Source organism: Falco biarmicus, chromosome 5 (genome assembly GCF_023638135.1).
Source record: "Falco biarmicus isolate bFalBia1 chromosome 5, bFalBia1.pri, whole genome shotgun sequence".
Taxonomy (NCBI): Eukaryota; Metazoa; Chordata; class Aves; order Falconiformes; family Falconidae; genus Falco; species Falco biarmicus.
The window spans coordinates 91,900,353-92,032,858 of NC_079292.1; the positions used below are offsets into that span (position 1 = coordinate 91,900,353).

The 132,506-nt window shown below is 55.1% G+C and overlaps 11 protein-coding genes and 1 non-coding gene across 13 annotated transcripts; 11 read left to right on the forward strand and 1 right to left on the reverse strand.

Moving 5' to 3' along the window:
• The first annotated feature begins 1,542 nt into the window (after positions 1–1,542).
• GPR162 (G protein-coupled receptor 162) lies at positions 1,543–7,794 on the forward strand. The gene is given in 6 exon segments (XM_056339098.1): positions 1,543–1,789; positions 3,441–5,222; positions 6,049–6,238; positions 6,816–6,967; positions 7,134–7,241; positions 7,243–7,794. Coding segments are annotated over 5 exon segments (1,707 nt in total). The 5' UTR covers positions 1,543–1,789; positions 3,441–4,382; the 3' UTR covers positions 7,660–7,794.
• Positions 7,795–8,332: 538 nt separating this feature from the next.
• P3H3 (prolyl 3-hydroxylase 3) lies at positions 8,333–20,178 on the forward strand. The gene is made up of 15 exons (XM_056339054.1): positions 8,333–9,469; positions 9,903–10,055; positions 10,778–10,967; positions 11,095–11,226; positions 12,120–12,253; positions 12,532–12,621; positions 12,968–13,020; positions 13,205–13,263; positions 14,427–14,551; positions 14,676–14,771; positions 15,742–15,892; positions 16,064–16,181; positions 18,580–18,655; positions 19,087–19,227; positions 19,504–20,178. The coding sequence occupies exons 1-15, from the start codon at positions 8,471–8,473 to the stop codon at positions 19,711–19,713; spliced, it is 2,727 nt and encodes a 908-aa protein (XP_056195029.1). The 5' UTR covers positions 8,333–8,470; the 3' UTR covers positions 19,714–20,178.
• Positions 20,179–21,423: 1,245 nt separating this feature from the next.
• On the forward strand, positions 21,424–32,315 carry GNB3 (G protein subunit beta 3). The gene is made up of 10 exons (XM_056339103.1): positions 21,424–21,930; positions 26,577–26,678; positions 27,233–27,271; positions 27,442–27,548; positions 27,656–27,719; positions 27,824–27,986; positions 28,086–28,152; positions 29,076–29,277; positions 30,396–30,612; positions 31,414–32,315. The coding sequence occupies exons 2-10, from the start codon at positions 26,622–26,624 to the stop codon at positions 31,518–31,520; spliced, it is 1,023 nt and encodes a 340-aa protein (XP_056195078.1). The 5' UTR covers positions 21,424–21,930; positions 26,577–26,621; the 3' UTR covers positions 31,521–32,315.
• Positions 32,316–33,078: 763 nt separating this feature from the next.
• On the reverse strand, positions 33,079–35,532 carry CDCA3 (cell division cycle associated 3). The gene is made up of 5 exons (XM_056339113.1): positions 35,345–35,532; positions 35,134–35,263; positions 34,806–35,042; positions 33,883–34,004; positions 33,079–33,470 (listed from the first exon to the last, which is right to left on the reverse strand). The coding sequence occupies exons 1-5, from the start codon at positions 35,456–35,458 to the stop codon at positions 33,330–33,332; spliced, it is 744 nt and encodes a 247-aa protein (XP_056195088.1). The 5' UTR covers positions 35,459–35,532; the 3' UTR covers positions 33,079–33,329.
• A 318-nt stretch (positions 35,533–35,850) lies between these two features.
• Positions 35,851–52,016, forward strand: USP5 (ubiquitin specific peptidase 5). Of its 2 annotated transcripts, none has more exons than XM_056339055.1 (20): positions 35,851–36,006; positions 37,442–37,567; positions 37,867–37,933; positions 41,202–41,335; positions 41,641–41,786; positions 42,092–42,276; positions 43,506–43,600; positions 44,123–44,316; positions 44,480–44,551; positions 45,867–45,948; positions 46,162–46,287; positions 46,727–46,880; positions 47,256–47,430; positions 48,822–48,910; positions 49,118–49,309; positions 49,847–49,990; positions 50,145–50,290; positions 50,376–50,529; positions 51,171–51,255; positions 51,425–52,016. In XM_056339055.1, exons 1-20 carry the CDS (start codon positions 35,899–35,901, stop codon positions 51,516–51,518), a joined length of 2,568 nt encoding a protein of 855 aa, XP_056195030.1. In that variant the 5' UTR covers positions 35,851–35,898; the 3' UTR covers positions 51,519–52,016. The 2 variants fall into 2 exon arrangements, with proteins under 2 accessions (XP_056195030.1, XP_056195031.1); XM_056339056.1 differs by having other exon boundaries at positions 49,118–49,240.
• Positions 52,017–52,381: 365 nt separating this feature from the next.
• TPI1 (triosephosphate isomerase 1) lies at positions 52,382–55,140 on the forward strand. Its single transcript, XM_056339112.1, has 7 exons — positions 52,382–52,566; positions 53,204–53,327; positions 53,411–53,495; positions 53,600–53,732; positions 53,948–54,033; positions 54,213–54,300; positions 54,565–55,140. The coding sequence occupies exons 1-7, from the start codon at positions 52,455–52,457 to the stop codon at positions 54,681–54,683; spliced, it is 747 nt and encodes a 248-aa protein (XP_056195087.1). The 5' UTR covers positions 52,382–52,454; the 3' UTR covers positions 54,684–55,140.
• A 4,930-nt stretch (positions 55,141–60,070) lies between these two features.
• On the forward strand, positions 60,071–66,370 carry LRRC23 (leucine rich repeat containing 23). The gene is made up of 7 exons (XM_056339108.1): positions 60,071–60,175; positions 60,252–60,364; positions 61,181–61,434; positions 61,527–61,657; positions 64,767–64,903; positions 65,480–65,702; positions 65,995–66,370. Exons 1-6 carry the CDS (start codon positions 60,116–60,118, stop codon positions 65,700–65,702), a joined length of 918 nt encoding a protein of 305 aa, XP_056195083.1. The 5' UTR covers positions 60,071–60,115; the 3' UTR covers positions 65,995–66,370.
• Positions 66,371–66,529: 159 nt separating this feature from the next.
• ENO2 (enolase 2) lies at positions 66,530–75,939 on the forward strand. Its single transcript, XM_056339100.1, has 12 exons — positions 66,530–66,701; positions 69,758–69,849; positions 70,493–70,588; positions 70,865–70,923; positions 71,934–72,003; positions 72,155–72,288; positions 72,954–73,176; positions 73,623–73,820; positions 73,947–74,148; positions 74,357–74,465; positions 74,603–74,661; positions 74,980–75,939. Exons 2-12 carry the CDS (start codon positions 69,765–69,767, stop codon positions 75,047–75,049), a joined length of 1,305 nt encoding a protein of 434 aa, XP_056195075.1. The 5' UTR covers positions 66,530–66,701; positions 69,758–69,764; the 3' UTR covers positions 75,050–75,939.
• Positions 75,940–102,931: 26,992 nt separating this feature from the next.
• Positions 102,932–111,159, forward strand: ATN1 (atrophin 1). The gene is given in 24 exon segments (XM_056339048.1): positions 102,932–102,973; positions 103,134–103,271; positions 103,630–103,722; positions 103,724–103,744; positions 105,068–105,373; positions 105,375–105,653; positions 105,655–105,807; positions 105,810–105,980; positions 105,982–106,074; positions 106,076–106,249; positions 106,251–106,331; positions 106,333–106,419; positions 106,421–106,558; positions 106,560–106,601; positions 106,603–106,698; positions 106,700–106,804; positions 106,806–106,934; positions 106,936–107,090; positions 107,355–107,577; positions 107,686–107,781; positions 107,783–108,404; positions 109,683–109,826; positions 109,996–110,176; positions 110,735–111,159. Coding segments are annotated over 24 exon segments (3,588 nt in total). The 5' UTR covers positions 102,932–102,946; the 3' UTR covers positions 110,769–111,159.
• Positions 111,160–112,429: 1,270 nt separating this feature from the next.
• Positions 112,430–112,489, forward strand: LOC130150897 (U7 small nuclear RNA). Its single transcript, XR_008822422.1, has one exon. It is a non-coding gene; the product is annotated as a U7 small nuclear RNA (small nuclear RNA).
• C5H12orf57 (chromosome 5 C12orf57 homolog) lies at positions 112,451–113,255 on the forward strand. The gene is made up of 3 exons (XM_056339119.1): positions 112,451–112,612; positions 112,686–112,862; positions 112,931–113,255. Exons 1-3 carry the CDS (start codon positions 112,561–112,563, stop codon positions 113,077–113,079), a joined length of 378 nt encoding a protein of 125 aa, XP_056195094.1. The 5' UTR covers positions 112,451–112,560; the 3' UTR covers positions 113,080–113,255.
• A 6,027-nt stretch (positions 113,256–119,282) lies between these two features.
• On the forward strand, positions 119,283–128,630 carry PTPN6 (protein tyrosine phosphatase non-receptor type 6). The gene is made up of 15 exons (XM_056339096.1): positions 119,283–119,620; positions 119,877–119,999; positions 120,307–120,501; positions 122,906–123,128; positions 123,836–123,952; positions 124,103–124,216; positions 124,617–124,713; positions 125,135–125,214; positions 125,305–125,454; positions 125,574–125,705; positions 125,969–126,123; positions 126,415–126,482; positions 126,865–127,016; positions 127,725–127,822; positions 127,931–128,630. Exons 1-15 carry the CDS (start codon positions 119,613–119,615, stop codon positions 128,037–128,039), a joined length of 1,821 nt encoding a protein of 606 aa, XP_056195071.1. The 5' UTR covers positions 119,283–119,612; the 3' UTR covers positions 128,040–128,630.
• The last annotated feature ends 3,876 nt before the right edge of the window (positions 128,631–132,506 follow it).

Consider the following 132,506-nt stretch of genomic DNA (forward strand, 5'->3'; position numbering starts at 1 on the left):
GCCAGGCCCCAGCCACAGCAGCCAGTGCTACACACACGGGGCTGGGCTCAGAGGGATGGCTTTTGTACCTCTGGAACTGCCCTGGGAACCAGCAGCACCTCCAGCTGCCTGGCTCAGGAGCCTCTCCTGCCAACCCGTACAGCGCCCAGATTAAATTCCTTGGTGTCCAAGGCACTTGAGATCGCCTTGGCTGATATTCAGGATGATGTATGAAATCTGCCCTGTCAGAGGGGGTGATAAAGCTGAGCAGGCCCTGAACTCATACGGTCAGGTCTGCTTCAGCAAACAGGGTGATGCAGCAGGAGCAGATCCATGGGGAAAACACTGATGCTGAGGACTTAGTGGCCATGCTGTAGGTGTCTGAGGGCTTCCTTCAGGCTAACCCTAGCCCAAAGCAAAGCTGAGTACTCATAGTCCTCAGGGCACATTCGTTGCACATCTCGAAGGTCCTTTCAGATAAATTGTTCATGTTCTCCTGATCCAGACAGTGGTGCTAACGCAGCTGCACCCTGACTGCCCAGAAACAGGGACTCCCATCCCACCCCCCTATTCTGATGGAGGAAAGGAATGTAGAGATTTGGTGGATATCAGGTCCCAAAAGGAAAAAGACAAGGAAGGTGTTGGTGCCTTCACTTCAGCAGCAATGCACTAACAGGGAAATGAGATGTCTTGTGAAGATTTTCTAGCCAGGATTGTCCTCGCCGAGGGGAGACAGCTAGAGGGGGAGCTTTACCCCTCTGACATGACCGACCCACTCCCCTGCACACTGCTCCCGCTTGTCTCCTTCCCTCTGGTCCCCTTCCCCTGACTGTGGGACGGCGCTGCCGGCTGCTGATGGCAGAGGCCACCACAGCAGCTGAGCCACGGGTGGGCTCTACTCGCCCAGGGCAGCTCGGGGCACGCCGCCCTCCGAGCACCCCTCTGCGAGCCCCGGCCCTTCGCCTCTGCCCCGCACCAGCACCCAGCCCCCGGCATCCCCTCCGCGGTGGGTGCCTCCTCATCGCCCCCACTCTGGGAGTGGGAGCCCAGCGCCGCCTTGTCCTGCAGCTCCCACTCCAGGGCCGGGGTGCGTGCGAGGGGCGCCAGCTGCAGCAGCCCCTGGCCCGGGCCCTGGCTGAGCGCAGCCCCGGGAGCCGCAAGGACCCGGCACGGCCGGGCGCAGCCTGCCCCGGGATCCCGCGCCGGGAGGGACCGGGACCGGGGCCAGGGCCAGGACCGGGACTGGGACCGGGACCGGGACCGGGACCGGGACCGAGGCTGGGGCTGGGGCCGGGGCTGGTACTGGGGTCGGGGCTGGAGCAGGGGCCGGGGCTGGGCCCAGCGTCAGGGATGGGGATGGAGCTGGGACCGGGGATGGGTCGGCGCCGGCACCTCCGCCGGGGCTGGGACCGGGGCAGGGGCCGAGGCCGGGGCTGGGGCAGGAGCTGGGACAGGGGTCGGAGCCGGGGCTGGATCTGGGGCTGGGACCGCCGCCGGGGCTGTGGCTGGGGCGGCGGGGCGGGGGCCGAGGGCCGGTGCCGGGACTGGGGCGGCGGCTCCCGTGGCCGGCCGGCCGTCCCGCCCCCTGGCTGCTCGGGCCGGCGGTGCTCCCGCCGCCGTCTCCCGCCGCCGCTCCCCGCCCCTCGCCCCTCGCCGTCGCCCCGCCTGGCGGGTGGCCGGAGCGCGGGGCCGGGGCGGCTGCCTGCGGCGTCCGCTGCGGCGGCCGGGGCCGGGGCCGCCGGGGCCGGGCAGAGGCGCGCACAGCCGCGCGGGGCGCCCGTCGCCATGGCAGCGCTTGCTCCGGCGAGAGGTAAGATGGGTCCCTCCGGCCCCCGCCGCCGCGATCGGCCCCCGCTCCGCTCCGCTCCGCTCCGCTCCGCCGCCACCGGCCCCCGCTGCGCTCCGCTGCGCGCCGGCGGGCAGGGCCGCGCCCGGGGGGTCCCGCCGACCCCGCGGCCCCCGCTGCGCTCCGCCGCCGGGCAAGGCTCGGGGCGACCCCGGGGGGCAGAGGGAGGGGGCGGCGGAGGCAGCCCCGCATCCCCCTCGCGCCGCGGGTTGCTCCCTTGCTGTTATTCTGGGTCATCTCCCCCGCAGACCCCCGCCCTCGCCTTCCCCTGAGTCACCGGCCGCGGGGGACTCCGCTCTCCCCGCTGGTGGGATGGGCGGGGGGCTCCGGCCGGGGAGCAGAGCTAGGCGGGGGGTCGTGGTGATGGGGGGTGTCTCCGCGCTGGCCAGCCGGCATCAGCTCCGGGACTCTCCCCTCGTCGGGGGCGGGAGGCCCGCAGCTCGGATCGGAATCGGGCCCCCAGGCCAGCAGGGGCGGCAGGGTTCCTTCCGCGGCTGGGGAACAGCGTGGGCCACCAGAACAGCCGGGTGGGAAGGGCGGCAGAAGGAGATGCTGCAAGGAAATCCGTTCCCCTGGGATTGCCAGGGCCGGCTGGCTCCGTAGCTGTCTCCAGAGGCCACAGGCCTAACTGCGGGAGCGCTGGCACTGGGGACACAGATGAGCCGGGGCAGGGTGGCCAGTCCCGCCATGGCAAACCACTGCAGGCCGGGCGGGAGGGGGAAGAGCCGCAGGTGACAACGGGGAGCGTGAGAAGATCCGTAGAGGCAGAAGGAAGGGCAGGGGCTGGGTGGGAACTGAGCTTCTAGCTCAGGCTAGGGGGGCACTGAGCCATCCGCAGAAAGGTGAAGCGTACATCTGCTCTGGTGAAGGCACAGAGCAGGGCGGTACCTTCCCGGGACATACTGCTTGGGCATCCCCTTTAGATGAGGACAGGAGAGGGGGTCTGAGCTGGCAGGAGCAGGGCTCACTGGCAAAGGCGAGTTGCCTCAGGGCTGGCTTAGCAGCCTCCTTCACTGGGTTTGTAACCATGGGGTGTCTGGAGACCAGAGCTGCTCTAGCAGGGACATGCTGGGAGGGTGAGGTGCGTGGCCCAGGGGCTCGTGGTTCAAGGCTGCGGGATGGCAGTGCATTGCTGGAGTGGCGGCACGCGCCCGCACGCAGATGGGACGGGAGCAGCAGGTTAAAATCCAGAGCGATGGCAGAGAAAACTGGGGGGCCAAGGCTGGCGGAGTGGTGGGAGCCATGCGGCAGGAGCAAGGAGTGTCGCGGTGGGCGCGTGGGGAGGCAGGATGGGAATGGTGAGGAGCAATGCAGATCAGGCCTTTCATTACAGAAAGGGCATTAGCAGTGCTTTGGGCAGGGAGCTTCGGGCTGGAAGGGCAGGGAGCACAGCGTTGTCCCAGCAGCACTGGAAGGAGCAGCATGCTGGGAGCCAGAGTCCAGCCTGAGGTACACAGGGGCTGGTGCAGATCTGGCTCTTCTGTTTCCTGAAAGACACAGGGAATGCTCTGCGCAGCCTAAATCCTGATAAGGTGTTTGTGTGGGCAAGGAGAGAGAGAGATCTGGGGAGACAGAACGATCTTAAATTGCTTTCTCTCTTTTCTCTCTTCTCCAGTGAACCTCATGCCCTGAATCTCCAAGGGAACCTTCGAAAAGGACCATCCCCTCCCCGCCGTCTCCTTACTGTTTGCCAGCTCTGCCCCGCACAGTGCAGGAAAGCTTGAAAGGCTGAACCCTGGCAGACAGCAAAAAGGACAACGTAGTGAGGGTGCCGTGAGGTCTTGGATAGGGAACCCTCTGAATCTTGTTCCTCACCCTTCACTCTCTGTGGATAGCTGACAGCCTTGGCAGGAACCTCTACCTGGCCACAAGTGTGGCATTTGGTGAGGGGGATCACACATGGTGTACGTGCCACCCTTGCCATTTCTGTGGGACCTTTGTCCTGCCTCCCACCACTTCTGAAACTCTTGGCTAGCTCCTCACTTGCTAGGACTCTGGGCAGCAGGCACTTGCTACTACCAAACTGTTTGGAGTCCCCAGCAGTCCCTGGTTGCGTGTGGCCTTCACCAGTCCCAGCAGAAGGTGGTCCCTGAGGCAGAAGGTGGCTGGTGGGCATGTGAAGTAAGGAGAGCTTTTTCTTTGGGGGAAGAGCGGAGGAGGGGGATGAAATAGATGGGGAGGGGGGGAAAAAGTGAGCCCAAGCGAGTGAGGGAAGAAGCACTGGCAAGTGTTCATGAGAAGGAGAGAGAAAGAAGGTGGAAGAAAGAAAAAGAAAGAGAACAAGGGGAAAAACAGGTGGAAAAGTTAGAACAAGGGAAAGAAATATAATCAAACAGAACGGGAAGGGAGGACTGAAAGTGAGACAGAGCTGATGGCTGTTCTGCCTCGCGCCTGGTGGCAATGCCTTGAGGAACCCCTTCAGCGTGCATACGCCTTGCATCACAGCAGCGGCAGCAGCAGATGAGGAGGGACGTGGCTCCCCCAGTGCGGAGTCCCCCTTGCCCTCTTACAAAACCCCAGCGGCAGGGACAGGGTGCAGCCTAGCAGGAGTGGCAGCATGGGGGACTCTGAATCAGAGTCCACCTTGCACAACAACTCGCTGTGGTGGCTGGCATGTGGGATGTTAGCCCTGTTGGCAAACTCTTGGATTATCCTCAGCATCACGGCCAAACAACAGAAACACAAGCCCCTGGAGCTCCTGCTATGCTTCCTTGCTGGGACCCACATCCTTATGGCAGCAGTACCCCTCACCACGTATGCTGTGGTGCAGCTGCGGCGTGAGTCCTCTGACTACGACTGGAACGAAAGCATCTGCAAGGTCTTTGTTTCCACATACTACACCCTGGCACTGGCCACCTGCTTCACAGTGGCCTCCCTTTCCTACCACCGAATGTGGATGGTGAGATGGCCAGTCAACTACCGGCTGAGCAATGCCAAGAAGCAGGCTCTGCATGCAGTCATGGGTATCTGGATGGTATCATTCATCCTCTCCACCCTGCCCTCCATCGGCTGGCACAACAACGGCGAGCGCTACTATGCCCGTGGCTGCCAGTTCATTGTCAGCAAGATCGGGCTGGGCTTCGGTGTCTGCTTTAGCCTCCTGCTGCTTGGAGGAATCGTCATGGGCTTGGTGTGCGTGGGTATCACGTTCTACCAGACCCTGTGGGCACACAGAAGACGCCAGCGGTGCCGCCATCAGAGACCGGAGGAAGCATCATCCTGCTCTTCATCAGCACACACCACATTCAATGTGCCGGCCATTGTAGTGGAGGACGTACGAGGCAAAAGGAGGTCTTCACTGGATGGCTCTGAGTCAGCCAAGACCTCCTTGCAGATGACCAACCTCATCAGCGCTATTGTCTTCCTGTATGACACACTCACTGGGGTGCCTATCTTGGTAAGCAGCGAGTTCCCCCTTTCCCTTCAGAGTCTGCAGTTAAACTAGATTTCCCTTCCTCTCAACTTTTAGAGAAGAAACTTTGTCCTCTGTCCACCAGCCGCAGAGCTGCTGCATCTGAATCGGTGTTATTCTGAGAACCAGTTTTAAAAAGATTGCAGTAATTCTCTCATCCTTCCGCAGTGGCATTTTCTTAAGACAAATCTAAGCCTGGGGAATACACACCACACAGCTAAAACCACTGTGGAAGTTTTTAAGTGTCTGAGAGGAGAGGGAATTACTGTGCAAACTTACAGGGGGCTCTACCTCTGTAAAAACGATGAGATTTCCATTTCTCCAATTTGCTGCTGGAGAACAGATACACCAGCTTTAAAAGCTGTTGCAGAGAGGTTTTTTCCCTTCTGCTTGTACGGTCATAGTCAGCATTCAGGCTTCGGCTGGCTGGTTGATTCCCTGCGAAACTGGAGAGCTGAGGAAGTTCTTAAAGGGAATCATTAAGAGAACAGAGGCTTAGTCACAGCTTTTCTTTCCAGTGGCTGTGTCCTTTGTCAGCACCTATTTAGCTCCAGCTCATAATGAACACAGGGAGGGAAGAAGGGATGCTAGCACCAGGTCTTACGCTACAGATATGACAGCTTGGAATATGGTCCAGCAAACCTGGGACAACACCACAGGAACAGCATTTCAAAGGGGCATGGGGTGATGACTTGGAAAATCCTTTACAGACAGATTACATTCTACTACAGAATTGACTCCCATTATCTTTCTCCCTCCATCCCCACTTCTGTCTTCCTTCTCATCATTGTTTCTCTCTCTTACCTTGAAGGTCGTGAGCTTTTTTAGCCTGCGCTATGATACGGCCCCCACCTGGATGGTCCTGGCTGTGCTCTGGTGCTCCATGGTGCAGACCCTGCTGCTCCCCTCCTTCATCTGGTCCTGTGAGCGCTACCGAGCAGATCTCCGCACTGTCTGGGAGCAGTGTGTGGCTATCATGTCTGAGGAAGACGGAGATGATGGTAAGCCCCTTGCCACCCTTTCTTCACTAACTCCCTCCTCAAAAGACCACAGCAGAGGAAAGAGGGGTCTGCCTTGGGGAAAGGACTTGATGGCACTCGGAGCGGTGGTGTGGGTGGCTAGGTGGGATTTGTGTTACAGCTTGGAGTTGGCAACCATAAGAAAATTTATTCTGGAGAAGGCTCTGCCACTTGCTTGCTGCCTTAGGACTCACTAGCATCCAGGAAAAATTAGCGCAACATCCTTCACAGTAGATGCCAAGAGTAGAGACGATGTGTACAGCTGCCAAACCACAGCGAAAGTGACATGCTGGGCTTCAGCCCAACTCACTGATCCAAAGGTCCAAGTTCTGGCAGCAAGCGATTCAAAAGCGAAGCGGAAGAAACAGGGCAGTCCCTGGGTGCTTTAGTGCTGCTGCAAGCAGAAAGACGAGGTCCTTGTTCAGAGGTGAGTCCTGAGGGGCTGTAGGGAGGGCAGCAGAAGTCAGACAAGCATTAGGATGGCGTCCATATAATAGATGCCCCGATAACCCTCTGCTGGCTGAAAAGTGTTGACTGCTGTTCTCCTCTTTGCCATCAGATGGGGTGTGCGATGATTATGGCGACGGCAGGATCTGCAAAGTAAGATTTGATGCGAATGGTGCGGCAGCTGTGAAGCGGGACTCCCGGGATATCAAGCTGCTACCCATGCACCACATGTTGTTGCCCCAGGACAAGGTGCACTATCTGCAGGTGAGCCGAGAGCTGGCAGGGGCAGCCCCACAACACATGTCCTTCCCTGTCAGTCTCCCGTGCCTTGTGTCCTCTTGAGCCTCTCCTCTTGAGAAAGCCCCAGCTACTCCCCTCCGGTTCTGTCTCTTTGAGTCTTCCATCACCTGCCTCCTTCTCTGTTTTCCAGGTCCCTATCTCCCGGAGAATGTCACATGATGAGACTAACATCTTCTCCCACCGGTCCGCTCCATCCTTCCTACACAAGTGGTCTTCTTCTGACGATATCCGCATTTCCCCCCCCCCGCAAGCCTGGAAGCCCCGGCTTCTTGCCTCCTCAGCTGCATGACTACCAGCACCGCCGGCGGCCCCCAGAAGATGAGCTGACAACCCTACGGCAGTTTTTGGAGGGGGGGCTGATGCCCCGGGGCTCCAGCTCCAGCGCCTGCTTCTTCCGAGATGAGATCACAACGTTCATTGACGAGACGCCGCAACCCACCCCAGCCTGCAGCCCACGGCACTCCCGTCTCTTGCTTGCATCACGCCGCGATCGCCGCCTCTCCCTCGGCAGCAGAGAGGAGGAGAACACCGACCGGCCACGGCGCTGCTCCTTGGCTGGCAACGAAGCCTGGCATCTGCCAGATGGAGAGCAGGCACCGCGCGAAAGGACCCTTGAGGCCTGCGAGCCACAGACCTTCCAGGATCCTAAACTATAAGAGATCGCATCAAAAACATTCAGTGCCATCACAATTTTTAAATAAAACTTCAAGTGTTCCCTTTGTCCTGGGACCCGATCACTAATTTGCATTCTCATCTTTCTCGCCAGCAGGCAGGAAACATGGCACCCCATGCTGGTGGGGGAAAAAGAAGTGGGACAGACCCACAGAAGGTGGCTCGACTGACGGAAAGACAGCCTGTGCCTGCTCTCAGGTTACAAATACATCAACCACCACCACCACCACCTGGCACCCTCACCAGTCCCATCCCTTCATGAACTCCACACCCTCGCATCTGCTCTGCCCGAAGAGACAAGGCAGACACAGAATGGTATTAAAATTCTATATTTGGAGTGTCAATCGTGTGTCTGTTTTTAAAATAATATATTAGTAATAATTTTGTTTCCATAGAAACAAAATGACTGTCCCAGTGTTTAATGAAGCTTCTTCACAGGCTTCTGGAAGGGAAAGGCGGAATGTGCGAGGCTCCTTTCCTCCCTCTCCTTCCCTTTCTTGTCAGTGCATTGGAAGGCAGCAGATGCTCAGCAGCCCAAGGAAGGGAACGAAGCGCGTGGAGGAGCTGTCACGGGAGTCTGGGTGAAAGGTTTTCCCTGGCTGTTTCAGGGGACACTCGGGCTGCCTACAGCTACGCAGGAGCGGCCTCTGTGTTTTCTGATACTGCTCAGCAAAAGGTATTGCTTTGAGGCAAAGGCTTGAAAATAATTAAATTCTCTCCAAAAAGACCCGGAGCCATAACACCTCCTTTCACCAGTGCCAGCTGTTGGTTCCAGTGGGAACACTGCATGGGAACATGGCGGCCCACACTTCTCACACAGACGGGAAGGTGGCAGAGCCTTCTGGGGGAAGCCCCCAGCCGCCCACGCCGCCGAAGCCGGGAGGGGTGAGGTCTGGAGCGGGCTCCTGGCCGCCAAACCCTCCTGGCAGGGCGGTGCAGGGTAGCGAGCGGCGGCCGGGCCCTGTCCCGCCCGGTGCTGGCTGCCGTTCCAGCCAGGGGCCAGGGCTCGGCTGTCGGCGGGCAGCCCTTCGCCTCCAAAGCGCTTCCCCATGCGACGGGACGGTCAGGCCGTGCCCGCACCGGCGGAGGGGCCAGCCACAGCCGCCGGGGGGCACCGCGCTGGGCCCGGGGACCCGGGGGGCAGCGCGGGGGCCGCCTGGCACACACCAGCCTGCAGGACCGTGCCGGGCAGTGCTGGGCCCGCCCCGACCCCCGGCAAAGGCGTCAGGGCCTGCCGGCCCGGAGGGGGCCTCGGCCCCGGCCCCCGCCCCCGCCCAGGGGCGGCCGGCCTCCCGCCCACCGCGGCCCCGGCCCGGCCCCCGGGGTGGGCTCAGCCCGCGGCTCGCCAGGCTGCCGCCCCCCGCCTCCGCGGCCATGGCGTCCCTGCTCGGCCTGGGCCTGCTCCTCGCCGCCGCCGCCACGTCGCCGGGCCGCCTAGTCCCCTACGACCTGCTGTACGCGGACGGGGTGCGGGCGTACTTCGCCCGGGACTGGGGGCGGGCGGCCGAGCTGCTGCAGCGCGCCCTGCACAGCTACGCGGGGCTGCGGGCGGCCCGCCGCGCCTGCCGCGCTGCCTGCCGCCGGGAGGCGGCCTTCCTCGGCGGGCCGCCGGCGGGCAGCGGGCCCTGGGAGGCCGCGCTCTTCGGGCGGGTGCTGCAGCGCGCCGACTGCCTGCAGCACTGCCTGGGCCGGCGGCTGGGCGCCGCGCCCTCCGCCCACCGCGCCAGCCTCGCCATCCGCCGCGACTTCCAGCAGCGGGAGCCCTACAACTACCTCCAGGTCGCCTTCTTCCAGGTAGGGGCCGGGGGCATCCCGCGGTGGGCGCCGCCCCGGGCGCTGGGCAGGCCCCGAGGGGCTGTGGAGGCCCGAGCCGGGGGCTGCCGGCTGGGAGGGTGGGCAGGGGGCTCTGCTGGAGGGCTGGGGGATGGGAGGGGCAGGGGGCTCTGCTGGAGGCTGAAGAGGGGGTGGGAAGGGGGCTCTCTTGGAGGGCCGAGGGGGGGTTGGGCAGGGGGCTCTCTTGGAGGCTGAGAGAAGGGGGTAGGCAGGGGGCTGTGCTGGAGGCTGGGTGAGGTGGTGGGCAGGGGGCTCACCAGCCCACACAGGGGCTCTCAGGGCAGCGTGGGGAACAGGTGCCCTGTGGGTGCATCCAGGGAGCATCTGGGTTGGGGGGTGTGAAGGGAAGAGGGCACACAGCAGTGTGACAGGCGCCGCTGCCTTTTCTCCACAGCTGAAGAAGCTGGATCAGGCGGTGTCCGCCGCTCACACCTTCTTCGTCGCCAACCCCCAGCACCTGCAAATGCGGGAGGACATCGAGAAGTACCGTCGTATGTCAGGGGTGAAGTCAGACAATTTCCGGGACCTGGAGGCCACACCACACTGGGTGAGGGTTCGATGCAGAGCTGGGCATCAGCAGCGCTTATCCCATCCTAGCGACCAGTCTGGGACCCTGATGTCTTCCCGTATAAGGTCCATGGCTCAAGACAGGGCTCCCATACATAGAATCATTGAGTGATTTCGACTGGAAGGGACCTTAAAGATCACCTAGTTCCGATGCCCTGCCATGGACAGGGACACCTCCCACCAGCCCAGGTTGCTCCCAGCCCTGTCCAGCCTGGCCTTGAGCACTTACAAGGATGGGGCATCCACTGCTTCTCTGGGCATCCTGCTCCAGTGTCTCACCACCCTCGACACAACAAATGTCTTCCTTAACACTGATATAAATCTACCCTCTTCCAGTTTAAAACCATTGCCCCTTGTCTGGTCATTACGGGCCTTGGTCAGAAGTCTCACTCAGTCTTTCATATAAGCCCCCTTTATATTTTAAAAGCTGCAAGAAGGTCTCCCTGAAGCCTTCTCTTCAGGGCGAGGACAGACCATTGCAAGTGTGATAGAGAGACTTTCTGGTGACGGTTACGGCAGGCTGCAGGGCCTTGGAGAAGAATATTTGGCTTAAGTCCAGAAGATTTGCTGTCACTGCGTGGTGGGCTGTGGATGATCAGGCAGGCCCCTAGATGTCAGCACTACCCTGTGAGCAGCTCAGAGTCTCAGGGCATCGTTTGGTGTCACCCACACCGATGGGGGACCTGGGTCTGTCCTTTGCAGGAAGCATATGAGGCTGGGGTGCAGCACTACAACGCAGATGAGTACGTGCAGGCTGTGGCCAGGCTGGAGGAGTCACTCACAGAAGCACTGTCAGCACTGGAAGAGTGTCGTGCCCTGTGTGAAGGGCCTTGGGAGGATGAGGTCGAGGAGGAGGAGGAGATGCAGCCTGGCCTGTACGAGGCCATTGCAGGTAGCATGAGAGGCACAGAGGGTTGGGTAGGAAGGCCATGTGCCCCACACTGGATATGCCCAATTTCCCTGTGCTCCTGTCTGGAAGAAGTGTGAGCTCCTGCCTTTCTTGCTCCTCTCTCTTGCAGCCCATTATATTCAGGTTTTGAAGTGCAGGCAGCAATGCGTCCTTGAAATTGCCACAAAGCCAGGGCGGATTTCTGCCACAGAAGATTTCATACCCTCTCATCTTGATTTACTGCAGTTTGCCTATGATCAAGGTGAGCAGAGCCACGACCCAGCAGGTTATGCTGTGGTATCCCTAAACTTGCCCTTTGCCTCTGGACCTGGAGGGCAGCATGTCATGGGGACAAGTGACACACTGACCTGTGCCTTACCTCTCTCTACCCCTGTCTGCTCCCCAACTCTTCCCAGAATCTCTCTTCTCTTGCTCAAGCCTGTGGCCACCCTGGGAGAGGTCCCTTGTGATCCACTTCAGTCTCCCTGTGCAGCTTCTGTGATGGGTGGCTGCTGCTACTTCTTTCCTTCAGCACGCCCCATTTCAAGTCCTTGCTCCATCCATCTGCTGTGTATTTTATACCCTCCTTTTCAGTACGTGGCTCCAGACCAGATCCCCACTTCCTAGCTAGAGCATGTGCGTGCATCTCAACAGTGGTATTCCTTCTGAGTCAGCTCTGCCTGCCCTCACTGAACTGATGGCCTGTTGTGACACTGGTCGTCCTGTCACCCTGTCACTTTCACATGTCCCTCAGTTCTCTTGAATGCTTCTGCTCCATCCCATACTGACCCAGCTGTCTCATCTCCTCTGTCAGACCATTGGTAAAACTTGTATCCGAAAGACCCCTCATCATGTCTTATCGGGTGGGGGAAGTGGGACCATCTTTCTTTCAAACACATACATACTTTGTCTCCTTTGAACAAGTTCCCAATAAGTGTTTAAAGTGAGCCCATTCTTCACCAGGGTCATTCCCTGTATTCTCTGCCCATCGTTAGGTAGACTCCCAACTAGGCAGGGATTGATGTGTGCTTGGTGTAAGGCCTCCTGCTACTGGATCCCAGCTGGGGCATTGGGTGCTGCTGGGCTAAACACATTTGCTGCTAACATCAAGCTTTGAGAGACTTACTTGTTTGTTCTGTTCTGTCCCTGCCCAAGTTGGGAACCAGACACTGGCTGCTGAATGTGCTGCTTCCTACTTGCTCTTCTATCCCACGGATGAGCTGATGTTGGAGAAAATGAGAGAGTATCGCACAGAACTGGGAGAAGACACAGCTATCACAGCCAGACAGGTAGTTACAACCCCAGGTCTGTACTTTTTGGCCCTCTTCTGTCCCGTACAACAGGATCACAGTCCAGGAGACAAAAAAGGAAACATGTTTCACTGTAGATGCATGTCAAGCCCAGGACTGAAGGAACGAGCCCGAGTTTACTTACAGTCTGTACCAGGCTCTTCAGGACAGAACTGGGCTTTCATCGTGCACAGCAGTGTGTTGGGGCAGGTTTCTGCCGTGGAGAGGGATGGGGTTGTCTTTTGTGGCATAGTTTGACAGGCTCTTTCCTTCCTTAGAATATTGAACATTATGTGCAGAGATCTCTGATGGAGAAGAAGTTGATTTATTATGCAGTGGAGCATCTAGGAGGAGTGTTTAACGACCCTGTAAGTAACAGTATCATCTTAATCTTCCTGCCCTGATTTCACCAAGACAGTTGCCAGAATTCACTTCAGTAGCACCTGATCCAGAAGGGATCAGATGCTGATGAGAAGGTCCCCCAAGTCCTTATGAGGTGGATCTTTAAGGCCTTTTTGCTGCTCAAAGACTGAAGTTAGTTTGAAACTGCTGCTGTAACCATATCCATTAGCCCAATCTGGCTCTTGTCAGAAGCAGGCCAGAACCGGTGGTCTGGTAGTCAGTGGAGAAGTGGGACAAGGAACTGGCCGTTTGACATGAACCAGTGTGGGACAAGTTTGTTGTGTATTGAACCATCTGCATTTGTTCCTACAGGATCTTTGGACTCCAGATGACCTGATTCCTGAAAACCTCAAGGGAAAACACAGGTAAGGTTGGCCAAGTCGTCTGGAACTGAAATATAAGTGTTGGAAGTAGGGGGTGGTACAATATACCTGCTGAGGAATGGTCAAAACAGGAACAGGAAGGATGTGAAATGCTACCGCAGAGGAGGGTTAGGCATAGCTCTGTGCGCTGACAGGCCTGGTCTCTGTTTTTTCCTTTGCTTCCGAGAGAGGATCAGGAGAAGCAAAAGCAGCAAACTCTGGATGTGGAAGAGTGGGAGAAGAGGGGTAAGTAAAAGAGCTTGGAGAAGGACTGGGATTCAGTCAGCCAGGCTTAGTCAGACTAAGTTCTGTCTTTTCTTCCATCCTCAGACATTTGAATGCTAGATGCAGACTGACTCGAATGGCTCAGCAGGTCTTCTCACTGTTTCTTTTCTCCTTCTTCGGTGCATGTGTAGTCTTGCAAAATCTCACTGCATACATGTCTGGGATGAGATTTCAAAGAGCACTGTGGCTGGAGAAGCTGAGAGCAGTGATGCCTGAATACGTGACGTGCCTGTGGACATGCAGATCCCTGTTCAGTGTGGCAGGCATGTCTACACCAAACCTGGTTCAACTCCACTAGCTCGACTTCAAACAACAGTTTTTGTGAAGGAGACAAGGAGACGGGGCTGGGGAACAGAAACTGGAAATAGGCTATTCGGCTTGGGCATGTCTTTCCCGGAAAAAGACAAGTCCAAATAGTTTGTGGCTGAATGCTATAGACTGCAGTGCAGTGTCCCATGTTATTGCTGGTCCTCTGTTCTTAGGTGCGGACAAGCAGCCTCTTGCAGGGCTCTTTCCTGGAGTCTTTGCTTGAAGTGACCCCAGGTGGTCCTCTGCTGTGACACATGGGAGAGCAGGTCGTTCTGAGGGCCTGAGTGCCTTGGCATTCCTGACCATCCAGGGGTCAGAGGCAGGGGGGTAAAAAGGCCAAAGACCAAATCACCAACTAATATCCTTTGCTTCTCTTTGGGGCTGAAGAAAATCGATTCACTGGAGATAATCCTGCGATAAGATGTGTGATTGAAAGGAGAGTTGATGGAGGTGTTTACCTGCTTCTTTTCTCCAGAGCCTCACCCCAGTAGGCTGGACCTGTTCTGCTGCTGCGATCCACAGTGCACTCAACTTTCCCCAGCTCCCTGCCGCTCTCCCAGCAAGCCCAAAGTTTCCGCTGGCTCCTGAAGCACTCGCTGTAGGCCAGCTTCCTCAGCTGATGCTCTGGTTCCCCTGAAGCATGTGAGGGGTGCAAGTGGCCCAGGTCTGCGAGGAGTGGGCACTTCTGGGGGACTGTCCTATCTTCTCAGAGAATGTATAGTGTCTCTCCACTTCTTTATTCAGGCTGGGGGTGGATGTCTGAGGGCTTCTCATCCAAAGTTTCCTTATATTCATCTGTACTTGCTTCTTGACAGGTCCTTTGCCTTTTGAGAGTATTGCTGTCACGATGGATTCCCGCCAGATGAATGGAACCCAGAGGGTCGTATTTGACAGAGTGCTGACGGAGTCTGAGTGCAGGGACCTTCTGCGGCTGACAAAGGTGAGACCTGGGTCTTGTAGGAGCTCCTGTGTGCATGCTTTCCTCCTCAGCAGGCAGGGTTGCAGTGTTTCCATGGAGGATGGATGGCAGCCTCATGTGTGCCATTTGTATCCTTCTGTTCCAGGCAGCAGGAGAAGCAGGAGATGGCTTCCGGGCAAGACGGTCGCCTCACACCCCACATGAGAGATTTGAAGGCTTAACTGTTTTGAAGGCCGCACAGGTAAGCGGTTCTGTGAGACTGCTGCCTTCTTGATGGTCCAGAAAGAGTGTTTGCTACCCGCACGTTTTTCTCTGTGAAGTGTATGCTGGATGAGGTCATGGGGGTGTTATCTTCCTTGCAAGCACATGTATGGTCTCCCCACCCCTCATCCTCCATGATCACATTTAGGCACGTTGTACACGGTGGGCCTGACAAGTGCTTTCTCTTCTGTGAGACAGAGTTTTGGGATTGCTACTTGTCCCTTAGCAGTGGTCTTACAGACAAGCTTAGCTTAGAACTGGAGAATAAAGGTGGAAGGAGCCTCTGGAGCTGTCTAGTCTGACCTCCTGCTCACAGCATGGCTAATTCCAAAGCCAGATGAGATTCCTCAAGGCATTGCGCAGGCAAGTCTGGAATATCCCCAAGGGTGGAAATTCCCCAGCCTCTCTGGGCACCTGTTTCAGCGATGTACCTACCTCTCTTGGGACAATGAAATTTTTCTTTATATGTAGCTAAAATTTCCCCTGCTGCAGCTTTTGCCTGTCACCTCTCGTCTTTTCAGCATGTCCCTCTGAGGAGAGACTGTCTCCATCCTCTGTATAACCCTCTTTTAGGTGACAGGAGACTGTTGTTACATCCTCCTTTGGCCTTCTCTAGGCTGGAGAAACCCAGCTCTTCCAGCCTCTTTTTCTAGGTCATGTGCTCCAACACCCCTGCCATCTTAAGGCTCTTCACTGAAGACTCAACTCCAGTTTGTTAGTGTCCCTTGCATACCCAAAATGATGCTGCATTCCAGATGTGGCTTCATGTGCTGAGTAGAAGGAATGAATTGCTGTACTCCTGCCTTGTATTTACATGAGAAAACATGTTCTGTTCTTGCATGTGTGACCAGAGGAATTTACACAGCTCTCTCCTGTACTGCATACATGTATCATTTCTTAAGAGTATCTTTGTATGTAAGTATTCTTACAGGCTTGGTTTTCACTTGCAGCTGGCCCAGAATGGGGATGTGGACTGGAGAGATGCCAAATTGCTTCTGCAGGCCAGTGAGAAGTCGCGGAGAATCATAGAGTCCTATTTTACTCCTGGAAAGAAACTCCATTTCTCATTCACACACCTTGTGTGCCGGACGGCTGTAGATGGTAACAGTTTCACCCTGTTAGTCCCTGTCTCCTGGAGAGTATCCTCAGTCCCAGCCACGTGCTCTCAGGAGAGTCTCTTCCCTTTTACTCTCACTGTGCCCCTTTCTCTCTGCTTTATTCTTTCTTGAAACTGAAAATGCCGGTATTCTTTTTTGTAACTTCCCTTTTCAGAGGAGCAGGAAGGCCGCATGGATCTTAGTCACCCTGTCCATGCTGATAATTGTCTCTTGGATCCTGAGGGGCAAGAGTGCTGGAGAGAGCCACCTGCCTATGTGTACAGGGACTACAGGTAAGAGAAGGGCACCTGCATTAGATCATGTGGAGATCAGAACGCCTCCCTGGCCCCATCAGAGAATGAGCTCAGCTTATAGAAATGAGGTGATGGGTTGTTGGCTCAAAGCCAGCCAGGACTGTAGCATCAGGCAGAGGCTGCACCAGTGGCTTGAGAATGAGGTGTGAAACACCTTCCCTAGGTTGGGGAGATGATCTGCCCTTTCTCCCTTCTCACAGTCAACGTTAACAGAGAGCAGAATGAAGCTGGGAGGCTGCACAGACTAGAACCATGATAACAGATCATTGCCTTGTGGGTCAACCACAATACTACAGGCCACTGCCAGCCCTTATGACAGTCTTGTTTCTTCTATTCGAGTTCTGTCTTCCATGGTTTTCCATGCACTGCAGGAGAGAGACAACCAGGCTCCTTGGATTTCCTTTGTTTGAGCAGTCAGTGTACTTTGACTATTCTCTCCGTTCATCTGTCTCAAGATTCACTGCCAGTGCTTTGTGTTGGGTTTTTCCATTCCATGTGAGAGTTTTTTTCCAGCCTGTGGCAGGTTTTGTTACTCTTCTGTGAAAGAACCTGAAATATATTTTAAAGATGTTGACAATTGTTGCATGCTGTAGCTAAGTGAGGTCAGTTCACCGCAGTTGATTCCTCCTATTTACCATCCCATCTCTGGGCATCCAGGAATCTTCTTTGCCTTTTCTTTGAGTGGTAGCTGTACCTTGAGCAGAAATCCTTTCTGAACAGCCTATGGTAAGGGTGTGGGACTTGGAGGGAATTCCAGTATCCTTGAGTCCGTTTCCCTTCTGATACTGAGTTGGTATAGTCAGATTACAAAGTTACCAGGCTCTGTCATGTAACTGGTTAGATCTCTGCCCCTTCTGTGGGAAAGCTGTCCTGTCACCTCGCTCCTCCCTGGGTAGTGGGCTTCTCTAACTTCTGCTCAAATGTATGTTAAAATATCTTCCTGGCATCTGTGCCACTGACCTATTTCCAGGAGTATTCATGTCCTCTTGCAGAATGATTTGTGAGTGACCAGCCAGCTCACAAGGGCCGAGCAATTCCAGTGTCCTTTTGAAAGAGGTCCTTGTGCTCTGGGCTTCCTGGATTTCTTCTTTGTATTTGTGCTATGGTCATTAATGAAAATATTGAACAGGATTGGGCCCAGGCGTCCAAGAGTCCCAGTGCTGCTCCTCCAAGCGAACAGTACTCCTTTCGGTGCCCGTGGTGCACTAGGCACTGTGTGCTGTTCACGTGCTTTTTTTCACCTTCTCTGTATTCCTTAGTAATTTGTTTAGTGGAACTGTTTTGAGTACTTTTACCAGAGTCCAAACTGCTGAAGATCAAGCATGTTGTCCTTCCTTGGGAAATAACTGTTTTGTCAAAGATTGTGTGGCTAGCCCAATCTGCTTTTAGTAACCCCACATTACATTTTAAGACTGTTCTCTATTTACCTCTTGTCCTTCAGTTACCCTTCTCCTCAGAAATGGAGTCTAAAGCCCAGCAGACTCCTGAGGTCAGGCTAACAGGCCTGTTTATGCTTCAGCCCTGCTGCCTCTTCGGGCGTGTGAGAGCTGCCCTTGCTTTTCTCCAGTCGTGTTACCACACTTCAGAGTCTTACTAAAACCCTGTGGCAGGAGAGCTATAACTTCCTGGGTTTCAGGGTTGGTAATCCTCTTGCTGTCCTTAACGTTTTGTTTCAGCAGCCACAGTATTGATTTCTGTTTCTTTCTCCCAGTCCCATTAATGAGCCTCTCTTGCTCCTCTGATATTTTCTATCAACTTAATTGAATACCAAGAGGAACTCAAGTAGTTTGTGGTCCATTCTTTCACCTGGTTGACTGTGGTCTCGCATGCACTACACAGTTGCTTCAGTACTTCTTTTTTAGTCTAACATATTAGTAAAGAAATGTCTTGGTTTAATTTTCTTTTTTGCATGCACTGAGCCTCTTTTTGACCATTCTTGTGTTACCCTGAAATTCCCTGACTCTTAAGACATGGCCTTCTTTGCTGATCAGCCTCCTTTTCCAGGCTTTGGATTATTTCCAATCTAAAAACATAAACGGCGTCATACCAGGTCAGAACCAAAGTCTGCCTAGCCCAGGGCATTGTCACAACAATGCCACAGATGCATGCTGCAGAGGATTAAAACCAAACCAAACCAAACCAAACCAGGACAGGAGTGTAGAGCTGACTCCCTGGTACGCTCTCCTCGCCTTCTGTGGCTTGCAGCTCACAGTCTCCTCTGAGCTAGGTGCTGCTGTACTTCAAATTGATTCTGTTAACTGGTCTGCTCGATTTTTGAACCACTGGTATCCACAGCCTCCTGTGACAAGAAGTGTGGGGAGACACCTGGGAGGAATGACCTTCACTGTCTTTACGTCCTCTTCCTTTTCATCCACAGTGGCATTCTCTACCTCAATGATGACTTCCAAGGTGGGGGCCTTTTCTTCACTGAAATGGACACTGTGACTGTCACAGTAAGTCTGGGACTGGCCAAAAGAAGGAGAGAGGACTGAGGGTGAGACAGTCTGGGTGGAAGGAAACCAGTTGGTTATTGGATCCCACCACTCCAAAAAAAACAGTCCAGTGCTGGTGCTGTGGCAGATTCAAATAGTGGCAGCTAAAGGCAAATTGAGGCAAACCACAGACAGAGGAGAGGTTAACTCCTTCCCAGCTGAGATGTTCCAGCCTCTTGCGGTCTGTGGGTGTCTGTGACCTGCGTTGTCCCTTTGATTCTCTCTCTATCCCCAAGGTCTGCCTTGCTTATAAACTGGCAGTGGGTGCCTAGCAGCTGTCTGCCTAGCAGCTGTCTGCTCTTCCATGTTCCCAGAGGCAGTGTGACCTCTGTAGGACTGTGTACCCCAGAGCAGGGGGGCTACTGACTTCATTGTCTCTTCTCTCCTGGCAGGCTAAGGTGCAACCTAAGTGTGGGAGGTTGGTAGCCTTCAGCTCTGGCAAGGAGAACCCCCATGGCGTGTGGGCAGTGAGCCGTGGAAGGCGCTGCGCCATTGCTCTGTGGTACACGCACTCCCAGGAGCATGCTGAGCAGGTAAAGGACCATGCTGAAGAAATGGATATGAGTACCTCCAAGCAAGAACAGATCACCCTGAGGAATGGCTTGTGGGCTTTCCCGTGGGGCAGGGGCTAGTGCAGCAGCGGGGGGCCGTCCTCTGACCAGGTGCTGGGTGGAGGGGCCAGCCTGTGATGGGTCCTGCAAGGGAGAACAGGCTCTGAGGGGCTTGGATAGATGTGGCAAAGATGAGATGTGTCTTGTCAGCCCCTGCAGGCAGAGCCAAGATTCTAGTAGTCATATCTGTCTATGCAGGAACGGGTAAAGGCGGAGAAGCTGATGGAGCAGAGAGCTGTGGAGCAGGACCGGCCTGATGGAGAGCGTCGGGGGGCTGATCGCAGCGGCAGATCCTCCGCAGAGCCTCCCGTTCCCAGCGGCGGAGCCAGGCCCACGAGCCAGAGACAGAAGCCTGGCTCAGATGGGACACAGCAACCCAAGGAGCTGCGGGCCAGAGATGAGTTCTGAGCACATGGGGCCCCGGGGGCAGGACTGGCACACACCATGGCCTGGTGGGTTGTGGTAGCACCGGGACCACGGAGGCCTGTAGCGCAGTGTATTAGCATGCTAGAGCTGTAGCGATGGGGAGGGATGCAGCTTTCTTCTCTGTGACATCCCAGCAGCTGAAAAATGGGTGCAGGGACAGAGTATGAAAGTTGGTGACACCAGGAACTTCCTTCCCTGCCTCACCAATGTGTCTGTCTCACTCAGAAGTGAGAAGATCGGGTCTCCTCACCCGACTCCTCTGAGTGCCAGCTTCTCTGTCAGCCAGGGCCAAACCTGAGGGGGAGGAGGAGCCTGGGGTTAAAGAACTCAGAACGGAAGCCTCTGCATTTCCTAAGCGCCTGTAAACTCCAGAACCTCACAACTGGTCTGAGGGAGGGAAGGTGAGGGACTGTGAATATATGGAATAAAAGCAAAATTTTGGACACAGACGTTGGTGGGAGCTTGAGTCTGTACACCAGGAGGGAGACATGCACATTTGTTGCTGATGGAAATTTAATTAACCAATTATGGAAAGAGATTGAGCCCTCAGTGAAAGAAAATGAAGTGTTTGCCCAAACGCCAGCTACTTCCAGTGGGGGAGAGCACTGCCATGACTTTGCCCTGGATAGGGTGGGGAGTGCCTTTAAGAAAAACCACTGTACGCTCATGTTTCCCCGCAGCAGGGCCTCTTTTTTTTCCCCCCTCCCTTCCCATGCACCAAACTGCCCCTGAAAACAGAAGAGATATTTTGTTTATCATTTTCCACCCTGCTGTCACTGCACGGGGGATTAGTGTCCGAGATGGGATTATATTGTAGCCAAACAGGAATTGAATGGGGTGGATATGGAGTATCAAAAAGAGCATTGACCCTTTTCCTGGGAAGCATTAGAGCCAGAGATCAATCAGTGGTCATGACATACATCAGGCCTTGATGAGAGTTGTGCGTGGAGACCCCAGCAGCAGTTCAGGTGGAAGAAATCTGTAGGGTCAGGGCCAGTGGTATAAGAGGTGGGTGAATGATTCCCCTCGTCACTGTTGGCACAGGGCCCCTGCTCCATGGAAAGGGAAGTCTTTCCTCAGCGCTTCCTTAACGCGCAAGCTTGGGAAGTCTGCATTGGCAACCCTTTTTGGCCCCTGTCCTCCCCAGGGTCACGGCAGAAAAAGGCAATTTGATGGGTGCATTTCAAATTCCCTGTCCCTGGCGAGAGGTCCATCACATCCCAGTGCTCATGGGTCCATCCTGATGATTTACGTGGGGGTGCTGGACAGTTCCTGCTTGACGAGGATGTGTTGGGTGAGGGGTCACTGTCCACATCTCTGGCTTGCTTTGCCCAAAGGTGGCTGGGGTGATTAGACTGATGGCCTCCTGACGTCAGATGAGATCCGTTAAAAGGTATTTATCTCGGGCTTGGGCCAAAGCCGTGGGAGAGATTAAAAGAGATTGAGGCCAAGATAATCCCCTCAGAGCATCCCACTAAAGTGGCTGCCAAAAGGCATGCCACCAAATCTTTTGCCACCCCTGGCCCCTGTGCCCAGTTCTGTTTCCCCCATGCAGAGCCCAGTTTGTTGCTGCGGGGGGTGTGACCCCGGCTCTGCCACTGGTTTTCCCTCGGCAGAGCCACCGTGGGTAGCACCATCCCTCTTCCCGCTCTGCCCAGGACACGAGTGGCATGCTGTCCCCAGGAAAACAGGAATTCCTGTGGACTGTGAGGTGCAGCAAGCCCTGCCCCAGTGGCTGATAATCCTAGCCTGTTCTGGCTAATCTTCGCTTTATTAGTTTGTTGCTGATATAAACAGAGTGAGTCAAATCCAACTGTGATGGTTTCTTTCCCTTCAGGAGCAGCGTGCTACTCTTTTTTTTTCACCCCTCCCCATCCACCTGCTTTGCATTACGTCCCAATCCGATTTCCCCAAGTCTCTGGTGTCTGATTTAATTTGCCTGACGCTGCTCCTGGAATCAGCCCTCCCCCAACCCCTCCCGTCCACAGCCTTCCAGCTCCCCATGGGGAGATCAGTCCTGGGAGAGGCTGAGGAGCAGAGAGGGAGCAAGGGACTCGCCGGGTGGACGGACAGGACTGATTGGAGGCCACGCAGGGACGAGGGGCTTCTGGCTGGCAGGGAGCTGTTCTTGGCTGGGGAGGAAGGCTGTGAGGGTCCCATCCAGGGGGGACTGCAGCACACCTCGCTCTACGGATCCTGGTAAGGATGCTGCCTTGTTGTGGTACCTCAGGTCACCTTGGTGAGCCTGGTGCTTGGGACCCTGAGTTTCTTGGTGTGAGCCTACGGGAAGCCTTTGTACGAGGGCTGATCCCATCAGGGGATGGGGGAGGCAAGATAGCGGTGAGGAAGGAATTGGGGTTAGCGCTGAGATGTCTTTACAATGATGAGGGGCTTTGGACTGGGATGGGGTTGCTGGTTCAATCCTTGGCAGGTAAATCTCCCCAGACTGGAAGAGGAGGGTAACGCCTCCCCTGTGGGACCAGGCACAGTCCCGCACTCCTGGTGTGCCCCTGTGCACACCCCTCCACAGCTGGCTCCTTTTCTGGATGGAGAAGGTGCCCTCAGAAAGCAAGGAGCAGAGCAGGGTAATTTTACCTTGGCCTTTGATCTCCATCGCAGGAGAGGGGGATCATCTCTGTATCCGGCTCTGCAAGGAGCCCAGGGTGACCAGGGCAAACATATGAAGCCAGCTAGGGATTACAGAGACCCAAGGATGCTGCCTATTAATACTCTGTCCTCCCTCCTGCACCTTTCTTTCCCTTTTCTATTTCCAGCCCTCTCCTTGTATCCCACAGGGGGGTCACTCCCTCCCCCGTGCGTGGGAAGCTACCTGGAGGATAGGAAATAAAGGGCTTCACCCTGGCTTTGTTCCCACCCACCACTTGCCTCCCAGTCCCTACCAGGTGGCTTGGTAAGATAGTCCCTGGGGTGGGCTGGGCCCCTGCCATGGCATGGGGCAAGGGGGACAGCCACTGCCCTGGAAAGTCACTGTGTGGCAGCAAAAGGCAGAAGGCAGATGATCCCAGGTCCCCCTCGGGCTCACACTGCAGTAAAGGCGCTGGGTCTGCCATGGGCAGACACCCGGGGGGTCGGGAGGGCTCTGGTTGCCCATAGGCAGGAATGCTACAGCAGGTGCCTCCAGAAAGTTTGTCAGAAAAGGCAGGAGGGGGAAGAACTGTCATGTTGGAGAGCAGAAGAAATGAAACATGGTCTCAAAAGCCAAGAACTGTGAACTTGGGTGAGCTCAGACCAGGCAGAGCTCAGAAGAGGGCTGGCGTGAGCCGACTAAGCCCAGGCTCTGGCTGCGCCATGCTCCTCAGTGATGCTCGTAGGACGCACAACTCTAGACTGGTGCTGGTGCCAGGGTCCTCCTGTCAGTAGCTCTTTGCAGTGCTGGGCTTGTGGTGGTGAATTGCTTTTGCAAAGGTACCTAAGGACTGGTTTCCTCTACTGCGTAGCATCCACCTGGAAGAGCCCTTGCTTCCAGAAAGCACTGAGCATGCACCAGTTATAAGCCTTTCCCATTAAAACCAGGCTGGGCCACTACCACGAGCAACTGTGAGCTGATCCGTGGATCCACAAGAAATGTGTATCCCTAAGGCTCCGCTGGTCACAGCAGGAATATGCCTTGGCCAGACTCCCAAAGTCCATTCCCCTTTCCTCTGTTCCTCCACATTTGGTTCCCCCATTTCCTGTCCTAAATTTACATGGCCATGATGAGCTGCTCTTTTGCATGCCCGCCGTGGTCCTCCTGGGAGGCACTGCTCTCCACTGGGGACCAGGTAACTCACTCTCCACAAATTGCACTGGGACATGCCTGGTGGAGGCGACAGGCGAAGCTGGAGCTATTATTATCACTTATCTGTGGCTCCTTGTCCTTCTGAGGATGAGAACAATTCCCAACTTCATTTAGAGTGTTGCCTCTAAGGGATTTAAAGGTTCGGACAGAGTCCTGAACCTGAGCTGCACCTTCTCTATATTTAGCCCTTTTTATCCGTCCCCGACATTGTGCCCCTGCCATTTGATCTGCCTGCCGGCTCCGAAAGCCCCTCATCTGGTTGTGCAACTTCACCGAGCAGGCACCTGGGAACCATTGCTGCCGTGCTAGGGCCAGAGTTGAGAAAGAAACACTCAGGGAAGGGAAGAGAATAGTGAAAAACCAGGAGGAGAGCTGCCAGGAAGACTGGGGGTCTGATTGGTAACAAGGAGGACATGTGCAGCTGGCTTCACCTGGGGCAGCAGCTGGAAGAGAGAGTGAGGCTTCCATCTCCACGCAGGTCTGGGTGGGCGGAAACAGAAGTCCACAGAGACAGAGTAGGGTGGCTGGAAGGACAGTGGTCTCAGATGGCCAAACGTGAAAGAACAGCCTGGGGACTGAGCTGAGGAGACTGGAAGGAGAGAGCTGGAGGGAAGAGGTGGCCCTGCAGGAAAAGGCGATCTGACGCCCATGGCTGATGGAGGGGAGGTAGGATCAGTCCTAGGGAAAACTGAGAAAGGGGAAGGTGTGACCACAGCGGTAGGGCTGGTCTCCGCAGGGTGGCTGGAAGTTCAGAGCTGCTGCTTGGCATGCTGGTAGGCAGTGACCGGAGCGGGACGTGGTCTCCACAGCTTGACTGTGCACCGAAACCAGGGGTACGTGCCACAGGGTGAGGAGGGCATGCAGCCTCCTGCTGAAAGCTGCCAGGCCTCCCCAGCATCTCCCCACTCTGTTGGTCAGCTGAGAGATGGAGAAGCTCAGGCAGGCAGCTTTCATGGCCAGCATCGCCCAGCCAGGCACAGCCTTGCTAGGAACGATGGTCATCACTGTTCTGCCAAAACAAGAGAAGGGAAAAAAAGTGGAAAGGGCCCAGCTCAGGTGCTGGTCTGTCCTCATCCTTCTGCATAGCCGAGGCTGGCAGCCCCAGGCCACTACTGTGGCACATGCCTGTGGGCTCTGGTAGTCCCCGGGCTCCCCTGCAGGTCCCTCACCACGTGCAGGGGCCAGCAGACCAGGCCAGCACCGGGTCTAGCCCATGGGCAGGGGGCAAGGAGGAGGCAGCAGCGCTGCGGCTCCGTCCAGGCTGGCAGGCAGCAGGTACTGCTCTTCCCCTGCAAAGTACAGCCTGAACTAGCCTCCCCCTGCAGCAAGCTCTGCCTCCCAGGGCCCAGGGGGAACCTGTGTCTCCAGTCCTTTGCTACACACAAAGCCACGCCACAGGAGTCACTGACCAAGCAGGAGCTCGCTCTGCCTGGAGGCCACGGGGATGCTCAGGGGAAGGGGTCCTGGAGGGAAACCCAAATTGCTCTACAAAGCAGCAAGCAAAGGTGGGGCCTGGGAGCGATCTGCCTGTGATTGCCCCTAGCATGGAAGGACCCAGAGCCCTCTTGGCTGGAGGAAACGAAGCCTTTGAGCAAAAAGGCCAGAGGGGATGGAGGCGACATGACCCACAGGGACTAGGAGAAATTCTGCAGAAGCTGCTGGAGCATTTCTTGGCCTTGGGGCAAAGCGCTGGTTTTAATGAAGAACAACACCTGGAGCACATCTGGACACTCACACCTACCTGGGAGAAGGATTGAAGCAATGAAAGACCAGATCTGTCTACAGGAGTGGGAGAAGCCAGAATCACTAGTGACGCTTTAAGTGTATGTAATGAGAAAAAAGAGAACAAAAACAGAGATGCTGTATAATCGTATGGTGCACCTGTATCTTGAATATGGATTACAGTTCTGGTTCACTGCTCTCTCCACAAAAACATATCATCTATACTCTATAAACAAGTCAAAAGGGCTTAGAGAACAACAGAGGTAGTAGAATATAATGGCTTACATGGGAGGAATAACTAAGTGTGGTCTGCGGTCTGGAAAAGAGATGGATGAGGATGGATATGACAAAGATTGGTAAAATACTGCACAATGCTAGGGTGAGTACAGACCAGTCATTTGCCCTTTCTTCCCCCTCAGAAGCTAGGGACCACCAAGTGGAACTAGTGCCATTTGGGAGTAACAGAAACAGGAACTTCTCTGCAGAGCTGCCACTAAGCTGTGGAAGTCACCACCATGGGGCATCGAGGATGCTAAACTTTGACATGGGCACAAAAGCTGTGTGGATGAATGCACAGAGGAAAAGTCCATCAAGGACTTGCATATAGTAACACTGCCTCTGGCTTTGGACGTCAGTGAAAAGCTGGGGCCAGGAAAGTTGAAGCACCATTACCTGGTTATGTTCTTAGATCCTTCCCTAGACATCCACTTCTTTTTTCCTTTTTTTTTTTTTTTTTTTTTTTTTTTTTTTTTTTTTTTAAATGAGAAACATGAAGGGAACCCTGACAGAGCACCTCAGCAGCCCTCAGATTTCCTTGATGGTCGAAGCGGCAGTAGGCACTGCCTGGTGATGCTTTGCCTAGGACAAATCATAGGAAATAGTCACTGGGCTCCCCCTGCCATGTTTCCTCCTCCCAGAGCAGAGATGGACAGCTTGGCCATGGACAGGGAGAAGCCAATGAAGATGACCCAGGGATTTGCTAGGAATTGGAATAGGGAGATTGAAAAATAAAGAGATGAAGTAACAAGTGTGGCCAGAATCTCAGCAAGAGTCTCTGGAGGTCTTCAGCTTCCCAGGGTACGTGTAAGCAGGATCCAAACCTAAATGGACCTTTGATCAGGCCCGGTACGATCTTCCCCAGTGCTGAGGGTTTTGACCAGCTACAGCATGACATTACCAAGCCTTAATCAGCTATTTAATAGCTGGTTATTGAATAGCTTAAAGCGCTTCAAGCCTTTATCAGAGATGCCTATGTCTGCATAACTGAGCAGCTGTATTAGTGCCCTTCCCACCTCACGCCTCTTCCTTTGGTTTGTCTCCCCAGAACCAAGGCTGCCCCACGTGGAGGAGCCACCCCTAGGTCAGAAAGATGGGGGAAATGGAACAGATGAAGCAGGAGGCTGAGCAGCTGAAGAAGCAGATTGCGGTAATGCTGGCAACAGTCATGAAACTGCTGAGAGAGCGTCTACCCCCGCCCGTGCCCAGGCTTTCCTCCTCGGCCACGACCTGGGAGCTGATCTTTCTCCACCTACATCCTTGGAGCCCTCTGCAGTTCTGCACAGCCCTTTAAGTGCCAATGGAGATCTTCGCTGGGGGTGGGGGAGCAGTGGGAGGGGAAGGAAGAGAAGAGTGGGCACTGGTAAGAAGCGGCCACTGGTGTTGTGTCTGCAGGGGGACAAAGAGTGCAGTGTGTCCCCAGGACCCCCCCGTCTGGTGTTCTGCCAGACAGGAGGATCCATAGAAAGGGTGAGGCATGGGGAACTGGCTGCTGGGCAGCTTTTGGCTCACCTTCCCCATGTCTGAGTGGTGCCCAGGTGCCCTAGTCACAGACCAGGAGCCCCCATGTTGGCCACAGTCCAAACACGGTGGAGCCACAGTTCCTACTTCTAGCAGCCCCCAGGCTACGCCCCTGAAGTTCGCTTGCCATTGACTGCAACACGCAGCTTTTTTGTGTCTCATCTGCTCTTGTCTCTTCTCCAGGATGCCCGGAAAGCGTGTGCAGACACAACGCTCGCTCAGGTGAGGGGCAGGGCGGGCTGGGCAGTGACCGTGGGGGGGGGTCAGCTAGCACCACTGCCAGGGGAACTCTCTCCAGTTGGGAAGTGGAGTTAGGGGGCAGAGATGTGGGGCACAGTAAAGCTCCTGCCAGTCCAAGGTTAATTCTTTCTCTCCCCCGGCTCTTTCCTCAGATTGTGTCTGGAATGGAGGTTGTTGGCCGCATCCAGATGCGGACCCGAAGGACCCTGCGTGGGCACCTGGCCAAGATCTACGCCATGCACTGGTCCACAGACTCCAAGTGAGAAAGGTGTTGCTGACCGGTGGGGCAGCAGCACAGGGGTGCGAGGGGCCAGGAGGCTCTGATGAGAAGAGAGCTGCTAACAGCATCTTGTTCCTCTCTTGCAGACTTCTGGTCAGTGCCTCACAAGATGGGAAGCTGATTGTGTGGGACACGTACACAACTAACAAGGTGGGCGTCAGCAGCGGGGTGCTGGAGGGGGTCCCCTGGGAGCTGGCACCCCTGCCCCACCCTCTCTGCTGCCAGAGTCCCAACGTGCTTTCTTGTCCTCCCAGGTTCATGCCATCCCTTTGCGTTCGTCCTGGGTCATGACCTGTGCCTATGCCCCCTCAGGCAATTTTGTGGCCTGCGGGGGCCTCGACAACATGTGCTCCATCTACAACCTCAAGACTCGTGAAGGCAACGTCAAAGTGAGCAGGGAGCTCTCGGCCCATACAGGTGTGCGTTGCCTGCCAACAGCCCGCGCACCCTCTGCTTCCGAGCCTCCTTCTTCCAGCCCTGCCCCGTTCCTCACATCTGCTTGTTCCCGCTTCCCAGGTTACCTCTCCTGCTGCCGATTTCTTGATGATAACAATATTGTGACTAGCTCCGGAGATACCACATGGTGAGTGTTATCTTCTGCATCCTGGTGACATGACCCCCGGCTCGCGGAGGCGCAGCAGCAGGCACAGTCCTCTCGCTCTGCAGCACGCCGCTGCTAAGGACGAGTTGCTTCTGCACGGGGAGGCCGCAGCGAGCGCCTCAGGCAGCTGGATCTGTTCTTCCTCCCATGGCAGAACAGGGGCTTCTTCTCCCAGCTGAGGCCAGGTCAAGACACGGGTCTGTGGGTGGAGCAGTAGGGACCACGTTGTCAGCTCTCACAAAGCACAGAGTCACTTACCCTGGGACAGAAAACATCACAGATTTATGTGGAGCCCACGTACGAGTTCCACATCTCAGGTCTTGACCACTGTGCAAGGGACACCCGCAGAGCCAGTGCCTGGAACCTTTGGCTCCTGGCTTTCACGGTGCTGGGACTCCGAGCGCTGCCCTTACCCACACCCCAACCCCAGCACCTCCTTTGGAAGAACCTCTTGGCTAACGACGGGTCAGGATGGATGTGGCGCTTCCATCAAAGATCAGGCTTAACGGGGCTCATTTGCCTGGCTGCCATGTGGGATCCCAGCAAGCACAGCCCGTGCATCCTACGGGCACGGGTCATGGCAGAACCTTTTTCAGCCATTCGCCTGCAGGTCCCTCTTACCTTCTCTCAACATTCCCTTCAGTTGTAGGGGTTACGGGAACGCAGCCAAACCGACACACCCGCAGCCTCAGCCTGCCTCTGCTATAGCAGAGGAAACAGCAGCAGCAGCCGAGCAGGTGCCGCCTGCTGCTCCCAGCTGACACAGCGATGCTCTGCCCTGCTCCCCCTTCTCCCCGTGCTGTACCCAGGCCCCGGCTCCTCTCCTCTTGCCGGGGGGGACAGGTCTCAGCCCAGTGGCAGGTTTGCTCTGCCTGGCCTGGCTCTGATCCTCTCCTTCCCCACAGCGCGCTCTGGGACATTGAGACGGGGCAGCAGAAGACTGTGTTCATGGGTCACACTGGAGACTGCATGAGCCTGGCCGTCTCCCCGGACTTCAAACTCTTCATCTCTGGGGCTTGCGACGCTACTGCCAAACTGTGGGACGTGCGGGAGGGCACCTGCCGCCAGACCTTCTCAGGGCACGAGTCCGATATCAACGCCATCTGCGTACGTATGCTGTCCGCATGCTGGGCGGGCAAGGGAAACGGAGGGTAGACCAGCTCCGAAACGGTCTGAGGGCAAGGTTGGAAGAAGTCACAGTCACGTGGGGAGCGAGGGTCTTGGGAGACCCTGGCCCTATGATCCAGCCTGAAGCGGGGAGGGCCTGAGCTCCCCGAAGTTGGGAGGCTGGCTCTTCCCAGGCACCAGAGCACCCAGGTCTGACTCAAAGCACTGCTTGGCCATGGCCCGCGCACCGTGGTCTGCGGGGCTCAGCGCCCTGACACGGGAGCTGGTGCAGCTTTGTTCCCAGCGGGAGCCACGCTCCAGGCACGCTCCAGGAGCCCTGCCGCAAGCTGCAAGCCAGGCAGCAGGAATCCCTAACTCAGTCTTAGTCAGCTCCGGGCAGCAGAGTTGGGAACTTGGGATCATAGGGTGAAATCTCCACAGAGGGCAGCACAGGCATCTGGGGGCACTGTCCTCCTCGGCGGCAGGGATCCAGACTGGGAGCCCTAGAGGTGGCAGGACAAGAAACGTGCTGGTTTGATGCAGCACAGGGAGCCAAATGAGCCTGCCAGCTTCCTGCAATGTCTGCTGCTTCAGCCCCCCTCCACCACCTTCAGTCAACACAGCTTTTCCCACCTGTCCCCTGGCCACCCTGCCAGCCCTATGGTTTTCTGCCGTACCTGCTCCTGAGCAGACTCTTTTTGCTCCTCAGAGCACAGGACACGGAAAAGGTGTGAGAAGGCTGGGTTGTAAGGATCGAACAGAGGCAAGCTCTCAGCTCTGAATCATGCCAGACCCCATCGGGGGACAACGGGTGGACACTTGTCAAGCCCCAAACTAACAGCTGGAGCTAAAGAGACAATAAACCTTCCCTGAGCACTAGGCCATCTTGCAGTAGGTCTAACCCCTAGGTCACTGGCTTTCTTGAGGTAGACAGGGTTTACTAGGTTTGAGGAGAAGCATCAGTCTCCCCTTTCAGCAGACTGAAATGTTATGATCCAGTGGCTTGTCCCACTGGGTTTTCCTACCTCCATGGCTTCCTGGTGGTTAGCAGGGAGGTGAAGACTTGAGGAAGGCTGTAAGGCACAACCTAATTAAAATCCGGCGTGTGCCCTCCTCAGTTCTTCCCGAACGGTGAAGCCATCTGCACCGGCTCAGATGATGCCACCTGCCGTCTCTTCGACCTCCGAGCAGACCAGGAGCTCATCGTGTACTCTCATGAGAGCATTATCTGCGGAATCACATCAGTCGCCTTCTCCCGCAGCGGGCGCCTCTTGCTTGCTGGATACGATGATTTCAACTGCAACATCTGGGACTCCCTGAAAGCAGAGCGTGTGGGTGAGTGGCTCCTGAGGTCCCTCTTTTGTTCCCTGCAAAGTCTTCCGTCCCTACCAAGGCAAGAAAAAGGATTTTATTTTTTTTCTGAGGGACACACCCTGTACTGACTGAAACCCAGCAGAGCTTCCTCACACTCAAGGAGCACACCAGAGCTAGTATAACTCTCTTTTGTGTAGAATTATTGGTTTTAATGTTAAGGAAGCCAAGCCTTTAAACAACATCATTGTTTCATGGGGGGAAAGAGCATTAAGGTTCCTATTAGTTAAAACTCATAAGCACCAGTAGTATTTCCTAACTTTCTCCTAGCCTGGACGGTGGCTTCCAGCTACTCACAGTGCCACTCGGCAGCCGGGCACTGAGCTGAGCGTGGACCTGGGCTTCCATCCATCATCTTTGGGTAGTCCGGGATGCTCACACACAGACTACACCTGAGCACCGTTTTTCTTTCAGACGTAGCCCCTAGCGCCTCTGAAAATCTATAGCACAGCCCAATGGCATTGCTATTCCTCAGTGTTAGCAAGGACACGTCCCTGCTGAGTCCTGCCGTGCCCCAGGGTGCAAGGCTGCAGCCAGCCCTTCCCACCAGCGTGCTTTGGCTGGCCCCACAGGCAGTTGTTCATGCCCCACACAAAACCCCTTCTGCACCTTTGCTTTCATTAGCCAACAGGTATGGGCACACAGCGTGATGCACAGGGGTGTTGGTACACAGCAGGTACACAATGTGTGTCCTCAGCACAGTTAACCCTTTTGTCTCCCCAGACCCCACTTCTTTTCCTGACTTCTGTTCTTCCCACCTTGTAGGAATCCTTTCTGGCCACGACAACAGAGTGAGCTGCCTGGGGGTGACAGCAGATGGCATGGCTGTTGCCACCGGCTCCTGGGACAGCTTCCTCAAGGTTTGGAACTGAGGCCAGCGACAGAGAGGGAACAAGCAGCGGAAGCACAGCCCGCAGCCTGAGCCCGTGCAAGCAGCATCGTCAGCTGAGCACAACAGAAACGCCTACCTACCACTCCCGCTTGTCTCTAGACACAGGTCACTTGTAGGGGTCTCCCAGAGTGAAAGGGAAAGGAGAGGCTGGGGAGCAGGAGCAGAGGGAGCTGGGGAGCAGGAGCGCACATGCGCTGGCCCTTCTCTCCACCTCTAACCGGCAGTTTCCAGCCTGGTGCAGGCTTGAAGACCTGCAAGACATTGTTCATTATGTCTCAGGATTTTACAGTGCAGTTCAGACACCCTGCATTTTCCTTCAAACATCTCTACCCACCTTGATGGCCATCCTTCAGAGGACCCTTCATCCAACACCTCTGTCCCAGGCTAAGCTCTGTCCCTGATTTAACTCCAGCCAGCTTCTCTGTGCAGCTGTCCCATAGCCCTGCAGACAACCTCAGAGAGGTACTGGGCTTGAGATTTCTATTATGCAGCCTCAGACAAAAAGTTAATGTAAATTGGGCTCATTTTCCATTGGGGAAGACTTAGCTCAAAGTCTTGTCTATGCATAAATGGGGGAGAGGTAGCCCTCAGACTTGCCAGCGTACCAGGGAATATATTATTCTTACTTACTGTCTGCTTCTTGCTGTTCCTTCTCTTTTTGCCTCACTCCTGCATTGTGCGGTGACCCTGTCTAAACCAGTAGCCATCAGCCCCTCTTTCTGAGCCTGTTATAGAGCTTCATAGCCCAGGCAAATAAAGAAAGCTCACATAAGCACCGCAGGCTGTGTTCTTTCCAGCATTGCTATGAGCTACTGCAAACGTAACTCCGCTCCCATGAACGCTGCCTGCTAGCCCTGTCCAGAGAACATCTCACCCACAGGCCCTGCTCTGCCTCAAAACCCCCCGGGGAATGCACTCCCCACCTGTATTTTAGTTGAGGAGAGGCTGTTAGCCCTAAGCCTTGCTGCCCAGGAGTGGGAACAGAGAGCTGAAAAACGCATCCTTGCAAACCTGAGAGGTTTGAGCTCAATTACAGGTCACAGCCATTATATTCAGCCTCTCTGCCACTTGCTGCCTCATAGCAACATCCTGGGGTGCCAAGGCTCTGCTAGGAAGAGTTGAAGGTCCACAAGGTGTAGCAACTTAACAGAAGGTCAAGATATTAATGGACAATACTATCTTATCTTGGTTTAGAACTCACCCTCCGTACCAGACCCTTGCAACAGGCTACAGTCCTCTGCATATGTTAGCTTCAGTCCAGCACAGGTGCAGAACTCCAGAAGTTACGCTAGATACATCAGGCTCCCACAGAGCTGCAGCTTCCCAGCCCACTCTGTAGCACATAGGTTCAAGGTCAGACCCTTCCCAGCACAGCTCCACCACAGCGTGTTACAGGCAGGGAACAGAGCTGAGTTTTAGGGCTAATGGAAGGCTGAATTATTTGTTCCTGTACCCTTGTCCCCAACAAAAACGTTGTACTGGGCAAATGTGTGTGTGAGGAGGTCACCTACTGTCCTATCAGGACAGATACAGCCAGCAAAGGTTCAACACAGATTTATTTGCTACAGATAAGAACTCCACAGTAAGTCAATACAGCCAATATACAACAGAAGAGCCAAAGCCTGTACTATACATAAGACATGCAAAGCCAGGAGAGCGTTCTTTTCCCAACAGGGACAGTCAAGAATAACCTCAAGTCTGGAGTTTCAGTCTGTTGCAGGATTTCTCACCCCAGAAGGCTCCCAAAACATAGAAGCAAGTTACAGCAAGATCCTGGAAAAGGAAATCTCTAGTTCTCCACAAAAGGACACTGCTGGTTCTCTTTGTTCAAGTCATTCCAAGCACAGTTCCCAGATTTGAGGCTCCTGCTCAGATCCACTGTCACTTCCTTCTTCTCCCCAAGGTTCTCTCCCAACACATGCCTCTTACCCTAGAGAAGCAGAAAAAACCCTCAAACATTCGATGTAAAACAGAAGTTAATTGAGGGTTAGCCAATTCCCAGTCAAACACCTAGCCCATTTTCAGGCCATTCAGTTTTGGATCTCTTGTAATAATGTTTAGGAGTGATGGACTTTGTTCTAGAGCCTAAAGGGGAAGCATGCACCAAAGCAGGCAACATCACGGTAAGGCCAGAGGTACAGACAGTGAACGAGACTTGGAGGCATCCAGGCGCAAGACTGACCAACAGAAAAATACCATGAAGTCACCACGCTCTACAGGCCTAGGAAGCTACAGTTCCAAACTGGGGCCCTACAAAATACAGAAATCTGAGAATTTGGGGGTGGGGGGGGGTAGCGTGTCAGCCCATTCTCCCTCCCACAGTACGAGTCATTAAGCTTTACCTGGCGAGGGGCAGTAGCACTGGGGGAATTATCATCTTGCAGGATGCTGAGGGGAGAACGGCCATTTCCACCAGATGTTGCCATGATTTTGTTGTTGGTTTTGCGTCTTACAGGCTTGCCCCCTAGTAACAGGAGGAAACACATCAGTGTGTCATGACAAGGCTAGAGTGTCCCTGATTTTAAATGCCTCTTGGCCTCTATGACCTAGCTTGCTTGCCTGCACAGCAGAGACTGTTACCCCAGGGCTCCCAGGTACAGGGATCACAGAAAGGCTGAGGTCAAAGTAAGTTCTGGAGGACATCTAGCCCAACCTGCCTCACTCTAGCAGGGCCACCTGGAGCCAGCTGCCCTCCAGGACCACATCCTGATGGCTTTTGATCATCTCCAAGAACAGAGACTCCATAACCTCTCAGTCATCCTCACAGTGGAAAAAACGTGTTTGCTGGTGTTCGTATGGAGCCTCCTGTGTTCTACTTGGGCCCATTGCCTCTGGTCCCACCACTGGAAAGATCCTGGCTCTCCCTCCAGGTATTTACATGTGTTGGTGAAGTCTCCCCTGAGCCTACTCCCCTCCAGGCTGAAGCGTCCCAGCTCCCTGAGGCACCAGCTCTGTCAGCACCTGGATGTGCTCCCCAGCCTGGCTCCCCGGAGGGAAGGTACCCCGGCCCAGCCCCCCCAGTCACAAACCCGTCCCAGGGAGGAAGAGCTGCCATTTACCTCTCAGAGCCGTACATTTACCCCTTCGCGTTGGCTGCGAGTCGCAAGGGCTGCTTTTCAACACCAACTGGTAGAACGGCAGTCCCGGGGGGCCTGCCGCAGAGCCCCGGGGGCGGGCAGGGGCACTGGGGGATGGGGGCCGGGGAGTGTCTGTAAGCGGGCAGGCCGGGGGAGGCACGGGCACCACCCCCGCACCGAGCACTTACCCGAGGAGAAGCCAGGCCCGGCCAGGCGGGGCTGCCAGACCGCGACGGCGCTGGGAGAAGGCGGCCTGCCCGCCTCGGACCCCAGGCAGGCGGGCAGCCACGGGCCGCCGGCGGGCAGGGAGCTCCGCCTGGCCGACTCCGCGGCGGGGCAGGCCTCTCCCGGCGGCGCCGGCCCCGGGGCCGCGGCCCCAACGCCGAAGGCCTCGCTGAGCTGCTTCACCAGGCTGTCCAGGCTGCCTGCCAGGGAGGTAGGGCCGGGCCGGGGGTGAGGCAGCGGGTCCCACGGGGCCGCCCCCCCCCCTCGCCCTCCCGCGGCGGCCTCACTCACCGCTCGACAGGGTCCTCACGGGCGTGCGGAAGATGCCAGGCGTGGGCGAGCGCGGGTCCCGGCCCTGGCCGGTGCCCGGCAGCGGCTCGGCGGGCCCGGCCTGCGGGCTGCCCAGCGGGGAGCTCAGCACCTGAGGAGAGGGCACACGTCGGGGCGGTGGGCCCAGGCCGCTGAGGGCCGACGGGTGGGCGGCCGGCGGGGGGGCGCCTACCTCGATGGGGGTGCGCAAGATGCCGGCGCTGGGGGAGCGGGGGTCGCTGACGTGGGCCGAGGGGCGGCAGAGCGGGGCGGCGGGGCTGGCCGGGGCGCTGCCGGAGACCCCCATGGCGGTGGGCGCCGAGCCGCGCAGCTCCCAGGCCCACCCGTCGCCGCGATTCAAATCTCCCGCGCCCCGGGCAGCGCGGCCCCATTGGCCCGCGAGAGGAGGCCGTGCCCACCTCGCCCCACCCCCGGGGCAGCCTCGCCCCGCCCATCTCCCGCCGGGGCCACCTCGCAGCCCCCGCCCGGCACGTCCCGCCTCCGACACGCTGTCAATCTTGGGTAAGCTCCTCCGCCCCGCTCGACGTGGCGATTGGTGGAGTAGTCCGGCTCCGCCTCCCGTGACGGAGGGAAGCTGTCTGCGATTGAACGAGCCGCTCAGGCAGTGCTGCGTGCCCCGCCCCCCACCTCGCTACCGGGCGCGGGATTGGCCAGAGAGCGGCTGCCCACACCGCGCTCCGATTGGTCAGGGTGGGGTTGTGGGCGGTGCCGCAGTGAGCCGCTGTCATGGCGGAGCTGAGCGAGGCGCTGCTCTCGGTGTTACCGTCCATCCGGGTGCCCAAGGCCGGCGACCGGGTCCACAAGGATGAGTGCGCCTTCTCCTTCGACACGCCGGTAAGCGCGGCCTGCCACCGGCTCGCCTGCCCGCCCGCGCCGCCCCGCTCCGGCCCGCCCGCTCGCCACCGAGCCGCCCTCCCGCGGCGCGATGGGACTTGTGGTCCCCAGGCGGCCGGAGCGGGCCGCGGCCGAGCGGAGCGCGGGGCCTCGGGGACTACAGGGCCCGGCGTGCCCTGGGCCGCGCCCCCCCGCCCGCGCCGCGCTGGGGGCTGTAGTCCTGGGGCCGCAGCGGGCGTGGGCAACTCGCTCGCCCCGCTCGGTGGCGGCCCGGCCCGGCTCCGGGCGCCGGGGGAGCGTGTGCCCCCCCCCCCCTCCCCCCCCCCGCGTTCTGCGGGTGCTTGCCGGGCCCTGCAGAGCCGGGGGGCGGGCCGGGGTCCCGCCCTAACCGGGGGCGAGCAGCCCCCCTGGCCTCACCGCGTGGCGCGGCCCGGCAGGCGGGGGGCAGTCGGTGCTGTGTCATTAAGATGGCAGTGGTCTCTTCCCCACCCCGCGGCATCGCTGCGCCTCCTTCCCTGCCCGCGCCTGGCCGGGGCGGGTCCGGGGGGGGACCCGGGCGGCGGGGGAGCGAGGCCCCCTCCTCGGGCGCCCATCGAGGCTGCGCCCCGTCCCGCCAGAAGGACCGGGCAGCCCAGAAGGACCGGGCAGCGGCAGGGAGATGGGCGGCCTGCGAGGGAGCAGCAGCCGGCAGCCTGGCCCCCCTGGCTGCCCGCGGCGGACCTGGCCCCGCAGCCCCTGCTCTGCCCCTCTCCCGCTGCTCCACAGTGGGGATCAGGGTGGGGGCCCAGGCAGTGCCCCCTGCCCCAGCCTGCCTGCCTGTGGGGCCGGGCCCCATCGGCTTCAGAGGGCTCGCTCTGCTGAATGAAAAGGGCTCTCCACGGACCCGCGTGGGGTTTCCCAGGTGCCAGTGGGATGGCGAGGGCTGGCTCTGGAGCCCTGTCGAAGCCACTCACAAGCTTTTGAACGCAGCAGCAGAAAATCCAAGAGTGGTCTGTTAACCTTCCCCACGCTGTCGTCTGGCAACGCTCCCTACGGCACTGGGGATTACTGTGCTTTCAGACAGGGTGCATGGGTTTGTTGGCAGTGATTGTACCACACTCGGAACTTGTCAACTGTGCATGCTGAGGCCTTTTGCGAGATGAGCTTCTAAGGAAGCTTGGGCTTTCCTGAGTTGGTAGCATCCTGCCATAAATAAACAGGCAAATAGGTTTTCAAATACATCATCTCAACAGGAGTACCTGTTCTCCTGGGACAGCCAGGCTGGGGCTTGCCGTCTTATTTCTGACTAGCCTACCAAGTGGCTGGTGCGTAGGAATGTAGCCATGATTTAATCAGTAATGAGTAGTGTTCCTAGAGGTAAGTCTGTGCCTATCCTGGCAGCTAGAATGGCGTTCTTTACCACCTCCCTTCAGCTTTTATCTTTCCGTCTTTCCAGGAGTCAGATGGCGGCTTGTATATCTGCATGAACACGTTCCTGGGCTTTGGGAAGCAATATGTGGAAAAGCACTACCAGAAAACAGGCCAGCGGGTCTACCTGCACCTCAAAAGAACACGTAAACTGGTAAAAAATAAAAAGACGTCCAGTCAAACCTGTTCTGAAGTTGAGAGCTGGGCTGTGTCTCTGTGTTCAGTCAGATACAGAGTTTTCTCTCTATATAGTGTAACTGATACTGTTCTTGGTGCACTGGGGTGGGCACCAGTTCTCCAGCTCTGCTTATGCTGATTGTTGCATGGATTGCCCACGCTGTTTCTGCCTGGCCTCTTTCTGTGTTCAAAGTAGCTTAATTTCAATCTTTAAGGCTTGACACAGCTTGCCTGTCCCCCTGAACTCTAATTCCCTATTTCTTCTCGACCCAATAGAAGGAAGAAGACACCAACTCCAGTGCGGGGGACCCCCCAAGGAAGAAGCCAACTCGCTTGGCCATTGGTAAGAAAGTACTTGTGTACCATATCATCCTTGTTTTGAGCCAGTCCTGGAGCTGCCTGGCGTTGTGGCCAGTCTCTTTTGCCTTTCCTCTTCTGGGCTAGTTGAAGCTAGCATCCCCAACCGAATTCAAACTTTGTGTTTTCTAGTGAGTCTTAGATGGGCAGTTTCTGCAGAACAGTTGTTGAGGTGGTAGTTTTGTTCTGTGTTTAAAGCTGCATTGTGTTTTCTGTAGATAAATATGTTTTGCATCCTCTCATAACTCCTTATGTCTGACTCACCTTGGTGTGGCTGTAACCAGTATAGGGCTGTTGCTTAATGCAAATGTGTCCAGTGCAGGGCTGAAGGAAGTTTGAGAAACTCTTAAGTTTGAAGTTTCTGACAGAAAAACTGCTTTTTAAACTTCTTAGGTATTGAACTAGTGTTACATATATAGGTGGGGAAGAAATTACTGGTAAATGCCGTCTTAATGTTTTTGGCTCTATAGGTCTTTGAAATACCAGACTGATACTGAAGGAAGTACATGTGCACATTTAAAATATTAAAAACAAGCCCTTTTTTTGAAAAACATGGCTGGTGTTCCATTACTCTCTTGCACTTACTGAGAAGGCTGTCATGGCAATCAATGAAGTTTTCTCATTTGGAGCAGTCTCAGCTAGTAATTAGTGAACCGTTATGGAGATCTATAAAGCAGAAGGTAGGGACATTATTTTAGTAGAGATAGGTTCTTGGCTTGCTGGAAGCTGACCACTAGAGGGAAATGCAGAACCTGAGCCGTACACGTCTTGCCTTTTGCTCACTTTTTCCCTGGCTGTGCCATTGTGTAACAGATGCCCAGTGACTCCACTGCTGCCACAGCACAAACACCAGTATTAAGACGTTCAGTTGCTCCCTGTTTTTGTGGTGAGGTGAATGGAGTCCCAAAGGTCACTTCTAGCAAAACTGAGACTAAAAATCTATGTTTCTTCAGATAGCCAGTGCTTTTATGTATATGATTATGCTACGTTTGGAGAGACGAGTCTCTCCACAGTCTGCATTATGACTTCTTTCTGCATCCTCAATTCTACAAAGGTCTTGAGGCAAGTGTTGTCACTGGGGCAGCAAATACCTGCTTGTGATAACAGCCTAGCGGCATGGGTGGAGCAGGAGAGAATAAAAGAAAGTATTAGCCCCGTGAGGCAGTGATGTTAAATCCAGGAGAGATTCCCCCCCCACCCCCTGATTTTTTTAAGCTAAACTGTGGTGGTTTATTGAATCCTAACATGGGAGACTTTTTTAAAGTACTAGAAGGACTTAGGAGCAAAATGTCATTGGCTGCAAAATGTGGCCCTTGATCCCTGTGTACCTCACCTTCCCTCTCCACGGGGGAAAAAACCTTGTAGTGCTTGCTTCCCATGCCCATGTGTCAGTTGGATGGCTTTTGGAGTCTGTGGTGTTTAGATACAGCTGTGGGGAGGGAGATAGTGTACTTTGGGCAAGCTTTTGGCTGTATGGAGGGAAAGAAGGGCTAGAAGGCAGTCTGCTGGCTGAAGACCTTCTTCCTCATCTGCAGCCTCAGAAAGTTCACATAAGCACCTGAGGGGACCTCACCAGTCTGTTTTAGTCTGTTTAGAGTTCAGGAATTGCGTAATAAATACCCTGAGGGACTGTGTATTGCTTTACTCTGAAGTGGTGACAGGAGATCTCTGGGATGTGCTGAAGAGCCACCAAGAGGATTATCTGGGTATGTTGTTGCATGATGCTGGTGACTGTTTTCAGGTATTTCTAAAATCACTCAGGCTTGCAGTGCCTGTATTCATATGTAGCAGTTTGTGCATAGCCTAAAAATTGTAGGTATCTAATGAGAGGGTTGCAGGAGATCACAGGAACCGGGTATTTTTGTCAATAATGTTTTAACCAAATGTAGTAATGGTTACTGGGACTGTGTCACGCACAGGATTCTTGAGGCAGAGACACTAAACAGAAAAACCTCGTATTCCTTTCACAGGTTTGTTGCAGCTACAGATCTCCCAAGATCTGTTGCAGTCGCAGCATGCCATTTTTAAAGAAATAAAGGAAATTAAGTTAAAAAAACATAGGGGATTAAGGCTGCTAGTAAGCAATATGTCTTCTGCCTGTTTCCTCTGGGATGTAAGATGTGAATGCCTGGAGAACGGGAAGGGCCAAGGTTTTTCCCTGAGTGCCTTCATAAATCAGAAACTGCTCCCTGCACTGCAGATGTTTTGGGTGAGTGTCCATTACCCTTGTCATCAGGCAAATAACCTTTTATATGTGGAACTCCCATTTCTGTTGCAACCTCTGGAAAGCACGGCTAGGTGGGCATGAGAAACTACTAGCACTGTACCTCTCCTAAGACTTTTTCTGTAATTCAGGATATTCTGGTTCCAGAGGAACTCCTGGTTCTCCTTTCCCAAGTTCAGGACTCTGAACTGTCCTTCCTGGAAGAGGCAAGAAGCAGAGCCAGGCTCCTTAAAGATGCTGGTAGACTAGACCTTTGCACTGGGTTAGAATGTGACCACTTTGTGCATATCACCATCCGTCGTCTTGGATATACTCTGAAGGATGAACAGCAGTGCTTTGTCATAGCTCTGTTCTGGCCAGTGTCTCTTTAGAGCAGGTCTTTTTTTTTGGTTGTACTCGGGGTCTGGAGATTCCTCCTAAGCATCTATTAAAAAAAAAAAAAAGAGCTGGGAAAAGCAAACCTGTTGTTGCTAGGCTTATATTTGCTCCTGTGAAGTCCACACCACCAGCAGAAACTTTGGTATCCAGAAGTGGAAGAAGGATTGTGGATCATTGATCAAGAACTTTGTCTTAGTCCTGGTGCCTTATTTCATGTAGGCTACGGGCAAAGCAGCTTTGCAAGCTATTTGGTTTTTGTTGCGACGGAGGGAAGACACAGTCACTCAATATGAGTGATCAGCAGACTTTGTTTATTGTCTCTTACAGTCACCTTTTATGCCTTGTTATAATTAGCTCATACATATTACAAAAGTTAAGCTCATTATTGGTTAGTTGCCTAAATACCAAGCCCGCCCCTAGTTTCTCTTCTGTAGTTATCTGTTCCCACCTGCAACATTCTTTTCCCACCGAAATCTTCCTGTTATTGTGTAACAAGGGCAGCCAAAGACAGTGTATTTTTGCTTTCCTTCAGATAAGCTGAGAGCGATGTGCATTTTTGTCCAGCCAGCTGGACTATGTCTATGAGACCTTTTTCAGCTAGCCAGTTATCCACAGGTTTTACCCGTTACTACAATGTTTTTCGTTCCTATAGGTGTAGAAGGTGGATTTGACATCACAGAGGAAAAGTTTGAATATGACGAAGATGTAAAAATAGTAATTTTCCCAGAGCATTTGGATATTCCTCGTGATGGGCTGGAGGGACTACCAGACCTGGTCAGAGACAGGGTATGTTTGGGCAGAGGGCTGTTTTCTATTGGCAAGAAGGAAATGCACCGTTACAGACAAGGAACTGCTGTCCTGTAAAAGGGATCCTGCAGAGCTGCTGCGAAGTCTCAGCCTGCAATAAGCAGGATTGCCCTGCACTTACACAGTGCTTTATATTACAGAATCCTGGCTTACGACTGAGCCTCCTGAATGCTGCCCTAGCACAACTGACTTGCCAATCTGAAGCTAAATGTGGAGTGTTGTGGCACTGGAAGCTTCTTCCCTTGTGCCCTTCATATTTTTTTTTCCTGCTGTCCTAATTCCAGATTGCCAGTGCGGTTGAGGCTATCCTGACAGCAGATTCAGCCTCACGGAAGCAGGAGGTGCAGGCTTGGGATGGGGAGGTTCGACGTGTTTCCAAACATGCTTTTTCCCTGCACCAACTTCAGAATGATGTCCGCATCCCACCATGGTGAGCACAGTACTGAAACTAGCTCTATTGCTCTGTACCCCAGACCCATCCCCGTCACCACCTTCTCCTGTCCTGGACTGCAGCAGCAGACGAGACTTCTTTTGTGAGTCTCTGAGTGTGCCTTGTCATAGTAAATTCAGGGGAAGTGGCAAACTAAGGTGTTATTTCAGGATGCTCAGTGTTCTGAAGTAAAAGAGGAATGAGAGTGCTTACACTATGGTCAGTGGGTAGTAATGGAAAGGGCTTGGGAGGCAGAACCTGAAGGTTTTCACCCTAATCTCTTTTTCCCTGTTCTTTGTCCGTAGTGGCTGGAAGTGCAGCAAGTGTGACATGAGGGAGAACCTGTGGCTGAACATGACCGACGGAGCCATCCTCTGCGGTCGGCGCTATTTTGATGGCAGCGGTGGCAACAATCACGCCGTCGAGCATTACCGGGAAACTGGCTACCCACTGGCTGTGAAACTGGGAACAATTACTCCTGATGGGGCTGGTGAGAAGGGGGGACCCCCTAAGGATTATAGCTGTGCCAGGCACCACTCGGGCTGGCTGGGGTCTCTGACAGGGCAAATCAGGGAAGGTTTCCAGGTATCAGGCTGGTGTTGCCCATCTTATTACCTGGAATGGTAATAGGTGTCATCCTGTTGTGAACCTTCCCACTGGTATGGTTTAACCCCAGCCGGTAACTAAGTGCCATGCAGCCACTCACTCACCCACCCACCCCCTTGCAGAGGGATGAGGAGGAGAATCGGGAAGGAATGTAAAACTTGAGGGTTGAGATAAGAACAATTAAATGATAAAAATAAAATAAGCCAAAACCAATAATAATAACGCTAAAAATTATAATGAAAATGAGGGAGAAAGGGAGAGGAATAAAATCCAAGGGGAAGGGAGTAAAGAAAACAAGTGATGCACAACACAGTTGCTCACTACCCGCTGAGCGATGCCGAGCCAGTCCCCGAGCAGCAACTAGCAGGCCCCGGCCACCCCACACACCCCCAGTTCATATACCGAGCAGGACATTCTGTGGTGTGAAATGTCCCTTTGGCTAGTTTGGGTCAGCTGTCCTGGCTGTGCCTCCTCCCAATTTCCTGTGCCTCTCCAGCCCTCTCCCTGGCAGGGCCTAATCAACTGAAGAATCCTTGACTTAGTATAAACATTGCCCAGCAACAACTAAAAACATCCGTGTGTTATCAACATTATTTTCACACCAAACCCCAAACACAGCACTGCACCAGCTACTGAGAAGAAAATTAACTCTATCCCAGCTGAAACCAGGATACCCACTATGACCTGCTTCTTGTAGCAGGCAAAGAACCAGCTGATAAAACCTTGCCTTCCTTCTCCCTTCCCTTTTAATTTGAGGGGTTTAGAATCGTTATCCGGGTTGCCATCTTATTTTCTGTGGTGGGATGTTTATCAAAGAATTTTGTGTTTAAAGCCTGAGCAGAGAGTATATGGTACAGAACCCACTTTCCTCACTCCAGGTATACATGTATCCCTCTACCTTGATCAATGACAAAGTTTGTTTTCTTGTCACATGTTTTGGAGGAATCTCAATGTTCCAGCTGTTGTGCTACTCTCCTGAGAAAGGAGAGAAACCCCAGCTGCTCAGTTTGCCAAAACTCCCACTCCTGAGTGCTCTGTTCTTTTCATCCGGTGGCAAATTTTAGATCACAAGGCATTACAAGTCTCTTCTTTTCCCTCTGTGTTCCTGCACAGATGTCTACTCCTACGATGAGGATGATATGGTGTTGGATCCCAACCTGGCAGAACACCTTGCTCACTTTGGGATTGACATGCTCAAGATGCAGAAGGTGAGGGGGGGGGGGGGGGGGGCGGCAGGTCCTCCATAGGCCCAGAGGGGGAGAGAAGCAACTCTAAGGTGTCTCAGCAGGGACCCAGCTTTCTGTGGCTATGTAGAACCATTCCTGGTCAAGAAACCTTGTTTCTTGTCAGGCAGAGTTGTCTGCCTCTTTCATTGCCTTCTCTGCCTTTCTTCCTTGCCCCTCAAGTTGTATTTCCTTGGGTTTCTGTGTTGGTACTGTGAGCAGGGAGGTTCCCAGGCACTGAGCTTTGTTCCCTAGGTTCAGTGTTAGTGTGTGATTTCCATGCCTTTTTACAGGGAATGGTCCAGGTTTCTCCCATGTTTCTTCTCATTCCTCTCTCTGTCCCACGTATTCAGATATCTGAAAACAATTCTTGTATCTTCCTCCTCTTCTAATTTAATAAAATAGAATGGTTTTGATTCTGTGTTTCTCTACAGCATTGTACTTTTCACACTTCTGATGTTCCCTTGAGCCTTCTTTGATGGTTTTTCCTGTTCTTTCCCTCCACAGACAGACAAGACAATGACAGAACTGGAAATAGACATGAACCAGCGCATTGGGGAGTGGGAGCTCATCCAGGAGTCCGGCGTGCAGCTCAAGCCCCTCTATGGGCCTGGGTACACTGGTATCCGTAACCTGGGCAACAGTTGCTACCTCAATTCTGTGATGCAGGTGCTGTTCAGTATCCCAGACTTCCAGAGAAAGTAAGTGAGCTTAATGACTCCTTTCCATTAGCCTGGGATGCCCTGGGATCAGTACAAAGGTCTCCTAGAGCTGGGAGCTTCTGATGACAGTAATCAGACTCAGAACTATGTCTTTACTAGATGAACCCATTTGCCCCTTAGATTGCTCCGGTTTGCTTTGCAGGTATGTGGACAAGTTGGAGAAGATATTCCAAAGTGCACCTTCGGACCCCACACAGGACTTCAGCACACAAGTGTACGTAGAGTTTTGGTGAGAGAAGGAAAGCTGAGGCTGCCTGGGTGCGTCCCCTCTGTGCTGCTACTGTGTGCCTTGCTGCAGGTTTCTCCCTCGAGCCTTGCCTCTCTGTTTCTGTGTCCATTACCAGAGACACTGATCCTCAGTCATCACTAAAGATCTAAGCCAGAAAAGTTTATCCGAATGCTGTGGATGGAGAGGCCAGAGTGCACCTCTGTTCACGAGAGGCGCTTATGGTGTTACGTGGGGCACACAGTGCCGTCTGCTGCCATGGGGGGCTTTCTGGGGGGTGTATTCTGTCTGTGTAACACCGAAAAGCTGCTTGCTGTCTGCAATGGAGATGGCTAAAAGCAAAGAAATACGTAGATTTAGGCAACTTCATTCTCAGGGGTTAATTTATATATGCTTAAAGAGGCTTCCTGCAAGAGGTTTTGTGTGAGCAGTTGCAGGTGAATATCTACAGAAGAAGGCACGCAAGATTTGGGGGAGTGTTGCGTTTTTAAGTACATCAGTTCTGTAGTATGTCTGCTCTAAAAGAGGAAAGCAGTGTATGGAGGGGTGGGGTGGAAGATTGGAAGGTGGTGTTTGTGGAAGGGAGTTCAATGGTTAGGGAAGATTCTAGATTTGGACAGCTTGGAGTGAGGTGTTCACTGAGGAGGGGATTAAGTTGAGACAGCCAGAAAGATTGTTGCCTGGGCAAAGGGAGGATTGGTAGGGTTTGGTTCCAGACAAATGGCAAGCAGGCATGGGGAAGGACTGGAGTGAACTGGAACAGCAGGAGAGTCTGAGCATAAGAGGAAGTTGCTGAACATCACTGTTGTCCATCAAGTGCCTCATGCAGTCATTCTTAATCGTTCCCCTAGGAAAACGCAATCAGTCTGCTCGCAGCAGTGCTATTTCTGGCTCAGACCATTTCACTCTGCCCTGTGCCTCCTGCACAGGGAGGCAGGCACGCTGCTATTTACCCGAGGCAGGCTGCAGCCGGGTTTGGCTCTTACGCAGCAGTTGTGTGGCTCAGCACCAGCTGCCCTTCTGCGGGGAAAAAGCAGCTGTTGCTTGATGTCCTGCCCAACGTGTGAGCACCGGTTGAGATTGGTGCCCAGAAGTCCTGGTAACTTGCAAGTCCACGATGTCTCATGGGACCAGAGAGCAGAGCAAGATACGATGGTCTTGGCTCGTGCAGCAGGGAAAGGCGATCTCTGCAAGATGGACAGTCCGTGGCAGGGTTAAAGCTGGATGGGTTGATGTGGCTCCTGGAGTATGTGGGACTGAAGAAACCATTGCAATGCTAACAGTGACTTCTTCACCATTCCAGAGCCAAGCTGGGCCACGGACTGCTTTCTGGGGAGTATTCAAAGCCAGCTTCTGCAGATGGGGAGCAGCAGCCCGATCAGAAGGTGAGACTTGGATATGGGATCCTCACAGCATGTCTGTTGCATGAGGTGTTGTGTGTGTTACATGGGAGAGGAGGGAGAGCCCTGTCCGAAGACTTGTCCTGGGGCTTATTCCAGGGCCCTGTCACCTGAAGAAAAGCATAGCTGAGTGCTACATGCTAGGAATCATGCTTGGCAAATTCTGACCACCTCCCTCTTCCACCTTGTTATCTGCAGGGTATGCAAAACGGCATTGCTCCACGCATGTTTAAATCCCTCATTGGAAAGGGGCACCCAGAATTTTCCACTAACCGACAGCAGGACGCCCAGGAATTCTTTCTGCACTTCATCAACATGGTGGAGGTAATGGTTGAGTCTATCTATCAAATCATGGAGAAAAGCCCAGCTTTGTTTTCTCCCCACAGCAGGGCAGGGAGGAGGGGCGGGGAGAAGCTGGCAATCAGAGCAGAGAGAGGGAGAGAAGGCAGGGAAATGGGCTGGCTAGCACCTGCGGGAGCAGAGGGGAAGGGATGCTTGGCCGTGTTTTCAGGGCCGATTCCTTGGGGGAATCTCTTTTGGGAATGGCACAGCTGGAGATGGAAATGGCCTTCTTTAGGAGCAGGAATGGCGTGGGTTCCTGGGGTGGAGAAGTTGGCTCTAGTTTACTCTTTGCCATCTTTTCCGGTGGGTTGGGTACAGAAGTGAATACTCTTTAGCCATGTCCCACGTGGAACCACTGCTACTGCAGATACTAATTTATACCATTCTGATGTTACATGCATCCTTCTAACCCCTCCTGCAGAGGAACTGCCGCAGCTCGGAGAATCCTAATGAGGTCTTCCGTTTTCTGGTGGAGGAGAAGCTGAAGTGCCTGGCCACAGAAAAGGTGAAATATACCCAGCGTGTGGACTATATTATGCAGCTGCCTGTGCCCATGGATGCTGCGCTCAACAAAGGTCAGTGATGTGCCAAGGCCAGAACAGTAGCAAAGACTATGTTTGGATATTGTAATATTCTTGCAGAACTCCTTAAAGGAGAAAGGAACTTTGCCACTTCTGAAGCCAGATCCTTTACCTGCTTTTGTGGGATCAGGCTGATTTCTTCAGAGGTGGTGTGACACGGTGATGTCCCTCTAGAGCCCTTCCCTGTGACACCACAAGCTGAGCTGGGATTCAGCAGCAGAGCAGTGCTCTGGAAGGCATTGTCTACTTTTGTGCTCCATTCTTGATGGCGTGTATCTCTAAGTCCTGTGCTGCCTCTGGGTGTAGCTTACACCAGCTGCTTTGTAAGTAACTGATGATGGTGCTTGATTCCCCTACTTTGTTCTCTAGATGAACTACTGGAATATGAGGAGAAGAAGAGGCAGGCAGAGGAGGAGAAGCAGCCGCTGCCTGAGCTGGTGCGAGCCAAGGTGCCTTTCAGCTCCTGCCTGGAGGCCTATGGAGCTCCAGAGCAGGTGGATGATTTCTGGAGCACAGCCTTGCAGGCCAAGTCTGTGGCTCTCAAGTGAGTGTGTGTGAGTTGCCAGTTCATCATAGCCTAGCTGGCAGTAGCTGCCTCTTTGGGGACTTCTTTTAGTTGCTTAGGGAAGAAGCGTTACCAAAGCACTGTAGTCCTCCACACCTGGACCCACAGAACACAGAGGCAGAGGAGGAACCAGTCCATCAGTGCTGGAGTGATTGCCCTCAAGGGATTAATTACAGTGGGCAGAACAGCAGTGCTAGGGAAGTCCTTACCATCAGATTTTGGTTGCTGAGGGCCTATGAAAATACAGTGACATTCCAAGAACAGTAGCAGCTTTTATTCTAAATTCAAAATTTAGCTTTAAAATCAGTACTGACAGTATGGCAACACTGGTCTTGCATGTTCTCTAAAATTTCTTTGAAGGAAGTTTTTAGCCATTAGATTTTGAGCAAAACACTGAGTCTAACAGATTCTTGATGGCATGTATTTATAAGGCCTAGAGTTATTCTAAAGAATGCTAACTTAAATGCTAATAGCAAGGTTTAAAAAATGGCTTTAATGTGTCTCACTGCCTGCAGCACATGCAACAGTGCAGCTGAGTAGTGAGATTACAAGCGTAAGCACCTTCCTGCTGTGATGCTACTGACTGTTCCTCTACAATGAGAGTAGTCCTCAAAGAATTGGAAGTGGTTTTCTAACAAATACTCTACTATTAAGCAATAGCTACTATAAACAAACAGTAACACAATCACATTGAAAGCAATGTTCTGTTTTGCTTTTAAGTAGTGAGTTGTGTTCAAACACTTTGTAAGAATTAGCATTGAACATATACCATTGCTTAAATTAATTTTATGGCATGTTACAATTACCCCCCATAATAAGTATCTGTCTCTCTTACTACTGCTTCTCCCTTCACAAACATTCCCCTCTATTTCATAGATTCCAGACACCCTCTTTGTCAAATTGTCTTAACCAAATAATGTTCAATCAAATTCAGTTAGCTTAAAATTCACTGCTCCTGCTTCGTATCCAAAGAAGTGCTCTTGTACTTGAAAGCTTGTCAGTTCCCACAGCTGTATCTGTCAGTCTAATAAAATATGTTATTTCCTCTACATTGCTTAAAGGTTAGACTTCTAATTAAATACTAAAATCTGAGGAGGCTTGAAAATACAGGATTGGAATGTAGAGAATGGGTGCTACTTTTCCTCATACCCCAGGATTTTGTAAATGTTGCGTTCCATCTTCTCTTGTCCGAGCATCTTCTTTAGAAAAGGTTCTGTGTTTGAGGAGCTTTAAGCTCAGCATAGGAGAGCTGCACAGATGTGTGCATCCCCTGCTGTGGACACGTCTCCACTTGGTGATTTCTTGAATCAGCTAGGTGCCTTCAGTCATCGCTGACAAAGTATTTGAAAGTATTATTTGTCTTTTTCCAGAACAACACGGTTCGCCTCTTTCCCAGATTATCTGGTGATCCAAATCAAGAAATTCACTTTCGGTCTGGACTGGGTGCCCAAAAAGCTTGGTAAGGAGGATGAGAAGCATGGAACATATAGATATTGGGAGTCACATATGGGTATTGTGGTCATTACTGCAAAAAAGAACATAACTATCCCAAAAGGAGCTGCAGGCTGCAGTGCATCTCATCCCCAGGGACTTACCTTTCTACATATCCCAGCCAAGTCCTTGGCTCTGCCCCTGTGGGGAGGCTGAGCAAGACTATATCTTGCAGATGTCTCCATTGAAATGCCAGAGGAGCTGGATATCTCTGCACTGCAGGGAACAGGGCTGCAAGATGGAGAAGAAGAAATGCCAGACATTGCACCCCCACTGGTGACACCAGATGAGCCCAAAGGTAGCCTGGGGTTCTATGGCAACGAGGACGACGACTCCTTCTGCTCCCCTCACTTCTCCTCTCCGACATGTTAGTGATTCTCCTCTCTTCCTGATGCCTGACTCATTTCCTTGCTCTCCTTGCCTTGTCTCCCATGCTAGCGGTTTCCCACTTGCTCAGACTTTCCCTGTTCATCTGTCAGCAAATGCCAGCTGCCTCCCTTGCATGCCTGTTATGCAAGGGAGTTTGTTGATTCCTGTTCCGTGGAAGACTGGGAGGTGGCATGTCTAGTGCATTTAGGGGAGGCAGAGCTGGGATGTGTAGAAGACTTAACTAGCAGAGGTATTTTATTTTCACAAGCCACAGCGTGAGGTAGGCTTTGGAGGCCACAGAAGAGCCAGTGCTCTTGAGTTCACGAGTTGAATTCTTTTGTTCCCTGGGTTGCCTGTGTGTGAGACTGCGCCTTCTGAAGACAAAAGGCAGTAAAGGATGGGAAGAGCAGAGAGGTGGAACTCTGTGTGAAATGAAGCCAGGAAATGGTGGCCAGGGAGGCTGTGTGACACTGCAGAGAACGGAGCAGGCAGGGATGGGTGGGAGTGGGTGGCTTTAATCTCTGTCTCCCCACAGCACCCATGTTGGATGAGTCGGTGATAATCCAGCTAGTGGAAATGGGCTTTCCCATGGATGCCTGCCGCAAAGCCGTGTATTACACAGGGAACAGTGGGGCTGAGGCTGCCATGAACTGGGTCATGTCACATATGGATGATCCAGGTATGAGGCTGCATGGCCACGGGGAAGCTTTTAGCACTTGGGCCGTTTTTCTTCCTGTCCCTCTACTGCAGTGGAAAGCTGTAGTCTGGACTCGGACTGTATCCCTCCTGGAGAGATCTGGTGGCTCTGAGCTGTCTTGTGTTTCCTGCTGCAGACTTCGCTAACCCGTTGGTTCTCCCTGGATCCAGTGGACCAGGGTCAACTATTGCCTGCCCAGACCCTCCTTCAGAAGACAGCGTGGCCACCATTGTCTCCATGGGCTTCTCCCGGGACCAGGCTATGAAAGCTCTTAGAGCCACGGTGAGAGGCATGGGTGGCATGAGAGTGAAAGGATATTCTCAGGAACAGGGATTCCGAGTTCGCAGTCTTCTCTTCTTCCTTCCAGAACAACAGTCTGGAGCGTGCTGTGGATTGGATCTTTAGTCACATTGATGACCTTGATGCAGAAGCTGCTATGGACATCTCAGAGGGGCGCTCAGCAGCCGAGTCCATCTCTGAATCTGTCCCTGTGGGTCCTAAAGTGCGCGATGGGCCTGGAAGTGAGTTCCAAGCAGTAGGAATGTGGATTTTGGGATGCAGGCTTAGCACGGCTTTATCCTCCCGAATCTCCGTGCAGTACCACCAGTTGCAGCAGCAGCAGCTGCCACAGAGCTGGTCTGCTTGAGGTAGAAGCAGGGAGGAAAAGGAGAGGGATGGCAAAGTAGGGTCTTCAGGCTGGGGATTACCTGAAGCCAATGAGAGAGGGGCAGGGGAAGTGCCATCAGGTGAAAGATGGGAAGGGCTGTGTTGCGTTTTCCCAGTCGTCCCAGAAGGCTTTTCTGCTCTTTAGGCTTCCATTGAAAAAACAGGTTCCAGTCTGTGTGCAGAGCTGGTGCCAGTGCTGCTCAGCTGCCGGCTGCCACAGGGAGGGGGAATCCCTGCCGTTACCTGTCCGGCATCCATGGGACAGATAAACAGTTGGAAGACAGAAGGCTAAATTGAAGTTACCGTCTCCTATTTCCCTGCACATTTGGCCTTAAACCACTCACAGTTACACTTGATGGGGAACCAATTCTAAATTATTACCTAGCAGGGCTTCCTCCAGGGAGCCTTCCCTAGAGGAGGGCCTTGCACAGGGTGTTTTGGGGTAAGATGCCTTTCCTTTTTCCCTGACGATCCTCTTTTCCTTTCTCCTCTCAAGAATATCAGCTATTTGCCTTCATCAGCCACATGGGCACTTCAACTATGTGTGGACACTACGTTTGTCACATCAAGAAAGATGGCAGGTAAGAGGGGCTTTCAGAGTGTTATGGGGGCTCTGAGCAGGAGCTTTAAATCACTGTCCACCCCTGTTCTTTCAGAGGTCTTGGGGGGTCAGGGATGGGAGCAGGCGGGGGAGTCGAGTGGTACCTTAGCCACAGAATGGTGTCCCTGAGCTCCTTCTGCCTGTTGCAGGTGGGTGATCTACAATGACCAGAAAGTCTGTGCTTCTGAGAAGCCCCCCAAGGACTTGGGCTACATCTACTTCTATCAACGGATTCCCAGCTAGAACATCCTCTTGCTGTGTGTGGTGGGGGGAGAGCGGGCTGGTGGCGTGGGGGGAAGGGGTGGGGGCAGTGAGGATGAGAGCAGGGTCCTTCTCTTTTCCCCACTTGTCGCATCGTGGCCTCTGCAGAGACACGTGGGGAAGGTCCCTGACTAACAGACCGGGGGCTGGAGCCTCCATGGCCATGAGCAAAGGGGGTCCGGGGGCGGGGGCGGGGGGGGGGGGGGGGGAAATATCTCTCTGTAGGAAATGTCCTCACTGTCCCCACCCTGTGACACACAGCCCTAGTGCTTTGCTGCTTGGGGGGGGTGATGCCACCTCCTTGTCCGAAGGGGAGGAGGGGGCTCGTGTGTATGTGTGGCTTGTGTATGGGGGGGTCCTCCTGCCTGCCCTGCCGGGCGAGGGGCGGGCAGCAGGGTGGGCCCCGAGCAGAGCTCCCCCCGCCTTGTGTGCCCTTTACATGCCAAAATACACGAGGGACAAAATAAAAGTTGAAAATACCGCGCGGGTTTGTGTCCGGACCCGCGTCCTGCGTCGCTCGGGCCCCCGGGCGGGGAGGACGTGACGGGGGGGGACACTGGCGGCGCAGCAGAGCCCTCTGTCGCGGGGCCGGGCCCACCGAGGGGCAGGGGGGCACGGGGAGCCGGGGCCAGCGAGGGGCTGGGGCCGGGCTCACCGGGAGCCGGGAACCGGAGCCGGGCCTGCCAGGAGCTGGGACCGGGCGAGAGCCGGGGCCAGCCGGGAGCCGGGGCCACCGGGAGCTGGGGCGGGGCGAAGGCCGGAGCAGCGGCCGCGCCAGCGGGAGCCGGGGGGGGCGGTCCTGAGCCGGAGGGGCGGGGCTGGGGGCGGGGCCTCGTGCTATAAAACCGTGCGCCGGCGTCCGCGCGCTGCCGCTGACCTTCGCGTCTCCTCGGGTGCCGGCCGCCGCCCGCTCCCGTCATGGCGCCCAGGAAGTTCTTCGTGGGGGGCAACTGGAAGATGAACGGCGACAAGAAGAGCCTGGGCGAGCTGATCCACACGCTGAACGGCGCCAAGCTCTCCGCCGACACCGGTGAGCGCGCGGCCGCACGTAGCGCACGTCGCCTGGCGGCCCGGCGGGGCCCGGGCGGGCGGCGGCAAATGCCAGAGGGCGGCCGGGCCTAAATATAACGCGAGGCCGGGGCTAAATATACCCGCGACACCGGATCGGGGCCCGCCGGGCGCGGGCGGCCATCCCCAGTGCGGCGGGGCCGGGGTCGGCCTCCCCCCAGCAGGCCTCGGGGGGGCGGGCGGCCCGAGCCCTGCCTCAGCCCAACCCCCGCGGTGTGTCCCCGGGCCCTGCGCAGCCCATCCCCCACCACCACCACCCCGGTGTGTGTGTGGGTTGTGCAGGGCCCGGGAACACATTCCCCCCCGCCCCCCCCCCCCGTATGTGTGTTTCCGGGCTCTGCCTCAGCCCCCCTCCCCCCCCTGCCCCCAGTGTGTGTCCCCCGGGCCAGGCGATCGGCAGAAACTGGCCACCAGCCTGATCCAGGTGGGCTGCCCCCCCGCTGTGGAGTCATCGGATGGGGTAGGGGGTCCTCAAAGTTGCCAGGGTGGGCAGGCTGAGCCCTCCTGGGCGCGGGGGCAGCAGTGACCCCTGGGCTGGGGGCTGGCAGCAGTTTCTGCCCCTGCCCCATCCCAGGGGTGACGACCCCCTTGCCTCACAGAGGTGGTCTGCGGAGCCCCTTCCATCTACCTGGACTTTGCCCGCCAGAAGCTGGATGCGAAGATTGGGGTTGCAGCACAGAACTGCTACAAGGTGCCGAAGGGCGCCTTCACGGGAGAGATCAGGTGAGCCCGCGGGGCAGCCAGGCCACAGTGCCTCTGGGACTGGGGCTTCCTCCAGGAGTGCGAGTAGTCTCCTTTCTCCCCAGCCCTGCCATGATAAAAGACATTGGAGCTGCGTGGGTGATCCTGGGCCACTCGGAACGGCGGCATGTTTTTGGGGAGTCTGATGAGGTGAGTTCCCCTGGAATGGAGAGCTCGGAGATCCCTGCGAAGGCTGGAGGAGTAAGCAGTTAAAATATGACCTGCCTGTGGCTTTGTTTCTCTTCCATTCCCAGCTGATTGGGCAGAAGGTGGCTCATGCTCTGGCTGAGGGCCTCGGAGTTATTGCCTGCATTGGGGAGAAGCTGGACGAGAGAGAAGCTGGCATAACCGAGAAGGTGGTTTTTGAACAGACCAAGGCCATTGCTGGTAAGGGAAGAAAACAGGTGCACTTCTTCTGCTTTGGACACTTGAGAAACGACCATCCTGGCCTTCCTTGTGAGGTTTGCAGATACCTTGCTGCAAATGTTCACACACAGTATTAACACTAACATGTTAGTAAAAGGCCTGCATGTTCCGGAATTTTTTTCTAGCTCTGCCCTTCCCTGTGTGGGGTACTGTGCTTACATGTGCCTTCTCCCCAGATAACGTGAAGGACTGGAGTAAAGTGGTTCTTGCCTACGAGCCAGTTTGGGCTATTGGAACTGGTAAAACTGCAACTCCCCAACAGGTACGAGCAGGGGAAAAGTGGAAGACTAAATGACCAGCTGACCCTTTCCACTCAAAGGATCTTCCCAGAGATTCTCTCTAAAGATTTAGTGAATCTCTGAAGATCCTCCCTTCTCTTTGGAAGGGAATTGCATGTGGAATGGCTCAGCCCTCAGTGGGACACTTTCTATTCCATTGCAGGCTCAGGAAGTTCATGAGAAGCTGCGGGGGTGGCTGAAAAGCCACGTGTCTGATGCTGTTGCTCAGTCAACTAGGATCATCTATGGAGGTAAATGACTCTGAAGCCCCTTCTTAGTGCAGGAAGCGCTTAGTTTCTCTGCTTGTAGCTGCAGTTGTACAGCATGCTCTGCTGGTGAGGAAACAAGATTGTCAGAGCATGAAGAACTGCCTGCTAGCTTGCTCAGGTAAATGGGAGACAGTATTACTGCCTGCATAGTAACAGGTGGTGAGTAGTTTGCAGGTCTTGCCTTTGCCTTGGCCCTATCTTCTAGAGCTGGCCACATCTGACCTTAAAATACTGCTCCCTCCTCAGGTTCCGTCACTGGCAGCAACTGTAAGGAGTTGGCCTCTCAGCATGATGTGGATGGCTTCCTTGTTGGTGGAGCTTCTCTCAAGCCAGAGTTTGTGGATATTATCAATGCCAAACACTGAAGCAGCCTGTGAGGAGCAGTCCCTTGTGGTTGAGAGCAAGAAATGGAAGCAAGAAGGGACCTTTTGTGGCACACATGTCAGTACAGAAGCCTCCTCTGAGGCTTTCCCCCTCCACAGTCATTGTTCTAGCTGTGCTGCTAACCACCCACACACACGTTGGAGTCCTGTTAGTGGGAGCCTGTCCTGGCAGAGTCTTGACAGCCTCCTCTCTGAATTGGCAAAATCCTCATTGCCTGTTGACCTGTAAGAGCCCACAGTCAACCTGGCTAGTGCCTCCCCCTTTCCCTGCAGTGCTGGAGGGAGAGAGAGGGCCACTGGTGCTGGGGAAAGGAAAAAGAATCTACAGTCTCCTGCATCCTTCAGCTCTTGTCAGCAAGGAGCCTGTCAGCTTAGACCCTTGTGAGATGTCTTACCTATGTCCCATACTGAACAATAAATAAAAGAAAGAAAAAGCAAAGGTGTGTCCTGGATGTTACTGGGAAGCAGCTGGGGATGAGCAGCATACAGATCTTGCGCCTTCTGGAGGTAGCTGGTTGCAGAGAGGGTGGTGTGGTTTTTGTGGGCTTTTCTTGGAGGACCCAGAGTAGGTGTTGCCCAGGTCCAACCTTGCTACTACTGTAGGTTTCACCTGCAGCACACCTGGAGCATTTTGCTTCTCATGTCACAGCTTTTAGGGCCCGTGGTGGTTTGATTTGTGTGTATCTTTTCCATGTGCATCTCTATTGCAGTAGCTGCTGGAGCACCTGGCAGTCCCACTAGCGAGCTGATCTTCCCAGGCAGGCTGGGTAATGTGCTCATCCCTGCTTCTTGCCTGTGGGGACTAGTAATTGAATTTGCTGCTCGTTAAACGTGGAGCACAGCAGCTCTCTTCGTGCGGGGAGGGGTTTTTAGGCCATGTGCTGAGGCTGTGCTTGCTGCCTGCTTTCGGCTGTGTGCTGATGGATGAGAAAGCAAGACTAGACATTATTTCCTGGCTGCTGCACCAGCGAGGAGGTTTTTAGGCTGTACTAAGGGTAACGAAGAAGGAAGTGCCTGGCAAGGAGGAGCTTAGCAGTGAGGCTGTGTGTCCCCGGGAGCCTATGGGCAGCGCTCTGGTACGGAGCAGGCGTATGAAGAGGTACTCGGCTGTTAACGTGCAGCTCTCCCATTTTGTGTTTCTGGTCTGCAGCTTTTGCGGCTGTGGCGTGTGCCTCTGCTGCCACTCCAGCCACCAGTGTGGTGCTCTGCCAGCATCACCTGGGGGATGGAAAGCAGGTGCTGCTGCACAGAGGAGGAGAAAAATCTTAGGAAGCCCACTCATGCTCTAGGTCTGCCTGCTCTGCTAACACTGCTGAAGGGGCTCCCCCCTCCTGGCTGGAAGGGATGGGAGAGAAGAGCCCCCAGCCCATCAGTGGGCATCTGCTTCCCAGCTGGGAGCAGAAATCCAGCCCCTGTCCTGCCCCTTCCTCAGCAGAAGCCTTTCGGGTGAGGGGTGGCTGCAGACCCTCCGGGAGTAGGGAGGGTGGGCAGGGCCGGGGCAGCCTGCGTTAAAATGGCATGGAGAGCAGCGGTGGGGTAACTGCTGTCAGGAAGCACAGGGTGGTGGGCCCTGGGCGTAGCAGCACGACTGCTGGGAGCCTCGTGATGGAAGCCAACCCATCAAAGAGGGAAAGATGTGAGGGTCTGAGATGATAGCTACTGGTGCTCGGTGCATGTGGAGTGACGTGGAGAGAATGCTTCAAAGGCAACAACAGCAAGAAAACCCTGGCAACTCTGGTTTCTAAACCAGAGTAAGTGTTTGAGGTACAGCTGTAGCTTGGTGCCTTGGGGTCAGCACGGTGGTGGCTCGGCGGGGACACGGGCTGTGCTGGAGGCTGCTGGGGTTGCTCACAGGGAGCGGCCGCGGCTGCAGCTCCACCGTCGCTTCCCGCTCCTGCCCACAGAGCCAGGCAAGAGCCAGGAGAGTGACCTACATAGAAACAAGCAGATGGAAGCGAGCATTGATCTTGCTGCGTTGAGGAGAATACAGAGGCATGAAAGCTTTTGTTTAATGAGAAATAAACTCACTGAAAATAATTTCTACGTCGGCCGGAATGACAGATCTTGTTTTTCTTTTTGTCTGCTTTCTGGCAGGACCATGTCTCTGTGGAGTGGAAATACTGCCAGATCCTCGCTGCAAATTGTAGCGGTTGGATCTTAAACAGGTTGATGTTGGGAAAGATCCATTGTGCCAGATGTAACAGCCTGAGATGGGCTTCTGCAGCTCTGTGTCCTCAGACCCAGCTGGTAGCCAGGGCTGAGCTTGTATGCGCAGCAGGCACCCACCCACACACCCCACTTAAACATGTATGCACGGACGGCTGCACAGATCATACAGCCGGCCACGCAGAGCACTCACGCGATCACAGCATCAGCAGCCACATCCCACCCCTCCTATGGCTGAGCAGGATGGAAATACGCTAGTAAGCAGGAATATATATATGTGTATTTATATAATATGTATATGTATACACATAAGTACAGCATGGCTCTCTCCAGCAGCTGGGCTCAGTCTGCCCAGTAGCTGCCCTTCCATCCCACTCTCTGGTCATCCAGTAGCCAGACCCCCTGTGGTGCTTGGGACCCCAGGCCCCTCAGCCTCTTTGGCAGCTGGATGGGGCTCTCCTGGTCCCCCTGGCAGCCATCTCCTCCCTCGCAGCCCCCTCTCACACCCCCTCACCGGCTGGTCCAGCTGCACCCTCGCTGCCGCTTGCACGCTGCACACCAGTGCTGCCCCATGGGCATGACCCCAGCTGCTGGCCTCCAGACCCCCGCACACCCCCTGCACAGGACAATGAGAGCCCCTCACCCAGGCAAAGTGTAAAAGGTGTTTAATGAGAAGATGGGACAGGCTGCGCTGGCCTGGTGCAGGGCATGGCCAAACCATCACAAACCATTTCTACACCACCAGCCCTTTTTATTCCTGTATCCCTCTGTTCTCCCACACTTGTTCCTCCACAAATCACCTGGATCCCTCCCTTTCCTGCCCTCAGTTCCTCCACTAGACATCCCGTAATGAGTCCTGTGCAATCCCCAGAGGCTCTTCCTCCGCATCCCATCGTGTGTCCCACACCCTCGAATGCAGTGACCCCCCCAGCCCTAAAGGTGCTCTGGGGCCGAGGCTCCCTTGGAAGGGGCCCGGAGCCCCTGATTTGGTCCCCCCCCTCGTGCCCCGGTGCTCCCCAAGATGGGCCTTTGGTGGGCTGGTGGCTCCTGGGATGGGGCTGGGAGCAGCCCGGCAGGGCACGGCCCCTCCTCCTGCTGATGAGCCTTGATGGCCTTCCCCCTTAATGATCAGTATAGTTAGGTTTGGGGTTTTATAAAGATATATAACCTAAAAAATGTTATCTATATTTAAAATATAGGTGTTATATATATAATAAATATACAAAACCTGTACAATTTCTTTCTTTTGAAGATTTTGGTTTCCTTGTACATTTTCTCTGGTTTCTTGGAAGTTTTTTGGTCATCTAGAAACAAGGCACTTGAGCCATATGGTCCTGTTTTAAGACCATATAGAACACATGCATAGAAGCACACATGACTTCTCCCAGTCTGTTCTTCAGCATAAAGGGATGAGAAGAAAAGCATGTCATTCCTTTTTCTCCAGCACCGATTTGCTGAAGGGCTCTTTAGAGCCTTGGAAAGCAAAGGCAAGAGGAGCCAGGGTGCTTTATGTGTATGGGGAGGGGGTTCAGGGGATACAGTGGAAATGCTCATCATATGGAGGTACCTGCCCAGGGGGTGAATTCAGGAGGGGCAAGTGCAGCACAGGAGAGACTGGCAGCAGGGATCCAAGCGGAATGAGGCTGGGGACATGGGCAGCAGCTGGCCGTGCAGCCCTGGGCACAGGATGGTGCTTCGCACTAGGGGTGATGGCTGGCACATGCACCGTGAGCGCCTGAGGCTGGTGTGTGCCAGGTGTGTGTCCAGCTCAGCTCGGGCTCCATTACCTAACGCCGACATCGCCCGGGGGGCCGCAAAGGAGCAAAGTGCACCGGAGGGAAAGGGAACAGGGCCTTGGACTTTGGTACTAACCCCAAGCACTGGTGGCCGTCAGCTCCGAGCAGCAATCCCAGCCTGTAAATACCCGGCTCCGCTCTGCACAGCCACCCACCCGCCTGCAGGTGCCGAAGCTGGGCGGGCGCTGCTGGCATCTGCCGGGCTCTGCCAAGCTGAGCTCCCCTGGCTCCCCAGCCCCAAGGGTCTGGCCGAAGCAGCAGCAACTGCGGTACATTGGGACACTGTGCCCCAAAGCATCCTGGCATCCCAGAGATCACACCATGCAAGGTTTCCTGCAAAGCCTGGGCCTGATTCTGCCCAACATGTTAATTAAACATCTAGCAGAGGGAATGTCTTTCCTCAGAGACACTCCCCAGCTGAGTGACCACCACCCTGCACAGCCCCATCTCACTCTGAGCCCCGTTTTCGGCAGCGGGGTGGATGGGACGACTCTGGTGGTCCCTTCCCACTGGAATGATCCTTCAATCTCTGGCTACACTCCTAATAATTGTGGATGTCACCCAGCTAGGAAGGGCCAGGAGCGCTTAGGAAGGCAGAGTAGGATCACAAAGTGCTTCTGCTGAAGGCAAGACACGCTCTGAGCTTCCCACGGGGAATTTATTACCCAAGATGACAAGCTATTGCAGTCAGAGCAGTACACGCATGCAAGTGCCTGGCTTGGGGGGAGCACCACCACCAGCGCGCGATGGAAGCCGACGGGCGCCAGCTGCGTGATGTGCTTCCAGAACCCTCTTGTAAAACATGGGAAGTCTCTTTTCTGGGGGGTTTGCTCAGGGCCGATGAGATGTTGGATGCCATGTTTGCCCTGCCCGAGGCAGCAGAAAGGCCCAGATCCACGGGGGCGATGGTACCGCTGGCGGGAGAAGGGGTGTCTCTGGGAAAGCCCAGGGATGAGGCCGCGTGGCTGAAGCAAAGGGTGCCCACAGCACCACGCAGCACCACGCAGCGACCCCCAGCACCCCGCAGGGCTCCTCAGGAGCACCCAGCACCCCGCAGCACCCTGCAGTCCCCCACAGCCCCCCCCCAGCACTGCACAAGATGCTGCAGCACCCCACAGCACCCCTCAGGACCCTGCAGCCACCCTGCAGGACCCCCCAGGACCTCTTAGGGCACGACTGCACCCCCCAGGGCCCTGCAGCCGCCCTGCAAGACACCCCAGCACCCCGCTGCACCCCAACAAGACCCCTCAGGAGCCCCCAGCAACCCGCAAGGCCCCGCGGAAGCCCTCTGCACCCCGCAGCTGGCCCCGCCCACTCCGCGCTGTCACTCAGTGCCGTTGCCATGACAGCGCCGCCGGGCACCGCCCCCGTTTCCATGGCAGCGGGCGGCGCGGCCCGCACAGCGCGGGAGGCCGCCGGGCTGAGGGAGCTGCCGCCGGCGGGCCTGCGGGCATGGAGCGGGGCGAGCGCGGCCTTCCTGGGGAGGAGGGGGAGCAGGAGGAGGAAGGACAGGTAAGGGAGGGGGCCGCGGCAAGCTGTGGCTGCGGCTAGCCCGGCGCTGGTTGTGTTCTCTCCTTCTCCCCCCCAGGTGCCGGCCCCGCGGCCCCTCACGGAGGCCGCCCTGAGGGAGGGCCTCTCGCTCCTTGGTAAGACAGGCGACGGCCTGGCCCACGCCTATGTGAAGTTTGAAGCGAAATACAAGTGAGTGTGCGACACCTGCCCGCCCCCAGGAAAAGGCCCCCTCCTCCCTGGTCACCCATGTGGCCGCGGAGCAGCCAAGTGCAGGCAGGAGCGTCCCCAGGCCATGTCCTCAGGATCCCAGTCTGTGCCTCGGCATAGCCTGTCTGGCCTCTGCCCCGAGCAGGGCACTGCCTCTGCCGTAGCCAGGTGATGGGGACAGCGGTGTCCCCCTAGGCGGGGGGGAGCCTGCCCATCACTCTGGACTGTGGTCTCCGAGGGGCACCTGGGCAGGGTGACTTCCCCACAGGCACTGTGAGGCATCCGTGAAGCATCCCTCCTGTTAACTTCTTACCTTTAAGGCATGTGCTTGTAAGTACAGTGCCTCAATGGCCTCGGAACAGTTTGGAGCCTCAGCCCCATCAGGCCTCAGTAAGACTGTCTTACAGCAGCTTCATAGGTATCTCAGCCAGCTTTTTCTCACTAGGAAAGTCCTTCCACACGGTCCTTGGTGTTGCCACTACCTTCTAACAGACTGCCCCCCACGCTTACCCTCTTTTCTGCTCTGCTTCTGTCTCCTGACAGATACAATTCAATGGGAATAAATACTCCCTGTGCCAGTAAAGCAGCTCCAATCTTCTCCATTCAGCCTTGTTTACAGACTATTCAGCCTGTCCCAATCGCCTGCCTTTTTCTTCCTTCTCTCCAGTAAGACTTCCCAGGACAGCAGGGAAGTGGGAAAGGAGGATGCCCTCCCTCCAGCAGTGGCAAGGAGCAAGCTGAAAGCTGGTAGCAGGGGGAAATGAGAGATGTTTACTATTCACATCCTCCCTCCCACAGGGACTTGACAGACATCAGCCTCCTCAAATGCTTCATTCACCTGCGATATGTGGATCTGTCAGAGAACAAGCTGCAAGATTTATCTCCACTGAACAGCCTAACCCACCTGCTTTGGCTGAAGGTTGATGGGAATCTGCTTACCAGTGCCTGCATGCAGGAGCTGCCCTACCTCCAGATCATCAGCTTTGCTCACAACCGCATCAAGGATATGGAGGGCATTACTCACCCCCGCTTAGCCAACCTCAGCCTGAAAGGTGATGCAGACCACCTCTCTTCATTCTTGTGCCCACAAGGCACTCTCTTTGGGCCAAATTAACTCATTGTTTCTTCCCCCTCTGTCCTTCAGGAAATAAAATTGAGACAGCTCTGGGCCTGAGTCACGGCCGATTGTTCAGCCTGCAAATCCTGGAGCTGCGAAGGAACAAGCTAGAGAGCACAGCAGGGCTCAGCCTTCCCATGCTCAAGAGCCTCTACCTGGTAAGAGATCAGCCAGCCTAGGGAGGGGGACAGGGCTGCTGCAGAGCCTGGCACCTCCAGTCAGTGGGAGGGGAGCAGACGCAGTCCCCTTCAAAGCAACATAGTTGTTCTGCTAGCCTGTTCAGTTCAATCTTCTCAGCCCAAGAGAGGAACGGATTTCAGAGAGCTAAAGAGACAAAACCACTTCTTTGAGGTTGCTCCTTCTACGCTGTCTGTGCAGAGAGTGCAAAGGGAATAGCCATTGACCAGTAATTGCTCTGCAGAGAGCAGAGGGGCTGGCATTGTTCAGTGCATCAGATTCTTCCCTCCTGGCCTCCTACGGGAGAGCGGTATTCTCTCCTGGCAGTGTTACAGGAGCCGGTATTTGGTGTGTCCTGGGACCCCCAGAGGTCAGTGGGGAAGGCAAGAGATTTGCTCTGAGTGACAGGGGGAGATGATGCCTCTTTCTCCTCCCTGATGGGCCTAATCAAATGCTGATTTTAAACCAGCACAATTACATGATTCACACCTTCAGCTGCCACAAAAGAAACTGATGGAACATTGCAGTGGAACTAACATAGGAGAAGCAATTTCCTAATATCATAAACAACTGTTTCAGGGAACATTTACTCCAAGAGATGCAAGTGAAGGAAGGCTTAGTCCCAAGCATCATGCAGTGCTACAGCTTGCAAAGACTAGGTAGTAGTCCTGAGTCACTACCTCCTAAAAAGCAATTAAAGATGATAAAGGCTTTGAAAGGCTATATGCTTTCTTTTCATCAAGACTCCCTGACAGAAGACACTTGAGGAGGTTGCTTGCTGGTATTGCCGGCACTTTTCTGGTAGAAAACAGATTTTAGGACTAGAGGTGCTCAAAGAAGGGATGAAGTGGATAAGTCACTAGATACAATACAGCATTTAAAAGTAAAACCAGCCACTTTAGTGCATGATTGGAGGGAAGCAAACACAGCACTAGTTTTAAAGAAGTTTCCTGGCACAATTGAGGGGATTTCTGAGCTGCACATATGGGCAAATTGCAAGACATGATTATTAAAACTAGAACAACTGACTCATATTCTCATTGGGGCTTGAATTTGTCTCCCATGCCTGCCTGGCTCATTAAATAATTTTGGAGTGGGCTCTCCCCCAGGAGTGCCTTGCTTTCTGTATAAAGATTTTGGTATTACTTGAGCCGCGGGGCAGACACAGCTGATGCCTCAAGGACAGGATTCAAGACAAAGGATTCAATTTAAAGGAACTGAACAGAATTTGGTTAATGTATGACGCAGCTACAGATGAAATTTAACATTGAAAAAGTTACGCCTACTAGCAGGAAGGCTATGAGCAGGCTGTGTACCACATGGCACTTGTATCAGTTTAAGAATCACTGCGGTCAGCAAGGCTGTGTTGGTTCTTGGTCCTTGTGCAGCAGCGGTGACAAAGGCTGGCTAGAGTGAGACCGGGTGTGCAGGAAGGGGAGAGGGAATCATGGGCAACATGTTACAGTAGCTTTCCATAAGAAATGGCGGCATCACATCTATGTGAAGAACTGGTATCTAAAGGTAAGGTGATGATGCGATCATTTAATTAAAGGTGTCATATGGAATGTTATTTGATTTATGGGGAAAAAAACCTACAACCCTGAACAAAGTCCATTCTGCATTGTCCTTTAGTGCTTGCAGGGCCAGAACTATTAAGACTATTCATGCTGCCGTAATGAAGAAAGTGAGAGTGATGGGATGTTAGAATCCATTTTACAGACCAGTGGTCTGTGATCTCCCCACTCTGTTTCCCACACCAGCTCCTGATTTCCTCTGGGGTTCAATGTACTGATCCTTCCTGACCGTTAAATCTGTTCACACGGCCTTCGCTAAATCTCCAGCTTTCCTCTTTTTGTCCTTGTGTCACTCACTTTACTTGGCCCAGCTGGTCTAGACTCTCCTTTGTCCAGTTCCCATTAAAATTCTCCTTTTCTACAAAATGTCCTTTTCCTGAGTGTCCCAGTCCTAAACTGTTCTCCAGTCCCACCAGTTCAGCATGTGCCCCTTTTATTAGTCTCGGGCAGCGGCCACGTGACCGCCTGGGTACCAACAAGGAGCAGAGCCCAACAGCAGCTCTCTTCCCATTTCCCGCTCAAGTACCTGCATCCTTGGAGGCTGCAGCCCTGAGCCACCGCCGCAAGTGCAGCCCTGCTCCGCTCCAGGCTGGGGAAGGCAACATGGAGGTTGTAGTTGCTGGGGTGCTCAGAGCTTGGCTGCGCAGGGCGGTGAGCAGCCTGACCCGGTGCTGCTGCTAGCGCTGCGGTGAGCACGGGCTTGGGCAGGAGGCCTCTAGCGGCCTTTTCCAGCCGGAATCCTGCTGTGAAACTGTTGTTGGAACTCAGGCCTTGGTATTTCCCCACCTCATAACCTGCCTCACAATGAAGTGAATGAAATTTGGTGATGGGGAATTTTGAACTCCCTGCCATAAGATTGTCAGATTTGCTGCAAGAAGGTGCATCTACAGATGGACAACAACAATTACGCCTGGAAAAGCTTAAAATTAAACCAGCCAACAACCTCCGGCCCCCTGCAACCTCCCTCAGGAACAGGCAGCCTGCTTCTGCTCCTGGAGGAGTAGATTTCTTGGTAGTAGATTTCCCTCACAAGAGAAGCAGCTGACACTGGAAGATCCCTGCGCTGCATGTATATGTGTGTGTAGTATGTGTATGTAGACTATGTGACTGAGAGGGGCTGGTTATTCATCCTTTAAATACACCTGTTCCAGGCTCAGGTCCATGCTTTCCTCACCGCACCTGCTCTCTGAGGCCTTAGGGACATAGATTTGGCACTGCCATGTGAGGGGATGCTGGGCTGACAGTAGGGTGTTCATGTGGGGTGGCTTTGTCTCAGTCACCAGGTGATGCTACAGGAAACACTTTTTCAGCAAACTTTTGGTCCTTGAATCTGAATACTTAGAACTCATTTGGCCAAGACCCTGAGCAACCTGATCTAGCTTCCTCAGAGAAGGCTGTGTTATGAGCGGTAGGGAGCCTGAAGGGTAGAAAGAGCTGTGAAGGCCAGAAATGACGGCTGTTCCCTCTTCTGTGTGTCCCCTTTTTCCTTCTCTCTTCCTGCCTCCCTGGTGCTCAGGCCCAGAACGCCATTTGGAGCCTAGAAGGCCTTGAGGAGCTAGGGCAGCTGACTACTTTGCACCTGCGTGACAACCACATTGAGACCCTGGATGGATTCTGCAGCAGCATGAAGTGCTTGCAGTACCTCAATCTACGGTGGGTCCTCCCTGCTCTGCGTTGGGACTGGAGACCCCTTCATCAGGCTGTGCTCCCATTAAGACCGTTAGGATTTTCTGGTTTCTTTGGAAGTTGACGACCTGATGGGGATGGGTTGATCTTTTCTGTCCTTAACTGGTGTTCAGCACTCAGCTGCCTGGCAATATAACAGCCAGGGCCTTTCCTGGGCTTCTCAGAAAAGATCTGCCTCCCCAGTCACTCCCACACCCTGCCTCACACTTTTTATTCCTTGCCATAATTCCTTTGGATCCCTCCAAGCGTGTTCTCTGTGTGCTGGATGTGGCTGCAGGTGCCCTTCTCAGCATTTGCCACACAGGGCGATGGCCATGTCACACAGTTCAATGGACTGTCTAGCACAGAGAAACCCGGAGCAATGTCCTTTTTACCCCTCATTCTGGGGAGCTGCAGACAAATCTGCATCTTAGATCGCAGGTCTGTGGTCTATGGTTTATCATGCTGCCAAGTTTTGCCTTGTCTGTCTTGTCAGCTTACTGTTCCAAAGGGATCTCACTACTTGCATGTGTCTCTTTCCCCTGCTTTCTGTCCTTTCTCCAGGAACAATGGAATCAGCAGCTTTCAGGAGGTGGCAAAACTGCAGGTCCTCCCCATGCTGCAGGCACTGGTGCTGTTGGACAATCCATGCTCTGATGAACCTGATTACAGGTTGGAGGTCCTGGTCCTGCTGCCACACCTGCAACGCCTCGACAAGGAATTTTTTGAGCAAGATGAGCGGGCAGAGGCAAACAAAATCCGTCAGAAAAGGCAGGAAGAAGAATAGGTGAGAACAGCATGGCGGGAGAGGTGGGGGGAGAAAAAAGTGAAGGGAGAGAGGACCAAATGTACTGATCAAGCCTTTCCTCCCCTAGGTTGATAACCTGAGGAGAAGGCTGAGGGACATCAGTCACAAGGGCAGAGGAGCCTGAAACGGAGACCAGGCTTCACAACTCAATTGCGATGGCCAGCATCGCAACCCGATTGCCATTCCTGACTCCACTAGCAGAAGCGAGCAGCAGAAGGGGAAAAGAAATTGGGGATAGAGTCGTCTAACTTCTCCCTCTTTCCTTCTTCAGGAAATGGAAGGATCTCTCCAGGGAGATGTGACTGAGTGACCCTGGTTTTTAACACCTGTTCCCAGAGCCAGCCAAGATTTGGAGATGCCTTCCCTGACGTGTGCAGCTGGGAGAAGTGAGAGCTGTAGGTACCGCAGCTACTGTCACCTCATTTTGCCCCTGGAGAAGAGGGGAGGGCTGCCCACCCCAGTCCTGGAAGTTGCCCTGAGGCACTGCAGTGTTTTTGCAGTCACTGCACTCATACGCACTGTTCTCGGTAGAGGCCCAAGAGGGAAAAGGGGAAAGGGAAGAGTTACAGGTTCTGTGGTTTGATTTATGGCTCCCAAAAATCTGACAAGATTTTCTGTTTTGAATAAAAATAATTAATGAGCCTGGAGTGACTGGCATTGTTTATCCTGCCCACCCACTCCTATTCCCTGGCTTTCTCATCCTCGTCTGTCTGTGTCTGTTCCCTGCCTCTCTCTCTCTCTTTCTCTCTCCATCCTCTACGTGCTGTTTGCAAAGCTTTGCTAAATCCTGACTCATCGCAGCTCTGGGTCACATGCTGCCGTCCCGGCCCTATCAGGGGCGTCTCCATCCTGCCGCCGCCGCCGCTGGCTTAGAGGACACATCATCTCCCCTTGAGGTCCTGCATCCCTCTCCAGCTTCGTCCTCTCTCCTTTCTGCCAGCATTTGCTCAGTCTCCCGTTCACCCCTGCCCTGGGAAGGTAAGTGTCTCCCCACTTACTGGCGGGGAGGGCCAGCACCCCCTCCCCGCAGGCAGGGCTCTGCTCCGCACCCTGTGCCCTCCAAACCCCACACGCACCTTGGGGTCCCTGCGGAGATGGACCGCCGGGAGCGGCACGAACAACCGAACTCCCCTCACTCCCTCCCCCTGCTCCTCCCACCTCCTTCTCCTCACCCCCACCCTTCTCACTTTTCTTTCATATTTTAATTTCAGGTACTCCCTCCTTCCCTACCCCCGGCAAGCATCATGTCAGATGTGAACCTAGGGGAACTGCAGGCGGGGGGCGAGCAGCCAGCATAGGGGGTGCTCCCAAGGGCACTGCCGGGAGGAGCCCTTACCTGCGGGCGGGGAGTGGTGGGGAGCAGGCACAGCTTGGCCCGGGCACTGCCGGGGAAAGGCCCCAGCCCCAGCGCAGAGCGGCCCCCCCGGGCCCCCCCCCCGGCGCTGGCACAAGCACAAGCACTCGCCGGCTCCCGGGGGGAGGGAGGGAGGAGAAGGGATGTTTTCCTGTCCGCACAACCCCACGCCACCCAGGGGAGGGGGGGCAGCAGGGAGAGGAGGTGACAACCAAGCAAGCAATAGCTGCATCAGCCACGACACTGCAGCAGTGCGGGCTTCCCGGGAGCAGTGCCCAGCCCGGGGGGGTGGCAGCAGCACAGGGGGCTGGTGGCAGTGGCCTGGGGGAGAGGGCTTCGCCCTGCCGGCCTGCCTGGCGGGGAGGAGGAATAGCTGCAGCGCCAGCCCCAGCGAGACCATGCCCTCGCAACAAGCAGTGCCCACAGGAAGGCACTGCAGCAGCGCCAGCCTCCCCCGGGTGCCCAGCCCAGCCCCTGCTCAGGGAGAGGCTGCCCAGCTCCAGCCTGGCTCCTCTTCCTCGCTGTGGTCCGCGAGCTCCTGGCTATGGCTCCATCCCAATCCTTTATCCTGGCTTATCCGTCTCTGACCTCCTTTCAGGACAGTGCAGCTGATGCCAGGGATTTCAGGATGGTTCTTTGTGCTTTTTGAAGGAGGGCAAATGCAGGGGGACATGGGGCAGCAATGCAAGTGCAGGGAAGGGTTTTAAAGGTCTGAGAGGGGAGGAAAGACCCAGGGAGTGATGGGATGGGGCAGGCAAAGCTGGATTTGGGGTTGTTGTTTGGCTTCCTCGAAGCTGGCCCCAACAGGGGCAGGTGGATGTGACCACGGGCACCATGACCACATAAGCAGAGAGGCATGGGTCTTGCTGTCAAAGATCACTAGTGGGGTCCTGTTCCTTGCTCCCCGTGGAGGCTGTTGGGGCATGGCCAGGGCACTGCCGCAAAGGAAGCTCGCATCTGCGCGGGCACGGCTCTGGAGGAAGTTCCCGCGGTGTGTGCCAGATGGTGCGAGGAGCACCGCCAAAGCGGCTGACGGGGGATCCCAGCCCAGATGGACGTGGTGGAGAGCCCTGCGCAGGCTCTAGAGAGCCCCGATGTTGCTGAGAAACTCCCCAGTATGGGAAGCTCTTGCTGAAACTTCAGAGCAGAGCAATTCCCTCGCACCCGCCTGATTTCCACCCACCCGAGGCAACAGGGCCAAGAGCTGACTCTGACTCCCCCCAGCCTGCTTCGTCACTGCTCTCAGTGCCGTGATGTGCCATTTGCAGCCCCCGGCTCCGCGCTGAGCCCCCGTGCTGGCCGTCCCTCCCGCCAGACTCTCACACACACCACGGCACGGGTCTGACCCCGGGCCTGGCCTCCGCACAAAGTTTTGTGTGGGGCTGGCCCTGCTCAGGCTTGAGTGAATCATCCGTGGGAGCCAGGGGAGGAAAACGTGGTGGGGCTGGGGGCACGGGGCGACCCGCCCCTCGCTGCTGCTCCCTCTCCAGGGACCTGCCGCTCCCCGCCATCACGTGGCCCCGTGCAGAAGGTGGGATGCGAGGGAGTGAGTTGTTTTGCACCCCCTCAAGAGCAAAGCAAAGAGAAGCTGTGTCAGACAGCCCTCCTCACCCACCAGCCTGTTCCCCACTTCAGGTTTGGCTGGGCACCCCAGAACGCCAGGTTCCCCCATCTGACAGAGATGCCTCCAGGTCTCATCCACTCCCCCAAGCAGAGTGAAGGGACTGACCCAGTCCCCCCCGTCCCTTCAGAGCCCTCTCTGCCACGTCTGAGGCACTGTGGCCTTCGGCAAGATGGCTCCTCAGGCCGCCAGCCTCTGCCATGCTCCCGGCGCCTTGCCCGGCGGCTGATGGGGGAACCGGGAAGGCTGAGCCAGGCGCTCGGCCAAGGGGATGGCAGCTCCCCCCACCATGGGCTGCAGAGGGTCCCCGCAGGTCAGTCACCCCCTGCCCTGTCCCAGCAGCTGCCACGCTCAGCTGGCTCCCTGCCTGCTGCCCGGCCACGACCGCTGCATGCTGCCTGGCCCTGGTGGGCACCATCCTCGCCTGCTGGCAAGGAGAAGGGAGGCGCCGGGAGCTGATGCCCTGTCCTTGGCACTGGGGCTGGGGGCAGCTCCCGGCTGCAACAGCTGCGCCCTCCCTCTCTGCTGCCGGTGGGTGCTGTGGCACCCTCCCTGTCTCCAGCACCCTCCCCATCTCCAGCACCCTCCCCGTCTTGTCTCCAGCACCCTCCCCATCTCCAGCACCCTCCATCTCCGGCACTCTCCCTGTCTCCAGCAGCCATGCTCATGCGAGGACCCCTGAGAAGGGGCAGCGCTCAGCCCTGGTGCAGGGAGAGAGGCTGCCATCTGCAGCAAAGGGACAGAATAAATTCTAATAGGTGACTGGTTCCTGGACAAAATTTGGGTCGGTTGCCACACCTGGGTTTTAACAGCAGTTTCTAAACTTGCTTGAGGCAATAGTTTTATCTCCAGCTCCTAAGGGCACTCTTCCCTGAGCTGCCATCTCTCTGTCGGTGTCTTCTCTAGACATTAGAAGGGTGAGCACCACGTCTTGGGTGTTCATCAGAGCTGAACACGTCCTCTCCCTCTTCCTCTCCCCTTCCCCCTCCCTCTCCCCCCTCCCCCTCCCTCCCCCCCTCCCTATCCCCCTCCCCCTCCCCTTTCCTCCCCTATCCACAGGCTCACCATGGCAGTGGAGAGGATCCATGCCCGCGAGATCCTGGACTCCCGTGGGAACCCCACGGTTGAGGTGGACCTCTATACCCACAAAGGTACGTGGGTGAGGACAAGAGATGGGGGGAAGGTCCTGCCTGCCCTGGCAGAGCTGGCACTGCACAGCAGCCTGGCACACACCCCGAGAGCATGAAGGATGAAGGGTCTTCTCCAGCAGCCAGGGAGCCGGGGCAGGAGGCAGCGACCACAGCTCTGCTTGTGGCTCTGCTTGTGCCTGTGCTCAGCGAGTCCACACGTGTACTGGGCACATCATGACGAGACAGCTGGCTGCTGTGTATGTGACTCAAGCCACGTGCCTGCTAGTAGCAGGGATGGAAAGTTTCATTAACATAAATCTGTTTACCTTCTTATTTACCTCTCCTGTGGGTCAGGCTGCCTCTGGAACCAGTAGGAGGGCTGAGGAGCCAGGCTTCTACCCGTCACCCATAGTTCAGGGACCAGTGGGGACCTCTGGGTGCCTGAGATCCAGGTTTCTCAGTCTGGAAGTGCTGGGTACATTTATTTCTGCCACCCTGGTGCTGCACCTCGGAGAAGACCAGCCAGGAGCAGCCAGCCAGCGGGGCCACACATTTGCACAAGTGGTTGCCACCGTTTCCCCACACAAGCAGGACACAACTGGTGCCTGAGGGCTTTCCCTCTTCACCCTCCGCTTGTCTCACGCCATGTTTTGCTGTTTCCCAGGCATGTTTCGAGCAGCGGTCCCCAGCGGCGCGTCCACTGGCATCTATGAAGCGCTGGAGCTGCGAGACAATGACAAGTCGCGTTTCCTCGGGAAAGGTGGGGAGATGCTGCCGACCCCATCCCCAGCGCTGCTGTGGGCAGGGCCCCACCAGAGGGTACCACTCACCCGCTGGCATGACACGGCTGCGCCCTACTGCCCTCAGGGAGACGGCAGAGGCACAGACCTAGCGTAAAGTGAAAGATCAGGCCTCGATCTTCTCTCACTGCCTCCTTCTCTGTCTCTCTATCGGTCCTCGCCCTCCCTCTTTCCACTCTCCTCTTTGCCTCACCCTCTCTCTCTCTCTCTTTCTCTCTGTCTTTTCCCTTCTTTAGGGGTCCTGCAGGCCGTGGATCATATCAACAGCACTGTCGCCCCAGCTCTCGTGGGCTCTGTAAGGATTTCTCTTTGTTTTGCCTTGTCCAACGCTTACTCTGGTCTGTCTCTGTCCCCTGATCTCTGTTTCTGCCTCTCTTCATCTCACTGGGTTAACAGACATAGTGATGCTCTCTGTGACCATGGGCACTCCACTCCTGCCCTCCATGCCTGTGTGTCTCCACAGCAATCTTTTCTTGGGGTGGGAAGGATTTAATGCTACCTGGTCCACCGCAGCATCCGTGCCACCTAACTAGTCCCCTTAACTCTCCCTGTAGAGCTGTCTGCCTCTTCCAGGTGTGCTCCTCCTCAAGCACTGAGTCTCCCCTACATGTCTGTGGCCTCACACCCGTTCGTCCCACCCAGCAGTCATGGTGGGATGAGCGATGACCATGATGTGCAAGGGCTGGCAGCCCCCCCAGCATGGCTTTGCGGGTCAGTGGTCTCACATCTGCAACCCAGTTGTACCTGGAGCCTGCTCTGAAGAGAGCCGAGGTCAAGCCACGCATTAGACCCTGTGCAGCCCCTGGACAGGGGGTGTCTGGCTGAGACCCCAGCTCTCTCCACCCCATAAAAATACCTGGCCTGGTAGTGGGCTGCCTGTGCGGGGGCTAATCCTGCTCTCCGCCTCGCTGCTGGGGATGGATCCATCCAGCCTACAGGCACTTGCTTGAGGCTGAGCATGCATTGTTGTTCTGCCCAGCTTCTGTGTGGCCCCAGCACCACAAAGCTTCCTGGAAGCTGCCAGAAGGCTGGGTAAGCCCCCGGGGTGGGGTGGGGGGCTGCAGCTGAGCCCCCCCTCCGGCATGGGTATGTCCACACTGCACCGCAGCAACATCGTCGTGGTTACCTCACCTACCTGACCGTATAGCAAGGCACTCGTTTCCAGAGCTTTCTGTGTATGTGTCCCCCCACCAGCTAAAAAGGTTCCTGTACCCCCAGCTTCTCCATCAGCGCCTCCTTCCTTGCACACCAGAGCCAGCAGCTCATCACAGCCCCCCCTCCTCAGGAGCTGTTTCTTCCTTGCAGGGCCTCTCTGTTGTGGATCAAGAGAAGATCGACAATTTGATGCTTGAGATGGATGGCACAGAGAACAAATGTAATTCATGCTTTTTTTTTGCTTTTTTTTTTTTTTTTTTTTTGGCCTGGGGAGGAAAGAGCATGGGAGGGCGCAGGGCTGGAGCAGGGGCACCCGCTGGGCAGGGGGTTGCTGCCTGAGAAGCCCAACTCCTCCTTGCTTTTGCCTGCAGCCAAGTTCGGTGCCAATGCTATCCTGGGGGTTTCGCTGGCCGTCTGCAAGGCGGGAGCTGCGGAGAAGGATGTCCCCCTGTACCGGCACATTGCTGACCTGGCTGGCAACTCTGATCTCATCCTTCCTGTGCCAGTAAGGTTCCTTCATCCTTGACACCCACCTTCAGAAACTCCAAAAGAAACTTCAAAGGGTGTGTTGGGAGGGAGAGCAGGAAGGGACATAGTGCTGACCATCAGCTGAGTGCATGGCACTCGTCAAGGCCTGAGATTTGTCAGGTTTCCAGACAGAAAAGCGGGGCCGGAGTAGGACATGGCAGGGGTTGTGGTGGGGGTTGGCTGAGGATCTCGCTCTTGGCACAAGAACCAGAGTGCGTCATGTGAACCCTCTGGGGCACAATTCAAAACACACGGGTCTTCATAGCAGGGGTAGCTGCACTGTGAAACTCCCTCACAACAGGTGTTGTGGGTGCCAGAATTTTCTTGGAGTCAAGGAGGAAGGTCCTGGAAGAGAGACTGACAGCTTTGCTGATAAACACACAGAGCACAGATAAACACAGATAGTTCGGGAGATGTCTGGGAGGGAAACAGGTGGGAAAGTCCTCTCCAGCCATTTGCTTTGAGCCACCGTTGGGAGGAAGACCCTGGGCTTTTACACCTTTGGTCTGGTGCATTGTAGCCGATGCGTTCCGTCACCCTGTGGGACGTGGCAGGAACGGGCACGGTGGCTCACTGGGGAGCCTCCTCTAGGTGGTGCCAGGACCCGTTCCTTCAGCTCTCATCACTTACTGACTCTTCCAGGCTTTCAACGTGATCAATGGAGGTTCCCACGCAGGCAACAAACTGGCCATGCAGGAATTCATGATCCTGCCTGTGGGGGCTGAGAGCTTCCGCGATGCCATGCGCATTGGGGCTGAAGTCTATCACAACCTCAAGAGCGTCATCAAGGAGAAGTATGGCAAAGATGCTACCAATGTGGGTGATGAGGGAGGCTTTGCCCCCAACATCCTGGAAAACAGTGAAGGTGAGAGCTCTGCAGAGGTGGGGTGCCCCTGACTGCAGTGCTCCGGCTTCCTATACCCAGCTCACAGCGCTCCCCAAAGATTGCTTCAAAATACGATGCCTCAGTGTCATTGACCCTGTGTTAGGCAGCGGTTTCTAAGGTCCTTCTCCATGGGGTGGCCTTGGCCTGCTACAGCCTCTCCATACAAAACTTTCCTGCATGTGCACGCTTTTCCAAGGCCTCCCCACAGCTCAGAGACAAGCCGCAGGATTGTACTTCAATTCTCCCTAGTCCCTTTGGACATGGCCCCCACAGCTCCTTGGCATGTCTCTGTCGCACTCTGGGCTCCCTTCCACCTCCCCTGTCGCACCGCCAGGCTCTCAGAACGCTCCCAGAGGAGGTTCCCGCTGGAGGGTAGAGCGGTCTGCATGGGCTGGCCCTCCTGAATGCATCTGTCCTCCTCACAGCTCTGGAGCTCCTCAAGGAAGCCATCGACAAGGCAGGCTACACGGACAAGATTGTCATTGGTATGGATGTGGCGGCCTCCGAGTTCTACCGTGATGGCAAATACGACCTGGACTTCAAGTCCCCAGATGACCCAAGCCGCTACATTTCTGCAGATGAGCTGGGCGACCTCTATCAAAGCTTTGTACGTGATTATCCAGGTGAGCTTCCGTGCCTGGCAGCAGGGAATTGGTGCTGGTGTCACATACTTCACAGGCGCGTACCCTCTGGTTTTGGGGTGGGGAGGGAGGCAGCTTTGACTCATGTCTCTCACGTTGCCCCTTCAGTGGTCTCCATTGAGGACCCTTTTGACCAAGATGACTGGGAGGCCTGGTCCAAGTTCACAGCCAATGTGGGGATTCAGATAGTGGGAGACGACCTGACGGTGACAAACCCTAAGCGCATCGAGAGAGCTGTTGAAGAGAAGGCCTGCAACTGCCTCCTGCTCAAAGTCAACCAGATTGGGTCCGTCACAGAGGCCATCCAAGCGTAAGTCCAGCCCACTGCCCTCGTCATCCGCTGGAGGGGCTGGTGCTGAGCCACAGCAGGGTGTCACGCTGCCCGCTGGTGAGCAGGCTTTTGTCTCCACCGGAGTGTAGGGTGCTGTGGGTGGGAGGAGAGGGTGCTGGGATCCCACCCTGTGCCGCCGGCGGTTATAGGAGTGGGAGCTCCTGACCGTGTTTCTTGCTCATGGCAGCTGCAAGCTGGCCCAGGAGAATGGCTGGGGTGTGATGGTGAGCCATCGATCTGGGGAGACCGAGGACACCTTCATTGCTGACCTGGTTGTAGGACTGTGCACTGGGCAGGTAGGTGAGACCCGGGCCATGCACAAGCCTGGAGGAAAGCAAAGAGGGGCTAAGACAGAATCCCCTGCCCCACCACGGTAAACTGGGGCAAGCCGTAACAGTTTCTTACAGCATTTGTTTTGGGGATTGCTTTGCAGATAAAGACGGGTGCTCCCTGCAGGTCTGAACGCCTGGCTAAGTACAACCAGCTCATGAGGTAAGGGGCTCCAGGGACAGGAACGCAGAAGAGAGGATGGGGTAGTGACTGATGGGAGCGGGAGAAGCTGCAAGCCCAGGGGCTTGCAGGAGAAATGTTACAAAGGCATGGCTGGAGCTGGCAACGGGGTCCCGGGAGGTGTCTGGAGCAGACCCCTTCCCTCTGCCTCGGCGTGGGGGTGCAGCCCCACAGGCGCGGGAGCTGGCAGGAGCTGAGCTCCTCCGGCCGCGTCAGCTCCCTGCTGGTGCCCTGTCCCACCGGCACCGCTGCTCCCGGGTAGCACGGGCCTGATGTGTGCTGTCTCTCTCTCTCCTGCAGGATTGAGGAAGAGCTGGGCGACGAAGCACGCTTTGCCGGACACAACTTTCGCAACCCAAGTGTTCTTTGAACATTGTCCCCAGGGCACAGCCACCCTGCTGCTCTTTCCCCCCTCACAGACTCTGAAGCCCCCTCCCTCTACCGCTCCCTTTTTTGCTCTTTCTCCCCCCTCTGCCACCTGGTTCCCTCTCACCTCAAACCCCTCAAGTTCAGGTGTCCCCGGCTAGATGTACCCAGGTGAAGGATGAGAGAGAGGCCTGCACCCTGTCCCTTGCTTTGGGGTTATAAGCATTTCTGGATCTAGGCATCGTGTGTCTTTTGTTTGGAGTTTTTGTGTGCAGGGCTGTGTCTGAGCCACTCTGTTCACGTGTTAGACTAAGGCAGCATGCTGCCCACAGGGTGTGTTTCCCTCAGACACCGAAGCATGTACGGTGAACATATGTGCGTCGTTGGCTGGGCAAGTGTCGCACCCGTAGCTGTGTCCGGACGAGTGTCACCAGTGGCTCGCTCTCGTTGTGCATGCGTAGGTGTACGTGTACCAGCCCACGGCATCCCTGTGCCCGAGGCGCGTGTCCGTCCTGAGCCCCAGGGGGCCCCACGTGGCCCTTCCTCCACCGCGAGTGCTGTGCTGTGTTGGGCTGTGCTTGCCAGCAGCTTAGCGTTGACATGCACTGCTGTCCCTCACTGGGTGTGCACGTGTGTGCGTGTGTGCGTGTGCTGTCAGTCTCCGGGTCAGCACAATAGTACTGTGGGGCGATATATTAAAACACATCCGTAAACAAACCCATGCTCTCATTTGCTTCTCGTGACCTTTTCTCTCTTGTTCCCTTCCCTCCTGCACTCCTTCACCCTTTCCTCCGCCCCATAATGTCTGCTTCACCTTCTAGACAGCCCATGCTCAGCTGAGCAACAGACAAACTACAGATCCCAAAACTCAATTAAAATGTATTTCACACCTGAGTTGCCTGGCTTGGCCCCGTAATTCTCTCTACACACCAGCCTTTGGGAAATGGGGACATTTTGCCATCAAAGCAGGAGAGGCTCACACGGAAATGTAACCAAAACAAGCAGAGGGGACCAGCCAAAGAAGATGCCCAGGTACTGCCCTCCCTGCCCCTCCCCATCCTTTTACAGCCTGGTCCCACTACCAGACAGCTGTTGGCCACCTGGCTGGGGAACACCAAGGGGGAGGCAGGCGGGAGGATGGGAGTTGCCCCCCGCTATCTCCACCAAGCCACATTACATGAGGATCTGCTGCTGCACAGGGATTTTAATTGTGCCCTCCACTGATGTAAAGACCTGAGGATGGGCCCCAGGCCAGCTGCCCATGGGACTCGAGTGATGGAGAACTGGAACAGCAAGGCTTTGGGGGTGAAAAGGCTGATCTCCTCCCTAAAACGGGGCTTGCACAGTGGTGGATGGAGGAGTTGGTGGGATGCCGGTCTCTCTCAGCTCCATCTTGTTTCACGCAGGCAGCACAGCAGTGCCGGGGGAAGACGGCCCATGCTCCAGCCAGGGCCCCAGCAGGCTGAGTGCCAGCAGAGCCCCAGCGCCTGCTCAGCACCGTTAATTCTGGACAGGCTCCAACGATAGGCGGGAGGCTGGGGGGGTGCCAAAATCCAACTCAGGCTTTGACAAGAGAATAAATGATAAAGCTGCCTTGCCCACCATCCTTGGTTCATGCTGGTAACCCCTGCCTGCACCTGGGCACGCGCAGGTCCTGCAGACCTCCTGCCCCGCTGCACTGCAGAAACTGTCCAGACCCGGTTTAAGCCATGCATGCTGCCTTGCCTTTTGTGATGAGCAGGGAACAAGGGGACAGGCTGAGGTTGCTCAGCAAGCCCCAGGCCCCCTCGCCTGTCCCCTGGTGCAGACTTCTGAATCGAGAGACACCATTTTAAAACACCGGCATTGCACTGCTGATTCCTTACTAAGCAGCACAGAGAAGGGATTTAATTCGGGGTGGCAAGACAAAGGCTATGGCACACATGCCTGGCATGGGCAGGAGAGTGGGAGGGAGGATGCAAGGGTGGAGGCAGGGTGGGTTTCTGGGGGGTGGCCAGTGGCTACAGGGCAGACCTCGGTGGCCAGGAGGAGCTTGTGCCCCGGCTGCCAGCCGCCTCTCACCCAGCTCTCCGTGAAGTGTCCCCCTCAGCCTCCCGGGGTAGGGGGGCGGCGCAGCAAAACTTGCCCCAGACTCAAAGCCGCCCCTGGCAGCTGGCGTGTCCAGCGGCACCGCTCGTCCCCACGCCTGAACACCCCCACGCTACCCCGGGGGCGCGGGGGGCCGGGGAGCCGCTGCCGGCCCTACCGAGGATGGGCACCGCGGGAGGATGCTCACACCCCCAAGGGGGGACTGGGGGTAGGGAATGTGGGCACTGTGGGGTGCCAGGGGGACTGTGAGGTGCCAGGGGTGCCGGGGAGGGCCAGGGGGCCGGCTGCCACCCCCGCACGGCGGCGGGGCCGCGGCTGCCGCTGGGAGCTGTAGTCCGGGCGCTGCTCGGGGAAACACTCCATTTTCCCGCACCGGACCCGCCGCGCCGGCGCTGAGACCCCGCCAGGGGAGGGGGCCCGGCCCCCCCGGCCCGGCCCCGCCGCCAGCCCCCGGCCAGCCTCCGCAGCCAGCTCCCGCAGCCAGCCCCGCAGCCAGCCCCCGCAGCCAGCCCCGCAGCCAGCTCCCGCAGCCAGCCCCGCAGCCAGCCCCGCAGCCAGCTCCCGCAGCCAGCCCCGCAGCCAGCCCCGCAGCCAGCCCCGCAGCCAGCCCCGCAGCCAGTTACCCAGCCAGCCCCGCAGCCAGCCCCGCTGCCAGTCCCCCGGCCAGGCCCGGGCCAGCCCGGCCCCGAGCAGTGGGGTTTTGCGGCGGGAGGTGCCGCTGGTGCGGGCGCTGCCCTCCCGCCCGCCTTTGTTGTGGGCGCTGGGATCTCGCAAACGCCGCAGCTGTGGCTCGGCCGGCAGGGCGGGTTTCGGGATTAAAGTTTCTCAGCTTTCCCAAGAGCATCTCGTGCATCTCCCCCTCCATTTGCCACTTTTTGTGCGAGGAGGGGAAGCAGGTGCCCGAGGTGGCCGGTGCTGCCTGCTGAAATGCAGCAGCGGTGCCACATCAGGGAGTGGGTGCAGATGTCCCTGCGTTGTGGCAAGAATTTGCCAGTGAGGTGTTGCCACATCCCTGTGTCAGGGAAGATTCGTGGAAGCGCGGAGGTGATGCGAATGCATCGCACCGTAAGGGTGCCTCACCTTGGTGCCTTTTCTAAATGTTTGCCACTGGTGGCACAACGTATAAAAGGAATATATGACCCTGGTATGTTTGCTTGGGTCGCTGCAAATACTTATCCTTAGCCAATGCATCAGATGTTTGCTGCTTTCTTTGTGCCTTGGTGGCAGGGATGTGGTTGTGGTTCCTTTGTGACAGCAATGCCCAAGCACCTACTCTTCCCGCACCTGTGGCCTTCTGCTGGACAAGCCGCCATCTCCATCAGATTGCCACGTTACAACATGCATCCAGTCAGCCCCGAGGTGGGCTGGGGATGTGGCAATATCTGTCAAGGGAAACATTTGCTGGGTTGGTTTTCTTTCGACTCTCCAACCACGCGCTGTTTAGATGGCATTTTCAGATCCGTGGCCAGCTGTTAAAGGGATAATTTACCTGCCCCCACCTCACCCCTGCTGCCGCCTGCAGAAGCGTTCCTTCGTTCCTGCCTAGGTGCCAGGGCCCATGAAGGAGCTGGAAGGGGAGGTGCCACTGGACTGGGCTGCCTGTAGAGTGCACAGGAAGCCCTAACGATGAAGAGCTACTGAATTTCTCCGGTATCTTTTTGTCTCTCTCAAGAACGATAGGGTGGTGTTCAGCCTTGGGAAACCAAAATCATCAGAGACGCTCTTCTGCTGAACATCTGACAAGAGGTCCAAAAATATGGGTGCTGGGTAATTCCTGTAAGGCACTGGGCGCCTTACTCAAATGAACAGCATGTGGCCCTGTTGCTGGAAGGCTAAACATGGGCAGCTTGGACGCCTTGCCAGGACATAGCGAAGGTTGCTCTCTGGGCAAAGATCAGCTTACTAGAGCATTGCACGTCTCGGTGTGGAAGGAGCTGTAACTGTGTGCCATGCCATGTACAGGGGAGATAAAACACCTCCGTAAATGATGCAGGTTCAACAGTTTGGGGTAACCCGTGCATATCCTGGGGGTCCCTGCTGGCACAGAGCGCATCCCACCGTGCCTCGGAAATCAGCTGCGTGACTGTAACATACTGGCACATATAGCAGACAACGAAACTGGGGTGATGGGGGTTACCACCCTTGCCCCTCACTTCTACAGGCTTGTCAGAGTGGCACATGAATGAACCTCCACAATTAACACCTCCCTGAGCTGCAGCCCAGGCCCAATTAGCTAGATTAAGTGGTAAACTGAGGCAGCTCATTGTTCCATTACCAGTCACTGAGCTGTCTTTGCCATGTGGCCAGCCATTGCTGAGAGACTGGTGAGAATGGGTGAGGAGGTTTACAACTTTCTCAGTGTTTCATTTACCCACGGACACCAGTTTGCAGGTGTTATTTGTCCGAGTTTAGGACAGCAAGCCGGGGGGAGCTACCCTGGGTGGCCCTGGCTAGTTCTGGCTTGGGGAGAGCCTTTCCCCAGGCCCGATGCAGGCTACAGGGCTGGCTTGCTTGGTCTTGTCGTCAAGGAGATAACTGTGTGCTGTGTGTCAGGAGGGGAAGTGGGGCTCTGTGCATAAGATTGAGATGGGAAGGGATGTCCGGAGCTCTCCGCTCCAAACTCCTACATCATGTACATCCTACAGATGCCGCTACATCAGCATCTGTCTTCTGTGCCCTGTTACTGTAAGAAGATGACATCCCAGGCGAGGCCTCTCATTTCACAGGATGTTGTTGTCTGTCCCCTGGCAGAACTGGAGAGCAGAGGGATGATGCAGCTGCAGAGACCTCACGAGGTGGCACGTCCCATCTCCCTGCTCCAAGGAAGGACCAGCTGCACACCAGTGAGTTTGGTACCTGCTTGCCAAGCCGCCTAGCTGGCTCACGGGCTCCCCGAGTCATTTATCTGTCCTGAAGACACAGCTAACAGCGCTCTTGGCTTGCCCAAGGTCTTCAATCTGTTGATTTCAAAGGTGAGATAATTTTATTATTTCCCATGTTCTGCAGCGCAGTCCGCCTTGGTCTCTCCACACAAGCACAGAGGACCGCTTGTGTTTCTTGTTGTCTATTTGCTGCTTACGCCCAGCACCCTGAACTGGAGCGGAGCGTGGTTTTATCCAGCAGCAACTTGGCCATGTGGATTTCTGAGTGGGAAGGGGAAAATGGGGGTCACCTTTGGGAAGGCTGCGGCACAGCCCCTGTGTCAGCCCCCCTCGCAGCCCCCTGTAAGCTTTCTGGTCACATCCTCCATGGAGGGATCCTGCCCTCAGCCAGCCACAGAGCCAGGGGAAGTCCTGACCAGCACTGTCTTCAATCACTTGTCATTTTTCATCCCGCTGGCCAAAAACCTCAGCCTTATTAGTGGAGATGCTGCTTTTTGCCCACAAGCAAGCCCTCAGAAGTCAGGATTACACAAATGCAAACTGTTGCCCTGCCCGCACTCCCGGTCCTGCTTCTTTTTTGAATCACCTCTGATGTTTTTCATAAACTAAGACGGCAGGCTTCGGAGGAGGCAGGCCGCCTTCACCTGGCTTCTTGAAATAACGCTAAACCTAGGGAGATTCTTCATGAGGCATTGCGGTGCCCACCTCTCTTATGGAAATAATTATTGACACTAAAATCTTGATAATAAATCTAATGTTTGTTTGAGTCAAAATTTTGAACTCAAGCAGCTAAGCTGGTTGTGGGAGACCATGATGTGAGAACTGCTGGGGGCTTGGTGCTGTGGTTAAACAAACTCGGTATTGCATGTTACTGGCCCAGCAGGCGCTGGGACTGAAGCAACACTGGTTGCTGCAGCTTTCACGGAGGCTCTTCCCCAAATCGCAGACCTTAGGGATCTGGATGTTTTGTTCAGCATCCAGGAAACAGGGATTTTGACAAGATCTTCCTCCTTCATGCATCATCACTTTGGGCTCTAAGTGTCACACTCATTATGAGCTTGGGACACAAGGCTGTCAACTCCTAAGGTAACGGCTTGAAGTAGCCGTGACAACCGAAAACGCTACTACCTCTAGAGCAATAATAACATTATTTCTCGTTTTCTGGGGCTCAGCTTGGTGAGACATTGTGGAGCGGATAATGCTTACCCCTGCGCTCAGCATCAGCAGGGTGCTCTCTTCAATGCAGTGCCTCTGCAAAACGGGATTGGGAAACGATTCGGACCCAACCGCCCAAAATCAGTGGGAGTTTTTGCAAATGTTAGCTGTGGTTTTTTTCAATCTCCCGCTCCACCGGTGGAAACCAGAGAGTCCTAGGGAATGACAGCACTCCGGGATTGCTGCTGAAAGGGCTGAGGTGCTTGGCACGAGTCAAAACAAAGAGGCAGGTTGGGGAGAAGGGTGGATGAAGGAACGCACGAGGGCTGGAGTTGTGGGGTGTGCTTATGTTGTGCAACAGGGTGCTGCGTGCCAGCAGAGCTGACTCGGGGACGAGAGGCACCCAGAGCAATGGCACAGCCAGGGTAATAAGAAGGGAGGCCCTGGAATGGCACGTAACCCCTGGGAAAAGGGTGCGGGACAAATGTGCCGGGAGCCACAGGCTAGTGAAGGTGGTGTGGGGACATGGTTGTCACCATTGTTAAGGCGTTTGGGTGATCAGCGCTACAGAAAAACCCGCGGGGGGATGAACACGCCTTGCTCAGCGCCGTTTGGATGCTGTACAGTAACTAGCGCTTGGAGCCATGTTCACGGACAATGAGACTCACCGAACCCAGCCCCCCAGGGGCACCCCCTGCCCGCCACCCGGGGCTGCTTTGCCATTGCACTCCGGGGCGAGGGGGGCACCCGGTGGGGGCCTGCCCGTGCCCACCCGGTGACCCTCCTCCAGCCCCGCGGGCGGCCCGGGCACAGCTGGGGGGTGCCCCCGCAGCGGGACGAGCAGCCTTGGGGTGCAAGGGGCTCCGGGTCCGGCCAGACCCCCGAGGTGGCAGAGCCAGTGGGGCCCCCCCTCGCCCCCTCCCCAAAGTCTTCCTTCGACGGCAACTTTTCCAAAATGGCCACGCACGCCCCCGGTGGGGCCGGGGCGGCGGCGGGGCTGGGGGGGCGGCAGCGCTCTGGGCACACCCGGGGGGGCACGGTTCGCGTTTTTAACACGTGGGTGCCCCGCAGCCCCTCCCTCACGCTGAGGCAGCCTTCGCGGGGGGGGGGGGGGGGCAAGGGGGGGGGATGCGGCGCCAGGCCCGCGCCAGCCACCCTGCCCCCACCCCGCAGCCCTACCGCTGCCGTTTTAGGGGGGGCCGGGGACACCGGGACCCCCCCAGTCCCCGGGACGGCCCCCGCTAAGGCTCGGCCTTTGTGCCGTTGCCTGGTAACCGGGCGGGGGATGGGAGGCGGCGGAGTGGGGTGTGCGGTGGGGGGATGCGCGCTGCCGCGGCGCGCCCCCGCCCCACGCTGCATGCTGATGAGCGCCGGGCAGGCGCCCCCCCCTCCCCAGGTTCCCCCCCCCCCCCCCGCCAAGAGGGTCCGGCCTTTGTGGCGGCGAGGCGAGCCGGGCGCGGCCGCGCTGGCTGCCCGTGGGGTCTCCCCCCGCGGGCCCGTCTCGGGTGGGTTCGGGTGGGCGGGGGGTGTTTCGCGGGGCCCCTGCGGGGAGGGGCGGCGGCAGAGCGGAGGGGCGGGGGAGGGGGGCTTGTTCTGGGCTCTTCGGAAATGGGAGGTGGCTAAGGCGGGCCGCGGCCGGAGCGGGGGGGCGGCGGGGCAGAGGCGGCGGCGGAGCGCGGCGGGAGAGGGGGCGAGAGAGCCGCGGGGCTGGGGGGGGGGCGCTGCCCGCCGCACCCCCGCGCCGCTGCCCCGCCGCCGGCCGGCTGGCGCGGAGGAGACGCGAGAGGAAACGAAGGAAGCGCGGAAAAGGAGGAGGGAGGAAAGGGAGGAAAAAAAAAAGGGGGGGGGGGGGGCAGCGTTTAAATCCCTTCCCCCCGCTCCTCGCCGCCTCCATTCCTCCCTTCATTCGACCTCCCCTCCGGAGCCGCCGGTGAGTCTCGCCCGCTCCCCGCCGCTCCCGCCCCGCTTGTCATTCTCGCCCACTCGCTGCATTCTTCCGCGGGTGGTTCCCCCCCTCGGGCCGTCCGTGGGGAGGGGGGCGAGGCTGGGGGGGAACGGCGAAGTTTTCGGGAGGGGGGGGGGATGGTGGTTAACCCCCGCGGCGCTGCGGGAGGCCCCCTCGCCGGTGCCCGCGCCGGGGGGGGGGGTCGGGATGCCACGGGTCACGGAGGCTGAGCGGGGCGGGGGGCAGCCCCATCCCGCTCCCCGGGTCCCGGCCGCGGCTGGGAGCGCTCGTAAATCACCGCGGGGGGGCACGGCCCGCCCCAGCCCGCCCGGGGCCGCTGCACCTCGGCCGGCAGAGGAGCGCCTTCCCTCCGGAAAGCGGCGAGGGGGCGGGGGGGGGCTCCGCGCCACCGCGGGGGTCCCGGGGCGGGGACACCCCCCGCCGCGCCCCCGGTGTGACGTCAGCGCCCGCGGAGCCCCCCTCCCGTGCAGCAGAAAGTTCGGCGGTGGCGGGGGGGGGGGGCTCGGTTTGGCGAGGGGGTGTCCAGTGCAGGGCGGGGGGGGGGGGCCGCGGCGAGGCGGGAGTTGGGAGCTGGCAGCCCGGCGCCGGGCGGGGGGGGACGCCGGGCAGCGCTAGAGGGGCCAGGCTGCCCCCCAAGGGGCCCGATCCTGCCGGGGAGCCTCGCATCGCCCCCCGTGCCCGGGTGCGGGCGGGGGGTTGGGAAATGACGGTTCCAGCGGGACCCGGCCGGGGAATCGCGCGCTAAGAAGTGTGCTGGCGTCCCCCTGCGCTCCTGTGCCAGGCACGGTGGGGCTCGCCCCCCCGGGCACCACCGCCAGCCTGGGGACCCTCTGCTCTGACCCCCTAGGTTGCCACTTGACCAGCTGGGAGCAGACGATCCCCCCGGCATGGGTGCATGGGGGTGGCGTTCATGCTCCCCTGAGCCAGCTGAGACCCCTCGTTGTGGAGGCCTGGTCGCGCCTTCGTTGTTTGGCTTTTTGCAGGAGTGGCCCCTGCGTCCCCCTGCTGCCCTGGTGGCCCTGCCACCCCCGCTGCTGCCTGCCACCGCCTCATCTCCCCTTGCCTGGCAAATTGCTGCTTGTATTTTGCCGAGTGGCCGCTGCGCTGTGGAAGTGGCAGCCATTTGGTCACCCTGGCATTACTTTACGCGCTGCCTTTGCTTGCTGTCGAGTTCTGCCTCCATAGCTATTGTATGTTCCCAAAGTTGCTTTTGAGGCCGGCAGCGTCTGGCTTTGCATGGGTTCTGGCTGCTGTGGCCACCTCGAGTTCAGCGGCCACTTCCTGAATTGCCAGGATGGCTACTGTAAGAATCTGCCTGGCTTTTGTCTGCAGAGCCTGTTTGGCAGTGCAGTGGCTCCCGAGGAGCAGTGTGCCCTTGCCAAGCTCCAGCCGCTAGGACCTGTTGTTGTTACATCTGGTTGTATCGGGTGGGTTGTGCGGGAGCTCTGATGACTTCCAGCACTGAAAAAGTGAGGAGAAAGTAGTGGGCCGTTACGCTGAGGCCGTTACGCTGAGGTGTGTGGCAGGGGAGCGGAGGAGCAGGAGTTGGGAATGCCATCCGCTTGGTGCCCACCGGGATGGGGGAGCGTGGGTATGCACCTGTGTGCCTGAAGCATCGGAGCTCAGCCCTGACTTCCCACCAGGATCAGTGTGCCGGTGCATCAGCCGAGCCCCGTGGCTGCTGGAGGTGGAAGCGGGACCCTCCTTTCTGCCGAGCCCAGGGTGTTGCACATCACCGCTGTGCAGCACGGGCAGCCCCGAGGGGGGCCAGAGCTCCGGGATCGCTACCCGGGGCTGGGAAGCTTGTAAATGTGAATGGCCAGGTTGCTCATTGGAATGAATTCCATCCTTTTTCCCGTTTCTTGGCCAAGCTGTTATTTTGATATTTGTTATCGGTGACTGTACAACCATGGTTGTGTATTTCCCCAGCTTCTTGGGGATGACCTGGTCCTTCAAACCAGACTTTTCCAATTGTGCTTTATGGCGGAGCTTTTCAGGTATGGCCGAGGATTGAACATACAGCGCCGCTGCTCTCGCTTGAAATGATAAAAACCCTCCAAACATTTGAAAATTAAATGTGCTGTGAATCCTAATGAAGAAGATTAACAGGTTTAACCTGCTTCAGTGGCCTGCCTTTACCTCTCTTCATACACATTTACCTCCTCCCCTAGATTCTGTACCCCCTTGGATGCCTCTGGAAGGGCCTCGCGCTCTCACCTTCGGGCTTGCCTGCACAAGGGGGTTGCCAGGAGGTTTCTCCTGGGCATACCTGTGTGCCACAGTAATGATTGGCGTGCAAGGAGCTGCGATTCTGTGGCGTAGTGGGATCACTTACTAAAAGCAACCAGCTCCATGTTTTCCTTCAAGAGGGGGAGCATCACGTCCAGTGGGACTAGATGGTCGCTGTAGGTCCCTTCCAGCTGAAATACTCCATTCTGTTTCTATTTGTAGCCAAAGTGAATCGGTCAGGTTTTCCTCTTGCCAAAGTTTAGCCTCCATCACTCCTTGCATACCTTCCTGATTCCTCCTGGAGCTCCCTTGCATTTGTCAGCCTTTCTTGGGGGGGTTGGGGGGTGGGATGGGATGTGGGGTGTGGAGTCGAGGGGAGCAGTCACTGTGGGATACAGAGCACTAGGGAAGGATTATTTATTTACCAGATCTGGGCTGTAATACCTTTGCAATTGTAGTCTCTGGAGTTGGCCTGAGCATTTATTCAGCCGTGCCCCTCCTTAAATCTCTACCTGAATGTTTACCCAATCATACATTTTTCCTCTTTGGGTGCCTGTCTTTTCTGTAAGCCGCTTTCCTCCTCCACCAGGCCATATCTTTCCCAGCTCTGTTTTTGCTTTCTCCCATTCTCTTTTGGACAAACAAACTAATTTCCTACCTCCATTGGATTTTCTGGTCTCTTTCTCCCTCCACTGGGAGATGCAATGGAAGCATGAGGTGTATTTCCTGTGTTTATCGCTTCATCTCTTCCCTCTGTACTTCTTGAGGACGGTTCCTTGTGAAGTGCTGAATAGTCATGCTTTACAAGTTTCTGAAAGGCCAAGGAGAAGGTGACACGAGCTCTGAGTGTGTTTAAAGGTGGAGGCACCTTTGAAAGAGTCATGCTCCTGTCCAAGTGAGCTACACCCAGGGCACGTATTCTCTGCAGAATCCGCTCACGTGGTCACTGCCCAAGTCTGGTCGCAGCCGACGGTTCAGCGTGAAGGTGAGATGCTCCATCTCACTGCCTTGCCCGCGTTCCTGAGGCTGCAGCCATGGCTGAGGTGTGTGCTGCCGGGCTGGCCAGGTCCACGTCCCGCTGCTCTGTGTCATGCGGAGCTCAGCACCGGAGCCCTTGCTGTCCTGCCAGCGGTGCGGTGGGACCTTAGGGAGACGCGTGTGGAGGATGATGGGATGGAAGAGGATGTCCCCAGCTCAGGGCTGGAGCTTTGCCTCTCTCCCTTGGGCTGGTTGGCCAGTGCGAGCTTCCAGCACGTGGGGGTAGGTTAAAAGTTTAACACAAGTCAATTTTGTGAGGAAGCGATCCCTTTGGAAGCGGTGCCTGGCTTCCAGTTGTGATGGTGCTCCTGCAGAAATCCATGACAGCCTGTTTTCTGCACTTGTTGTGGCAGCAAACACGGATTTGTTACCGTCTCCTGTAAAAATACCAATGTTTGATTGATTGTTGTGGCAGTGTTTTCACCTATAAACCAAAGGGTAACTGCAGTATCTTCTCTGAGCAATTTCAGCCAATGATGGTCTGTCTGGGCCTCGCTGAAGAAGGGTCGCTGCTTGCTTTCAGTCTTCCTTCATGTCTCTTGCCCTGGTGACATTGTTCATCATAGATCAGTTTAGCTCAAAAATTTTAGTCTTGTACTTCCCTGCCGTGCAAGGCACTTGGCAATGCCCTGCTCCTTCCACAAGGTCTCTCTCTGTTATAGATCACTTCAGCGAAGGTTGCATTTGAGCAACCTTCATCTCTGCGGACAGTGGATTAGATATACTGTGTATATATATATTTAGGTATGTGCATACATATCACAATATATATATGTAGTATTCTGTATCATATATAATACATGATGTTATATTACACTTTATGTCCAATACGTATGCTATACGTATCAGTATAAAATTTATCTATAGTACAGTATTTTGGATATAGTACTGTTTTTCTTTCAGGTGGTGCACTAGATGAAGTGATTTTTGTCAGAATTATTTAGTTTGCCAGGCATGTGGATAGGGCCCACTCTCCATGAAGAGTGGTTTATCCAGTTACCATTATCTGTCAAGCTTTCCTCATACGTTGCTAGACTGTTGCTTTCAAAGTGCATTTTCACCTGGAGCTAGACCCCATCACCTCTTGGCCAACCTCTCTATGACTGCTAATGACTTTAGTATTGAAAAACCTGTTCTGATCAACTGGCTGGTCCTCTGCCCTGCACAGCCTGTGGCAGGGAATGTCACCTGGTGGTCTTTGCAGGTAAGAGTATTCATTGTAGAATAAAATGGGAAAAAAAAAGCTTTAAGATTTCCAGTGATGTGGGAGATCTCCATGCAGTTTTTTCAAGTGATGATTTTTCCCACTCTTTAGATTTTGCACTATTTCGGTGTGGAATTTGTCTAGCTTCAGCTAGAAGGTTGTCTTGTAGGTTAAAGAGACCTCTCTGCCGTCAGGAATCTTCTCCCTTTGTAGTACTCATAGGCCACCTTCAAGTTGCATTTTGACCTTTTCTCCAATAAGATAAATATCTTGAGCTTCTTAAGGCCCTTACTGTAAGGGGGAGAGAAGTTACTGGACTTCCTTGTTCTTCTTTTGGAAGTTTTGAGTTTGTCAGCATCCTTTTTGGGGTACACGGGTAGAAAACTGCACACGCTACTCCCATCATGGTCCCTCCAACCCTCTGTATAGTCGGGTAAAAACCCATCTCTCTGTTCCTGCTCTTGAAGGTGTTCCTCTTGTTGTGAACTGGTGGGTTTCATTCATTCTGGAGTAGCCCCCTTAGAGGTCTCATGCCAAGCTCCTGTTCGTTTGCCATCAGCCGTTCGTTACAAGGCCTTTTGCAAGCTTTGGTGTATCCTTGGATGTTCATCCTTCAAAGCGCTGTACATTCTTCCATTCTTGGTGTAAAAATCTTCCATAATTACGCTTATCTTTCTGCGTGACCCTGTTGCCAGCTGATCTGTGCCGGAATTTCCATTTCTTCATTTTCTCTCTCACCTGCCCCAGCGCCATCTGCAGACTTCATCCGTGTTTCTGCAATCTTTGTCCAGCCAGTGCCTTCACCACTGCTGGCAACGTTCCATGGCAGGCCGCCATTGCCTGGCCACAGCGAGCTCTGGGGGGCTCATTTTCTGACGGCAGGGCCACCTGTGGGGTCTTCTTGCTGGGACAGGTCATAGCCGTGCCGCAGCCTTCAGCCCGTCACATGCTGCTTGGCAGAGGTTACCCGGGGCATCAAAACCGCTGGGGTGTTCACCTGGCCATCGTGCCTGTTCTCCTGGCAGCCTGGGCCTGGGCTGGGGTCTCTGGGCTGGGGTCTCTGGGCTGGGGTGCCCACTGCGTGACGGGGCCGTGGCTGCGGTGGTGAGGTGGGCTCGGTGTCCGGGTGGTAGCACTTTGCTGAGAATTGCTTTGGATTCTCTTGGGGTCAGGGAGAATTCTGGATACTTGTGGCTTTTAATCCTTTATTGTATCAGGACTGGGAAGACCTTGGTTTAACCATAAACATCATGTTTTCTGATTGCATAAGGACTGAAATCATACTTTACTGCGAACTTGGTAAAGTTTTTAAGGCCAAATCTCTCCTTCCTCTGGAGGGCGGATTGGCACTAGCACAGGCCCCCAGGCCCCAGGGTGCTCTGTTCTCTGAGGTGTCTCTGGCAACCCCATTTAGCTTTGCAGTCTGCTGTGAACAGGGGGTTTGAGTGGAGACCTCCCACCACCTCTTCCCCTGTAAACCTTCCTGGATGCACCATTGTGTTTCCCTTCCTTCCGCCCCAGAGGTGAGGGCAGGGTTGTCCCACTTGGCCAGTTCTCTAGACCAAGGAAAAGCTGCAGGATCCTGAGCAAGGGATTGGCTCAAAGCTTATCAGTGCCCAGGTCTGCTGTACAGCTGTCCCAGTTTCCATCTCCCTGGCCCCAGTTGTCCTTTCCTTCTGGATCTGTCTGTCCACTTTCATCCTGTCCGGGCACTTGCCCTTTGCATGCACGGCGCTCGCGTTGGCTTTGCTGTCAGCTGTGAATCCCTAGAAACAAAATCCAAAGGGTGTCCCTTGGGTCACTGGCTGCAAAGGCAGAATCACAGAATCATGTGGGTTGGAAAAGACCTTTAAGATCACTGATCCAACTGTTAAGCCATCACTGCCAAGGCCACCACCGAACCACGTCCCTGAGCACCGCACCTGCACGTCTTTTCAATGCTTCCAGGGATGGTGACTCTGCCACCTCCCTGGGCAGCCTGTTCCAGTGCTTGACCACCTTTGGTGAAGAAATTTTTCCTGCTCTCCCACCTAACCCTCCCCTGGCGCAGCTTGAGGCCCTTTCATCTTGTCCTGTCACTTGTTCCCTGGGAGCAGAGACCGACCCCCCTGGCTGCAGCCCCCTGCCAGGCAGCTGTAGGGAGCGATCAGGTCTGCTCCGAGCCCCCTCCCCTCCAGGCTGACCCCCCCCAGCTGCCCTGCAATAGCCTTGTGCCCCAGCCACTTCCCCAGCCCCCTCCCCAGCTCTGGACACGCTCCAGCCCCTCAGTGTCCCCCCTGCCCTAGGGGGCCCAAACTGAACACAGGATTTGAGGCGTACAGTCCCACCAGTGCAGAGTGCAGGGGGACGGTCACTGCCCCGGTCCTGCTGGCCACACCATCTCTGACACAAGCCAGGATGCTGTTGGCCTTGGCCACCTGGGCACACTGGAGGCTCATGTCCAGCCGGCCGTTAACCAGACCCCTCAGCCCTTTCCTCTGGGCAGTTCCCAGCCCCCTGCCCCAGCCTGTGGGGCTGTGTGGGGCTGGTGTGCCCCACGGGCAGGGCCTGGCACTGAGCCCTGTTGAACCTTGTACAACTGGCCTGGGCCCATCATCCAGCCTGCCCAGACCCCCTGCAGAGCCCTCTTCCCCCCATCATCCAGCCTGCCCAGACCCCCTGCAGAGCCCTCTTCCCCCCATCATCCAGCCTGCTCAGACCCCCTGCAGAGCCCTCTTCCCCCCATCATCCAGCCTGCCCAGACCCCCTGCAGAGCCCTCTTCCCCCCATCATCCAGCCTGCTCAGACCCCCTGCAGAGCCCCTGCCCCCCCGGCACGGCAGTGCTCCCCGCAGCTGGGTGTCATCTGCCAGTGGACTGAGGGGGCCCTCAATCCCCTCACCCCGATGGTTGCTAAAGACATCAAACAGCACCGAACCCAGCCCGGAGCCCTGGGGACACCCGTGTACCCGGTGCCAGCGGGAGGTGACTCGATCCACCGGTGCTCCCTGGGCCTGGCCACCCAGCCAGCTCCTCACCCAGCGCAGAGCCCCCTGGCCCGGCCGGGAGCAGCTGGGGTCTCTGGGAGATGCTGTGGGAGATGGTGCCAAAGGCTTTGCTGAGGTCCAGGTAGACACCACCCGCGGCCTGTCCCCCATCCACTGAGCGGGTCACCTTGTCCTAGAAGATCAGGTTCACCAAGCAGGACCTGCTTTCCACAGAAGCGGGACCTGCCTTCCACAGCCCCGAGCTGGCTGGGCCCAATCCCCAGCTGTCCTGCACATGCCGTGTGATGGCACTTGGGAAGAGCTGCTCCATAACCTTCCCTGGCACCGAGGTTGGGCTGGCAGCCTGCGGTGCCCCACGTCCTCTTTCCAGCCCTTCTTGTAGAGGGGCATCACACTGGCAGACCCCTGCTCAGCTGGGACCCCCCGTCAGCCAGGGCTGCTGAGCCGTGATGGAGAGCGGCTCGGTGAGTGCTTCTGCCAGCCCCCTGTGTGCTGGGGGGGTCTCACCCATGGGGTCCCACCTGGTCCCGCAGCCTGGTGTGTGTCTGAGTGGTGCAGCAGGTCACCAACCAGTTCCCCTTGGACTGTGGGAGCCGCATTCTGCTCCCTGTCCCTATCCTCCAGCCCAGGGGCCGGGTGCCACGGGAACAACTGGGCTTACTATTAACAACTGAGGCGAAGGTGGCATTAAGCACCTCAGCCTTCTCCTCACCCTTTGTCGCCATGTTTCCCCCACATCCAATAAAGGATGGAGGCTGTCCTTAGCCCTCCCTTAGTTGCTAAGGTATTTATAGAAACATTTTTAATTGTCTTCTATGGCAGTAGCCAGATGAAGTTCTAGTGGAGGTTTGGCCCTTCTCATTTTCTCCCTGCATAACCTCACGATGTCCCTGTAGTCCCCCCGAGTGGCCTGCCCCTTCTGCCAGGGCTCATGCACCCCTATTTCCCCACGTTCCAGCCAGAGCTCTCTGCTCAGCCAGGCCGGTGGCTCTCTCTGCCACACGTGGGGACAGCCAGCTCCTGCCCCTTGAAAATGTCCCTGAAGAATGCCCAGCCTTCCTTGGGCGCCTTTGCCCTGCAGGGCTGCCGCCCAGGCCCTTTGGGCACCGTGCCACCTGCTTTCTTGTGCAAACATAGTGAAGTCCGTGTAACTAATAATGATTTTATTTTGCCCCGGTTATGCTCCAGGGACATCTGTTCCGGGGCTGCCCCATGTGGCCAGGAATCTTCATATTTCCATCTTTAAGTTGTTGGTGGCTTTTTTATACCCACTTGTTCTTATGCCAACCTCCTTTTTTAGCCTAAATACCCCTTCTGACCCCTTTGTGTTTAGTTTCTGGTGTTCTACAGACAGTAATCACATCACCTCAGCTTTTATTTTGTGAGGTTAAAAAAAGGTAAAGTCTTTATAGGTTCCGTACATAACAGAGAGACTCTTTGTGTCCCTCAGCGTTCTGGAAACAGCTTTCTGCACCTTTTCCAATCTACTTTGATCTTTCCTGATGTTGGGAAACTGAAGCATTATGTGGGCTGCCAGAGGATGTCTGACAAGTGCAATGGTCAGGGGCGTTAATGCCTTCTCTTGTTGCTTGATGATACCTTGCCTGATGTGTTGGAAGTAGCGATGGTGCCCATAGCTGTCCTGTGATGAGTGAATGCCGCTCCTCAGTGCTCCCTACTGATGAGCAGAATCTTATGGCTGACATGCTTGTCACTGGGCACTTTGTGCTATTGAACTTGTTAAAAACGTGCCAGTGACCCTCCTAGGTCCATCTAGTCCAGAGTCCGTGTCTGCAGCAGCAGTTGCTACCAGATCCCTGGGAAGGAGGGTGAATGAAGGCAAGCTCTCATGCTCTTCCTCTGATACTTCTACAGCTTCCAGCTGTTTCCAGTAGAGGGTCTGCCAGAGCTGGATGTGGTTTCTGTCTATTCAGAAAGTGGCAGTTATTCTCTCTTGCATTAAACTCTCCAGTCTTGGGTCAAATGCATGTGGGCTTCTAGCACCCATAGTGTCCTTTGGTTAGAAATCCTGCAGCGACCCACTTCAAGAACTCTTTCTTCTTGTTGGTTTGGAGCTTGTTTCTTTGTCGTGTTATTTGATGGTGCTCAGTTCTTATACTGGAAAAGACAGTGAAAAATGGTTTCCTACCCAACGTCTACTTTTCATATATGGTTTTACAGTCCTTGATCACATCCTCACTTAATAACCTTGTCTCTGGGCAGAGATGTCCAACCCACTCAGCCATGCCTCTTCATTTCCCTGTCTAGTTCCTGTGGAAGGAGAGAACTGCATACGTGTTTCAAGATGTGGGAAAGCCATGGGCTTGGGCAAGGGCATAATGGCATTCTCTGTTTTGTTTTCAGTGCCTTTCTCAGAATTTCTAGCACATGGTTCACTTTGTTGATGGCTGCTGAATGCCAAGGTGACATTTTCATAGATCTGCCTCTTGTATCCCAAGGGCATCGCTCTTGAGTGGCACCAGTCAGCTCAGAGTCCATCATTTTATACATGGAGATGGAGTTGGGTTTTTTTCTCTGTGTGCATTGCTCTGTATTTAGATGGAAGTTCATGTGCCATTTAACCACCCAGTCACTCCTCTTGGAAAGTCCTTCTACAGTTCTCCTCAGTTAGTTCCTCATTATTACCCTCATTAATTTACTTCTGTCAGCCACATTGTCTTCCCTTTTTCTATAGCCATCCTGATTTTGCTTCTTTAGTGGTTTATTCCCTTAAGTTCTCTCTTAAATTGTGATCATCTGCAATACTGACAGTGTCTCCTACTTAATGCCCTTGGGAGGCAGGACATGGATCCTGCGGTGACCCGGCAGGCTTTCTCCCCCCCAGTGCCATGCTTTCAGCACTTTGTCATTCAGATCCCTTTGCAGAGTTTGATCCTTCTAGCTGCTGAGTGTCCCTCTGGTTCTTTTCTCCACTCTGACCAGTCTGCAGGACAGAGGGCTCTACTCAGAGCTGCATCCTTGCCCCGGCCTGCCTCTGCCAGCTTCAGAACGATATGTGTCCTGGTGGAAAGGGGTGGCTGTGCTTGCTGTTGGCTGCTCTGTGGCTGAGGGGAGCGACAGGTGATGCAGCCACTCTGACTTTGCATCCATCTTCTGGTTTCCTGTGTTCTTGCCCATGACCTGCAGCTGCAGAGTTGCCAGCGATCTCGCCCAGTAAAGACTTGCACCAGAAGTCTGGAACCGTGATGGGCTTACAGGTGGATAACTGCCATCCACAGCAATGAGGAGCCACTGTTCGTGGAGTCACAGTTGCAAGTTGTAACGAGGAAATGAGAAGCAGTCGTGGGTGTTTCTGCACTGGAGTGGGTGTCCTAGGTCAGCTGGAGAAGCTTAGTTCTTGGAGATGTCCGGGACTCGCCTGGAGAAGCCCCTGAGCAACCCCATCTAGAGCTTGAGGTCTGCTGTGCGCAGGAGCTTGGAGCAGAGCCCTGCAGGCATCCCATGCCGGCATCTCCCTTTGAGTCTCTGGGCAGCCAACCTGGGCTGCCTCAGAGTAGTTTGCTTTGCACCCCTTAGCCAGGGACCTCTGTGTGTAAAAAGGCGTGTGAGTACGTGGTGGACCGTTAACCCCTAGCAGCTCCCCAGGTGAGGCGTGCTCAGGCATTGCCAGTACAGAACCAGAACGTGACATAGCCAGCATGGAGAGTGCGGCATGTCCTTGCTCTGCGTCACACGGCCGGGGCTTCATCCCACTGCCAGAGGGGAAAGCCCGGTGTGGTGTGATCTGCTGCCAGCCTGCGTCCCCATGAGATCTGGAGGCTCTCCTCCGGCGAGGCGCTGTGATTCTTCTGAGATTTTAAAGTAGATCTGTTACTTACAGTCATTTTAGTGTGCCCTCAGGAATCGTTTTATGATTAACGTAACCTTCTTTAGTACATCTAGCCTTCATTTAGTGAATCAAACTTTATTTTCAGTCGCTTCTGCAAAAATTAATATCTTCTATGCTGTAAATTAAGCTATTGTTAAATGCATGAATGTTTTTATTATTTAGTACCTCACTTTAGCTCTAATTGTTTTTATTTCACTCCGCTCGTCAGAAAATATTTTTTCTCAAACACGTTTTTTATTGAATGGAGGTTCCAGAATTACAGCTTTCACACTCAAAGTAATGTTCGTACTCCTCATGGTTGTGCAGAATTAAGAAAACAAAACATTAATATAAACTTAATAAAACATAAACTGGCTTTATCTCCTAAGACTGCCAGCGCTCTTCAGGTTTATTTTTAGTACTCTTACTTGGCACCCCTTCCTGAAATGTGAGCATTTTAGTTTTTATTTATTGTTATTGTACTGGGGGGAAGGAGCACTGAGGTAGCATGGTAAGTCAGTTTGTCAACAAGTACTGTTCACAGGTAAGTCAACAAGTACATACAAGAAAAGGATTAAAGCTGTTGTCTCAGGTCGGGTCACTTTTTCTCATGGGAGATATTTTAGGCATAGATCATAGAATTTTGTTTGGTTGGAAGGGACCTTTAACGATCACCTAGTCCAACCCCCCTGCCATGAGCAGGGACATCTTTCATTAGATCAGATTGCTCAAAGCCCCATCCAGCCTGACCTTGAACTTCACTGATGGGGCATCCCCAGTTTCTGTGGGCATCCTGCTCCAGTGTTTTGCCACTCATAGAATTTTTTTTTTCCTTATGTCCAATCTAAACTTACCATCTTTCCTTTTAAAACTGTTGCTCCTTGTCCTGTCACTGCGGGTCCTGGTAAAAAGTGTCTCTGTCTCTCCATCTTTCTGATAAGCACCTTTAAGCACTGAGAGCTGCAGTGAGGTTCTCCCGGAGCCTTCTCCGGGCTGAACACCCCCAGCGCTCAGCCTGTCTGCACAGCAGAGGACTCCAGCCCCCTGAGCATCCTCGTGGCCGCCTCTGGACGGGTCTTTATACTGGGTGCCCCGAGCTGGAGGCAGCGCTGCAGGGGGTCTCACCCAAGCAGGGCAGACGGCAGAGCCCCCCCGCTGGCCACGCTGCTGGGGATGCAGCCCAGGGCTCGGCTGGCTCTCTGGGCTGCGAATGCACATGGGCAGCTCATGTCTGTTCTTTCATCCACCAGTGCCCCCAAGTCCTTCTCGGCAGGGCTGCTCTCTGTCCATCCCCCCTCCAGTCTGCACTGGTCCTGCGGATTGCCCCAGCCCAGGTGCAGGACCTTGCACTTGGCCTTGTTGAACTGCATGGGGTTCACATGAGGCCACTCCTCAAGCCCTTCACGGTCCCCCTGGGCAGCATCCCTCCCCTCCAGCACACCAGCTGCACCACTGGGCTTGGTGTCATCTGCAAACGTGCTGAGGGTGCGCTCCATCCCACGCTCTGTGTCATTGGAGAAGACATTAAGTAGTATTGGTGCCAGTACGGACCCTTGAGGGACACCACTCGTTACTGGTTTCCACTTGGACATTGAGCTGTTGACTGTAACTCTTTGGACAAGACCATCCATCCATGCCTTATCCATCAAACCTGTATCTCTCCGATTTAGCTGTGAGAATGTTGTGGGGGACTGTATCAAAGGCCCAAGAGAAGTCCAGGTAGATGATGTCCGTAGCTCTTCCCTTGTCCACCGATGCAGTTACTCTGTCATAGGAGACCGCTAGGTTTGTCAGGTACAACTTCCCTTGGTGGAGCCATGTTGGCTGTCTCTGATCACCTCCGTATCCTCCATATGTTTTGACATGCCTTCCAGGAGGATCTGCTCTGTGAGCTTACTGGGCTCACAGACTGGTGAGGCTGACCGGTTGGTGGTTCCCTATTACCCTGTTCAGAAGCGGGTGCAGTATTCCCCTTCCTCCAGTCACTGGAGACTGCCTGACTGCCGTGACTTTTAAAATATGATGGAGAGCGGTTTGGCAGCTGCATCAGCCGGTTCCCTCAGGAGCCCGGGACGTATCTCACCGGGTCCCGTGGGCTTGTCTGTGTTCAGCTCCAACCTGATCTGTTGTGCTGATGGGATCGTGAATCTGCTTTTCACTTACACACACAGGTAGATCTAAAGCAAGAGAGTTCATTCAGCTTGTATATTAAAGTCTCTGTAGTTTGCCCTTCAGTACAGAATGGAGTTTCTGAAAGTGCATACATTTGCATTTATCGATTATTTTAAAACATTTCATAGTGACCCATTTTATGCGATATTTTGAAGATAGAGGAATCCAATGAAATTCCAGTACCTTACCAGCACAGAATCATTTTTTTAATAGAAAATGACAAAAATTGACAACTGTCACTGGTTTTATACGGAACTATTTTTATACTGAATTTGTATTTTGATTTCTGCACAGTAATAGACATTTTCACTTGTTGCAGGCATTTCTGTCTTAGGTTTGCCGCGTAACACGGGGCTGCCAAGGCTCCCTAGCGGGGCAGGTCTCAGCCCTTCCTGGCCATGTCCAGCGGCTGCTGGTGGTGGGATGCTGGTGGGATACTCCTGTCGCACACACAGCATGGGGGGTGCTCCGATGGCAGTGTGCATTTGTGCAGTGGTGCAGGCAGCCAGGGAAAGCTTCAGATAACGCTGCCTTCAGCCTGGGCTCGTGAGTATTTCAGTCCCCTGAGATCCTCCAGCTCCACTTGAGTATTGCAGGAGGATGTAGTTAAGCTCCATCCACTTGGTCAGCAAGAGTTTTGACTGGAGTGTGATTATTTGACCAGGTTTGTAGCCTTATTCCTTGATTAATCCCCCCCTCTAGCCCGAGTTCACAGCCCCTGCATCCACCCGGTCTTGTAATTATTTTGCAGGAGACAGGAAAATGCCTGTGTTTCAAAACTACCTTTCGGTTGGTGTCACGTAAATATATTTCTTTGTAACAAAATTTACTGAGTAAAAAATTCTGCAAGTGATGGGACTATTCACACCCATGATGATACTGGCCACAAGCGTCCGGGCACTGCCATCTTGGTATTCAACCATTTTGCCATCCTAATCCCTTTGCTCACACAATCATTTTCACTCTTACAGTGATGTCACGCTACATGTAGATATCATAAGAGTGTGAGATGCCACCTGAACCCTGACGCGTTCATTCACTGCTAACACTGCACACAGTGCTCTTCTCCCTCCTTCCCTCCCTTTCTCCACCAGATGATGGTACGATGCCAGGGTTCAAGCATGAAGTCAGATAATTAGCCATTGGGAAATGTTGAGCTTCGGATAGTCTAATTGCAGGATTTTGGATGAAACCTTATGTTTCCAAGATGCTATACAGTTGTTAAACCTGATTACATTTCTGGGAATTTTCCCTTCATTTTATAAAATGAAAGAGGTGGAGACAGGAATTAAAAGTGCCTGGGACCATCATTCACTGGACAGTTTGTGTGTGTGCATATATATACATATATCTATATCTATATATATCTATCTATGTGCCAGCTTCTGACCTGCCACCCCCGGTGCATGTTCCCTGGCTGTGCTGCTTGGGTGGGCACTCCCTTCTGAGCAACCTTTACCTGTCCAGGGGGACCCATCAGTTATCGTCTCATTTTACGTTCAGGACGCTTCCCAGCATCTACGACGTGTTAGAAAGCAGCTGTGTTCATTTTGCTGCCCGGGTTCCTCCCTCCAGTCCTAACCCATCCCTTTGCAGAAGGGGGAAGAGAAAAACCAGGATGGGAACACAGAGCTAATGAATTGCAGAGAAGCAGACTCCATTTAATTCTCAACATCTTCTGACTTCTGAGTCCCTGCCTTTGCATGCCAAATGCCTTTGATTTCACAAAGGATTTTGGATGCAGTCCTTACATTTCAAAAAATGACTTGAGGAATAGTCACTGTGTACTTTCAACAGTTCCCAACTGAAGCAAACAAGAGGTTTGAACTTCAGAGCATCTATACTTAGACTAAAGGAGGAACTTCACTGGTTCCTTACTTCAAACTTATTTTCCATGGGCTTAGCATCTAGTGGAAGACAGTGCTGGCTGTGTCAGTAGGAACTGCACGGGCCCAGCACTGGTGCACAGCACCGTCTGTCCATTTGGGATGGTGTTCCTTGGTACGGTCTTTGGCCTGTGCCAGCGCGTGCTCTCCCAGACGATGCCCAAGTGTGTTTTGGGAGCTGGTGTAGCAGCTTGCCAATGGCCAGTGGCCAGGCTAGATGCATCCGTCCCCCTTAGGGGAGGGTGGGGGAATTCTGCCATCCAGATGCAAGCTGTGTGATGCCAGTCACCCCTGGGACCAGAGGACAGGCACTGTCCCTTTTTGTTTAAAAGCAGAGATGCTGTCACATTGCCCCTTCTTGCAGCATTTGTGGGCCTGATGGGCAGCAGAGCTTTTAATTAATTTCTTCTTTGAGACTGAGAGGCAGCCATGCACCTCTCTGTCTTTGCCCTCGGTGCCTCCCTCTGGTGCGTGTCCCACCAGGCAGTGCCCAAGCAGAGCCTTGGTGGGGAGAGGGGCTCCGTCCATGCTGTTCCCTCCACCCCAGGTCATGGTGGGGTAGCTCAGGGTGGGCTCCTGTGTCGTCCCCTCCTGCCTGCTGCACCTCCCCTCCTGCTGGGACCAGGCTGGAATCCACCTGAGCTTATGGGACGTTACAGTTCGAGAAGATCAAGGGTGGAAGGTAATAAAACCAAGCAGATGTTTTATTTTTCCCCTGAGAGAGGAGTAGTACAAAAGAAGGGGAAGGGACCACGGTAACTGCTGAGAACTGAGTGCCAGCAGCTAATCTCAGTGAGGACTGGGTCAGGCCTCAAATGTCTGCTAGCTGAAGAAATGCTGCTGAAGTAATGGTGGTGTTGGCTCTTCAGTGGTGTGGGTGCTGGGAGCCTTCAGCTCCCTCCTCTTGCACTAGCCCCAGGGAGGCTGGCTGGACCCTGGCTGCCTGTGACCTTCCCAGGGAGCCTGGGGCCCCGGACTTGCCAGCCTGTCCTGCTGTGCCACTGAGCATCAGCTGAAGTGACAGAGCCCTTCAGCCCGCTGCTGGGCTCGGAGGCACTTCCCAGGCTTGCCCGTCACTGGGAATTGCCTCACTGCTGCTGGGACGTAGCTGCGCGCGCAGGCCCGGCAGGCACGAGCCTCGTGTGGCCCGTTTGCCATTCACAGCCCGGCCAGGCCACCAGACGCCATCCCAGGCGGCTCTGCCCTGCTCCTGTTTCCCTCTACCTCTCTTGCCATCTAGGAAGGTTTATTTTCTCAAACCCCCAGTCTAACGTGTACATGCTCTACTGAGCCCAGGGCAAACATTCACTGGACTTCCTAGGAGACCACGGGTGCATACTGAAGTAGGTAAAATTTGAGTGCATCTCATCTGCAATGGGCCTGGTTCCGCGTTTGTTACCTGTGAAGAGTAACCCTGCGCTGCAGCCTGGGAAGGAGGGAGCGTACCTGCATCCTTCGGTAGAAGGGGGGCTGGAGCCCCTGATTTCTTGGCTGCCTGTGCAGGACGATACTTCTCTGGGAAAGGAGAATGACCTGGGAGCTGGGGAGGAGGAGGAGGAGCGGGATCCATTTTGGATCCCATGTGGGGATGCCTGTTGAGTGTGCGTTGGTCGCAGGAGACTGCACCAGGGCTTACGCGAGAACATGGAGGGGTTTGGGCAGTAAGCCAAGCCAAGCTGGGCTGTATGAAACGCAAACAGAAAATAGCAATTTGCAGTGCCTCGTAACTCTGTCAAACCTGGAAAGGGCTTCACAGGGCCAGGAGAAGGTTATCCCTTCGGCAGCAGCCCTGCCAAATGTCTCATTTCCTTTCCAAAACCACAGAGCCCTAAGAACTCTTCTGAGACATTTATTTACAGGGATCTTTGGTGATGGGAAGGGTTAGGTGTAACTTTGTTAATTGTCAAGGCTCATGCTGCAAGCTTTTATTTCATGGATGTTAAAATTAGAAGGTGGTGGTGTGATCCTCTCACCTGGCCTGTGCTGTAATGGCTGCTGTATTGTGCCTAATAATGTGTGTGCATCAACTCTTGTTACATATTTTAGAAAAGTTTTCACTCTCTAAGTGTAGAAACTTCTGCCCCGGTGGTTAATTACATCTACTGAAACATACCCGCTTGCTGCTGGCTTTGTTTGGTACCACATACTCAGTGGCCGGCGTAAGTGCCAAGTCAGTATCTCTTAAAAAAGGGAAGTTTCAGTGTGAGCTTGCCTGCCTCTTACTTCTCTGACTTACTTCTTTGGGTAGAAGACTAAAAAATCATCATTACAGGGTTGCTGGGAAGCTGAAGCGAGACCTGTGTGTTGAGTGATGTCAGGTTCTGTGGTGTGGGAGGTGTGGGTGCATCCCTGCTGCATGGCAGAGCAGCAGCAGGCTGGGGATGCACTGTGCTGCTGCGCGCTCAGGGCTGAGCTGTTGCTTGCGGGCTGCCAGCACGGCGCATGCTGAGCGCGGGTTGCATTAGGATCGCCTTACTCCCCATGCTTGCTTCATGTGAGCAATGTTAATTCTAGATACTTATCTGGAATAGCATCGGTGTAACTGGCTGAATGAGCAACCGAAGGCCAAAGTATGACAGAAATGTGAGGCTGTATAACGTGTCAGCTGGTAGGGATTAGGAGAGTGCTCTGCCTCTATTAGGTCAGTTATAAACCATCGTAAGCTACTTCTCTATTAAAGAAGAGATCTCAGTTAATGAATTGCTGTGTGTGGGAATTAATGCTGGATGAGTCCCCTGTGGCTTTCATAATGAGGGTCAAATAAAATATTAATGAAATTAAAACAAACAAATCCCCTGTTCTTCCCAAGTACCTTCTGGGTGGGTTTCTTTAAGCGTTGGTCAGGGGAGATGCGGGGACTCAGAACAGAGAGGCCAGTGTCCTTACTTGCTTGTCACAGGCAGGGAGACGGAGGCGGAGGGAGGCAGCGACCCGGGGCAGTGTGGTCCAGCAGCAGGGCTGCATGGGGGGCAAGAGTTCTCCTCTCTGGTGCCTTTGCTCTGATCCCTGGTTTCAGCTGCCTTCTCGGAGAGGTGAGAGTGCACCCAGGCTGCTCCTGCACTGGCCAGCTGGAAGCTGATCTTTCCAGGTCTGGGGTGTCCTTTAGGAGTCCCAGATCTGAAGTTGTCTTATTCACAAAACGCAGTGCTTCCAGCTCAGAGAATATAACCTAGGAGATGTGGCTCTTTTCTCCTGATGCCTCAGCCACGGGGCACATTTTTGTGTCTTGCAGGTTGTCCATGCCGGAGGCCCGAGTACAGGAGCTCAGGTGGCAGGTTGGGGTAGAGCAGTTGCTTTTTGGTTATGTCTGTGCAGTGCAAAAAATCTTAAGCTGGATGGAGCCAAGGAAACGAGTTTCAGGAGCAGCATCCCTGAATCGCTTCAGTCCAGTTCCCAGGCTAACGCAATCATGGTGCTTTCGTACTCCAACCCAGGCACTCAGTGGCATAACAGGGTGCCAAGTGTCTTAGCGGTGCTTTTGGACACGGCACAAAGCTGTAAATGTATTCACAGCGTTTGGGATGTACTCTGCATCTCTGGGCAGGACTGTGGAACGCCGGGAACGGTCCTGCCTGCGGAGAGGAGGGAGACCTGGGCAGGCACTCCAAGTTAAAGGGAGCTGATTCTGTTTGCATCGTGCAAAATCAAAGCTAAATGCGTTTTCTTGCACCTGTTTGTGTACCTGGGGCATGGAACAGCCTAAGCAAGGCTTGTCATATTTTCTGCCTGACATGCTGGTGTGTGGGTGCTTGTGCTTGTGCTCTGGGTGGGCAGGGCTGTGTAACCCCCCTTCAGCAAGGGCCACTGGGGGTTCGTTACACAGAGCCAACTAACGACTGCACGTGGCCAGTTATGGGCAGTGTAACCTGCGGCACTAAGTGCCAAGAGGAACTTAGGCAGTCAGAAGAATTGTCACCAGAAACATTTTAAAGTCCTGTCCCGTTATTTTTTCCTCTCTCTCTGAAGATGGAATAAACAAGGAAATGAAAATAATGAAATGATTTCAGAGAACAGCCAGTGTTCTGATGGCCGTTCCCCCTGCTACCTCCCGAGGTGTATGGCTGGGCGCTGGCTGCCTCGTGCTGTGTGGGTATCGCTCCTGGGAAATCAGCTGCGCCAGCAGCCAGAACTTTTCCCCCACTGATGGGAAAGTTCATCGCATTCTTGGTAGAGATCCTTGCGTCTGTAAATAATAAGGAAACAAGAATAATTCTGTCATATTTCTACAGCAAGCCACAAAAGGATGTCCTGCAGTCCACTGAGCCTTTCTCCCCTCTCCTCTGCTTGCCTGCCTTGCAGGATTCACCGGGACCTTGTTGCGTGGCTGGTGTAAGCCCCAGTTCCAGCAGAACTGCTCTGGCCTGTCTCCATCTCCCCAGGAACAGCCGAAGGGGGGTGCGGAGTGATAAAAATTTATGTTTTCATCAAACCGGGCCAAGGAGAATGGGGGTCCCACACCCAAAAGAATGAAGACACGACAGAACAAGGACTCAGTACGTGAGATGGGAGAGGGGGGTGGGACAGCAGCACCAGGCTGGAGCTGTGGGCTGGGACAGGGGCTCGCAGCGCACGTGAGTTTGGCACAGCAGAGTGCCGGGGCTCTGGACTCGGGGGGGATGCAAAGCCGGACTGATCCAGTGGCCTCTTTCTTAGATGTCAATGCGGAGCGGACGGAAGAAAGAGACTCCAGGGCCCCGAGAGGAGCTCCGGTCGCGGGGTCGAGCTTCTCCTGGGGGCGTCAGCACCTCCAGCAGTGATGGCAAGGCTGAGAAATCCCGGCAAGCAACAAAGGTAGTATAAGCTAATGCGCGAGTGGGGGGTGCCCAAGGACTGCCCAGGCTGGGTAGGATCCCTTTGGAGATTTCGGGGACACAGACCAGAAGGGGTCCACCAAGGAGCCCATGCTGGGTTAGCTCTCCAGAGCAGGCGGGATCTTTCCTCTCTTCCTCAGCATCTTGCACTGCCCGCCGTCCCCCAGCGGCTGGCCTTCAGCCTCACCAGCCCTTTTCAGTGCTAATTTCTGACATATCCTGGCTCAGTGCTGGTCTGCTGAGGTCTTCAACACACACGCTGTGGTGGCTGTGCAGGCCTGTCAGGGTGGGAAGTTTGTCCGTGGCCCCCCACCTCCCTGCTCTCCTCTCCCTTGCAGAAAGGCCGGGTGGAGGAATCCTGCACCCCCAAGGGCAGCAAGCAGGGCCGAACAGAAGAGATCTCAGAGAGTGAAGGGGAGGACACAAATGCTCCCAAAAAAAACCAAAACCGAGGTGAGTTTTCCCTGCTGTGGTGGCTGGCATGTCCCTGGTCCAGGGCGGAGGAGTCTCCCGTGCTCTGTGCCGCTCATGCCCACCCAGCCTGAGGTCCCTGCTGCTCGGGAGCCCTGGCATCTCGGGCTTTGCACTGTGGCTCTCCCAACCCAGTGGCACCTGCCTGGCTACAAGAGCACCGGCGGGACTGAGCAGGCGGAGGCTCTCCGTCTCTTTTGCCCTGTCTCTGCAGGGGACCGCTACATTCTTGGGGCCGGGCACGTGCCCTGCCTTCCCGGCGCAGCGGCCAGAGCCAAGCTGGGTGCATGGGCACCCGCTGGGTTGTGCTCAGCCTCTCCTGCTCCCCCAGAGCAGCACCAAGAGGAGGTGTGTGAGTCCTGCCAGGTTCTAGGTGACAGTCGTGCAAAAGCGACTCGTGTGTGTTGTGCCAGCTCGTTGTGCTGGCAGGGCTTTGCCGAAGTGCCGACAGCACTGGGCTGGATTGGTGGGTTGGGTGGTCGGAGCAAGACTCAGCTCTTGGGCTTCACAGTTCCCTGTTACCTGCTGAGGGAACAGCCCCTGAAGGCATGCGCTCGGGGGGCTGTTTGCTGCCCTTAGGAGGTCACTGTAACTAAACCGCTGTGCTTGCACCGATGTCATCTCTCCACATGGACACTCTTTAGCTCAACAGTGATCTTTTTTCAGCTTAGCCTCTCTGGTAAGCCCCGAGGCTCCAGAGTGGCGCTTACTAGTTGTCTGTGCTAACTGCTTAATCACCGAGGCTTAATTACCTGAGGGGAGGGGGGGGGGGGGGGGGGGGGGGGGCAGGGGTTGGGGAGTGCAGGGGGGCTCAGGGAGGTGAGTGGGGGGGCAAGAATGGGCTGGAGGAGAGCGAGTCTCATCCAGGAAGAACCTTGCAGGAGCAAGAAGAGTGATTTTGGGTCTGTGGGCTGTGCTGGAGCTCTGCACTGCGTGCTGCTCTGTGTCCCCTGCTGGTATCATGCCCTGGGCAGTGGCCCATCACAGTGGTTGGTGGTGCTGGGACCATTAGCATCTATTCATTCAGCCTGGTCTGCAGCAGTTCCCTGCCCTCCCTTGCTACCTCTGTCTACAAGGTACTTATTGCGTGGGATGCTCATGAAGGACCTGAGAGCACTGGAGGGCAGGGGCAGGAGGACTTGTTGGTTCTCCCTTGCCAGACAATGTCTCCTTCCCTCTGAGGGGTTTTCTAGTGCTGGGGCTGGCAGAGGAAGGTTGGAAAGCGAGTCCTCTAGGAACTTGAAATGCACCGTGCATGATCTGGGGAGCTGCATAACACCACTGTCCTCCTTCTTCCTACTCCAGGAGTTGCCCTGTCCTCCATCCCCATCCGATGTTGACAGCCTTGATGGCCACAGCTTCAATGATGAGATGAGCAGTGACCCGCGGGACATTGACCAGGATAACAGGAGCACCTCGCCCAGCGTCTACAGCCCTGGCAGTGTGGAGAATGACTCTGATTCTTCCTCCGTGCTGTCCCAGGGGCCATCTCACTCGTACCACCACCCTCCGCTCTTCCCCCAGAGCCCGCCGGTAGCTCCTGCTCCTGACAGCCTGTCCCGCCCACCCGAGCCCAGCTTTGGGCTCCCCGGTGAGGTGCACCCCCAGGGACCCCCCCCCTGGGAGCTACCATTCCCAGCTGGAGGGCCAGCCCTCCCGCATTTTCCAAGCTCAAGCCCCGCAGACACCCACCTCCTCCTCCTCTGCTGTTGCGGCCCCTCCTGCTCCCCCTTCCTCCTCTTCCTCCTCCTCTTCCTCCTCCTCCTCATCCCACGCTCCTCTTTACCCTACGGCCAATGTGGTCCAGGTCGGGGCCAAAATTGCTGGTGGAGTTGGGGGGCTCCCAGCATCAGGGGGTCGTGAGCAGACCCTCGGTGCCAAGCACAACCCACCCCCCCACCACTCCCATCTCGCTGGCATCAGTAGTAGGGGGGCTTCCCCCTCAAAAGACGCCTCCAGCCAACCCTCCGGCCGCAGCCCCAGCCTCGGCCCCTTCCTTCCCCCATGTCTCTGCCAACCTGCCTCCCCCCCCGGCCCTGCGCCCCGCCTCAACAACGCGGTGGCCACCTCCAGCTCCCCAGGGATGGTGGGGCAGGCCCTGAGTGGCCACCTTCCCTCGCCCCATGGGATGGGGCAGGACAAGGCACCGGCCCTGGCCCCCTCCCGCTACCCCTACGCCCCACCGCCGCTGCCACCCTCCAGCTCCTCTGCCCAGTACCCCCCAGCCCTCCCCAGCACAGCCCCTGCCCAGTTACAGTGCCTCCTACGGCCATTCCTTCCCACCACCCAGCGGGCTCTCGGTGTCCAGCCAGCCCCCCCAAGTACACCCAGCCCTCCCTGCCCTCCCAGCCTGTCTGGAGCCAGGGACCACCCCCCTACAGCCGCCCCCTGGGCAACACCGGCTCCCACCCCGCCGCCCCCTTCCCTGGCCAGCCGCCCCATCACCAGCAGCCACCCCAGCAGCACCACCATGGCCACGGGAGCGGCGGGGGGGGTCTCCCCAGCAGCCGCAGCTCCCCCCCAGCCCCCCGGGGGTTACTCCCATGGCTTGGAGTCCAACAGCCATCACCCCTTCCCATGCCACCTACAGCCTGCGCCTGTACCCTCCCCACAGCCAGGCTGCCTACAGCCAGGCTCCCTCGGCGGCCGCTGCCCCCCTCCTCCTCTTCCTCCTCCTCTTCCTCGTCCTCCTCGTCCTCTTCCTCCTCTTCCTCGTCCTCCTCTGCTACCTCTTCCCAGGGGAGCTACCCTGGCATGTGCGCTCACCCCCCGGGGCAGAGCCCTGCCACCTACACCTTTCCCCCCGCCGCCGCCCCCCTCCCCTGCACATGGGGCCGGACCCCCCGGTCACCTCCGCTGCCACCACCCTCTCCACTGTCATTGCCACCATGGCCTCCCCCTCCACGGCCCCCTACAAGACGGTCTCACCCCCGGTACCCCCCCTCAGCCGTGGCCCCTTACGGGAAGCGGGCGGCCTCCCCTGGCCCCACCTTCCAGCCCCCGGCCCCCTACAAGCCGGGCTCACCCCCTGCTTCCTCAGCCCCCCCCTTTCCGGGCAGCCACCCCTCCCAGCTACCGGGTGGCCTCCTCCCCCGTGGCGGGGGGCTACAAAGCCCCCTCGCCCGCCCCCTCTGCTCCACCACCCCTGCCAGGGAGCATGGCCACCCCGGCACCCCCCGCCGCCCCCGCTGCCCCTCAGTGCCGCACAGATCAAGCAGGAGCCGTCAGAGGAGTATGAGCCCCCTGAGAGCCCTGTGCCACCTGCTCGCAGCCCCTCGCCGCCCCCCAAGGTGGTGGATGTGCCAAGCCACGCCAGCCAGTCAGCCAGGTGAGGTGGGGGGGGGGGGGCTCTGGGGGCATCCCCAGGCTTGTTGGGGGACATATGGGGCGGGGAAGGGGAGGTCACCCCAAGTATGGGGTGCAGCTGTGCCCTTTTGCCTTTCCCATGACACCCAGCCCTTTTCCCATGGTGCTGGGCTCAGCTTCACCTGCCCCTGTCCCTGTCCTCATCCCTGTCCTTGTCCCCGTCCCTATCCCCATCCCTGCCCTCCAGCCCCTTCTGCACTGACTGGCTTTGCCTGTCACCCCCCAGATTCAACAAACACCTGGACCGTGGCTTCAACTCCTGCTCCCGCACAGACCTGTACTTTGTGCCCCTCGATGGCTCCAAGCTGGCCAAGAAAAGGGCAGATCTGGTGGAGAAAGTGCGGCGAGAGGCTGAGCAGAAGGCGCGGGAGGAAAAGGAGCGGGAAAGGGAGCGGGAGCGAGAGAAGGAGCGGGAGCGGGAGAAGGAGCGGGAGCTGGAGAGGAGCGTGGTAGGTGTGGGGGTCCCACTGCTGCAGCACAGCTGGGGTGGATGCTTGAGGAGCCCCTCGGCCACTGCCTGCTGGGACCCTGATGCTGGTTTCTCTGCTCTCTTGCAGAAGATGGCCCAGGAGGGCCGGCCGGTTGAGTGCTCGTCCCTCGGGCCAGTGCCCCACCGCCCCTCCTTCGAGCAGGGCAGTGCTGTAGCGACTGTTCCCCCCGTACCTGGGCCCCGACACCCCAGCTTTGCGCACCCTCAGCGAATATGCACGGCCCCATGTCATGTCCCCCAGCAACCGCAACCACCCTTTCTACGTGCCGCTGGGTGCTGTTGATCCAGGCTTGCTGGGGTACAACGTGCCGGCCATCTACAGCAGCGATCCGGCGACACGGGAGCGAGAGCTGAGGGAGCGGGAAGCCCGCGAACGTGACCTGAGGGACCGGGACCTGCGTGAACGTCTCAAGCCCGGTTTTGAAGTCAAGCCGGCCGAGCTGGAGCAGCTCCACGCCGTGCCGGCTGCTGCCATGGATCCGTTCCCACGCCATGGCGGGCTGAGTCTGCAGACGGCCCCTGGCCTTCATCCTGCTTTTCCCTTCCACCCAGGGCTGGGCCACTTGGAGCGGGAGAGGCTGGCGCTGGCAGCTGGCCCGACCCTTCGTCCTGACATGTCCTATGCCGAGCGCTTGGCAGCCGAGCGCCAGCACGCCGAGCGAGTGGCTGCTCTCAGCAATGATCCTCTGGCCCGGCTGCAGATGCTCAATGTGACACCTCATCACCATCAGCATTCCCACATCCACTCCCACCTCCATCTCCACCAGCAGGATGCCATACACGCAGGTAGGGACCCTGTGGTGGCGGTGCCCTGCATGAAGCCTGGCTCTCCCTCCTGCAGCACCCTCCTTGCGCTCCCTCCCTCTGACACTGGGCAAGCACAAAAGCTGCTGAGACAAGACTTTGAGGCCCCGGGTCCACCTCTTCGGCCAGAAGAGGTCAACATCATGGTCACTGAGCCTTGCCCTCACTTCTGTCCCACCAAAGACCCTGACACCTGTTGGAAGTTACTGGGATGTCTTAGTGGCGAGCAGAGCTGCTTGCACCACGTCCTGTAGCTCTGAATCTCTGGGGACGCAGTACGAGTGCTGGGGTCCCGCTGGCTACCAGTGTGGTGGTGCTGTGGCCTGCATCCCTCCTGCTGGTCTGCGGAGGGAGCGGGAGCCCTGCTAACCCAGCTTTGACAGTGTCCTTAGGATTAATGAGATGTTTGTTCTCTGGTTTGCTCCTCTGGCTCTTGCTGCAGGTGGTGGGATAGGTTGGGAGAGAAGATGGGCTAGTTGTAAGGAACTGGAGGCTGTTGTCCTTCAGAACTGAGTGATGGTGCCTTCCATTTCCACATCCTACAGGAAGGCAAAGTAAAAAGAAGTTTAGGGACCTAAATCTCTGGGAAGCAAAGCCCAAACTACAGTACAATAGGAAAAAGTGCTGAGCCTGCTCAGGTACTGTGAGCAGTCCGTGGGCTGTGGTGGCAGTCGCAGACACCCACGCTAAGCAGCTGCCACTGCTTGGAGGTGGCATCGAGTACCAGTGAATGTCCATTCCTCCGTGTTCCATAGTAGGGCATCTGCAGCCCGCACTCTGGCAGTGAGTGCAAAACGCTGAAAAGAGCAGGTTTTGTATAAATAGTATCTTGCATTTCAGCCTTAGGTAGTGCTTGCAGACTTGAGTGCCTGGCACCAAGCATCTGTGCTGGATGAGACCTGGAAATGAAAGCACCCAACATGAGTATGCCTGTGAATGACAGCCAGGGTGGCAGATGGGCATGATACTGGGTACAGACATGACTGCAGAGCAGGTACTTGCAGAATTGACTCAAAGGAGCAGTATACTTCTCCCTGAGGAGTGTAGGGGCAGAGCTGTGCCAGACTGGTTTACGTGAAATTCAGTGCAGACAGAAAGAGTAACACCAGAAGGACATGGTATTGTGTGGTCCAGCCTTGAAATCATTCCATCCCTAACACACACCAACCTTCCCCGTGTCCATTTTGTTGTGCCTGGCGCCTTTTTCTGTGTTACCTCTTACAAAGCATGGGACAATTATCTTGTGTCTTTTCTTCCCAGCCTCAGCCTCTGTTCACCCTCTTATTGACCCACTTGCCTCGGGATCACACCTCACCCGGATACCATATCCAGCTGGAACCATCCCCAACCCTCTCCTGCCTCACCCTCTACATGAGAACGAAGTCCTGCGCCACCAGCTCTTTGGTAAGATGCTCACAGGGACTGTGAAAGAGTATCAGCTGAGCTGCAAGGGGCAGGGTGGTCGTGCCAGGCTGGGAAAGGGAAGCGCAGGAAAGTCTTGACTGAGCTATGGGGCTGTGGGCGAGGATGGAGCTGTTAACGTTGTTTATTCCCTGTTTGCCTTTGGTTGCAGCTGCACCCTACAGGGACCTGCCGGGCTCGCTCTCTGCGCCCATGTCCGCAGCACATCAGCTCCAGGCCATGCACGCGCAGTCGGCTGAGCTGCAGCGCCTGGCCCTGGAACAGCAGCAGTGGCTGCATGCCCATCACCCTCTGCACGGCGTGCCGCTCCCGACGCAGGAAGATTACTACAGGTGCATGGAGCTGCTCTTCTCCGTGGCGCGAGGCACGCAGACCGCTCTGGCCTCACAAATACATACCTAGGCCCAGCCTTGGCCCGGGGGTGGCAGGGGCAGTGGGGACAGGGAGGCGTTGCTCCTGAAATGGGTGACACGGCCTGAGCCCACACCTGGATGCAGGACACTGGGGCACAGCTGTGGCTGGGCCACCAGCAAGGTTGTTCTTGGCAAGTGGGTCTTTGGTGGCTGATCTCATGTGGCGTCTCTGCTCCTTTCCTCTGGGGTGAGGGGGGGTAAACTTGCATTACGATTACGACTCATACCGCTGCCAAAATACCAAACATGCGCAAGGATTGGATGCTTTTGCCGAGACGAAGCTTTCACAAGTGCATGGGGAAGCACACTGGCAAAGAGAGGGGTGTGTTGTACCTTTTCAATAGCATCTCCTGCTTCAAGGATTTTCAAAACTTTCAAAGCCAGCAGCGTCGTGTGGGTCTAGACTAACAAAAGGCAGTGTAAGATACTAAACTGCCGTTTTCTCTCTCACAATTGCCTTGTTCCTCTTTATTCTAGCCACCTGAAGAAAGAAAGTGACAAACCCCTTTAAATGGGACTTCTCCTGTCAAGGTGACATCATCATGTCTTTCTCTTGAGGAGCAATCAATCAACCAAATCCCGGGGGAGGGGAAGCTGCAGAATGACACATCTGATCCCACCATGCAGTAGAGTGCAAAAGAAGGTGGACGAAAAGTATAGGATGGCATCCTGGGAGCAGAATGTGGAGGAGAGAAAGTGGGGAGGGACTGGAACACCACTAACAGACATGAAATGATTGGTACGTGATTTCAGCAGAGCTCTGAAGGAAACAGAATCCGCATTGACTGCACAGAGCTCAAAAAGACAAAGACTGATGTGAATTCAGGGTGGCAGCAGCTCCATCCTTTGTTTTGGGGGAACAGTTGCATTAAATAAAAAGTGCAGAGCATTGCAGGACTTCATGTACACGATGCTGCTGCCTTTTCTGCTTCTGCAAGGAGGAGGTACAGCCAAGAAGTAACTCAAAACCCAAAAGAGCCTTTTTTCGAGACACCTCCTCACACCCCACCCCCCTTTAGGTGTAAGATACTGCTTAGCGATACAGGAAAGCAACGTGGAACTCTTTCCAGATTAGCCATGAGTGGCTTCCCATGCTCCAGCATCCCTTCTGATGCAAACAATGCATGAGGGGACCCGCTGGGCAGCCAGCAGCTGCTCCTGCCCGTGGGGGGACGGCTCCCAGCCATCGGGGTGCAAAGCACTGCAAGACTGTTTGCAAGGTGGTGGCTGTGCCTTCCACGGCTGATGGGACCGGGCACGGCCACGGGGTGCGAAGCACCAGGAGACCATTTCCAAGCCTGCAATGACCACCACAAGCCCTGCGGGGAGGGCCGGCATGGCCACGCACGACTTCGTCCTAGGACTGGCTGTAAGGTGGCGGCTGCCCCTTTCCCCTCACCCATTCTAATTGATGTACTTTAACTCATGCACATCCTATTAGACGTGGCAGTTTTATGTAGCAACTTGTGACCCCCTTGCCCCGTGTGCGTGTCTGATTTCACAGTTGTATTTCTCGATTGGTCCCCATATATATATATTTACTTAACCATTAAAAGGAAAAGAAAACCAACAACCCAGCTATGGAGAAACACCCAAAGTTCCCCACGCACTCCTGAGCCCCAACACACATTCTAATAATTTATATATATAAATATATATATGAAGCTCTTAAAAAGGGAAAACAAACAAACAAGCAAACAAACAAAACCCTTCCAGATACGGACTGCGTTGTGTTCATTTCTTCTGGCCAGGGCCGGGCCGTGCAGGGCCGCGGCCGGCCGGGGGAGCGGGCGCTCCCGGGCAGGGGCTGAACGCCGGGGCTGCTGCGGGCGGCGCGGGGCAGCCACGGCCCAGCACAGGGCAAGGAGCGGGCGGCGCGCAGCCCCACGCAGCTCGCCTCCCAGCAGCCCCCGCGGCCCGCGCGGGGCGGGGCGTGCCCGCCGCGGCACCAATGGGAAACGCTGTATCTGCATACCGCCCCGGTGGCCGCGGCGGGGCCGGGTTTCGCGGGGGCGGTGGCGAGCGCGGGGCGGCGGGAGGGGGATGCCGGGCGTCCGGGACCGGGGGAGGGGAGGCGGGAGGCAGCGCGGGGCGGGAGCCGTCGCTGCGACCCTCGCCCTCACCTCGGGGCGTGTCGGACTGGAGGGGGCGCGGCGCGGGGCGGGTGCCGCACAGTGATTTCAGCTCTTTTAGTATTTGTCCAGTAGGTTTCCCGCTGCGCGGGAAGCCTCGCGTGGGGTGTAACGGCAGGCGGGGCCGCGCCGGCGCGCGGCGCTGGGGGGGGGGAGGGGGCGGGCGGGGCCATGGCGGCGGCGCAGGGCCCCGCGGCGGCGCTGAGCGCGGAGCAGGCCAAGGGTGAGTGCAGCGGGCAGGGGGGCAGCGGGCGGGCCGGCGGCGGAGCGCCCCGTCCGCTGTCCTGTGCCCGCAGCCGTGCTGGCGGAGGTGATCAAGGCCTTCGGGGCGGCGGAGAACGCGCAGCGAATGGAGGAGGCGCGGGATAACGCCTGCAATGACATGGGCAAGATGCTGCAGTTCCTGCTGCCCGTGGCCACCCAGATCCAGCAGGACGTGATCAAAGCCTACGGCTTCAGCAACGACGGCGAAGGTGGGTTGGTGTCCGCCGGGGGAGCGGCGGCGGACGGGCGCCTACTCCCCACCCCCTTTTCTTGCCAGGGGTCCTCAAGTTCGCCCGGTTGATCAAGTCCTACGAGTCGCAGGACCCGGAGATCGCTAGCATGTCGGGCAAGCTCAAGGCTATGTTCCTGCCACCCATGACGCTGCCGCCGCACGGGGCCAGCACCGGTGGAGTGGCAACCTCTTGAGACCGTGGACCTGTCCTGCCGTGTTCGGTGCCTGACTGGTGCCCTCCTTCCCGGGTGTGCATCCCTTCGGCCCCCAGAATGGAGCTCTTGAACGTGGGAGATGCTGATCTGAAAGGAATGGGGTGCTTTGTGCCTGCTTGTGTGTCTGCTGGTGAATAAAAAATATCTTAAAAATGCCCCTTGTTATATGAATGAACGTGGGCTCGGCACTGCTGCTCAGGCACAGCGTTTCTCCTTGGTGAAAAGGCGGTTCCCACAGTGCCCACCTCATGCCTGATGAAACCTGTGCTAGTTTTTTCAGGGGTACACTATATACCATGTTCTGCAAAAGGTAATTGGTTTATGCAAAACCTTAGTGTGAAGCCCTAGGACTTGACATCAAAGTGATGTAATTCTTGTAAATGTTAGAGGTGCTGTCACGTCTAAGAGCAAGCATTCACAAACATGCTATTTGAAATGTATGAGGTCATGGATCCCTAAACACAACCAGGTGCTGTTTGGCAGGTGTCATAAATGCCACTGACGCTCCTGTCCCCAGCAGAGTCAGTGCAGCTACCTTGCTCCTACCGCCGGTGTGCTGGTGGCTGCGTTGTTTTCTGGCTGAATGTGCAATCAAACGTGTTGGCCTTAACGAAGAAGGCAGCAGGGAGCAGCTTGGGTGGGTGGGCTGGGCTGCAGCTTGGATTAGAACAATGTCAAATTTTACTTGGTGTCTTCTGGGACTGAGGAGAGACAAACCTAGCGGTGCACCAGCATGGTGCCTTGTGTCTGACTATGCAGCTGAAGGGAGGTCAGGTGTGTCTGCTTGTAGCCTCCTAGACTCACCTGCCTGTTGCCCTTCAAAGTGTTGAGGCCCTTGGGGAGGGCAGTGGGGGCCAGGGCTGGGGTGCGGAGTCAGGCCTGGGAGGGCAGGGAGCTGCGAGCCAGGTGTGACTGTGCTGCGTCCGGTTTTGCCTTCTGTGCCTCTTGGTTACGAACCAGGCAGGAATGCAGCCAGCAAGGGCGTGAGCTTAGTGGATAGGAGGCAGGAAGAGCAGTCAGTCCCTTCCGTCTCCATCTACCTCTCCCAGCTTGGCCTTGGCCTTCCCCCACCCCTCTAATTATTTATTAACTGTAGCTTAGGAAGAGCTTTGCAAATGGTGAAAATTAAGCCCTCTGCTTGAGGCCTTGTGGCTCGCCTGACCTGGAGCTACCTCCTTCTCAGTCTGCCCGGGAACAGGTGGGGTTTGGGACTGTGCTGGTGCGGATCAGACACAGGTAAGTCATGGGGGGAGCTGCAGCGCCAGCTGCTCTTCCAGAGCCCTGGCACTTGCTGCCCTGAGCATCCAGCCCTGTCAGGAGGGTGCGGGTCCACCCCTCCTCTGTCAAGGTCTTTGATCTTTTTCCCGAGTCCATCTCCAGATACTGTCTTGGTAATTCCAACATTGCTTTATTTTCTTTAGTAGGAACCCCTCGTTACAGGCTGTGGTACTTCTTCCACCAGCTGCTGTCAGCCCTCCAGCAGCGGGGGGGGGCTGAGGGTCAAGGTCCTGATGCCATCCTGTGGGTGAGTGCTGTGAATGCTCGTTGTGGGAAGCAAACAAGAGTTATTGGTGAGAAAACTAAAAATACTGGCAGTAGGAATCTGGCACAGAAGGGAAAAAACCCACCTTCTAATGGGAGCTACAAGATAGCCTGGGAACTGGAGCTCCCGGTGCTTTAGATGGGTGTTGTTGCTCCTTCTCACTGTGATGAAGAGCAAGCAGGGTCTGCCGTGCCCAGTCCAGTCCAATTACTGTGCCAGCCCCTCAGCTGCAGCATCTTTGTTTTGGTACAGGGAGTGGTCTGGTGGCTGGCCTTTTACATCCTGGTTATTCCCTGATTCCCTGCAGTTTTTCTAGCCTTTCATGGAACAGCAGGACATAAAATCTTCATGGTCAGTCCAAGTGGGTGATTTGTCCTGGAGGCTGCAGTGGCGTGGTGTAAGGAAATGGGATTTGCATCATCATTACTCTGTGGTAAGGATCCGGGCAACCATGGGGGTCCAGCACTGTTCTGGGGTCCTATGGCCTGGCAGAGGGCATCTGGCTTGAGCAGGTCACAAGAAGAGATGGTCCATCTGCCCATTCCCCAAGCCCAGGTGGCTTCGCTCTGCACTGAGCTGCAGTGCGGTTCTGGGTAGAGTGGCAAAACCTCCTGTCTGAAATCATCTTGGTACTGAGAATTGGAAGTAACAACTGCAGTGCTGGTTCTCAAAAAGGGGCTCCAAAGGAGATCCCCCAAACACAAGGGAAGCACAGATAAAGTTGCTATCTGGGCAAGAGGGTAGGCAGTATAATGAAGAAAGCAATGAGTGTGATATTAAAGAAAGGGTCAACGTCTGCTTTTGTAAAGCCAAACCTGTCACCCTGTCTTGTAAAGCGAGGGGTTTTGCTGGACTTGGCAGGCTTGTGGATAAGGCAGGTCTGGCTGATATGGTTTCCTTGGATTTCAAAAAAATGACAAGACTTTCTCATCAAAGTCTTTGAATAAGAGTAAAGATATGGTGTAAGGGAGAAGATTAGATTTTTATTGGGTAAAGAATTAGTAGAAAATAGGAAATGGAGAGTGGGAATAAACATCCAGTTTATACAGCGAAGGGAAGTCACCAGTGGTCAGGTCACAGGGCCCTAACCTAAAATGTGTGCTGTTCAGTGTATTCCCGAGTGACCTGGAAATGGAGCTTGGTTAGAAATGGAGCTTGGTGAGGTGAGAAAACTGGCTGATGGTACAAAGTTACTCAGGATAATAGGGTGGGACTTGATTGTGAATGATTGCAGAAGGACCGTAGGATAGTGAATGTGTGGGCAACAGAACAGCAGATGAAATTCCGTATAGGCATATGTAAAACAATGTTCATGCAGAAAAATAATTAAATTACATATAAACCAATGAACTGTGAAATAATCATAAGCTCTCTGGGCAAAGACTGTTAGCATATATAAGTCCATGCAGTTGTTACATTAACGCTCAGTTGTGGTGAAATAGTAGCAGAAATCACCGTCTCTGTATGTGTCCATGACTCACTAGCATCTTGAACACTGCAGTTGTGTGTCACCCTTCACTCCTATCTCAAACAGTACACCGGAGTTGGAAACATCTCAGAGACAGAGAGCAAAGGTGATCGGAGGTGGAGAATAGTTCTGTACGAAGAACACCTTAATAGGGTTGGAGTCTTCAGCCTGGGAAAGAGCTGAGGAAGGGTATGGGCAGTGCAGGTCTGCATCACGCCTTGCAGGGGTGAATAGGAGTCAAGAATCGGTCATTAGCTTTTCTTGCTTCACAACAACCAGGTGTTATTAAAAATGAGGCAGGGAGCAGGTTATAAGCAAGACAAAGGAGGAGGTGTTTCTGTAGCTGAGCAGTGGAACTCTGCCGAAGGATGCTGCGTTTGTTATAGATTTGATGGTTGACTCAACAAGCAGCTGCAAATAGCAAATAGAGGCTTAGGGAGTGGAATGCAGGGGCAGAAGAAACACTGTACATAACCTCTTCCTCTAGACTCTTCCTTTGACGATCATTTTGACCTCTGGATCATCTCATCCAACCTCCTGCTCACAGCAGAGCTAACCCCACAGCTCGATCAGGCTGCTCCGGGCCTTGTTCAGGTGGACCCTGGACATCTCCAGGAGCGGAGACCCCCCAGCCTTGCTGGGGACCTGGGGCGATGGCTGAACCGCCCTTGAGGGGGGGGCGTGAGTGTAATTTTTCCTGATACCTAATCAGAATTGCCTTGTTGCCAGTTATGCCTATCGCCTCTTGTCCTTTTGCTGTATCACACCAAGAAGAATCTGTCCCATCGTCTCGAACACCCCCTGTCCCCATCCCCATCCCCGTCCCCTTTTAGGTACTCTCAAACGGCTGTTAAATCCCTCATTAAGCATCTTTTCTCCAAGCTGAACAAGCCCAGCTTCCTCCGTCTCTGCTGTGCTCCAGGCTCTTTCCTCACTGCCCTAGTGGCCTTATGCAGGATTCTGTCCAGTTTATCAGTGGTTTTTTTGTTTGTTTGATTGGGTTTTTTTTACAGCAGTCCAGATGTGGGTGTCTTTTTAATTAGCTATTTCATTTATCTTCTCCTCTAAATTTGTTTGCATGCTAGCTGTGGCTTGGCTCCACAAAGGATTTACAAGATGAGGTTCTACCACATGTACCGAAAGCCGAACAGCAGCATAAGAGTAGTCTCTTTGCTGAAATCTCTTGACCTGTTAATTATATTAAGAAAGTATTTTAGAGGCTCAGTTATAGTCTGCTGTTCCATCCTGCAGCTATTTGGGAGAGCAACCTCAAAGATACCAACCATTTGCTTCTCTGCTGTGGTATTTCCCTCTCTTACCAGCAGGAGCTCCTCCCTGGTAGTTTTTAATTAATGGCCCAGATCAAAGGCGCCAAGGCAGCCGTGTGTGTCCAGTCCTTTCCTGAGCTCAAAGCAACCAGAAGTATAAATTCGTCCTGCAAATTATGTGATCTGGGATTTGTATCCCCACAAATACTGTGACATGTGAGTTACACTGCAGCCTGTGGCTTGTCCTACTGGAAGGTGCTGGATTACATGGGTTTAGTGCTAACTCACCTTTTATATTCTGATCCGAGCTCTTTGCTGCCGTGTTCTTTCGCTGTTCCCCTCTTCCCACTAATGTTCTCTTCCTCAGACAGATTTTCTCCTTCATCTGTTCATAAGGCGTAGGGATGCCTAGGTTTTATTTTTTGTCTGTCTTGGCTTCATATTGACCCTACATAATCTAATATTTTTTTGGTATCAGGAATTGTCTTTTGGGACTTCTGCCCAGAAGATCCTGTCGTTTCTCTCCTACCACTGCACAATATTTCTTTCCTGTGCCAGTGCTAGACTGGTTCTCATTTAGGTGCAGTTTTTTAGGTGTGAATTCTACAACTCTGTGTAGAAGTTGTTTCCCTTGAGCCAGGGGGTCTTTGTGCCTTTAAAGTCTCAGGTTTTTTGATACCAGTTTTGGGTCAGTGCAGCTGCATCCCTGCAGCTCATCACATCTGGGCTCATCATGTGTGTGAAACTGGAAACATTTCAAAGGAAGCTGTTGTAGGTGCTTGTGTTGCCTTTCTAGCAATGAAGTTTAGCTTCCCGCTGGTCTCTCCCACACTTCCCTTTGTTGTTAGTTTCTCTCTTGACCACGTTGCCAGCAGCCTGTTCAGCTTTCTGCAGGCTTTCCCAGCCTGGTGGTGCAGCGAATCCTGCAGCTGCTGGTACTGCAATGAGCAAGTCTCTTGCTGTTCCGCTGCCCACGCCACCATGTGGGGTAGCTGAGGTGACCCCAGGGAAAAGTCAGGCCCCTTTGCTGGATTGCCCTCTTAGGCCACCACTTAGCTCCCGTTCTGACCTTGAAACCAGTGCTATGGAAAAGGGCGGTCACAGGCGGTGGCTGGAAGTGGCTAGGTAACTGGGAGCAATTCGTTTTCCTCCTTTATATCCAGTTGTCTACGTTGACGGCTTTGGCCTCAGGATGCTGTACGGGGATCTTGAAGGCCCTGGGCTAAGCTCTCCTGGTGCTGTGTGGGCCCACGGGACGTGGCAGCTGTTGTTCTGCTCTCTGCCTGCTTTCCTGGCAGCTTCAGCATCGCCTCCCACCCGTCCCTGCGGGCAGGCTGCTTCAGGAGGGCAGCACTCTGCTTGGGGTGCTAGCCTGGACCTCGGCATCCGTAGCTCTGGGTTTGCACAGATTCCCCCTGCGGCTGTACAGAGCAGGTCGGATGTTTACCTGCCCGGAGTGCTCACCAGCAAGCTGGAGCAGGGAGGTTTCAGCTGCGTAGCTGAGGGTGGCCCAGCAGAGCCAAGCAGTGGCTGGGTGGTCATCACATGCTGGGGGGTGCTCTGTTGCTCCGTGGCTTCCTAACTGCATAGCTAGCAGGGGGTACCTGCTTCAGCCTTGTGGGCATGCGGGTGACCCCAGACAGCTGTGGTCCCCTTGGCACCACAGCAAGGGCTTGGGGGTGGGCAGCACTCATGCCTCTTGCTGGCCTTTTGGGGAAGAAGGGGAGCAGAGGACACACAGAGCTGAATTTTGTGAGCACGGCCAGATCCAAGATGCACTCGTAGAGTCAACCCCACTGTGCAAAAAAGAAAGGGACCCAAGAATAACAGGGGGGATGGGGAGGAAAGACATGAAAGGAGAAGCAGAAGTGTGTGCAAAGCAGCTTGGGGCTGGGGTGCTGATGGCTCAGGGTGCTTCCTGTTCCTGGAGCCGCGCGTGCCTGGCTGCGCATGGGCTTGCGCCTGCCTGTGCCCAACAGCACTGCGCAGCAGGGCAGACAGCAAGGCACGTATCCAGAAACAGGTGGATGGAGAAGGTCTGCATGGACTGACGGCAGACACCAGGAGAGATACATGGCCAGCTCCCAAGAGGTGCAGGAGCAGCTTGGCATTGGGTGCTCCAGCACAGACCTCCGACTTCCCTTTTCTTGCCATCACAAACTGATTTTTCCTCTGTATTTTTTGAGTTGCTTTGGTGGGAGCCACTTGGCCCCTTCTTCTTTCGCCCTCCAAGATGGTGAGGTAAGAGGGGCTGGGAAGTGTGTGTGGGTGTGTAAGGAGGGGGACCAGAAAGTAGGACAGATCAAGGCGGGTATCATCCTGGAAGCCGTATCTCAATGGAAACCTTTCATAGTCTGGGGGAGGCATCAGGTGGGAAGGGATGCTGCTGCTGGCTGTCACCTGTATGGGATCTCAGGGATGCTGACTGGGGACAAATCTCCACAGTAGTGCCTGGCCTTTTTTATTCACCTGGTCTTGTGTTTATCTCCTCTGTTAGGTGGTTTCACCGTGACCTGAGTGGGCTGGAAGCTGAAGCCTTACTGAAGGGACGAGGTGTCCATGGGAGCTTTCTGGCCAGACCCAGTCGGAAGAATCAAGGGGATTTTTCTCTTTCAGTCCGGTAAGTAACTTGGACCCCAGCTTCTATCTTGCGAGGGTTACATACGCAGAATGCTTAGATCCTTACATGTCCTGTGGGGTCACCTTCATCCTGTCCTTATTCCTTTGAGTTCTTTCCAAGCTGTAAAAGAACCTCAGCTTCCCACCATCTTCAAGACCCTCCCTTGAGTTGCCCCAGGAGCTTCTCTTTCCAGTCATCTCCTTTCACTGGGATGGTTTGCTCTGGTTCCATGGCAGGAGGCAACACAGAACATTTTCTGTCTCTTTTCCAACTGCCTCACCGGACTGCTCTGTGCATCATCCCACAGGGTTGGCGATCAGGTAACCCACATCCGCATCCAGAATACTGGGGATTTCTATGACCTGTATGGAGGGGAGAAGTTTGCCACCTTGTCAGAACTGGTGGAGTACTACACGCAGCAACAGGGCTCGCTGCAGGACAAAGATGGAACCATCATCGACTTGCGATACCCGCTCAACTGTTCTGACCCCACTACAGAGAGGTACAGAGAAAGCAAAGCAGCCGGTGTGTCTGTGATGAGACCTCCTCTGTGTTTTGTGGCCACCTTTCTGCCCTGCCTACATCCCCAGGGCAAACCCTGCAAAAAGTGTCTCCTGCCCCTGGTAGCCTCCTGTGCTTCCATGGGGGCAGCATCCCCAGAAACAGCTGGACATACCTTGACTCATCACAGCAGACCTAACAGGGCTCTATTTTTACTTCTGGTTTCCTGTTGCCTTTGCTATTTATATACTATTTCTAAAAGCAAAGGTTGTGGTGTTAGTGATGGGAGTGCAGTGGTCCACAGAGTGACATGTTATGTGGAAGTCCTTACTCTTGCCCCAGACCTCCTTGGTTACTCCAGGCCTGACTGACTCATGTAGCTGAGAGCAGGACCATGTTCCCCTGCTATTCCTAGCCCGCTTAGTCTCCTTCCTGTCTCTGCTTTGCATACGTCTCTGACACCAAGTTCCTAAATCAAATCAGGCGGTTTTTTGCCCTTGCGTTGTGTTTTCAGGCTCTTTGATGCTGCTGGGGGAGCAATCACACCATGCTCTGGGCTGGACAGGTCCTCCTTGTGCACCTGGAGACAGGGAGCAAAGATGCCCTGGGCAAAGCACCTGGGTAGGGTCCTGCTTAGGCCGGGGTAAGGCTGCAGAGGGGCCAGTGCCTGCTCGCCCCCTGGCCTCTCCACTCAGGGCCGTTGGGTTGTGGCCCTGCAGTTTCCTCCTTTCCTCTCTGCGGTTGGAAACTTCCCCCCCCCCCCCCCCCCCTCCGCCCCGGGCTCTTACGAAAGCTGCTCTCACTCTCTCCCCAAGTGATTTTCCATCACGTGGCTTTGAAGAGCTGGCCTCTACTGGGGGAAGGGAGCGGGGAACAGGACCCATTGACCTCCTCTTACCTGTGGAGGGGAGGCCAGGAGACCTCTTCGATGAACAGGAGGAGTCAGCCATTCCCCAGGGGCATCTGAGCACTGGCACGTGGCAGCTGAACACTTCTTTAGGAGGAGGTTTGGAGGTTAACGGCTGCCGTGCAGCGGGAGTCACCAGCACTCCTCTCGCAGTGCATGAGGATTGGATCAGCAGAAGTTACTTGCCAAGGCACAATAACTTTCTGCCACATCTTGCCATCAGACTAGTACCCAGGTGCTGTGTAGAGGAATGTGTTGTGCTGGCCAGACGCAGGGGTAAATGAGTGCCCCAGCTGCTTCTGTGATGGGCATGGCCTCCTGGACCACATTTCAGTTCCTGGGAACAGACAGGCCTAACGACGTGAAGTTCACCATGACACCAGTACCACCCCAGGCCTCTTTGCAAACCTGCTCCCACAGCTCTAAACACACTGGCTTGTCTCCTGAGTGCTGGCCTGGCCTGGCCGGCGGTGGGCATGGTGTGCGTGCTGATGCGCAGAACATGGCTGGTGCTCTTTGCGGTACCTGGACGAGTGGGAGCAGGGAGGGGCGCTGCAAGTCAGGCTGACGCAACAGCTACCTGCTTTTGAAATGCTGCTCGCCAGGGGAGATGGCCCAGGTGGCTGCGTCTTCAGCCGCTGCCTCAGCGGAACAGAGCTGTGCTCCGTACAGCCCCGCACGGGCTGCACCCAGCCCTGCAGCAAGGCAGAGAGCAGGTCAGGTGCGGGTGCTCTTCACTGTGTGCTGAGAGGAGAGAAGGAGCTGCTGACTGGGTGTTTGTGCTGAGGACAGGAATGTGCACGTGGATCAAGAACAGTGGTAAGCAGCAGGAGCAGAATATGGGCTCCAGGTGGCTTGTGGTGTTCACGTCATTGGCTAGGCTGATTGCTGCGGTGCGATGTGCCCAGAGAACCGGGATTATTCTTTGATTGAAGAGGCGACTGAGTTTCAGAAAGAGGTGTCGATGGGACGGTTCTGTAATGGATCTGATCTCAGCACAGCCATCTGCGTGCAGCTAACTGATGGGAGAGTTTCTGACTCTGTGGGGGGTTTTTTTTGTTTCCCTGATGTTTTGAGTTTCCAAAGCACCTTGCTTTGTAAGGCTACAATCCCAGTAACGTTGGGAGGTGCTGAAACCCACAGACCACCCTCCCGCAAGCCAGCAAGCATTGCTTACCTGTGTTTGCGTGTATCACACAACTGGATCACACTTGGTGCTTTCCCACTGTGTCCTCTGGTACCAGCATTCTGTTCCCCAGGTCCCTTCTACCTCCACCTCATCCCTTGCTCTTTCCTCTTCTTGTCATCTCTCTACTTCTTTCTGTATCTGCTTTTCCCAAGATCCTGCTTCTCCCTTGGTTTCCTTCCCCTCTGTCTCCCTCTTCCTTTCTTCCTCCCTCACCCATCCCCAGTGTTGCTGTCTTTCGCTCATCAGCTCAAGGGCATTCGCTTACCTGCATCTCCACCTCTCTTCTGACCCTTCCTTGTTTTGTCCTAGGTGGTACCATGGGCATCTGTCAGGCCCTGCAGCTGAGTCACTTCTCCAGGCCAAAGCCACCCCTTGGACCTTCTTGGTGCGGGAGAGCCTCAGCAAACCCGGGGATTTTGTCTTGTCTGTCCTCACTGACCAGCTTAAACCTGGGTCTGATGCTGCACCAGCTGGGGCAAGCAGTGCCTCTGGGGCCCGGCTCAAAGTCACGCACATCAAGATCATGTGTGAGGTGAGCAGCTGGGAGGGCAAAGGGAAAGGCAGTGGAAAAGGTCTTTGCAGATGATGTCCTCAAAAGCGTGGGCCCTGTCAACTTGATTGTCACCAGCAGTGTTGCTGACTTTGGATCAAAGTGCTGTCACCTTGCAGGTTCCTATGTCCTTGCCGCAGCCTGGGTGGCCGTGGGCAGTGCGGGGTGCTGAGACACAGGGGGAAGCAGGGCTCGGTGGGACCGAGAACTCCGGTACAGTGAGTTCGTGGCGAAAGAGAGAGGAGGATTCACAGTCTAGTTATGAATTTGTCAAAAGAGCTAAAAGCCCTTGGAGGAGGAGGAGGAGTGGCATCTGGCAAGACCTCCACACCTAGTTTGAAGGATGTCACCAACCTGGCTGTCACAAGTTCTGTTTCTTTCTTGTGGGATGATGCAGGGAGCAGAGGGGTAGTTCAAGGACAGAAAGCAACTGACCTTAAATGAGAGCTGGGGGCAATATACCTTCCCTGGGCTTTCGTCCCCTGAGAACAGGAGTCAGTTCACCATGCTGTGAACCTCATGTTCCCAGGGCAAGCTACCACTGACCTCTCTGCCAGAGGAAATGTTTTTTGGGATGGCACAGGGTGGTGACTGTGGCTTTGCACCCTGGTGTTACTTTTTCCCTGAGTGTTAGGAGCTTTGTCTGTAGGAACGTTGAGTGGGACGTTACACATTCTTCCTTCATTTAGAATGGACGCTACACAGTTGGAGGTGCTGAGACGTTTGACAGCTTGGCAGATCTGGTGGAGCACTTCAAGAAGACTGGAATTGAGGAGGTGTCTGGCTCCTTTGTGTATCTGAAGCAGGTAAATCCAGTTTCCTCTGTTTCTTAGGGATCCTTTGGAAGGACCCGTTTGCTGTTTTCTGCTTTGTGTCCCTCTCCTCCTTTTCTCCATAGGGCTGCTCTCCGGCAGTGCGCCTCTCTTGCCCAACCCATTGTGTTTTCCCATCCCCAGCCCTACTACGCTACGAGGGTGAATGCTGCCGACATTGAGAATAGGGTGCAGGAACTGAACAAGAAGAGTGTCTCTGAGGAGACGTCCAAGGCTGGATTCTGGGAGGAATTTGATGTAAGAAACTGCTGGGGGACATTATTCTGGCTTTTTAGGAAGTCCCTGTGCACCTCCTCATCCTCCATCCTTGACTTCTTCCTGGACACAAACTTCTCAGGTGTCTTGTAAATTCTTGTCAGTTCATCTCTGAAAGAAGTCTGTGTCTGGAACCCATTCCTCTGGGGGGTGAGCGTCATCTTTAAGTGAACCCACTGAGGCAGAAATGTGCTTTTTCATGGTTGGGAGAATGAGTCATCAAGACAGTAAGGGCATGAACCTTGGATTTTTCAAGTCTAGGTTTGCTTTTCACTTCTCCGCTGCCCCACAAGCATGCCCATGTGTCCCCAGATTCACCAGTGTTCCTCTGAGTGCCCACCTCCCTGTGACTTGCCATGACTGTTCTGTCTTCTACTCTCAGAGCCTGCAAAAACAGGAAGCCAAGCACCTGTTTGACCGTCACGAGGGTCAGAGACCTGAAAACAAGAGCAAGAATCGATACAAGAACATCTTGCCCTGTGAGTCTTGCTTCTCCACTATAAAAAAAAATACCAAATAGATACAGACAGGCAATGAAATGTGGTCCAAGTCATCCCTGGCCCTGCCTCAGCCCGCTCTGTCCTCCAAAGTGGGTTACAAGGTGTGCGGCATTGAGGATGTAAGAGCTGATGAGAGAGGTTACAGCCTTTTCGTGTCCTTGAAGGAGGGACAATTGCAACAGACTCATTAGCTTCTGATGGTCTGTCATAGGGGTGGGCAGATGGGAGGATGGGGTGAGGTTGGTCTGATCCCAAAGAAGGAGAGGTGAAAATACGGGGCATGTTGCACGCGCTGGGTAGCATCATTGAGGTGGCTGGGGGGGGTAGGCAGCGAAGGAGCGTCATGTGGCTTGGCACAGAGTATCTCATTGCTCAGTTTATTCTTTCATTGCATCCCCAGTTGATCACTCCAGAGTCATCCTCCAAGGAAGGGACCCAAATATACCTGGATCTGACTATATCAATGCCAACTATGTCAAGGTGAGACTCTCGAAAGATGGCTGCATGCCCAAAACGGGGGAAGCCTGGCTGCTCCTGCAGCCCTCCTGATCTTCCCCTGTTCACACTCAGAACAACCTCATCAGCCCGGATGAGTGCACCAAGACCTACATCGCTAGCCAGGGTTGCCTAGATGCCACAGTCAATGACTTCTGGCAAATGGTGTGGCAGGAGAACACGCGCATTATTGTGATGACTACACGGGAAGTAGAAAAAGGGCGGGTAAGTAGCAGTTTGTAGGTGTCTCAGAGCTGCCCTTTTCTGCTTCAACCGCTGCTCTGCTTTTTTTCTCTCTTTCCTGTCTTCTGCCTATCCTCACCCTGTCCTTTCTGCCCACACAGAACAAATGTGTTCCTTACTGGCCAGAGGTGGGCAGCACGAAGGAATATGGTCCCTACCTTGTGGAGACCACAGGAGAGCACGACGCATTGGAGTACAAACTCCGGCACCTCTGTGTGTGTCCGATGGATAATGTGAGTGTGCCTGGTCGAAGTCTAATGGTCGCTGTGCATCTGTCACTGTATGTCTGAGGCTGGGAACTGCTAGGTGCTGTGGTGACGCTGCTGTTGTATCATTCTTGGGGGTGCTGTTCCCAACCTGGTTTGGGCTGAAATCACACTGGGTGAGATCACCAAGAAGTGCACAGGAGACAGAGATTCCCTCTGGCTTCCCTGGGACAGAGGTCAGGGAAGGACTGTGTTGCAGTTTTACCAGTGGAGTGTTTTGTTATTGACAGGGTAAGGCTGCACGCGAGATCTGGCACTACCAGTACCTGAGCTGGCCTGACCACGGGGTACCCAGTGAGCCCGGAGGAGTGCTCAGCTTCCTTGACCAAATAAACCAGAAGCAAGAGAGCATCCCCGATGCAGGGCCTATTCTGGTCCATTGCAGGTTGGTATGGAGGCTGGTGTTCGAAGCGTTCTCCATCCCTTATCTAGGGAGGGCTGTAGGAAGTCTGTCCTGCGGCACCAGCTGTTCCCTGGGACCTGTGAGTGAAGCGTATGCCAGCCCCGATAGTTGCTTTTTCCTCTTTGATGCCCCCAAACCAAACTGCCTGTTGGATCCGTGACTCTTGGGGCGTTGCTGAACAGCTGCTGCAAGTGCCACATCCTTCCCCAGCAGCAGCTGTGTTTGGTTTCAGGAGCTGTATGGCTCTGACCTCTGCTTGTCCTCCCCTTGCAGTGCCGGGATCGGCCGCACTGGGACTATCATCGTCATCGATATGATAGTGGATACAATCTCCACCAAGGGTAAGAGGACCCCAAATATCTTGAAGCGAACTGGCCTACCCGGTAGGGCTGTGCCCTTAAGTCCAACTGCAAATGGATGAAAACTACCAGGTGTCAATGGCAGAGATGCTGGCACAGCCCTGAGAAGGCTGTGCTGCTCTCCTTGCTGTGTGGCAGCTGCTGGATCTCTGCATTGTATCCACTGAACTGCGGCTGCAGCCTCCCCCGAGCTTGGGCTCTTCCTCTGGGGCCAGACTTGAAAGATGCTGAGCAGGAAGGAAGGATAGAGGAGGAAAGAGTATGGAGGGAGGTGGAAACTTCCATACTGTGACTGCTTTTGGTGGAGAATTGGGAGAGGGAGGCAGTGAGCATGTCCATAAGCTTTTCTGGTGCCCCTTGCTAGGGCTGGACTGTGACATTGACATCCAGAAGACCATCCAGATGGTGAGGGCCCAGCGCTCAGGGATGGTGCAGACGGAGGCTCAGTACAAGTTCATCTACATGGCCATCTGCCAGTTCATAGAGACAACCAAGAAAAAGCTGGAAGTTATCCAGGTGAGAGAAAGGGGACTCTCCTGTCCGTCCCGTGAGTCTAGGCCCTGCACGTGCTGGCTTCTGAGCCCACATGCTCTGTTTTCCAACCTTTAAGCTCACACTGGGACTTGCATAGACTACAGTGGGGTACCATGATTTGAGTCGCTGTTCCTCTCTTTAAAATTCAGGAGATGACATTAGCAACTCATGTACCAACCACTCCTGAACTGCTGAATGGCAGTAAGGTTTAATGCAGCTATTTCAACTACATTCTACATAACATCTCCACCAAGTGCTCTTTTGTTACAAGCTGAATCTAGGACAGGCAAAGACTTTGTCCTCTCCTTTCCTCTTTGTCTTTTCCATCCTGGTTTTGCAGCTGCAGGATTTTCTCCTACTAGCTGATAAGTGGCATCTTTTATCTTCTTGAAGCCTCTAGCAGCATCCAGTAGCTGCTGCTATTTGTTTAATATTCTTTAGCTGACATGTGGTACTCTGGAGCATTCCAGTGCCTCCAGGAATTTGTTGCCTCACTGTTCACCCCTGTATAAGGATGCATTTGTATCCCTGCTGCTCACAGAGCGTGCTAAGCCTGGGGGCTTCAGCAGCTCACCAGCCCCCACTGCGGTCCTAGCACGAAGCGTGGTTTAACAGCTAGAACTCATCCGTGATGCCTCATGTGCTTCTCCCAGACCATGCTCTTCTCAGCTTGGTTTTTCTCTCCTGTAGTCTCAGAAAGGCAAGCCAAACGAGTCTGAGTACGGGAACATTGCCTACCCCCCCGCAGTGAGGAATGTGCATGCCAAGGCTTCGCGAAAATCCTCCAAGTAAGAGCCCACCTAAGCCATTGCCACTGCCAATAGTCTCCCTGCTGGAAAAAAAGCTGTGTTTTTCCTCTTGCTCACTTTTTCCCTTGTTTTTCCCTGGTCTTACAGGCAGAAAGAGGAGTCCACAGTTTATGAGAACTTGGGGAAAAAGGAGGAGAAGGTGCGGAAACAGCGTTCCTCAGAGAAGAAACTGAAAGGCTCACTGAAGAAAAAATAAGTGTACATTGCAGGTAGCCCTATGGGGTTTTGAACCTGGGGTGCGTGACTTCAGCTCGTGTCCAGGCTGGCCTGTCTTGCATTCCTTGCTCTTGACTGGAACTAGGCCTTCCCCTTCTCTTCCTGCCACCATTCAGTGCCCTCAACCAAAGCTCCGTTGACCGACTCCATTGCCCCTTGCCTGCACAGGCCAGCCAAGTCTCCTGCTGCCCCTTCATCATTCATTAACAGGATGAAATCCTGCCCATCTCGCCCTTGTGTCTTCTGCCTTCTCGTCCCTGTGCCAGCCTCAGGCCTCCCTGAGGAGGAGCTGAGGAAGCTCTTTGCAGGGGCTGCACCTCTGCCCACCACTGTGAGTTAGCGTGCAGCCTGGCAGCCTTCCCTCAGCCTCAGTGTTTGAAGTGTGGAGGTTTTGGCCTGTTTCAGCTCAGCTCCTCCGCAATTCAACAGGAAACTTCCTCTCAACACCAATCTTGTGCCCTGTGGTCCCTTTTCTACTTGGTCCTTCAACTGGATGCTGTAATATACCAGAATTTGAGGCGATGGCTGTGTTTTCTCCTTTGTTTGTAAATAAAACTTCTGTTTGTTTGGATGCTGAATCCCAAAAAATGTTTTCCCTCTGATTTCTCCTTGAGTATAGCTGTACTCCTGGCTTCACTTGCAGCCCTGCAAAGACTTGCAAGAATGGCTCTAGCTTAGCTTTCATCATTTCCTGAAGCCTTCAGACTCCTGAACAGAAGCTGTGACCGATTGCGGTGGCTCCCTGCCATGAGGCATGGGTGATGGTAGTTGTCAGGCAAGTCTGAGCACAGAAAGTTGGCTGTGACAAACTCAGACGCAGGCTTTTGCCTTTCAGTTCTGGTATTTGGAAAAGTCGTCCTTGTGCCCCCGAATCATTAGTCATTTTGTCATCTGTCTTTGGTGGTGTCTAACCTGAGTCATAGGGGATGCTTCAGCGAACAGGGTAGTGCTTGACTGCTCCTTCCTAGGTATCACTGGGTAGAAATGAAATTTCATCTTTAGGGAGAAGGTAGAGCAGAGCATGGCCACGCTGTGGCTTCACAGATACTAGCTGGCCACCTAGGAGGGGCTAAGGGAGCTGGATTGTTTAGTCTGGTGAAGAGGAGGCTGAGGGGTAAATCTACAGCTACGCTGTGGGACGGTGAGATGATGGTAGTAGTGGCAGATAATAAAACCAGAGGCAGTGGTCCCAGATTGCAGCTTGGGAGGTTCAGGTGAGTGCTAAGACAGGTTTTATCAGACAACATTCAAACAGATGTTCGGTGGGGCAGTTCTGTCCTTGCAGGTTTTCAATACTTGAAGACAAAGCCAGAGCTGATCTGACCTAGTGCCGGTAATGGTGCCACTTGAAGCAGCAGCCTGGAGCAGAGGTCCCTTCCCACCACTATGTATCTCATTCTGCAAATGCCAGAGAGCATTCTTCAGTGCTGGACCCTATCCTTGTGGTTTTTGAAGTCTTGTCGGTTAAAACTAGGCCCTAGCCTGTGAACTGTACCTAGGAACCATGTGGGAAAATGCTGGGAGAGTTTGGATAAAGCCACAGCTGAGGAGTGCAGACCTGAACCTCTGTGGCAGCTGGCTTAAATCGCAGAGCATGTGGTGGGGAACCCTGAGTTTACAGGTATGGGTACTGCTCAGGCTGTGGGCATTTGCTGCTCAAAGAAAAAGATGGCTCAGGGGTGCTGGGCTGGGATCTGGTCAGAGCTGGTGGCAGGAGCTCAGGCCCACTGAGGGAAAAGTCTGAGCTAGCTCACAACGTGACCGAGGATCCAGACCAAGAATGCTTGGGAGTGTGGGACAGGGAATTTGGTCTGGTCTGAGCCAGATCTGGCCCTGTGTGGGCAGGTAACTGCAGTCACTGTCAGCTGTCCGGCACAGCACCGTACTGAGCACCTTAGGAGTCCAGCTGTAACCATCTCCTGCTTTGGTGTGGGGATTTAGGACCGGGCTCTCTCCTCTCGGTTTAGAGTACAAATCCAGAGGGGGGAAGGGGTAGAAAAGAGAAGGAATGAGATGTACCTTGAACTCTGCTCCCTGTAGCTTCTAACAGAGCAGCAACGTGCCTGCAAGGTGAGGTACCTGCCCGGGAGCCAGCAGGGGCAAGCGGCCACCAGCCTGTAGGAGCAGGCGCTGCATCCCTGTAACTGCCCCTGCCCGAGGACATGCCACCCCCACGCACTCTGTGGGAGGAAGCAGGAACCCCATCGGCAAGGCAGCCGCAGGATGATGTAGGCAACTTCAGCTAAGTTCCCTGCTTCGATCTGGTGCCAAATGTGTAAAAAGAGCCAAGGCAAGGTTGGACAGTGCACAAAGGAGTGGGCAGGCTCCGAGGGTGCTGTAGTGATTTCAGCCATGCTAACACGACAACAGCACTCCCCAGGCCCACACTGCATGCCACAGGTACAGCAATAATGTACGTCCAAGATGAAAGAACTCACCCTGTTATAAAAAACAACTTCCCCCTAAGTCCAGGCACCAGGCGAGCTTATGAGGGACAAATCACAGCACCAAGGGTGAGTGCCATGTGCTGTCCAGCATGTACCGGGGGTGCTCTGCCCCTTAGCTGCAAACTGCCTCAAGCAAGCCAAGGCGGAAGCAATGCCATGGCAGCAATCCCATCCTTTTTTAGTTCAGCAGCTGGTTCTGGCCGAGAAAGCTGCCTGGGATAAAGACACATAACCTGAGGCACAACACACTGGGAGGAAGGACACTGCTTGCCGTCATTTGATGTGGCAAGAAATAGTTGGAAGTGTTTGGGAGGTAGAAAAATCCACCCAAACCCCCAGGGGGCTGAAGACCTGCTCTAAGGAAACCCCTGCCCTTGGCAGCCTCCAAGCCACTTCCTTCTTAAAAAGCTGCCACAGCCTAAACCAAGGCACGGCCATGGCCAGCGTAAACTCTACCCAAAGTGTGAAACTGAAGACATCTTGGGGTGCCCCAAGAACCTCATTTGTGTTTAAATTCCAGAGCTCAGTGTGTCCCTAATATCCACTGCCTGCAAAGAATACAGACTGAACGAGAACTTTCATGATTGTACATCAAGAAATGCAGCACTACTCTGCTTTACGCTGAGGCGCTGTTACACACAGATTACTTCTGGGTGGCAGTTTCAGAATGCATTTTCAAAGCTGGTTCAGAAAAGTGGTGCTTCCTTGATGTTGCCAGTCAAGCCATATGGGTATTAGTTATGGCTCTGATTTCCAGTGAGGAGTTGTAAAACCAGGAATCCACAGATTGTTTCTGTTCCTTCAAACATCTTGTGCTCTTTTTCGCCCGAGTAAGAGGTCCCTAAAGGCCCCTCTTCTTCACTGGGGAGCGTGAGGTGGAGCTGTCTGTGAATAGAGAGGGTCTCGTGGGTGGCTGCCTTGGCCATTGTGATAATGAAATAGTCGAGTTTAAAATCTTTGGTGATATGAGAAAAACTGTCAGCAGAGCTACCCTGGCCTTTGGGAGAGCAGAGTTTAGGCTGCGCAAGGAACCACTTAGTAAAGTCCCCATGGAGGCTGCTTCTGGGGAACATAAATGCTGCTCACTTTTTAAGGGCCTTCTTTCAAGAGGACAGCAGCAGGCAATTCAATGGGCCAGAAGTCAAGCAAGGTGGAAGGCTGGCTTGGCTGAATAGCAATCTCCTTCTGCACCTTAGATGGGAAAAAGAAGGCAGATGGGCTTTGGAAGCAAGGACAGGACACAGGAGGCCTGCAGACATTCACCGCTGTAGGGAGAACATTTGTATGGCCCAAGCTCAGCTGGAGTTGAAGCTGGCTGGTACTGTAGTGGGTAACAAAAAAGGCTTTTTTAAAAATATGTTAATAGCAAAGGGAAGACCAAAGAAAACACGGGTCTGTTACTTGATTATGTTGGTCACCTTATCCCCAAACAGGGATGAAGATAAAGCAAAGACATTTAATGCCGCCTTTGCCTCTGTCTCTGATGCCAGTGAAGGGCCCTGGGCTGCCTGGAGCCCTGGGCTGGAGGACCACAACTCAGTGGGTGAGAAGCCCCCAGTCGACTTTGAACCTGTACAGGATTTGCTGTTGCAGCTGAATGCACACGAGTCTATGGGGCCCAGCGGGATTCATCCCGGGGCACTGAGGAGCTGGCCGATGTTACTGGGAGACCCCTCTGTTATCTAGCAACAGTCTGGGGAACCTGGAGTGTTCCCGGTTGACTGGAAGCTGGCAAATGTCCGAATTTTCAAGAAGGGCAAGAAAAATTACCCTGATGATGAGAGGCCTGTCAGTTTCTGCTCTGGTGCCTGGTAAAATTATGGAGATTATTCTGGGAGTTATTGAGAAAGACTTAAAAGACAAAGCAGCCATCGGTCAAAGCCAGCAGGGGTTCACGAAGGGGAAGTCACGCCTTACTAACTTAATGATCTTTCCTGACAATGTGCCTGGTAGTGGACAAAGGGAAGGCAGCAAATGGGTTTTTTTTTGCTTTTAGCAAA

What these genes read in the sequence shown, in the direction of transcription:
- P3H3 (XM_056339054.1), top strand. Translation starts at nt 8,471, where the DNA reads ATGGCGGCCCACACTTCTCACACAGACGGGAAGGTGGCAGAGCCTTCT. An exon ending in CAGCTATCACAGCCAGACAG is followed by an intron (nt 12,254 to 12,531) that starts GTAGTTACAACC and finishes TTCCTTCCTTAG; the next exon opens with AATATTGAACATTATGTGCA. An exon ending in CTGTTTTGAAGGCCGCACAG is followed by an intron (nt 14,772 to 15,741) that starts GTAAGCGGTTCT and finishes TTTCACTTGCAG; the next exon opens with CTGGCCCAGAATGGGGATGT.
- GNB3 (XM_056339103.1), top strand. Translation starts at nt 26,622, where the DNA reads ATGGGGGAAATGGAACAGATGAAGCAGGAGGCTGAGCAGCTGAAGAAG. An exon ending in ACACGTACACAACTAACAAG is followed by an intron (nt 27,720 to 27,823) that starts GTGGGCGTCAGC and finishes TTGTCCTCCCAG; the next exon opens with GTTCATGCCATCCCTTTGCG. An exon ending in AGCTCCGGAGATACCACATG is followed by an intron (nt 28,153 to 29,075) that starts GTGAGTGTTATC and finishes CCTTCCCCACAG; the next exon opens with CGCGCTCTGGGACATTGAGA.
- CDCA3 (XM_056339113.1), bottom strand. Translation starts at nt 35,458, where the DNA reads ATGGGGGTCTCCGGCAGCGCCCCGGCCAGCCCCGCCGCCCCGCTCTGC. An exon ending in TCTTGCGCACCCCCATCGAG is followed by an intron (nt 35,264 to 35,344) that starts GTAGGCGCCCCC and finishes CCCTCTCCTCAG; the next exon opens with GTGCTGAGCTCCCCGCTGGG. An exon ending in CGGGCCTGGCTTCTCCTCGG is followed by an intron (nt 34,005 to 34,805) that starts GTAAGTGCTCGG and finishes TCCTGTTACTAG; the next exon opens with GGGGCAAGCCTGTAAGACGC.
- USP5 (XM_056339055.1), top strand. Translation starts at nt 35,899, where the DNA reads ATGGCGGAGCTGAGCGAGGCGCTGCTCTCGGTGTTACCGTCCATCCGG. An exon ending in CTGGGTGCCCAAAAAGCTTG is followed by an intron (nt 48,911 to 49,117) that starts GTAAGGAGGATG and finishes TATATCTTGCAG; the next exon opens with ATGTCTCCATTGAAATGCCA. An exon ending in AGTGCGCGATGGGCCTGGAA is followed by an intron (nt 50,530 to 51,170) that starts GTGAGTTCCAAG and finishes TCTCCTCTCAAG; the next exon opens with AATATCAGCTATTTGCCTTC.
- TPI1 (XM_056339112.1), top strand. Translation starts at nt 52,455, where the DNA reads ATGGCGCCCAGGAAGTTCTTCGTGGGGGGCAACTGGAAGATGAACGGC. An exon ending in ACAGACCAAGGCCATTGCTG is followed by an intron (nt 53,733 to 53,947) that starts GTAAGGGAAGAA and finishes CCTTCTCCCCAG; the next exon opens with ATAACGTGAAGGACTGGAGT. An exon ending in AAACTGCAACTCCCCAACAG is followed by an intron (nt 54,034 to 54,212) that starts GTACGAGCAGGG and finishes ATTCCATTGCAG; the next exon opens with GCTCAGGAAGTTCATGAGAA.
- LRRC23 (XM_056339108.1), top strand. Translation starts at nt 60,116, where the DNA reads ATGGAGCGGGGCGAGCGCGGCCTTCCTGGGGAGGAGGGGGAGCAGGAG. An exon ending in AGCAGGAGGAGGAAGGACAG is followed by an intron (nt 60,176 to 60,251) that starts GTAAGGGAGGGG and finishes TCTCCCCCCCAG; the next exon opens with GTGCCGGCCCCGCGGCCCCT. An exon ending in AGCCAACCTCAGCCTGAAAG is followed by an intron (nt 61,435 to 61,526) that starts GTGATGCAGACC and finishes TCTGTCCTTCAG; the next exon opens with GAAATAAAATTGAGACAGCT.
- ENO2 (XM_056339100.1), top strand. Translation starts at nt 69,765, where the DNA reads ATGGCAGTGGAGAGGATCCATGCCCGCGAGATCCTGGACTCCCGTGGG. An exon ending in GTCGCGTTTCCTCGGGAAAG is followed by an intron (nt 70,589 to 70,864) that starts GTGGGGAGATGC and finishes TCCCTTCTTTAG; the next exon opens with GGGTCCTGCAGGCCGTGGAT. An exon ending in GTCACAGAGGCCATCCAAGC is followed by an intron (nt 74,149 to 74,356) that starts GTAAGTCCAGCC and finishes TGCTCATGGCAG; the next exon opens with CTGCAAGCTGGCCCAGGAGA.
- C5H12orf57 (XM_056339119.1), top strand. Translation starts at nt 112,561, where the DNA reads ATGGCGGCGGCGCAGGGCCCCGCGGCGGCGCTGAGCGCGGAGCAGGCC. An exon ending in GAGCGCGGAGCAGGCCAAGG is followed by an intron (nt 112,613 to 112,685) that starts GTGAGTGCAGCG and finishes CTGTGCCCGCAG; the next exon opens with CCGTGCTGGCGGAGGTGATC. An exon ending in CTTCAGCAACGACGGCGAAG is followed by an intron (nt 112,863 to 112,930) that starts GTGGGTTGGTGT and finishes TTTTCTTGCCAG; the next exon opens with GGGTCCTCAAGTTCGCCCGG.
- PTPN6 (XM_056339096.1), top strand. An exon ending in ATACAAGAACATCTTGCCCT is followed by an intron (nt 124,714 to 125,134) that starts GTGAGTCTTGCT and finishes TTGCATCCCCAG; the next exon opens with TTGATCACTCCAGAGTCATC. An exon ending in CCTATTCTGGTCCATTGCAG is followed by an intron (nt 126,124 to 126,414) that starts GTTGGTATGGAG and finishes CTCCCCTTGCAG; the next exon opens with TGCCGGGATCGGCCGCACTG.